This window comes from Equus caballus, chromosome 9 (genome assembly GCF_041296265.1).
Source record: "Equus caballus isolate H_3958 breed thoroughbred chromosome 9, TB-T2T, whole genome shotgun sequence".
Lineage (NCBI taxonomy): Eukaryota > Metazoa > Chordata > Mammalia > Perissodactyla > Equidae > Equus > Equus caballus.
In genome coordinates, this window is record NC_091692.1 from 23,762,608 (window position 1) to 23,906,786 (window position 144,179).

Consider the following 144,179-nt stretch of genomic DNA (forward strand, 5'->3'; position numbering starts at 1 on the left):
GCGAGTGAAGTGAAAGTGGTTAGTTTCATACTGAGAACTTATTATAAAGCTTTCTCATGGTTAAAATGTGCTTTTGTGCTGGCTGAGGAGTGGAAAATACTCACATCATCAGTAACAGAAAGAATTTTGGTATTGTGAAGAGTTGTCTCATATTTTCGCAAAATTTTTAAAAAGGGCAAGTGTTGAACATTCTGACCCTTTAAAAAAATATGCTTAAATACGTGTAAGAGCTGTGGATGGACCAAAAAAACACATCTTTAAAAAGTGATGTGGTCATAATAAAAAAAGGACACTTTTATACATAGGACTTTATTTTTGCACTGCTATAACAATTTCATTATAGACCAAGGGAAAGAAAGAAAAAAAAGGATAAAACCACCACACTGAGTAAATTACTAAAGCTTGTCTACTTTTTAACAGGATTTTCCATCTGGTAGGTTTATTGTCATATCCCTTTCAAAACAGACAAGATGCTTACCATATTTTAAAGATTATAGGTTGCCACTGAAAGAAAAATTTTACACAGTCACTGTACATCAAGGTTGAAAAACTGTCCTGCATGAAAAATATACTTAGAAATCATGTGGATAAAAGAAAAAGAAAACATTATTGTGTTTAAGGAAAGATTAAAGTCCTCATAACGTGCCATCTACGCGTAGCGTGGACATCCCTTCTTCTTGGAGTCACTCAGGTGTAGGCTGTTCCTGCGTGCAACCATTTCACTCATTATACTGTGTTTTTACCCAACAGTATTTGTTAAGGCAAACAAATCCTTTTCTGAACAGGTCTTAAAGAAATTGTGGACAAATAGCAAACTTTTGGCAGTAAAACAGGTTAACACATACATAGTCTTTAGTAATGTACATTAAGCATATTTTTCTTGAACTAGTGACAAGAAAAGATGAACATGCTCGTTAACAATGTCAAAAAGTTTAAAATTCAGTGTCCAAGCAATTCCTAACAATGCTTCTGTAGCTTTAAGCTCTAAATGGTATAGAATTTATGCAAATGCATTAAAGAATTCAAGCTTGGCAAATTACACCCAAGCAGGTTATTAAACTATATATACAGAAAGTAATGATAAATATAGAATTAAAAGAGTCCTTCTGTTTTTCCTTATAGCCTTGAAAATTGACAAACTTTCTGAGGACAGTTCTATAATATTAAACATTAGGTAACCACAGGTGTTGGGAAACCTAACTACACAAACCAATTTAAAATACTCAAGATGACTTTGTAGTGTTTAATACAATTCAGTTCGTAGGGAAGGGCACAAGACAACATTTAACAAAAATAATCACATCAATTGACCTAGAAATCAAATGCAAATAGATATGAATACAATCTCCAAAATCTGTCTTTTTAAGTGAACATTAACCATTTATTCAAAGTTATACAAGAATTCGAAGGATTAAAGTCTTCTGTGACATAAAGCCATTTCGAATAGTTTCATGTCTCAGCTGAGCAGGAGGAGAGGGTGAACGAGTAAGTGAGTAGCCCCATGTGGGCAGCGAGACAGTAAAAACGGATTCAACAGCAGCCTCCCCCGGCCTGCTGTCCTCCCTGATTGCCTGCGTGTGTGGCATTAGTAGCAGCATGCTGAGGGCCAATTTTAATGCCATTTGCCTGAAATGAAAGAGAAAAAAAATACGTAACTGGATCCAATCAGATAGCATAGTTTAACTAAATTTTAAAAACGCATTTCTTTTTTTTTAACGAACTATATTGATTCCCCCCCCCCCCCTTTTTTTTTGGTGCAGAAGGCTGGCCCTGCACTAACAGTGTGCTCATCCTCCTCTATTTTATCTGTGGGACGCTGCCGCCACATGCCTTGACAAGCAGTGCCTTGATCTGCACCTGGGATGGCAACCCGTGAACCCTGGGCCGCCAAAGTGGAGTGTGCGTGCAAACTTAACCACTATGCCACTGGGTCGGCCCCCCGTTTAATTTTAACGACACGATTTTACCAAACAACTCAGAAAAATATGTATTAGACAGATTTTTCCAACGATTAAAACAGTATCTCGTAGGGGATGTTCCTTCCTTTTAAAAACAATACTGTGGAAGTACTTCTGAAAATAATTTATCATACCAGGCACTGGGTAAACAGAAACTGGATAGCGCTGCTTTTCAGGGAATTCTCACAAAGGAGAAACTGTTTAAAACAATTGTTGCAAGTAATCTTTAAAGTATCAAAATAGGCAAAGGCTATGCTGCTTTAATGCGACGTAAAATCTTCTCTCTCGGCAGCATTTCTGTTCCATGTTGAATCAGCTGTACAGGCTAAGGGCACATGAGTGTTCTGTGTCATCAATAATTTCTATGATCCCCAAAGACAGGGCAGCTTGCCAAGAACCCACACACAGAGTAGTTCTTTCATTCATCAAACTCACACTTATGTCTTAACCCTCACTCCCTCAAGTGGATTTTACCTAAAAATACAACACTTTGAGAAAAGTAATACAGTAGCTTCAGAAATTAAGCTCTTAAGGAAACTTTACGTCACAGTAAATCTCAGATTTATAGCGCTTGGCAGTCGTTCTGCAACAGTAGTAGCCTTGGGGTTTCTGGCACTAGCTCAGTATTGACAGCAGCTGATGTGGTTTCTTTTCGCTCTTTTGACTCCTCTTTAATAAAAAGCATGCCCTATGGCTCATTGGTTTTGCCCCCTCTGGGCTGGTAGCAACTTCTTGAGGAATCAAGGAGTCAGGCTTGGCATTAGGCCAAATAAATTGCACGGCCTGTTGGCTCCTGACAGCACATTACAATCACAGCCGCACCAGGCACAGTAAAGCAGTCAGCTACTATATGAAACCAGACAGAAACAATGAACGTGCCCTTTGAAAGAGAGGCCCAATTACTGTTCAATTTATATGGCATTAGTCTGAATGGTGTCGCCTTTAAATTAACTCGAGATCTACTGCCACATAAGCCTTGAAGATAGGATTTAGAAATGATATTACTCCAAATTCAAAGAAATCAGAAAATCAAGTACTTTTTGGAAACATCAGGCAAAATGTTGTCTGTTTTAGCAAAGAATATTGAGGCAAATAATAAAGAGCCCTGTTCATGTGCAGGCCAAGAGAAACACGTGCAATGGCCTCCCAACCCAATGCTTTCTTAACGGTAACTGGGGAGGAATGAGGGTTTTTCTCTTGGAAGCAAAAAGTCTTAATAGAAAATGGCAAAATATTTACATAGAAGTAAATAATATGTTTTACTCACATAAATGTTCTGAAACAAATAAGGATAAATGCATAGTGAGGATTTAGGTCAAAATGATGACTTCCGATAAATACTCTGAATTACATGCTTCAAAGCTTTACATTTTATCCTAATCATGTTGATCAAAACTGGCTCAAAATAGTTTTACAAAAAAACCCAAAAAAACAAAAAAACCCCCACCAGTGCCAATTACCAATTACATGTATTAATTTAGTCTCCTGAAAACATGCTATGCTATACTGGGAGTAATTTCCAAATTGGGTATTTCCCTCTTTCATACCAGACAAGAGAGAGAACATCTTGCATTAGTAACACAGTACATGCATTTACACACTAGAAATCATTCCCCAAAGCAGATGACACCATATGGATGTGTGGATGAAAGTGGAGGTTGTTCTTTCTTTGGAGGATTTATATTATTTTGCATTGCTGGCAATAAATGGATAGGGTCACTTTAATCTGTTTTCACAGATAAAGTGATGCTCTACTAAAACATAAACATTTAACTATTATACAACATATAAAAAATTTTCAGTTGGACGGTTATAAACTAATGTGGTAACTGCCATCATAGATCCATTTTAGGAATTAAAAAAATACAAAATCATGACTGCAATTAGTAATTAAAATTCAATTCTAAATTAATATTAGCCAATAATATTAATATGTACTAACCTCGTTATTAATGTCAAAGACTCCTTCTTGGATTTTTTCATAAATCTCTTTTGCTGTATTAATAAATGCCTGAAATACAAGGCAGAGAAATTGGTTCAAATTATTTTAAAACCAAAACGATGCAAGAACATTGTACAAAAGCTCTATAGAATATCATAATGTTCAACATAAGAAAATCAACCAATGTGATACACCATATTAATAAAGGATAAAAACCACACAATCATTTCAACAGATGCAGAAAAAGCATTTGACAAAATCCAACATTTCACCACAAAAATACTCAATAAAGTAGGACTAGAAGGCAACTTCCTCAACCTGATAAACAGCATCCAAGAAAAAACCACAGCTAACATCATACCCAGTGGTGAAGACTGAAAACTTTCCCCCTAAGATCAAGACCAAGGGAAAGATTTATGTGAATGCTTATTAGCATTATTAGCGCCAATAGCCAAAAAGTGGAAACAACACAAATGTTCATCAAGTGAATGAAAACCAAAACATGGCACAACCATATAATGGAATATTATTCAGCCATAAAAAAAATGAAGTACCAATTCATGCTACAGTGTGGATGAACCATGAAAACATTATGGTAGGTAAAAGTCAGACATAGAAGACCACATATAGTACAATTCCATTTATAGTCACGTGCCCCATAACGATGTTTCAGTCAATGACAAACTGCATATATGACGTTGGTCCCACGAGATCAGTACCAAACAGCCTAGGTGTGTTGTAGGCTATACCATGCAGGTTTGTGTAGATACACTCTATGATGTTTGCACAATGATGAAATCACCTAACGACACATTTCTCAGAACGAATCCCCCTGGTTAAGCAATGCATGACTGTATAGGAAGTGTCCTGAAGAGGTCAATCCATAGAGAGAAATAGTAGATTACTGGTTGCCAGGGGCTAGGGGAAGGGGGGAATGGCAGCGTATGAGTCTGGAGTTTCTCTTTGGGGTGATGAAAATGTTCTGGAATCAGATAACGGTGATGGTGGCAGAACTTTGTGACTATACTAAAACCCAGTGAACTGCAGCCTTTAAAAGGGCAAATTTTATGGTATGTGAATTATATCTCAAAAGAAAAATTCATGATGGGTGGGAGGTAACATAACGTGAGAACACGCATTAGAAAACCTTGTCAACTAGATAAACGGCATAAACTTCCATATTGAAAGTGGCTTACTTTTGGAGGCCACTGTGCCACACAGGATCCTTTTAGCTAGGACAATGTATTATTTAATACACAGTTTAAGAGAGAAAGAACCAAAGGATGCTTATGATAAAGAGATAAAAGGCAGCTCAACTTCTATGCCATGTTGAATAAAGTCTCACCCTTTTCCCATACAGCACTGACAAAAAATTAATGTTAGAACACTGTGACCAAATGAAGTCCCTGAATACCAAAATTAATACACAGGCATTTGATATTTATGTAAATTAAGATATTTTATACAAATATTGCCAATGCTACAAAAGGTGTATATAAACTCAGGTGCTAGACCATCAGATTTGAGAGATCACAGATAAAAGCATTAATATTATAAGTCAGGTCCTCTTCAATTAGCATTCTATGAAAATTCATAAAAGAAAGCTATCTACCACTGATACAGACAATTCAACATTTGTAAAGTAAACAGGGTTTATGGAGAGGAACAAATCATACCTTTTGTCTTTTCTACACTGGAAACATTTGACTGCTGAACTTGCCACCAGAGCTTTTGTTTCCTAATTAACAGGACTGATATGTTTTCACCTTTAAAGGCCTTACAGCTCCCCAAAGTAATCAATCTACTGCAGCTCAATTACTGCACCAAGAACACACCAGTCAGGGAAGGAGACGTGAACGGTGCAGCAGGAGCACAGAGATATGAATATGCATAAACTCTAAGTGGCTGATCAAATCATCAGAGAGGGTCATGAGAATTTGCAGCAAAATAATGAGAAGAATTAATCACTGCAGATTCGCAAGGCACTTAGGAAGCAAGTGTGCTTTTCATGTGTGTGTGCTGGAGTTAAAGTGAAAGAGAAATTGGCTTTCAGCCAACTCTGAATTGATTCATATTCCTCAAAATTGAAGTTATCCTTATAAACAAGAAAAAACAACTTTATTTCCAACAACATGTCAATTATGATGATGGACTTAGAAACCAGGCTAACTAAATATTGAAGTCAACAAATTCATAAACTTAAGGGGCTGGAATTCCTTACAGGGGCACCCACATGGGTACATTTCACGAGAACGTTAGACAGAACTACTCCCATAAGTGAGTTACAACTTTATATAAATAAGCATTTATATTATATGTCATTATTAAATATACCAATTTATGTAATAAATCGACTTTTTGCTAATTTGTTGATGAATCACTTTAAAAATTGGCGTAAGAAAGTTATGTTATATAAAATTGTCCAAGTCACTATTAATTTTATTACTTAAATAGTACTTAATATTTTATTAAGCACCTTTAAGAACAGTTGTACCCAATGGACTTAAGAGGTATTTTATATTGTAAAGACATGCAATTAATTTCATTACAATTGAAATATAACAAATGGTTACATTTTCTCTTATAATTCCTATCATCTCAACGATATAGTCTTCAGACAATGCTACACTTAGTTGTCATCCAACTTTCTGATTACATATTAAAGACAATGAAATAAAATATTTTCCACTCCTCTTAGCATATTATAGAGAGGATACTATATAAATGATTGTTTTATCTACACCATAGCAAAAAATTAATATTTAATGTATATTAAGTAATTAATAATCAATTTTAAGAAACCCTCAGTTTAAAACCTAATGTGACAAATGTAGACATTAGTACACCTGCTTTAAAAACGTGTAGCTATGGACTGAAATTGCTGAGTACTCAAATATAATGAAACATTAGCCAAATAATGTTAAAAGGCTTATTAGGGATCAAATGAAACGTCTAAGATAAGAGCCTTGGGTGTCACAGATGACACCTGCCCACTAAAGCCGCAAAGCATTTCAAGAACTTTGAAAGACGTATCTGTTAAAATATTTGGCTAGAATTTTCTTTAATCGCTCATTTCACTCTAGTCTCTAAAAATCAATCCCCATATATATTTTTCAAGGTAGAGAGGCAACAATCTGAAATACCTCTAGAACACAGAAAAAAATGAGGAAATCAGCAACAAGTTAACTACATAGATACTACAAGGCTTTTACACTAAAGCTTATGCTTTAATAGGACAGTTTCAACTCGAAATTCCTTCCAATTTCAGACATAATTTTAACGAGTTTTACTTTTTCTGTTTTCTAGGCTATAGAAGTGAATCATGAGGAGGAGGAAGGAGAGCGCATGTGTGAGGGGTGCGTCCGTGTGAGCGATAAGTGGGATGGGTGGGCATGTGCAGTGCGCAAGAGGCAATGGGGGCAGCAGCTGTGGGAGCAGCAGACTTGTGCAGACATCTCACAGCTCCTGATGGCAGAGTGCAAGTGTTAATGACGATGGTCCAACTCATCAAGGAGAGAGGGGCTCAGTATCTGCTGTTTAACATAATCTGAAATACACTTCGGAAATGCTTTCATCATCATTCTTACAAGTTTTGATGTTTACCAGGGTAAGATTTTGTAACCTCGGAAATTATTTGGAATAGTTATTTCCTTAACATCAGAAAAATGAATCAAGCCGATGGTATACTTACAGAAAATTTTTAGCATTAGTTAATACAATATATATGTATATATTTTAAGCTTAATTTTTATTTTATTTTATTTTATTTTTGAGGAACATTAGCCCTGAGCTAACATCCGCCACCAATCCTCTTCTTTTGGCTGAGGAAGACTGGCCCTGAGCTAACATCCATGCCCATCTTCCTCTACTTTATATGTGGGACGCCTGCCATAGCAGGGCTTGACAAGGGTGCATAGGTCCGCACCAGGATCCAAATCGGCGAGCCCTGGGCTGCCAAAGCAGAACGTGCGAACTTAACCACTGCGCCACCAGGCTGGCCCTAATACTATATATATATATATATTTTTTTTTTTTTTTAAACACAATATTTTTTAAAACATGCCATCCTAAAGATCATTGCAGATTTTGTGGCACATAAGTTAGAACTACAAGGAGGAACATTATATTCATCTCTACATTTCAAATATAGTCAAATCTGAATATTAATAACAGGTTATAGAATAGGAAAAAAATTTGCTGAGAACTGATGTCAAAGGATTTCATTATTAGCGCTGTGAAACAAACACCGTCTAGGCAGGTGCACGATTATGATGTATAAACAGATTTCCCAGCAGCCAACCTAACTTGGTGAGCCTCTTGCTTTCCCACGCAGCGCTCCACTCCAGTGTCAGCAGCCTGACTCCCTCATTTTACCATTAGCTCCCCGCTCCACTCTGCCCTACTTTGATTAATTGCCATGTTCAGTCCTTTACCTTCATTAGCCATTAATTGCCTTCCACCTCAGACACTCATCTTTCAACTCTTGGCAGTAGTTATCTGAATGGTCCTGATAATACCTAAACTTAAGTGAATCTTCAGGGACTTCTATAGCACAAATTAAAATAAACATAACCACGAAGAACTATAAATGCATTGTAATTCAAATAAACGTTCAGCAAACACACACGCCGGTGTATCCTACCTATCATGTCTCGTTTACCCAAGGGCACCTATTAAATCGCTACCACAGATTTGGTACTTAGATTTCCTCTAAGTACTAAGTAAGATACAGGAACAGGAGGGTATAGTTCTTTCTGTTGCTGAACTAACACAATTTGGTTGGAGGAATCTAAGCACAAAGGCTTAAATCTCCGTAAGATGCAGGAAAAATAAACTCGGTGCACTGACTGACAGAGGGAGACGGTGTGCAGGGCAGGACTGAGGCAGGTCTGGCTGCAGGCCGGAAACAACATGCGAAGAGGGCCTTCACAGCTGATGAGAGTGGACAGAGGCAAAGCGAAACAGGCAGTAATATTTTATTCTTATTATGGCTTAACAGTTTTTAAGGCAAAATACTGAAATTCTCTGCCTACAACGTTTACATTATTTCCTTATGTAATATGCTGCCACCTGGTGGCAAGATAAAAATGACAGCATTTGTTAGGTAAGAATTGAAAATGACAAAGTATCTTAGTTTCATTTGGACACCTTGCTCAGATGCTAGAGAGCAAAGCGCGCTGTAAAATAAGTGGCACTAGTTTTCCCTTAGAGCTGGGAAACACCAGTAACTGGAATGCTGTTTACTTTTCTTCTCAATTGCTAATCGATGCCATGGTCATTACAGGCGCCCAATTGCTGAGGCTACTAATAACCAGTATTTACTAAGTACTTACTATGGGCCAGTCAACAATGCTAAGTGATTTACATAGGTTTTCATTATTTCTGAAAAGAAATTCAAAATATGTATAAAAATAAGAAAATTAATTTTAATCTTTCTTTCATTTGCTTTCAAGAAAATTTATGTTTGTGGGATGCAGTTATACCTATAAGATTAGCAGAATGGCTAAGGGTGGGGCTCTAGAATCAGACTGTCCAGGCTCAAACCCCAGTGCCACCTCTTATTAGACGTGTTGCTCTGGACCAGCTGCTTAACCTCTCTGTGAAATGAGGGTACTAATGGTGCCTACTTCACGGAATTGTGGGGTGCATGAAAGTAAAGCACTGAGAACACTGCTCGGCACGTACAAGTCCTCAGTGCAAGTTAGCTTTCATGGTCATGAGTGTACGCACGCAGCGACATGTGGTGAGCAACAGAACAAGGTGCAGGTGCTAACTGTGAACGTGCCCTGAAATGTGCAGACTAAAGGAGAGGAACAGTGACTGATGCTCTTTGGTGAATTAAAATATCTTAATAAATAAAACTAAACCGTAAAAAAGTAAATTAGCAACACATAATGTGTACAGAAAACCCTAAAGAATAAAATATATTGAGACTTAAATATTATGCAAAGATAGGAAAGTCTTGGGGCCAGCCCCATGGCCCAGTGGTTAAGTTCGCAGGCTCCGCTTCGGCAGCCCAGGATTTTGCTGGTTCGGATCCTGGGCGCAGACATGGTACCGCTCGTCAGGCCACGTTGAGGCGGCGTCCCACATGCCACAACCAGAAGGATCCACAACTAAAACATACAACTATGTGCTGGGGGGTTTGGGGAGAATGAAAAAATAAAAGACAGGAAAGTCTCACGAAAAGAACATTAGACTAGAATTCCAGATTAAGCAGTTTAAATACAAAACTCCTTGAAATTCTGTGACTTTAAAATGTCTGATTCCATCTGATTTAGCTTCAGTATAAGAGTACTCATACACACACGATCCAATACAGTGTCTTTCAAATTGTACTTCATGGAAATCCTGCAGGACCACCTCTGGGGGACAAGGTAGGAAACAGGGAGAGCCCGGCGGAGGGAGAACCATTTCCTCCTCTCTCCCCCTCATTTTGCACGGTACCCCCCAATTCCAAAGTAGAGCCGTTCTGCTTTTCTTTCCTTCATACAGAGTTTCCTATGTTTCATTAGAAGAAGGAGGGCCTCTGAAATCTAGCCATCTATGATTTCATAGACAGGACCGAGCTGCAAAAGGAGAAATGACCTGTCCAAAACCATGCACAACTGTAGCAGAAGCAGGAGCGGCAGGATTAACATTCTACCCACCACATTCATCTTCCTTTTATTAGGATCACTTATCTTTAACACAACTCAAAGGAATTTTCATTTATTTTGTTCATGTTGCAGTTAAAATTGAACATAAAAAGCACACACTTCTTACATCCTTCAAAAAGCTTCCAGCTAGAAATTATTTTTGATTTCTAGGATTATTTTTGGAAGTACATAATATTTGTGATTATTTACATCCTTTGTGTCCTTCCTTCCCTTTACAAAAGTTAACATCACCTGAATGCTTATTAAGAAGGAAAGGAGGTGGCCTAAACAAACGGTGATCAATTTTACCAGGGAAATTAAACGAGGAAGAAACCAGAACTTTAGATGAGAAAGGTTTGGGGATTACACAGTATTTAAGAATTCCCTGTTCCTACTTTCTGTCAGAGGTAACACACAGATATGTCTAATTCCTTAGTAATTTAGTTCTTCCATTCAACAATCATGTACTGAGTACTTGATTTGTACCAGGCACTGAGCATACTCAGGTAAATATGAATGTCTTTAACTCAAGGATGTGGTAGCATGAAAACTTCCACAAAGTTGTTGAGAGGAATAATGTGGCATGAGCACGTCTGCCGATAAAAAACTGTCAAGAGAGAAGGCCCTGTGAGTGCGGGCCTGAAGCATAAGCAAGCGCCTACTCATTTATTAGGAAAATTAAGGGGAGGAAAGAGCATTGTGGACAGAGGGACAGATTTTAAGCTCAGTTACACTGGAAGCTGGGGACAGGCAGGCATGTGAGGTGAGGTTAGAAAGGCGGCCCAAGAGACATCAAAGACCCCTGAAAAGGTGGGAAGCAGGTGGGGAACAAAATCACAGGAGAGTTTAGAGGATGAATTATAAGGAGGCAAGGCTGGCAAGAGGGAGGCCAGTAAGGAGTCTACAGCAATAATCCAGGTAAGACATGAAGGCCTGGAACAGCCTGGCGGTGTAGTGGTTAAATTTGTGTGCTCCATTTCAGAAGCCCGAGGTTCACAGGTTTGCATCCCTGGTGTGGACCCACACACTGCTCACCAAGCCATGCTGTGCAGGCATCCCACATGCAAAATAGAGGAAGACCGGCACAGATGTTAGCTCAGAGCCAACGTCCCTCACCAAAAAAAGAAAAAAAAAAAGAAAAAAAAAAAAGAAATGAAGGCCTGACAAATTAAAACAGCGGCAATAAGAATGGAAAACAAAGATCAAACTTAATATCTGCTTTGGAGAAATTAACAGGGCTTGGTAAATAATAGGGTGAGAATGGTAAGTTTAAGGATGACTCTACTTTTGGCTTAGGTGACTGAAGTATGCTGTGAATTGAGATAAATAAAAAAGGAAAATCAGGTTTCAAGGAGGGAATGAAGAGTTTATTTTAGACACATGGAATTCTAATGCTTAAGTCACATGCATCTTGGTAGTTGGTGATCTATATAATTGTGCACCTATATGTGGATATACACTATAGACAAATGTGCAAGTGAGTTGAGTGAGTGATATGCATATATCAGCATGATCTTCTTTTGTGATGTTTAGCTACCCTGAAGTAGAGAAAATGGAGGCAACTTTCAAAGTTACTTTGGTTTGAATCATCCTTGATGTTCCCTAGGGTGATGGCCAAATAAGGGGTGGAGAAGCTAATGCTAGTCAGCAAAATCTTCCCATCTGTGGAAGAGAGCAGTACATTAAACTAAGCTCTCCTCAAGGGACCTGGAAGCCTGATAAGGTCAGATCAGATTTAAGCCTTCAGTTTACAGCCACATTCCAGCTTTATAAAAACACCTGGTTCCACCACTTAAAACACAGCCCAAGGCAAGTAAGATGTCCTCTCTATGCAAATTAAGACTGTAGATTTTCAAGTACTGAGAGAGGACACAAATATTAGCAAGGGGCGTTGAAACTGGTGGCCTTCTTAGTCACTAAAGTCCTATCGAGTCATGTTTTCCCCCAGACACAGAAACCCACTAAACCTGTTGGTTTAGAGGGCTTGGCAGGTCACTGCACTTTGTTCTGGGGTTGGCTGGCTGTATTTTCAGCTATATATTGGCTCTATCTTTAGTACTTTAGCAGCTAAGCCAGGAATTTCCAGCTAAGATTTCTCAAGAGTTTAAGATATTTTTTAATTACTAGACTTAAGCCTCAAAAGTTTTTGATGTTTATATATTTTTCTGGTTTCACATAAATTTCCAGTCCTAATTTTAAGTAAAATTGATATATATAGGGAAAAATAAGCCATCACATGGCTAAGAGATGGAGAAGAATATATGACAAAGTGACGACTGTTTGGGCAAATGGCAAGTTTAACCATTATTCACAACACAACCATCTTTAGGTCTTGGAATACAAAACTATAAATTTTGGCAGTGTCCAACTCTAAGAAAATCAATTTGAATTTAGAAGGAAAATACAGAGAGGAAAATTGGGAAGGAATTACAGAAATACATCACTTCTTGAAATCTTCAACAAATTGGCATGAGGCTTTTGGGAAGGAGCACTTCCCCTACCTGGCCTGCCATAATTTTTGCCACAGTTATTCCTGGGTCTAAAAAAACCTTTTCAAACCACATGGACCCCAGGCATCTACTGGAGGAAGCTCCTGATCAAAGCAGGAGACAATCTGTTCATCTGGGTTTTCACAAATCTCACAGGTCTTAGAGTGCTTAGGGCAAAGAAGGTTTAGGACGGAATCTCATCTACATGTTAAAAAGTGGGACCAAAGCATAACCTGATTAAACATTGAAGGAAGAGGAGCAAGGCTGAAGTAACCATTCGTTTATATATAATCATTCAAAAATTTGTTATCTACTGTGTGGGGGAGAAACTGTGCTACATGTTGGGGGTGCAGAGATGGAAAAAACAGTCTGTGTTTTCAAGGAGTTCTACCCTATGGGGAGCCGACATGAAAAACAAGTGTAAGGAGAGCGCACTAAGATAAATTCATGCCCAGGATGACACAGGAATGAATACAGAGAAGAGAGCATATACATTCTGACAGTGTGCACATCTGTGGTGGTTGGTGGTGAAGGGGGGCAACGAGGGTGTGTCATGTGTCATAGCATTCCAAGAGGAAGTATTAGACTTGACTACATCCTTGAAGGATCAGGTAGGAACAAAGGGCATTTCAAGTGCAGAGAACACTTGCTGTGGATTGGGGTAAAGAGCACTACCCAGCTGACGAGCTCTTAGGTTAAGATGGAGAGCACACTGTGTGTGTGGGGGGGGGGGGGCGGTGGGGGGGGTTGGCAAATAAAGGGATTCGTCTTCCAAACTAAGGAGTTTGATTTGGAAGCTGTGCGGAACCACTACATGGTTTTAATAAAACTGGAGAGGGACATTCAATTTTCATTTTTACAAAGATCTCACAGGCAACAGTGGAGAGGACTGAAAAATGAAGACAGGGAATCCAATCAGGGGACAATTATGGAAGAGAACTTGGAGAAAGATTTAACAGGTAGAAATGACCAGACAAGTGGAAAGTGATACATGCTAACTGCACAAATGGCTGTAAGGGGCAGGGGAATGGCAAGGCTCGACGATACAGGACATTGAAGATTTACAGACTAGAGCGGAAAAGTGCTATCAGTTCAGTCCGGATATGTTAACCGGGAGGGCTGGAGGACCACGCACGCAGAGCTGTCCAGACAGCAGAGCTCAAAGTGCGGCTGAACACGCAGCCTAAGAAGGGTCTCTGAAGTCACGGGTTTAGGTGACATTTCAACCTGGAAAAAAGAGCTGGTAAAGAAGTCTGGGAAGAGTAGAGAGACACAAAGAAAGAGGAAAAAATGGTATCATGGAGTTAAGGAAAAACAAAGTTTATAGAAGAGTAGTCCCAAGTATCAAACAACCCGAAGGGAGGGCTGAAGGGAAGAACAGAAAAGCATTAGTTAGATGAGGCAATTAGGGGGGTCCAGGATGACCCTGGCCATGTGGGAGAATTGGACTATGAGCTGAGGTGTGAAAAGGAAATGGAGCTAGATATTACTAGAAGCTAGAAGAGAACATATCCAGGAGAACTGGGAATGACAGATTTTTATTTTCAAGATGGTTGAAACTTGATTATTACAGGCTGAGAGTCAAGAATCAGTAGAGGAGAAAACAAAGATGATGAGAAGGTTTAAAGGAATACTGTCTCTGAGGAGACGGGAAAGGACAGCGTTCTGCCAGATTCTTCTGTTGGGTGACAGAGCTGACCGGCCTTCACAGCCTTTATACTCCTCAGAGTGAGCCCAGGATCAGCAGCACCGACATCACTTAAGAGCTGGTTTCAGATGCAGACTTTCAGGCCACATCTCAGACCTGCCAAAGAAGAATCTGCATTTTAACAGGATTCCTAGGAGATGTGAGTGCACATTAATATTTGAGAAGCACTGTTCTAAATACAATCGATCTGGAAAGAAAAAAAATTTTTAGGAGATATCCTAAGCTTAAGAAGCAAGTAGTCTCCACACTCCCCACTGCAACCTATATGTTACCATGAAGTAAGAGAAAAAGCAAAGTAAGAGAGACATCAATCCTTCAGATGTTACATACACCCCACCCTGAATTGCATTTTTTGGGGAAATGACTCAATCATACTTGGAAACCTCTCGGCCTAAATAAAAGTCGACAAGTTTCTTAACAGTGGGTTCTGAGAAACTAATATACTATTGTGAATTCTGTTTTTCTAAAAGCAGGATATACTCCAGCTCCTCCTAAACTTATTTGACCACAGAACCCTATGCAGAAGTGATCATTTTAATTAATGCTTCTCAAAGGACAGAATAATCTTCAGTACTGCTATTCTCTACTGTGTGCACAATACAAAGGGAAACGGATGGAAAACTGAAACATCTGGAAAATGGGGATAATCTATGTAAAAGAACTCTGACAAAGTCCCATACGAATATACGACAGCATTATTATTTCAGGTACTTGACATGTTCGAAAATACTTCTGAAAGAAATTTTCCACTTACGAGACACTCTTCTAAATGCTGATACCACATGTGAGCAACTGAGATCACCAATTTCAGTGAGAGGAGAGTGAGCGCCTCTTAATCTTCATACCAAGTCCTCAGTCTGTCACAGGACAGACCACAGAGGACAGATCTTCCTGGAACCCTGCTGAGTAGGACACTAAACAAAGTTGTGGTTCTGGAATAAACTGCCAGAGGGTGGCAGCTGAGGAGGCGTGTATCCGATGGAGAGCCAGGATAGTTAACCACACAGACATGATATCTTGGGGTCTTCAGTGACCTTCAAGTCTCAGTTGAAAATGGAAGTCAAAACTAATATTCAAAAATATTTATTGCAGGTCACATAGTCAATTCTTATTTCCTCATCAGCAGAATCTTTAGTAAAATGGAGGTCAAAATAATTGTTTTCTTTTTTGTCAACCAGAGGTAAAACAGACCAAACTTCCTTTTCCTAATATAAAATGTGATGACACTACAAATGCTCTGCACGTTCAGCATAAATATTACTTGAATAAATGACAGGCAACTAAATAGATGGGTTTTTTCCCCCTATATGCTATGCTCTCAAATATGTGTTTAGCATCCAAATATTACATTTAAAAAATCAGTAATGGGAATTGAAAATGTAAAGAATGAGTTCTGGTCTCCTATTACTATGGAGATAGCACAGAGACAAGAATATTTTGGTTGAAACTGGCTTTTTGATTTCATTGACATTTAGGAGATGAACTCTGGAGTGTACTTCTATCACAGTTATGGGTGTACTTCCTCCGTGAATAAGAAAAAGGATAAATGACAACAGCATGTTTGGAGCCATCCCAAGTTGTATGAAACGCTTAAAATCCACTTCATAGGAGGGTAAATTCCCTTATTATAACTTGCAACTTGGAAACAATAACTTATAGTTTGGAAACAAATATACTTAAAACATAATACTTGCATACCATAGTAGTCCGCTAATACAGAGAGGGTTTATATGGAGAAAGCTTTCTGTATTTGTGTGTATACAATAAATGTATGTGTATGTGTGTGTGGTATTAACATTATATATGATTTTATAAATATAAAACTGTATCTTACTAAATGGTAGATTTTATCTGAGAAATTCTTACCACTGTAAGTAATATCTAGTTTAGGCGGACTAGGGTACCATTTTATTTTTATGCTCTTCAGAAAATCATTTGAAAAAAAACCACAAGAATTTGAAAGTACAGTCTTGGGTGCCATTTTTTACTTATGATGCCAGTTAAAGATCAGCAGCATAAATTCAGGTGAGAGAAGAACAGTTGGCGCATCAGAGGCTATAGTTAAAGAAAAACAGAAAGTTCAGGACATTATAAGTAGAGCACTGCTGAAGGGTGTTGGTGGGTGCCTGCAGTGGAAAGGAGAAGGAGGTCAGTATGGTTTAGGAATATAATGAACTTGGATCCAGGTGTCATCATCACCAGGAAGATGCTGAAACCGGTGAGGATATTCACTGTAGAATTCACAGATCAGAGACAGCCCATGAAATAGAAGTGGAGTCATAAGTTTTTAAGATCAAAATCATACACCATCTCACCTACTACTAAATGAATAAAGAGGACTCATGTATTATGCTAAGTTGTTGATGCTTCACTTCGTTGATTTTAATTGTATCCTATTATCCCAGCTCAGTATGTCTCAACCTTGATACTACTGACATTTTAGGCTATGTAATTCTTTGTTGTGGGAGTTATCCTGTGCATTTTTCTCTAACATCACTTGGACTCTTCTTCCCTTCAATAGTTTCTTCATGGATGAAATCATTAAGCTGAGTAAATCAGTAGATCCACAGGTTAACAGCAAACCTATTTCCAGCAACAACTCAACTAATGGTAGAAAAATGGTGTTATCTTATGCTACAAATTATCCAGTCTCTTACACGGAAATACAAGAGTTAAACTTCATGGTCTCTACTTGTATACAGTCACTAGATCTTGGTTAAAATATAAAAACAGACTATGGCACAAGAGCAAAAGGAAACAGATTCTCTAAACAGAAAAGAATCATCAACATACCAGTTAGGTTTAACCTTAATGAAAAATCATGCAGTTTTAAATCTCTAAAAGGAACCCTTAGTCAGATGGTCCATAATCAGGACACTGGCATTCATATAAATTATTCTTTTAACATAATTATCTTAAACAACTTATATCTAAAAAATGGCTTTTAAGAGAGTTTTTTTTAATACAGGGGTCCTCCAACTTCTTCTCTACACACAAGAGCCAAGGATTGGTTAGGAATTGTGAAATTCTCAACAGATTATACAAAAAGAGAACAATGACCTTCTGTGAACTGCCCAAACACCGACCAGCATCTCACTAGACGATCAGGATGCATCATTACGATACCTTACTCTTTTAACTCCTCATCGATCAGCTCTCCCAAAGGAGGCTCCTCCAAGTTCAGGCAGCAAGCTGAGGGTGAACTCCTATCAGGGCCCATAGCCAGATTTCTAACCACTGTGCTAAACTGCCTCTCCCATGGAGGATGGCATAATTAAGCAAATCCACGTCCTTAGAAAGCAAAAACATAAGGTTCAGCACTTAGAGCAAACTTCTCTGAAATTAATTCCTATTTTCTCCAACCCCAAGTCTATGTCACTATCAAGAATCCATGGAACCTGTAAAACTAACATACTGATCTCTTGTACTTCATCATGATTCCTCCTCAGACCTAATTCTAGCAGGCTAACTCTTGCTTAAATCCTGGGGACAGTACATTGTAATTTTATGAGCTGTATAGTTTCCCATTGAGGTCTCGGCTCTTCTGCCACAGGAACTGGTGTTGAGTGCTTATCACGAGGCAGATGCCTGGATAAATACCGGCTTAGTTCTCCTTCTTTCCCCTTCTCAAAGTAGAAAGAACACCATCTGTTAGTCTTCCCAGACCCCAAAGAAAAAAATAAAGTACTTGTTTTCCAACATTAATTGCTGAATGAAACGAAAAGGATGCTATTCAGACTTGATATCAGATAATATTAAGGAATTACTGCTAGTTTGTTAGGTATAATAATAGTATCATGGTTATATTTTATAAAATTATTGCTATTGAAATATTTACAGGAAAACTATTTCTGGAATTTTGCTTAAAAAACAGGGCATAATAAAACAAGATTGTCAAAATGTCAAAATGGTGATAACTTCTAAAGCCAGATGATGCATCTGTGGGTTTATTTTTTAAAATAGTGACACTGTTTAAATTGATTTAAAATAGCAGTTCCATCAATTTTATTGTGAGCCTACTAAAATGTTTTAATACAGGTAATGTAGAAAAATAAACTAATGGATAAACATGTACTGTCATACAAATGCTGTTTACTTAATGATGTACTTAATTGCATTTAAAAGCCTGACATGAATAGAGGTCATGAATGAACTCAGTTTGTTTTGTTTTTAAAAAAATACTAGTTTAAACATTAAAGTGCAAAACATCTCATGTTTAGCCCATTTTTAGAGTTATTCCCTTAGTTGCTTAGCTAAATGTAAAACTCATCATTATCTTCCAACCAAGTCTTTCTTATTCCATCTAGTCTACTTGTCTTTTTCCTGAATATTAGTATGATTTCATCTTCAGCTACTTCTGAGAATCTTAAGAAAGTCTATGCATAATAAAACTCTCAACAGTAACTCTGTGATTTGTTAGGCATATGCTAGACACATAACACTTAGCATGGAGGGACCCGATTGTTGTATAAAAATTTTCTCTGTGCAGAAATGTGACAGAGACTCATGAAAGAGCCATACTTAACAAAAAATTACTTAACAATTTGAAAAAGAAATTCCATGTTCTTCATGAATTCAAAAAATACCATATAAGCGTTTATAACTATATTCTATATTCTCATGTTACTATTTTATTATAGCACAATTGTGAAGCTTCTTAATCCTTAATTTTTATTTATGTGTTTTTATTTATTTGTTTTTGCTGAGGAAGATTCGCTTTGGGCTAATCTGTTGCCATTCTTCTTCTTCTTCTTCTTCTTCTTCTTGCTTGAAGAAGATCTGCCCCGAGCTAACATCTGTGCCAATCTTCATCTATTTTTTACATGTGGGTTGCTGCCACAGCATGGCTGCCAATGAGAGATGTATGTCTCTGCCCAGGAACTGAACCTGGGCCGCCGAAGTGGAGAGCACCAAACTTAACCACTAGGCCACAGGGCCAGCCCCTAAATTTTAATTTTTTTTAATTGCCACTGGAATCTTAAAGAATGGGTTAAATTTAATTAGTTTAAGTTGTTTGTATGTGGTTATTATTATTGTGTTTTGATCAAACTTTTTGAGATAATTATAGATTCACATGCAGGTAAGAGAATACAGAGAGATCCTGTTCATCATTTACCTAGTTTCCCCCAATAGTGATACCATGGAAATGCAGAGTACCTTGTTACAATCAAAATACTGAAAGAGGATACAGAACATTTCCATTACCATAAGGATCCCTCAAGTTGTCTTTTTAAAACCACATCCATGCCCCTTTTACCCTGAAACCCTCCTTAACACTGGCAATGACCAATCAGTTCTGCATTTCTCTTAATTTTGCCATCTCAAGAAAGTCATAAAAGTAGAATCACACAGCACGCAACCTTTTGGGATTGATTTTATTCACTAAGCATAGATTTCTGGAGATTCACCCAGGTTGTTGCTTGCATCAATAGTCTGTCCTGTTTTACTGTTGAGTAGCACTCTACAGTGTGAATGTACTATTCTTTGTCTAACCATTCATGCGTTCAAAGACATACGGGTTATTCCCGGTGTTTTGCTATTTATGAATAAAGTCGCTGTGAACATCTGTGTATGGGTTTTTGTGTGAACATAAGTCTTCATTTCTCTGGGATAAATGCCCAGGGTGCAAGTGCTAGGTCATATGGTAGCTGCGTGTCTAGTTTTTTAAAGAAACTGCCAAACTGTTTTGCAAAGTGGCTATATCACTTTACATTCCCACTAGCAATGTATGAGTTATCTAGTTTCTCCACGTCCTTGCCAGCATTTGTTGTCATTATTTTTTATTTTAGCCATTCTGACAGACATGCAGTAAATATTTCATGGAGGTCTTAATTTGCATTTCTCTAATGGCTAGTGATAATGAATATCTTTTCAAGTGCTTATTTGCCATTTGTACATACTCTTCGATGAAATGTGTGCCCATGTTTTTTGCCCATTTTCTAATTGGATTGTTTGTTTTTATTATTATTGAGTTCTGAGAATTCTCTATTCTAGATACTAGTCCTTTGCTGGATATTTGCTTTCCAAGTATTTTCTCCCAGTCTGTAGGGTGTCTTTTCATCCTCTTACCAGGATCATTCAAAGAGCAAAAGATTTTAAAGGCTAATTTATCAAGTTTTCCTCTTATAGATCACACTTTTAGTGACAAGCATGCTTAGTACCAGATCCTGAAGATTTTCTCCTGTTTTTTCCCTAAAAGATAAATAGTTTAACATTTTACATTTAACTCCATGATCTGTTTGAGTTAGTTATTGTATAAGGTGTGAGACAGGTTCATTTTTTTTTGCCTATGGATGTCCAACTGATAGAGCACCATTTACTGAAATGGCTATCTTCCTGCATGAATTGTTTTTGCACCTTTGTTAAAAATCAGCTGGACATATTTGTATGGGTCTATTTATAGGTTCTCTATTCTTGTTCCACTGATATATGTATCTACCCTTTCACTAATATCACACAGTCTTGATGACTTGTAGCTACATAAGACTTGAAATCAGTGATGACTCCTATTTTATTCTTTTTCAAAGTTGTTTTAGCTACTCTACTTTCTTTGCCTTTCCATATATATTTTATAACAATATTGCCAGATATCTACTAAAAAATCTTACTGGAATTTTGATAGGAATTGAGTTAGACCTGTATATCAATTTGTGAAGAAGTGACATTTTTAATAGGTTGAGTATTCCAAACAATGAACATAGTATGTCTCTCCATTTATTTAGATGTTCCTTAACTTCTTTCATCAGCTTTTTGTAGTTTTCAGCATACATGTCCTGTACTTTTAGATTTATACCTAGGTGTTTCATTTTATTTTGTGTTAATTATAGATGGTACTGTATTTCAAGTTTTGGTGTTCATTGCTAGTACCTAGAAATATAAAGATTTTAATATATTTGTCTTGTATCCTGTAACCTTGCTTAAACTCACTTACTAGATCCAGATGGGTTTTTTTTTGATAAATTCCTTGGGATTTCCTACAGAGACAATCACGTCATCCACAAATGAAAAGCTTAATTTCTTCCTTTATGATTTGTGTGCCATTATTTCCTTTTCTTGCTTTATTGCAATTGCTGGAACTTCCACCAACACGTTGAATAACGGTGAGAGAAAACATCCTTGCCTCGTTCCTGATCGAACGCATTTAGCCTTTCACCATTAAGTATAATGTTAGCTGGAGGTTTTCTTGTAGATGCTCTTTATTTATTATCATTATTATATTTTGAGGAAGACTGACCCTGAGCTAACAGCCACTGTCAATACTCCTCTTTCTCCTGAGGAAGATCGGCCCTGAGCTAAGATCCATGCCCATCTTCCTCTATTTTATATGTGGGATGCCTGCCACAGCATGGCTTGATAAGTGGTCCTAGGTCCATGCCCAGGATCCAAACCGGTGAACCCTGGGCCGCCAAAGCAGGGTGTGTGAACTTAACTGCTATGCTACCAGGCCAGCCCCTTTGTAGATGCTCTCTAACAAGCTAAAAAAGTCCTCCACAATTCCTATTATTTTCAAAGTTTTTAAACATGTATGGGTATTGAATTTTGTCACATGATTTTTCTGTGTTCACTGCTATGATGTGGATCTTTCTTCTTTACCCTATTAAAATGACAGATTATAGTACTTGGTTTCTAAATATTGAACCAGCCTTGTATCCCTGGAATACATCCCATATATGTACATGTATATGATTTCATATATTGCTGAAATTCTATTTGCTGACATTTTGTTGAGAATTTTAGCTTATCTATCAACAAAGAGCTATCCCATTGTACTTTTCTTTTTTTGTACTTTCTTTCATTTTGGTACCAGGGTAATAACAGCTTCATAAGATAAATAGGGAAATGTTCCATCTCTTATATTTTCTGGAAAAGATTGTACAGAACTGGTGTTTATTCTTTAAATGTCTGGTAGAATTCTCCAGTGAAACCATCTGGGCCTAGAGACTTCATTTTTGGGGAATTTAAAAATTATTAATTAAATTTCCTCAATAGTCAAGGTTATTCAAATACTCTTTCACATTAGGTGATATGGTAGTTTGTGTTCTTTAGGTTTGTATTTTTTGTCCACTTCATCTAATTTATCATATTTATGCATTATTCCTTTGATGTCTGTAGGATCTGTAGTTGTATCTTCTGTTTTGTTCCTGATAATGGTAATTTTTGCCTTCTCTCTTTGCTTTTTTGTCAGTCTTGCTCGATGTTTGTCAATTTTATTGACCTTTAAAAAAACCCAGTTTTTTCCACCACTGATTTTCCCTATTGTTTTTTTCCTGTTTTCAATTTCACCGATTGCTGCTCTTATCTTTATTATTTCCTTCCTTCAGTTTGCTTTGGATTTATTTTGCTTCGGGTTCTTCAGGTGGGAACTCATTTGAGACTTTTCTTCTTTTCTAATGTACACATTTAATGCTATAAATTTCCCTTTCTGCATTGCATTACCTGTTTCTTACAAATTCTGATGTTGTATTTTCATTTCCATTCAGTTAAATATATTTTTAAATTTCCTTTGAGACTTCTCACTTGACACAGATTATTCAGAAGTGTATCGTTTAGTTTCAGGTCTCTGGAGATTTTTCCACTTATCTGTTATTGATAATGGAACCAACAGAACTGAAAAAGAAAGTAGACAAATCCACAATCATAGCTGGAGACTGTTATTGATTCTAGCTTACTTCCACTGTCTAGTTTAATAATTTCATTGGTTCTATTTGGTTTGTTTTTTGCATTTTTTAAATTGAGTTCATAATAGTTTACATCATTGTGAAATTTTAGTTGTAAATTATTTCTTGACTGTTACCCCCTTCACCCCCTGTGCCCACTCCCCATCCCCCTTCCCCTGGTAACCACTGAACTGTTTTCTTCGTCCATGTGTTTGTTTATACTCGACATATGAGTGAAATCACGTGGTATTTGTCTTTCTCAGTCTGGCTTATTTCACTTAGCATAATTCCCTCCAGGTCCATCCATGTTGTTGCAAATGGGATGATTTTGTCTTTTTTATGCTGAGTAGTATACCATTGTATATATATACCACATCTTCTTTATGCAATCATTGGTCAATGGGCACTTGGATTGTTTCCGTGTCTTGGCTGTTGTGAACAGTGCTGCATAGGGGTACATATGTTACTTTGGATTCTTGATTTCAAGTTGTTTGGGTAGATACCCAGTAGTGGGATAGGTGGGTCATATAGTAGTTCTATTTTTAGTTTTTTGATGAATCTCCATACTGTTTTCCATAGTGGCTGCACCAGTTTGCATTCCCACCAGTAGTGTATGTGGGTTCCCTTTTGTTATTTTCAGTCTTAGTGATTACAGCCACTTTAACAGGTGTAAGGTGATATCTTAGTGTAGTTTTGATTTGCATTTCCCTGATGATTAGTGATGTTGAACATCTTTTCATGAGTTTATTGGTCATCTGTATATCTTCTTTGGAAAAATGTCTGTTTATATCCTCTGCCCATTTTTTTATCAGGCTGTTTGTTTTTTCGTTGTTCAGTTGTGTGAGTTCCTTATATATTATGCAGATTAACCCCTTGTCAGATATATGATGTGCAAATATTTTCTCCCAATTGGTGGGTTGTCTTTTTGTTTTGATCCTAGTTTCTTTTGCCTTGCAGAAGCTCTTTAGTTTGATGAACTGTCACTTGTTTATTTTTCCTTTTGTTTCCCTTGTCTGAGAAGACATGGTATTTGAAAAGATCCTTTCAAGTCCGACGTCAAAGAGTGTACTACTTGTATTATCTTTCAGGAGTTTTATGGTTTCAGGACTTACCTTCAAGTCTTTGATTCATTTTGAGTTTATTTTTGTGTATGGCATGAGATAATGGTCTACTTTCATTCTTTTGCATGTGGCTGTCCAGTTTTCCCAAAACCATTTATTGAAGAGACTCTCTTTTCTCCATCGTATGTTCGTAGCTCCTCTGTTGAAGATCAGCTGTCCGTAGATACGCGGTTTTATTTCTGGACTTTCAGTTCTGTTCCACTGATCTGTGTGCCTGGTTTTGTACCAGTACCATGTTGTTTTGATCACTATGGCTTTGTAGTACATTTTGAAGTCAGGGATTGTGATGTCTCCAGCTTTGTTCTTTTTTCTCAGGATCGCTTTATCAGTTCAGGGTCTTTGGTTGCCCCACATGAATTTTAGGATTCCTTGTTCTATTTCCAGGAAGAATGTAATAGGGATTCTGATTGGGATTGTACTGAATCTGTAGATTACTTTGGGTAGTATGGACATTTTAACTATGTTTATTCTTCCAAACCATGTGCATGGAATCTCTTTACATCTCTTTATGTCATCATCTATTTCTTTCAATAATGTCTTATAGTTTTCAACTTATAAGTCCTTCACCTCCTTGGTTACATTTATTCCTAGGTACTTTATTCTTTTAGTTGCAATTGCAAATGCAATAGTATTCTTGAGTTCTTTCTTAAGTTCATTATTAGAGTACAGAAATGCAATGGAATTTTTTAAGTTGATTTTGTACGCTGCCACTTTATTGTTGTTGTTAATCATTTCTAGCAGTTTTCCAATGGATTCTTTAGGGTTTTCTATACATAAGATCATGTTGTCTGCAAACAGTGAGAGTTTCTCTTCTTCACTCCCTATTTGGATTGCTTTTATTCCTTTCTCTTGCCTAACTGCTCTGGCCAAAACCTCCAGTACTATGTTGAATAAGAGTGGTAAGAGTGGGCACCCTTGTCTTGTTCCTGTTCTCAGGGGGATGGCATTCAGTTTTTGCCCATTGAGTATGATTTTGGCTGTGGGTTTGTCATATATGGCCTTTATTATGTTGAGCTAATTTCCTTCTATCCCCATTTTAAGAGTTTTTATCATAAATGGCTGTTGGAGCTTGTCAAATGCTTTCTCTGCAGCTATTGAGATGATCATGTGGTTTTGACCTCTCATTTTGTTGATGTGGTGTATCACACTGATTGATTTGCAGATGTTGAACCATCCCAGTGTCCCTGGTATAAATCCCATTTGATCATAATGTAGGATCTTTCTAATGTATTGCTGTATTCGGGTTGCCAATATTTTGTTGAGGATTTTTGCATCTATGTTCATCAGTGATATTGGCCTGTAGTTTTCCTTTTGTGTGTTGTCCTTGTCAGGGTTTGGTATCAGAGTGACGTTGTCCTTGTAGAATGCATTAGGAAGTGTTCCATCTTCCCTAATGTTTGGGAATAGCTTGAGAAGGACAGGTATTAAATCCTCTCTGAAAGTTTGGTTGAGTTCTCCAATGAAGTGGTCTGGTCCTAGGCTTTTATTTTTTGGGATGATTGTGATTACTGCTTCAATCTCTTTACTTGTGATTGCTCTATTCAGATTATCTATTTCTTCTTGGTTCAGCTTTGGGAGGTTGTAAGAGTCTAAGAGTTTATCCATTTCCTCTGGATTGTCCATTTTGTTGGCATATATCTTTTTGTAGCACTGTTATAATCCATTATACTTCTGTGGTATCCGTTGTTATTTCTCCTCTTTCATTTCTAATTTTATCTGAGCTTTCTCTCTTTTTTCCTTTGTACGTCTGGCTGGGCTTTGTCAATTTTGTTTATCTTCTCAGAGAACCAGCTCTGTTTCATTGATCCTTTCTACTCCCTTTTTTGTTTCAACAGCATTTATTTCTGCTCTGATTTTTATTATTTCTCTCCTTCTGCTGACTTTGGGCTTTGTTTGTTCTTTTTCTAATTCAGTTAGGTATAGTTTAAGATTGCTTAGATTGGACTTTTCTCATTGTTAAGGTGAGCCTGTAGTGCGATCAATTTCCCTTAATATGCCTTTTGCTGCATCCTGTATGAGTTGGTATGGTATGTTTTCAGTTTCATTTGTCTCCAGATTTTTTTTTTCTTTCTCCTTTAATTTCTTCAATGATCCATTGCTTATTCAATAGCATGTTGGTTAGTCTCCACATTCTTCTCCCTTTCTCAGCTTTTTTTCTTGTAATTAATTTCTAGCTTCATAGCGTTGTGATCGGAAAAGATACTTATTATTTCAATCTTCTTAAATTTTTGAAGCTTGCCTTGTTTCACAACATATGGTCTATCCTTGAGAATGTTCCATGTGCATTTGAGAGGAATCTGTATTCTGCTGTTTTTGGATGGAGTGTTCTACATATGTCTATTAAGTCCAACTGGTCTAGTTTTTCATTTAATTCTGCTGTTTCCTTCTTGATTTTCTGTCTGGATGATCTATGGATTGACGTGAGTGGAGTGTTGAGGTCCCCTACTATTATTATATTATTAGCATCTTCTTTTAGATTTGTTAATAGGCACTTTATGTACTTCGGTGCCTGTGTTGGGTGCACAGATATTTATAAATGTTATGTCTTCTTGATGGAGTGTCCCTTTAATCATAAAAATTGCCCCTCTTTACCTATCTTGAAGTCTACTTTGTCTGATATAATCATTATATATTGCTCCTCTTTACCTATTTTGAAGTCTACTTTGTCTGATATAAGTATCATGACACTTGCTTTCTTTTGTTTGCCATTATCTTGAAGTATCATCTTCCATCCCCTCACTCTGAGCCTGTGTTTGTCAACGGATCTGAGATGTGTTGCCTGGAGGCAGCATATTGTTGGGTCTTGTTCTTTAACCCATCTCACCACTATGTGTCTTTTAAGTGGAGAATTCAATCCATTTATGTTTAGGGTGATTATCGATATATGAAGGCTCAATGCTGGCATTTTATCACTTGTTTTCTGGTTCTCCTGCATTTCCTTTGTTTCTTCTCCTGTGTATTTAAGTCTCCCAATTGAGTTATGTAGATTTTTACGTTGTGTTTCTTTGTTTTCTCATTTATTATTTGTGTCTCTGTTGTGCTTTTTATGTTTAGTGATTACGATGAGGTTTTTATTCAAAATCTCATAGATAAGATAGTCCACTTTCTGATGGCCTCTTATTTCCTTAGACTAAACCAATTTAGACCCTTTCCTCTTCCCTCCCCTGAGTTTTTCTCACATCTTATTCCATCTTGTGTTGTGAATTTACGATTAAAATGACAAGATTATCTTTGTTTTTGGTGTTTTCCTTCCCTTTATCTTTAATGCTATACTTGAGTATTTGCTAATCTGTTCTGATGTACAGCTATAGGTTTCTGATTTTGTCTACCTATTTATCTCTTTACTCTGTGCTTTGTAACCCCTTTATCCATTTTTTTTTTTTCAGGTATGAGTGCCTTCTTGAGGATTTCTTGTAGGGGGGGGTCTCATGGCTACGAACTCCCTTAGCTCTTGTTTATCTGGGAAAGTTTTCATTTCTCCATATCTGAAGAATATTTTTGCTGGATAGAGTATTCTTGGCTGAAAGTTTTTGTCCTTCAAAGATCTGAATATGTCATTCCAGTCTCTCCTGGCCTGTAAGATTTCTGCAGAGAAACCTGCTGAAGGCCTGATAGCGGTTCCTTTGTAGGTTATTTTCTTCAGCCTTGCTGCCCTTAGTGTTTTTCTTGTGTCATTCACTTTTGCCAGTTTCATTACTATATGCCTTGCAGTAGGTCTTGTTACATGGACATATTTAGGAGATCTGGTAGCCTCTTCCACATGGATTTCCATCTCCTTCTCTAGGTTTGGGAAGTTCTCTGCTATTATTTCTTTGAACAAGCTTTCTGCTCCATTCTCCTTCTCTTCTCCCTCTGGAATACCTATAATTCTTATGTTGCATTTCCTCATCGAGTTGGATATTTCTTGGAGACCTTCTTCATTTCTTAGTTCTTCATAGTCTTAGTTCTCTCTCCTCTATCTGGAGCATTTCAACATATCTATCCTCGATTATGCTGATTCGCTCCTCTACGATGTCTGCTCGAGTGTTCAGGGAATTCATATTTTGTTTTATCTGTTCTGTTATGTCTTTCATCTCCATTATTTCTGATCCATTCTTCTTTATAGTTTCAATTTCTTTTGTGAAGTAGCTCCTGAACTCACTGAATTGTTTCTCTACATTCTCTTTTAACTCGTTGAGTTTTTTGATGATAGCTATTTTGAATTCTCTTGCCATTTAGATCACATATTCCTGTGTCCTCAGGACTGATTTCTGGCTACTTGTCATTTTCTCCCTGGTCTTGAGACTTAATATAATTTTTGATACTGCTAGAGAGTGTGGCTCTGTTTTTTTGTGCTTTGTGGTATTATTTGGTCACAGTTACCACCTATCGCCACTGGGTGGTGGTCAAGAGCCACGTATTCTGAGCCCTCTGCATTCTGCAGAGATCCAAGGGACCAGAGCCAGCACTGAGCGGGTCAGGGGGAGGGGCACTTTATTTCGTGTGCTCTTAGGATTTTCTCGTTCTGCCCACTATCTGCTCTCCTGGGGTGCTGGCTTGACAAGGTAACCTTTGCATTAGCTTTCACCTCGCTAGGGCCTTTCCTCTATGCTGCGAGGGCCCTTGGGGATCTTTGTTCTTGAGAACGAACGTCCCCTCTTCCGTTCCTTCCCTCTTGGAAGCTACCCATGGTCCTGGATGCCAGTCTTTCAGAGAGAGAGTGAAGTTTTCTCTTCTCTCATTCCACCTCCTCAGATGGGGGCTACGGCCTCTCTGCCCTCCGTTGTCTGGCTGCGTGGGTCTCTCAGATGTCTATTTTTTTTTTCTGCTTTATCTCCCCAACGCCCCCTCCCCCCGGCCCCATACACAGTTGCACATCTTAGTTGCAGGTCCTTCCAGCTGTGGGACGTGGGATGCCACCTCAATGTGGCCTGATGAGTGGTGTCATGTCCACGCCCAGGATCAGAACCCTGGGCCGCCGCAGCAGAGCACGCGAACTCCACCACTCGGCCATGAAGCCGGCCCCTCTCAGATGTCTTTTGTGTTGTGCTTGGATGTCCTCTGTTGGGGTATGAATGTCTTTTTCATCTTATGGTGGAGGGGAGAGATTACTGGGAAAGCTCACTCCACCATGACGCTGATACCACCAGTTCCATGTGCTTCTTTTATATGGTTTTTCCTTCACGTTTCTTACAGCTCTGTTGTTTAGTGTGTACACATTTAGGATGGCTATCACTTCCTGGAGGACCTTTCATTATTAAATCATGTCCCACTCAGTCTCTGGCAATTTCCTTTGCTCTTAAGCCTACTTTATCTGATATTAATAGAGCCAATCCTACTTTCTTTTGATTGTTTGCATGACATATCTTTTCCCGTCATTTTATTTTCAACCTGCCTGTACTGTTATATTTAAAGTGAATTTCTTGTAGACATCATATAGCTGGATCACTTTTTTTAATCCTCTCTGACAAACTCTGTGTTTTGATTGGTGTATTTAGACCACTTACATTTCATGTAATTATTGCTATGTGAGGACCTTAGTCTGCCATTTTATTTTACTTTTTTTCCTGCCTTTCTGAGAGTTAATTGAACAATTTTTAGGATTCTATATTGATTTCTCTATTGTTTTTTAGTGTATCTCTTTGTATATGTTTTAGTAGTTGCTTCAAGTATTGCATTATATACATGTATCTTATCACAGCCTACTAGTGTTGTCATTTTACCTATCAGGTGAAATGCAGAAATCCTACCTCCTCTGATGTCCCTTTCTCCACCATGGTTTATGGCATTTCCTGTATGTACACTGAGAACCACATCAGACAACACAACAGTTTTGCTTCACTTGTCAGCCATAATTTACAAGACTCAAAAGTTTTAAGAAAAAAAGTCTATTGCAATAATCCATACTTTTGGTTATTGAATAGTGTTTCTTCTTCCAAGATTCTTTTTTTATCATTTCATTTCTATTAGATAACTTCCTTTAGCCATTCTTTTATATGGTAGATGTGCTATTGATAAATTCTTAGTTTTCTTTCATCTGAGAATGTATTGATTTCCCTTCATTCCTGAAAGATATTTTTGTCGGTTCTAGCATTTTGGGCTGAAAGGTCTTTTCTTTCAGCTCTTGAAAAATGTTGTGTTATTTCCTTCCAGCTTCCATGGATTCTAAGGAGAAATCTGCTGTCATTCAAATTGTTAAGGTGTTGTTTTTCACTACTTTCAAGATTTTTTCTTTGTCTTTAGCTTTCAGAGATTTGACTATTGACAGAAGTTTGTCTCCATATGGATTTGTTTGGGTTTATCCTGTTTGTAGTTGGCTCAGTTTCCTCAATCTGTAGGTTTATATCTTCTGCCACATTTGGGAAGTTTCCAGTCATTATTTCTTTGAGTACTTTTTCAGAGCCATCTTCTTTCTTTTTTCCTTCTAAGACTCTGAAGACACATTAGAACTTTTGTTATAGTTCCACAGGTACCCGAGGCACTGTTCCTTTCTTCAGTCTATTTTCTCTTTGTAGTTTAGACTGAGTAGTTTCTATTGTTCTGTAATCCAGTTCATTATTTCTTTCCTCTGTCCCCTTCATTCTGCTGTTGATCCCATCCATTGAGTTTTTTATTTGAGTTATTGTATTTTTCAGTTCTAAAGTTTCCATCTGGTTCTTCTTTTTGTCTTCTATTTGTTTTGCTGAGACTATTTTCATTTGTTTCAAGCATGCTCCTAATTGTTGAGGCATTTTTAAGATGGTTGCTAAAAAATCTTTGACAGATAATTCTAAGATCTCTGTAATCTTGCTGTTGGCATTTATGGAATTTTTTTTTCCCATTCAGTTTAAGATCTTCCTGGTACTACGTATGAAGAGTGATTTTGATTGATTGAATCAAAATCGATCAATCAGAGTGACTGGAACCTGGACATTTTGGGCACTGTATTATGAGACTCTGGATCTTATTTAAATCTAAGCTTTAGCTGGCTTGCTCTGGCACCACTCTTAGAGGGAAATGATGAGCACGGGAGAGCCTCATTAGAGCCAGCTCATAGTGGAAGCACTGCCATAACTGTTTCTGTGATGTTTGGCTATAGTAAAATGGTTATTTTCTAAAGGCTTTCTGTCTTGCTAGGCTGTGCCTTTCTTGGTCCTTTGGCTAGAGTGTAGACTTTTTTGTTTTTCTTGCACTTGTTGATCTTTCTAGGTTACCAGTTTCTCCAGCACCCAATCTGAGTTATACGAGGCAACAAGAACACCAAGGAAAATAACTGCTGCATCATTCCTCGAGTCCCAAGGTCTCCAGCTGGTTGGCCTTCTTCTCTTCCCTTCAGAGTCTCTTGTAATTGTTTTATATGTAATGTTCATAGTTTTAGTTGTACTTACCAGAAGGAATAGGTGAAAGTAAGCCTACTCCATCTTCCCAGATGCAGGAGTCCTTTGGTTATTATTTCCATGTTCAACCAGTTCCTGAGTTGTGTAAAGAGGTTCAAGTTTGATTTCATCCTCTTTGGATCACAGAATGGTCCTCCACCTTCTTAAAATACTTTATGATGAAATATTTTTAGCTTTTAGCTAAAATCTCATGAATGATTATATTATGTAATGTCTATGAATCCTTTAAAAAGATTAATTCTCAATATCCTTGGCTTCTGAGAGGCAAATTAATTTACATGATTAAGTAAAATGCTGTTCTCTCATGAGTACGGGAAATTCCTGCCCAGATCAAATTTAAACAATTATTTTTATTATTAACCAGATACAGAATTTTTGTAATAAGTGCTGCCAAAACATTAATGGAATATATTTCATTTAAATGTTCAGCCAAAAGACAACAGTAATTTGCTACTTACAAATAAACACCTACTGTTATTTGTTAAGAATAAGAAAAATGAACACAAAGGCATTAAAGACAGAACTAGAAATCTAGGATTATTTTCCAGTAGTTTGATGCCTTGTCATCTGACTTCATAGTATGGTTCTTTATTAAAATATGGACAATTTGGCTTTATGATTCTCAAAATCAATGAGAAAAACTATTGTCAATAATCAATAAAGATATGTTTCAGATGTCTTGAATTCCTCACAACATGTTGGTCCCTGTGGTTTTAAATACAACACCTCTAATAAAAGAGTACTTTCCTGAAACAAGCAGCTTCATATATCTATATTGAGTTGAAAAACGGGACAGAATGCATTTCTCTCTGGGATTGCTGTATGAAGTGAAACATTACTCTCAGATGTTATCAAGTTGTAATTATTGGCAACAACAGGTAGTTGCTTGCAGGAAATGCATTAAGGACAATCCCAGAGCACCTTATCAAGTAGAGATAAATATAATATCTTACCTAAGAAAGAATTCTTCAGTGAAAATACCAATGCTGTTGAATTACTGTAGTCAATTTGTAGGTTTAAGGGTTAATTAGAAGAGCTCCAACTATCATTCTTAATAAATATTTACTCACTGTTTACTATTTCAAAGGCACAGTGCTAGCTGCTGCCTAGAACCTCGTCCTCTGCTATCCTTAGAACAAATATGATGATACTTATTATTTTTTGCGTGTGTGATGAAGACTGGCCCTGAGCTAACATCTGTTGCCAATCTTCCTCTTTTTGCTTGAGGAAGATGGTCCCTGAGCTAACATCTGTGCCAATCTACCTCTACTTTGTTAATGGGACACCGCCACAGCATAGCTTGATGAGCGGTGTGTAGGTTCGCGCCCAGGATCCAAACTTGTGAACCTTGGGCTGCTGAAGGGGAGCATGTGAACTTAACCACTACACCACCAGGCTGGCCTGAGAACAATATGATTCTTTAATCATTTGTTTTCTAGAATCCTTTTCTGGAGCTGTTTTTAAGATTCTTATCCAGAGGGTGGGAACTACAGCATTACTCTGGGAAAACTATTTCCTTAGCCTCATTTCTGCTTTTTATAAAACACAGTGTACTCACACATTTACCTTAGAGAGGATTAACTGTCTACTCATCTATGTGTAGTATATGAATACTATATCCGAACACATGAAGCACAAAAGAACACAATGCATTCAGAAATTCCAACACGTCAGGTTGATCAATGGAAATAACTGAGATAAGACAAATTTTATCTATTAAAGATGGCAGAATTCCCATGCTTTGTATAATGTTACATAGCAGTAATATAATACTTTCCCTATTGAAGCAGAAGTAAACACAAATAGCTACAAATGTTTAGTGTCTTGAAACACTTCCAAATTTAGTGTTCTTTTTTCCCCTCTCATGCAACTAAAAAAGATTTTAGCGAAAATATATACAAAGATGTGTTAAAGCATTCTGGCTTAAAGAGAAGGCTCAGAATATAATTTAAGCGTCTGATATAAGATGAATGCCACAAGGCATTTCACAGGGAAGAAATTTTCCTACTTTATGATATTCAAAGACCATCAGTGATGAAAAGGCTTAAGGAAGACATACCAAGAAATAAATATTAAGATCTATAAAACATTTCTATTGAGTAAAAAGATGATCAACATTTAAAAATGCCTCTTATTTACCTCTTCTACATTGGAAGCAGTCTTAGCAGAAGTCTCCATAAAGATAAGACCATGTTCTCGTGCAAAAGCTTCACCTTCTTCTTTTTTTACTTCTCTTCTCGATTCTAAGTCACTAAATGTGGGAAAGAAAGGGCCATGTTATTAACCAACACCTTAGAAATGGGGGCATCTGTGAAAAGTGTACCATGAGATTCAAAGTTGTGTGGAGCATTCTTTCAATTAATTTTTAACACATAATAATCAACTACATTATTCTGGGTATTATAAGGATCAAAATGTTTAGAGCACACTGCTTAGTTTCAAAGAGCTAACAATCCAACAGAAGAAAGATTCTGAGTTAGAGTCCTGGAACGCTAAAACTAGTAGAAACCTGAATGGAACATCTAGCCCAACACCATGCCTTTGAGTATAATGGGTTCCCAAAGAAGGGAGCCATTTTATTCAAAATAATTTGAGAGAGCAGAACTACACTAGTCTCCCTCATCCTTCAGCTAGACTGAGTTTCTATGAATGTGATTAAAAAAATAAGCCATACAATTCTCAGAAGCTATAGGAAATTGCTTCATAAAATCCAAATTATTAAAGAAACATTAATTAGATTATTAATCCCTGTTGGTTCAAGTCCCAGTAAAACTGTTAATAGAAGAAGAAAGAGAGAAACAAAAGTCTAAGCTGGAAACTTTGGATGAATGTGTAGTATTCATTTCTATCATATTGGAATTGTATTAGTAAGGTAGGGGGGAAAGTAGCAGTCTCCTTCAAGTGTATGTTATTGTAAAAATTCTAAAACTTTATTATAAAATATTTCAAGCACACAGAAAAGGATGGAGAATAATATAATACCCATGTAGTTCCATCTAGCCTCGATGCATATTACTTTGATAGATTTTTACCAGATTTCTTTTCTGTTGAGAAATAAAATCAATAGCTACCACTTGAAGTGCCTCCTGTGTGTGTGTCTGTTTCTGATCTCATCAACTTACATCTGACCTCAAAGGGAACCACTACTCTGCATTTGATATTTTCATTCTCATGCACGTTTTCATATTTATACTCATGTTTATAGCCACACAATAGAGAGGGGTTTTTGGATGTTTAAAAAAATTCAGATGTAGCTGTCATTTTACAAGCTGTTAATTTTGGTCAACTTTATCCACACAATATATGTATATCTAGTTTCTTAATTTTTTTTTACTGTATTATACCCTGTTGAATGAATGCCACATAATTTTTTAAATTGTATTTTTAATTTAAAACTTAAATTCTTCATTTGATAAAGTTATCTACAATTTTTTATTATAAATATTGTTACAATGATAATTTTATAGATTTTTCTCTGTACATGTGCCAAATTTTTCCAAAGTATTATTTTTCAAACTATGCCATGACTCAGCAAATTGTAAAACCACTTTACTAAGTCATAATCAGGCTTTTTTAAAAAAGAAATAGAATAGAAAATATCAGAATGTATCACCCACTGTTTCATGGAATTTTTGTTATGTCATAATTTATTTACTAGGTCATGATGTAAAATATGTTTATTTTAGGTCAAATCAAAAAGCCACTGAACTTGAATACATACGTAGTACAACACGGCTTTCCAAAACAGTTGTATAACTGATACTCTTACGAGAAATGTCTGAAAGTTCCCATTGCATCACACTTTCACCAACATGTGGTAAGATCACACTTGTTAATATTTGCCAGTCTGATGAATGTGAATGTTATCACACATTTATGTTAATCTGCCTTTAGCTGAGTATTAGAAAGTTTAATAAATGCTTATTAGCATCCTCATTAAATTACAAAATACAGACAAATCCAAGAAAAGGAAGTCATTCATTTGTTCCACAAATATTTACTGAATGCCTTTTATAAGCCAGGAATTTCAGTAGGCATTTGGGCAGTCTTAATGAACAAGCCAGGGGCCAGCCCGGTGGTGCAGTGGTTAAATGTGCATGTTCTGCTTCTTGGTGGCCCGGGGTTTGCCGGTTTGGATCCCGGGTGTAGAGATGGCACTGCTTGGCAAAAGCCATGCTGTGGTAGACATCCCACATATAAAGCAGAGGAAGATGGGCAAGGATGTTAGCTCAGGGCCAGTCTTCCTCAGCAAAAAAGAAAAAAAGGAGGAAGATTGGCAGTAGTTAGCTCAGGGCTAATCTTCCTCAAAAAAAAAAAAAAAAAAATGAACAAGCCAGACAAAAAAGGGTATATTCTAGTAGGGGACAGACAAACAATATTATTAGATGAGTAAAGGCTATAATGTGTTTGAAAGTGGTACGTGGAAGAGCAGAGTAAGCAGAATCAGGAGCTCTAGAGTGAGGAAGAAGGTTACTTTTTTAAGTAGGGTAGTCAACCTAAAAGTGACTTACTTTTAATTTCTTTCCTCTTAGCCCCATTTTTCTACCCAAAAGTGACTTTGTTTTACATATATTCATAATCATGCTATATCTTTAACTTTGTGTCCTAATTTTCTTCACTTAATATTAGTATCTATGTCATTACATCCTTTCCAGAAATATCATTTTTAGTGACTAATTATAATATCCCATTAAGTGGATATATCACAATTCACTTAACCATTTCCTTACTGTTCGATGATAAGAGTAACAGTATGAACCAGGTACTGTGTGACGTGTTTTACACGGATTATCTCATTTAGTTCACTTGACAGATGAAACTCAGGAACAAAGAGGTTAAGTAAAGCATCCAAGCTCCTGCTCTAGGAAGTGCTGGTAGAGTGATTCCATCCAGACCACTGTGCTATACTGTACTGTTAAAACGTTTTTTTCAGTGATTACCTTGTCTAATAATTGACTGTATCGAAGAACTTCTTGTCAAATACAAAGAAAAAAAACTACCCATCATTGTACTTCCTATATAGATAATTAACATCTTGGTGAATATAGTTCTATATTACTCATTCACTATTATTGTCTGTTTCCTCCCTACTAGAATATACTCATACACACTACTCGTATTTTGCTTTTTTCACGGACTATATCGTGGATCATTTTCCCATGTCATTTTGCAGTCTTTTACGGTATTATTGTTATTGAGTGCATGGTAAAGAATGGTACTATTTTATGCAAATCAAAATTACACAAATTAGGGATAAAACAAAACAAAACAAAAATGTTAATGCAAACGGTTTGCAAACATTATAGCATAACTGGGCAAGGATAATTTATCCACCTATAATCTGAGGGCTTCCTGTGTGCCAAGCCCTTTCCTGGATCTTGGGACAGACCACTCAACAAAACAGACAAAAATCCAAACCCCCCTGGCCTCATGGAACTTACATTCTAGTAGGAGTGAAGACATGTGGGGGGGAGTGGGGGGTGTGCTGGCAACAGTCATGTGGTAGCATGCTCCTGGAATTCACACCCCCTTATCTGACAATCATTCTTAAGGGAAAATTAACTTTGGATTACACAAAATCTTCAAGAAAATACTTTCCCTTAACAACCCTTTATCTCATTTTATGCATATGCCACATTTTATTTAAACAATCCCTTATTTTAGGATATTTAAAGTTATTCTCAGTTTTCACTACCATTATCTCTATATTAGCATTTACAAATGTTATCTTAGCAAAGAGGGTTATGGACCAGAATGTTTGAGGGACTTCAAAAAAAGGAAGTGGCACTTTAGTATTCATGATCTTTCTGCTTTATCACTCTACTTTGTTTCCTCAGTTTTCCAGGCATAAAATCATTATTTACTGTCTTTGACTTTTCACCTCCATTAATCCCACTTAAGTTGCTTTTATAACTTAAATATCTTTTCTTTCCTAAACCATTCTCTTAATTTATACCCCCTTTTTGTTTAGGGTTTGTATCATAATCCTTGACTATTAAAAACCTTCATCTTGGGACCGGCCCTGCGGCTGAGTGGTTCAGTTCAAGTACTCCACTGCAGCGGCCCAGGGTTTCACTGGTTTGGATCCTGGGCGCAGACATGGCACCACTCATCAGGCCATGCTGAGGCGGCATCCCATGTGCCACAACTAGAAGGACCCACAACTAAAATACACAACTATGTACTGGGGGGATTTGGGGAGAAAAAGTAGCAAAGAAAAAAAAAACCCTTCATCTTTGTAGACTCTGCTTTCTATTTCTTGTATAACCAATTTGAAATGCCATAGTAAGAAAAATCTGTGTCATCTGTCACTGTGACTAGGTCACTGCCCTTCTCAAATCCTTTCACTGGCTCCCCACTGCTTAATGCATCGAATTCCAAAATTGCTTACTCCCTGTTTCCAAGTCTACCCCAATTCACCTTATCTAATAACAATCACCTCATTTCTCTCTGTTTGCTTCCATTCGCTCTTTGGATATCATACATTCTTTTCTCCTTTTTCTTTTCTTCCTTAAAATGTCTTTCCACAACTACTATACTCCTAACTATAAGGGCCACCCATCGATAATCATTAGAAACACCTCTTGAATATACCATACTTTGCTTTTCCTTTTCACACTTGAACTATAAGCTCCTCATGGGCAGCAAGCAATTTTAAGCCACCAGTGAGGTGCTACCCACCATGTTTCAGACACAAGGAAAACACTGGTAAGATAAAAGTAAGAAAATTCTCTTTATTCTCAAAATATTCTCCTCGTTATTTTTTCACACATCACCATTGAGAGGTAGTATGAATACTTCCGTATTACAAAGATGAAAGCTTCACTCCAATAGCCTTAATCCTAAAAGGTATTATTAGTGAGATGATTTAAATGAGGAAAGAGTAAACAAGAAAAGCCTTGAGTGAACTGCAAGATAATATACACTTCTAGTTACAAAGAAGTAATCAATAGTAGGTCTTTTGCAATGGAAATGTCACATAAGTATTTTTTCTTAATAGCAAATGTCCATTTCTATTAAAATAACACTTTGTGAAATCAAATCTATACAGTACATTGTTATTTGCTATCTTACTGTTTCTTTTTTTTTACAGCTTTACTGCGGTATAACTGACATAAAAAGAACTGCACATGTAATATAAAATTTGATGAGTTTGACATATGCATACCTGTGAAGCCATCAGCCTCCCAAAACTTGTCTCATATCCTACTGTAACCCATCCTTTCCTCTCCTCTGTACCCTAGGCAACTAATGATCTGCTTTCTGACACTATAGATTAGTCTGTACTTTCTATGATTTTATATAAATGGATGGAATCACACAGTATGCCTTCTTTTTTGTCTGGGTTTTTTCACTCAGCACAATTATTTTGAGATTCAGCCACTCTGCTGCATTTATCAATAGCTCATTCCTCTTTATTGCAGAGAGGTATTCCATTGTATGGCTATGTCACAATTTATCCATTCACTTGTTAATTAAAATTTTGGTCATTTCCTCTTTTGGACTATTACAAATAAAGCTGCTATGAACATGTGTGTATAATTCTTTGTGTGGACATATGAAAACACATTTCTCTTGGGTAAATGCCTAGGAATGAAATAGCTTGATGGTATCACAGATTCATTTTTACTTTCTAAAGAAACTACCGAAATGTTTTGCAAAGTGGTTGTATCATTTTATATCCCCACCAGCTGTGTAACAGTTTCAGTTCCTCCAGATCCTCGCCAACACTTGGTATGCCAATCTTTTTAATTTTAGCCATTTCAGTGAGTGTGTCCTAGTATATCACTGAGGTTTTAACCTGCATTTCCCTCGTGATTAGTGCTGTTATTTTTCATGTGCTTACTTGCCATGTACATATCTTATTTAGTGAAATGCTGGTTCAGATCTTTTGCTCATTTTTAAAAATTGGGTTGTCTTTTTATCAATGAATTGCAGGAATTCTTCATATATTCTAGATACAAATCTTTTGTTGGACATATGTCGTGCAAATATTTTCTCCTAGTCTGTAGCTTGCCTTTTCATTTTTGGAACCGTCCTTTGAAGAGCAAAAGTATTAAATTTTGTTGAAGTATAATTTATTGACTTTTTCACCTTTTATGCTTTTTCTGTCCTATTTAAGAAATGTCTGACAAAATGAGAGTCACTAAAATTTTATGTTTTCTTCTAGAATTTTTAAAATACTTTTAGCTCTTACATATAGGTCTATTATCCACTTCCAGTTAATTTTTGTTTATGGTGTGAAGTAAGGGTCAACGTTCATTTTTCTGCACATGGCTATTCAATTGTTTCAGCACCATTTCATGAAAAGATTACCCTTTCCTTCACTGAACTGCCTTGGCACCTTTGCCCAAAAATTAACTGACCATATACGTAGGATCTACTTCTTGACTTCTCACTTTGTTCCACTGATCTATGTCTATCTATGCTAACAGTTGACTAAACTGATTACAGTAGCTTTATAATAAATTTTGAAATGAGTATTAGTGAACCCAATAAATCAGCTTGTCATTTCTTCCTTCTAAAAAAAGCCTGAAGAATTCTGATTAGGATTACAATGAATCTTTAGACCAATTTTGGAAGAACTGATATCTCAAAAATAGTTAGTTTTCTGATCCCTGAACGTGGTACATCTCTCCATTTATTTAGGTTGGTTTTTTTTGGATTTAATGACTCTACGGATAAGAAAGCAGTCATCTAATAGAGGAAGTTTAGGAAGACCATGGTAACTACAGCTTAGAGTTGGGGAATCAAATAGCTGTGAAGAAAATATACATATTTTTTAATTGTTTAGGGATTTAATTTAGGGATTTAATTGTTTAGGGATTATTTATTTCTTACTGAGATACATCTGACCTATAACACTACATAAGTAAAGAGTACTATGTGCTCATTTGATTCATTTACATAACAATACGATTACGACCGTAGTGCAGCTAACACCTCCATCGCATCACATAAGTACCATTTCATTTTGTGGTGAGTACATTTAAGATCTAGTCTCTTAGCAATTTTCAAGTATGTAATACAGGATTGTTAACTATAATCACAACAGTGTGTAAGGTTCTCCAGAACTTATTAATCTTTTAACTGCAAGTTTGTACCCTTTGATCATCTCCCCAATCCATTTACTTGTTTTGTTTACAGTATTCTCTTATTATCCTTTTAACATCTGAAGGATCTGTAGTAGTCTTGCTCTTTTATTCCTGATGTTGGTATCACGTATCTTCTTTTTTCATGATCAGTATCTATTTTACTTATCTTCTAAGAACTAGCTTTTGGTTTCATTGGTTTTCTTTTTATTACCTCCTTTTTTGCTTACCTTGGGTTTAACTTGCTCTCATCTTTCTAATTTTAATCTTAAAATCAAAGCTTAGATTAACGATTTGAAACTTTTTCCTAATACAAGTATTGAGTGTTATAATCTCCTTCTAAGCACTGCTTTAACTGCACCCCACAAATTTTCAAAGATTGTAGAGATCAGAAATTGACTTGTGCCAGACAGGTAATACTGCAAATAATCCTTGTCACAGAAATGTAAACCATACCCCGTGGACTACAATTATCATCCTATGGACATTGTTTGGTTTTGCATCCATTCGTAAGTTTATTTCAGCATTCCTTATTTGATTATAAACGTGTGGTATTTTGAGTTCTCTTTTGAACTGACTGTGATATTTTAGTGGTTCCCTCAATTAATGAGATACATAAAAGCTCTGACATGTTCTCTATCATGAGTCATGATTTTACCTTTCTAAAAACATTATCTTTTAATACTATTTTATAAACTTAAAGAATGAATAAATTGTCTAGCATTTTAAAAATACTAATTTTGTTACCACTGTAATTTTCTACTAATGTTAGTGAAAACTTTCCCATTCTTGAAAGTTTATAGAAACTATGGCCAAGAAACTGTTTTCCCATGTACTATCATTTTAAACGTAGAGCACAAGAACATTCACTGCAGATAACGTTCTCTAAAGATAGAAAGCGAAATAAGATCGAAGAAGCAACATTAGGATGACACTAATATAAAGCCTTAGAGATAAGCTTAAAAGTATTAACGTGATATCTACTAAACGATATTAAAAGTGTTTAAGGACTTTAAGTAGAATACATCTGATAAATCTAGGTATTGTATTAACTCATGCACATTAAGTAATGCACATTATGTCTTGAAAAAGAGAAAAAATACTTTTCTGAGTTCTGCATAGATACTTATTTCTACTGCCAAGTATTTAAAACAATCTGGATAATATTTAATAATGACCTATCTTCAGATTATTTTTTAAAGTATATCTTCCAACAAAAACTATTTCTAATAATAATTTCCAACAAAGATTATCTATATTTTAAAAACTAAAAGAAACATCTTAGGATTTTCAAAATTCTATAATGTAAGAAATCAGTAACTTACATTTGGACAAATGTACAAGATAAGCACTTTAACAGTTATCACATAAATAGCTATCCAGTCTTCATCAATGCAAAAAACCTCTACATTAGTCTTTTTACCTTTTATTTCCAATAAGCATAATGACCATGTTGGAATTGGAATGCTGGCGGGCATCTTCTAACCAGGTTGTCAAGTGGTTGAATGTATCTCTCCTAAACATAAACGATAATCTGATTACTATTTTCAAAGCATTTCCCCTAGTAGGGTACAATGAACAGTATATATTCCATTAAAGATGATTATTTTTATGTATCCCCTTACGTAATGAGAAACAGATTTCAAGTACAGTATCCAGATTTAGGATTCACTAATTACAGTTCAGTTTCGAAATTAAACTTTGCCTCATTTTAGAAAATTCCAATGTATAAATAATATTACCAAATCGATCAACTTAGAGGTGCTTATTCATATAAAAAAATAATTTAGTTGCAGATTTCTATGGTAAATTTAAATTTAATTCAAAACACAAGTTTTAAAGGCAAAGAGGCATAAAGACAAAGCTATACTTTCATTACTGGTAACCATATTTATTTAGAAAAATTCTCTGCATTGACCACTGAACTGAAAAATTTCCAAGTTCTCACCTTGTAATATCATACACTAGTAAAGCCCCTGCTGCACCTCTGTAATATGACCTTGTGATGGAACGAAAGGACTCTTGCCCTGCCTGTGAGGAAAGAAAAGGTTGAGAATTTCCTTTAACAAACTGTCCTCTACATTTTCTCACTATTCATACATAGAAAATGGGCAGGTAGAGAATGAGTACATAAAGGAAAAGAAGTAAGCCTAACTTCACCAGCCTTAGGAAAAAGTCACATAATACCACTACTGCTCAAGTCAACCAGAGGCACATACGATCCCTCCCCCACACCCCCCACAAACGAGACCTCTAAACCTTTTTTGGCAATCCCTGACAACCCAATTTACTGAATGGCTTCACAATACATGAATCATTATTAGAAACCAGAATGGACTCCTAGCAACTAAGCTCTGAAGACAAATTTGAAAGGAAGCAAATAACCCAGAGCCTCACATTTGAATTCAATAACCCACTCCCTGGGGCAGCTGTTGACACTAGAATAAATAAAGTCCATTGTAAATAAATGATGAATGACATCTTTACGCCCACCATCTGCTGGTGTAAAGGTTGTTGGAAGGCCAAGGATGCAGATTTTATCAGTTATATCATAAACTGCAGTGAGCTTTCAACAGTCATCAGATGGAATTCTTTGAGCAATCATTTTATTATGAAAAACAGAAAACGGTTCTGAATTTAATTTATATAATTTTTTCTCCACACTTAATCAATTTTCTATTTGATATATAATGCTTGTCAAAAGGCAACAGGATGTAAAGTCATCTTTATATCCACTTATGAAAACAGAATTCAGAGATTATACAAAATCAGTTAATTTCTCTCTTTTACTGGAGGCATTAATGTTTGGTTTAAGAAAGGTTGGTGAGGGATATGCCTGAGTTTAAAATTGAGACAGTTCTTATCAAAAATACTTTTTCATTTTTAATCACTTTTCTACCTTCGAGAAAAAAAGCATGTAAATTAAGTAAACATAAAGCCAGTTTTCACAATTTTTGTATTCAAAATCTATTAACTTCTTGAAAAATACTCATATTTGTATGTTCTGAGTTCTAATCTTCCAGTGTAAATATTAAGCCCTTCCCACCTCCAGAACACACAGACAGCTCAGGTTCTGCCCTGTTGTAACACTCAAAACTCTGTAATTCCTTGTTCTTATTGGTCCCCCCACTATACTCCCTCCCTCCTACGCACCCACCCCCAGTGCCTAGCACTGGGTGTGGCACACAGCAAGCATGCAGAAAAAGCCTGCTGAGTGAAAAGATGAATCATAATGTCTTAGTCAAATGCACAAAATGGTCATTACCCCATCCCACCTAAATGAGCGGACACCAGTAAATCCTAACATGAGAAGATTCAGTAAAAATAACTTCTCCTATGTGGAAACCAAAGAGTAGACCCACTCGGTAACTCACAAGCAACTCTGGCACTTAGCATGTCTTACACTAAATTAGATACTGAGAAAGTCATCACATAAAAGGGCTATAAAAATAGCCAATTCATTTCACATGGTTTGAGGTTAAAACCTAGATGATACTAGTTGGAAGCATGAAACCAATTAAAACTATTTTCATATAATTTATTGAGACATCTTTCAAAAAAAAGTCCTTTCTAACCCAAGTTCAAAATGCAAACATTATGGGAATTCTTTAATTGCTCAGCAAGGAAAACTGAAGACTACATTTTTAAGACATTCAATTTATTCTGAATTATATATACCAAGGTAAGCTTCTGTGGTAAATAATACAAAAAGATAAATATTTCAAAATAAGAATCAGGTTTAGAGCTCTTGTATCTCCCACGCCCAGATATCGAGCAAAGGTGACAGTCCTTTAAAACAACCATGCCAGGATATCCTGTGGGATGAGTTAAAACGAATGCATTTGCTGGAGGAATACCACTGTAAGATCTGACACTTCAGCGTTCACAGCCCAGATAAGAAATAGTAAAAGGGAAAATAAACTTAGAAAAGGGAGAAAAGCACACATCTATACACCATTCCCATTCCTTCCAAATAGTTTTACAAGAACAAACGTTGTCATATGGAAATAACATACATAATTCATCACTTTATACTGAATCCACTGAATCTGGGTTTTGCCCATCATCACAAAATCAAACAGAAATTCAAGCAAATAAAAAACCCACACATTCTAAGTGAGGACTATGAATGTACCTATACATCTTAAAATCTATGATTACTTTATAATAAGCAAAGATCAGTATTCAGAATGGTTTCCATATTTTTGAGACTTGACTTGTAGGAAAAATATCCCACACTCTGGCTGAGTATCTTCGTTAATGTCACTGGTAGCATTAAAATAAATCCTGCCCAATAAAGTGTTTTATTATGTATTCTCCAACTATAAACAAACAGTTAAATAAAAACTAACTGCATAAAGCTAGCTCAATGGTTAATTATCTTGATCATACTAAAGCAAAGAGTAATCTAGTTTTTAAAAAGCACTTTAATAAAAACCTGTCCAAACTGTGCCTGACGTATATTGTTTTATTTTTATTTTTTTTTAAAGATTTTATTTTTCCTTTTTCTGCAAAAGCTCCCCGGTACATAGTTACGTATTTTTAGTTTTGGGTCCTTCTAGTTGTGACATGTGGGATGCCGCCTCAGCATGGCCTGACGAGCGGTGTCAAGTCCACACCCAGGATTTGAACTGGCGAAACCCCGGGCCGCCGAAGTGGAGTGTGTGTGAACTTAACCACTCGGCCACAGGGCCGGCCACCTTATATTGTTTTAAATGAAAAAGAATGTCAACTTAGGAAACACAGATGTTATTTTTGATCCTCTTCACTATAAGGTGCTGGCTTAAAGAGACTTTAGAAGCTTGAAACTGAATAGGTATAGAATTCTTCGTAGTAAGGCACTCATAATAGTATCTGATGGTATAAAGAAAAATGCATTTAATGAAACAAGAATGACTGGTTAAGTGAGGAGCACAAGAAAAACTTGTTTAGGGGAGGCTAGAGTGGACTATGAACTTATTGCTCACAATATAGCTGTCTGATTTCTGCGAAAAAATCAGCAAGATACCCAGATATGCAAAAAAGTAGAACAGAGTAAGCAGGCCTCAAGAGATAACGAGCATAGTCATTTTTAGCGATGTTTACTATTAAAATCAGAATCACAGAACATCTGTGAAAAAAGCAGCCTTATAGACCCTCATTGTCCACGTGAAGATTGCTAGATCACATAAACTTAATTCTTTGCTCCACATCTTTAAAACTTACTTTCAATTGCCAGATAAATAAAGATTCCCCGAAACTGGCTTCCCCATGTGTCCAAGTCTTTCTGCTGATAATTTTTGTACTAACTGGGCTGGCAACTTAATTCCTCTTCCTCTCCTGTTACCTTGATACCATAAAACTTCACACTCATTAAGCTACTCTCAAAAATCTCTAAATACCCTGAATTTAAATCCTAAGCTCTTGGGAATCTGACCTCTATTTGTTACTCTAGAATTTTATCTTCTTATTCAATGAAAGTCTTGTTCATGCAGCAGATGTTTTTCCTACTGATATCCTGTCTATATTCTGAATATTCCTGCTTTTGTGCCTCCGTTTAACTCTTTGCCTGAGAAACGATTTCCCCCTCCCTACACCAATCCAATTTCTGCTCCCTCTGAGGACGAGTTCAAGCCCCCTAAATCTCTCACAAAGCAAGGAAGCTTGTCTACCACAGCCCCTACTTATCCTTTCTTCCTCACAGATCCAAAAGCACTTTCATGTGATCATTTGGTTCTAATACTATTGATTAGATAAATGAACACACTGCTCAAACGCTTATCTTTTTCCTCTTTAGCTCTCCTTGTGGGATAGCCTAACTCAGAATACTAAAGTATATTTATAGTAGGCACTCAAATATGTTATCTTGATTGATCCCAAAGAGCCAATAAAGTTAGAAAATTAAGATTTGTGAGAATCAATAATGCATAACCCCTCTTACTTTCATTGTTAGTCATTTATCTAACTCCAGCTATATAAAACTCATTTATCTAACTCCAGCTATATAAAACTCAGCTAAGAACTAACAGGAAAAAAAAAGGATTTCCAAGTAGCCAAATAACTTGTCCAGCGTGAAATCTCAAGTACTTTACTAAACAGATTCAACTTAAAAATCGAGACCGTGATCAAGGAACTGCTATCATCGAGGAAAAAGATTTTGAAATCTACATGTGTGAACAAGACTTCTGTTTTGGATGACAGTAAGATTAGTAAGAATCAAAGTGATTTTTAGGCTACCTCAGTGTCCACAGCAAGGACGGAGAAAAAGTCAACCTGGGCTATTTAATATCTAGGCCTTTTAAGGGAGTCTTCTATAGAAACTAACGTAGATCCTGAGAAGAGAAACAAGTCTTGTAAATATCCAGAAACATCAGCAGATGCTGAAAGCTTTAAAGAATTTAAGAATATTTATTTTGCCAAAAAGACTTAAGGGGATGTGATCGCAGACTTCACATTCTTTTAATGCTGCCATATAAGAGAAACTGAAGACCACAAGGAGGAGGTAAACATCAAGTAGAATGAAATGGCTAAGACAGTTTCCTGTCCCAGTGGGTTGTTCAAGAAAAGGTGGTTCATACAGCAGCTGAAGGAGGCAAAGCAGTTGGACCTCCAAAAGCCTCTCAACTCTTGGGACTGGGGGGATGGGAGCAGAGAAGAGTGGCAGAGGCAGGATTGTCTCCCAGGGTTTGGTTCCAGGCCCTTTTCCTAGCCTCGCTGAATTCTGGTCATCCATCCTTACTGCTCCATCGATATATAAAAATATTCCTTTTCTCTTTTTTGGTAAAAAGTTGGGTATAAATTGACACAAGTTTACAAAGGACCAAAAAATGCCTGTGATTTGCTGAAAAGCTACTTTTAGCACGTAAGTTTAACATGATTTTCTTTTACATAGTTTTACTGTTATTTGATGGGAAACATTTGTAAATCTAAAATAAAAATATTTCTAGCAAGTTGGGCAGATACATGGTGGAGGATAAAATTTATTTGGATATGCTGGGAAGGTAAGTGAAAAAGTGACAAAAAGTGAAAGATGAGTAAGAATAGAAAAGGGTGAGTAAAGGCTGGATGAGGGTCTCAGAGTGAGAATGGACTTCTTCCGCCCTTCTTCCATCAGTCAATGAACAAGAACTGGGTACAACTTACGTTTCTTCGACTTATCCTGACAGAGACCAAGAATATCACACATTTGACTTCTGATAAGAGGAAAAAAAGTTACAGAGTCAAGGGAAAATGCTTTGAGGGAGGCACTGATATACCGTTATCACTGCTTTCAGCAAGGCCTCCAGGGAGCATCTGCTGGCAGATATACTTTTGTCGTTAGTGCTGTGGAGTTGATTCCGACTCTTAAGGACCCTCTGTACAGGAGAGTGGAACCATGCCTGGTCTTTTTGCCCATTCCTCTCACCTTCTGGTGCTGTATCAGACAATGCTCCCCCCACTATTCATAGGGTTTTCATGGCCACGTTTTTCGGGAGTAGATGGCCAGGTCCTTCTTCACAGGCTGTCTTAGTCTGGAAGCTAACTCCACTGAAACCTGTCTACCATGGATAACCCTGGTGGTATCTGAAATACCGGGGTACCGCTTTCAGCATCACAGCAACACACAGCTGCTATAGTATGACAACTGACAGACAGGTGGTCTGGTTCCTGACTGGGAAACGAACCTGGGCTGCTGCAGTGAGAGCAGTGAATCTTAACCACTAGGCCACCAGGGCTGGCTATACTTAGTATTTTCAAAAGAAAGCAAAGATGGTTAATGCGGAAATTTTGCAAGTAAAACACCTTATTTTACTTATTTTGTGTGTGTGTGTGAATGGAAATGGGTATACAACAGATGACAAACATCCTAAGATACTGAGACTTAGTCATTGGGGGAAAAAATGTCATTTCTTTAAGGCTGATGAAACAAACCTTAACATTTGGCAAATTTTCCCCTGAAGGATGGTTTTATAAATGTCCTGAACCAAGAATAGACCATGACCCTTGCTACTAAAAATGTGGCTTGCTATCCAAATGTATAGACACACTGCAAAACGTTAAGAATATGGGGCAGTGTTTCACTCAGATATAAACTAAATGTGGAACTAACCATAACGTATGTCACATAATGTCTACTAAAGAGTTTTTGAAGTTAGGTAAGAAGAAAACTAATGATATTAATAGGAAAACCTATAAGGCAGAGAGACTCAAGAAATAACTTTCAAAAGTAGTAACAGACTTTTGTGAATATTCCTTAAAATCCGGAGCAGACCACTGGTTCCTAGCATCCTCCATGCGGAAGCTCTGCAATTCTTTTTTGGGGGTCATGTCTTCAAAGGCTCCACAGTCTCTCCCCTTTTAGATACAGAGGAAAGAAAACTATCCCTGTGCCCTTCTAGAGGAAGTGTGAACAAGAGTTTTTTTCCTATTTCCCCTTCATGCTGTCCAGTATAACTAATTATTATATATTTCTTTCAAAAGATCACTGCAGTATAAAACAATCAACTCATAAGCTAAGGGAAAAAAAGGCTCTTAATAAAAGAAGGCATGACTAGTTAACCTATAAAGGAAACAACTGGGGAAGGCATGACTTGTTCAAGTTTCAAAAAGGGGGAGGGGGATTACTTAAGGGAGCACCTTAAGGACAGAAAAACAATTGAATAAATCAGAATAAACCACATTGAGGTGGTTTGCGTCTTAAAAAATCACATAATTTTCACTACTATATTAATCTTTCCTTTTGAAACCATGTACTTTAGGGGATGATGTCTCTTGAACACATCCAATGATCCTAAAGTCACTTAGACAGAATGAGATGCTTTACTCATTCATTCAAGAAAATTTACCAAAGAGTCTATCAGTCAGTAAACTAAGAATACAAGATACAAAGTTGAATAAGAAATAGATGGTCCTTTCCCTTATGATGTTCACTCTAAGGAGGGTAGATATGTGAACAAAAAACCATGTAACAACGGGATCAGAGCTATAACAGAAATATGCAAAAACTATTATGGGTAGGATCAGCTTTCCCATGGGGGTCAGAGAGGCTCCACAAGAGCTGACATCTGTGCTGGTCTTAAATGGAAAAGGGGGAAAAATTACTTCAAGCAAAGCAAGTATTTATGCAAAGTACAAGGTATGAAAAACATGTTTATTAAAGAACAGCAAGTAGTTTTGTTCCCACCCCACTGCACTGAAAGATGTGCGTTGCACAAGTTTATTAGCTAAGAAAGCAAGAGAAACTCTTTTAATACAGAAGTAGAAAATACTTCCTTTTGGTTTGGAGATCATTAATTTTAAACCTCTAGGGAAACAAAGACTTTGCATATTTTTCTCATTTTCATGCAGTTTTGAAATCATGTGGCCTGAGAGAATATAAACCAAAAAAGTTATTAGATGCTACAGGCCCAAGGGGGGAACCCTAAGAAACAGTACAAGTACAAATCTTCACTGACAAAAAGGAGACACGAAAGCACAAGAACCTAGAGTCCAAGGCATAACTCTGGGAGAGAGCAAACAAGCTAGAGATTTAGGGTTTTCCATTTCAGGGCTGACTGTGTGACACGCAGGAAGTAGCAGGAAACCTACACAGCCTTCAGCAACTTGCTTGGTCCTCTTGGGAATCCAGTTTGTGAGACCAAATATTTTCCAAGGTTCTTTCCTTCCATAGCTATTATACATGACAGATGAACAACTTAGACTGAGTGAGTAGAGGAAAAAAGACCAGGGTTATATGATGATAAAATTCCACATGTTTTATATTTCATTTAGTAGTTTAGAGAATATCCTGTTTGTCATAAAAGGAAACCTTTTGCTTTTCCTCAACTGGGGTTCCATGAAGAATTAAGTCATAATTGCCCCAAGACAGTGGTTCTCAAAGGGGGACCCCAGGACCCCCGGGAACTCCTGAGACTCTTTCAGGGTCCATGAGGTCCTTTATTTCCCAACCATCTATTTGTGTGAGACTGTATTTGCCTCATATATTTCAGCTAAACAACACAAAGACTCAATGCAGAAGCAGATATGAGAATCCAGCTGTCTTAACGAAACAGTAAAGAGATTTTTCAAAATGTACCAATATGACATTTCTCTTACTACAAAAATATAGTTTTGGCTTTTGTTTTGGAAAACTACATTTAATTTCCATAAAAATCACATTGTTTATCCTAACATACAATGAGTTTATGGTTATTTTCAAATGAATTAATAACTAAGTATCTAATAAGTTTCTCAGTTTTAATTTCTAATATGGTAAATACTGATAGCTATAAGCCCTGTAAGCAAAGGCTCTTTGGGGTTCTCACTAATTTTTCAAAGTATCAAGAGATTCTGAGAGCAAAAAGGTTTGAGAACTGCTATCTTAAGGCATCCACTGTATACATTAAAGTAACTTTTCTTATGCAACTAAGATGGGAGAATAGAGAAAATAGTCTCTTAAATTCACTTTCTGTGGTTCAGATGAGAAACTGCCATTAAAGCTTACATAGCATGGCACGTAACAGGCACTCAATGAATGTAAATGATGGAAATAGGATTGGGAGCAAGGTGGCTTCAGGTGGTTAGGACTAACTCAAACTTTTTAAATAAATTAATAAGCTGTCAGATCAAGTGACTCTATGGTACTGACATTCATATTTTACTTCCTATGTGTACTTTAGGAAATGCTACTTGTTTTCTTAAAAAACAGTTTCTTGAGCATTTCTGTTTAGACCACATAGCCTGGTATTCACTCAGAAATGTTCACCAATACCCAATACCTGGGGTGTATCTGTTCCAAACACTGCATAAGAAAAACTAACCTTTACATTTCATCTCATGACTGCAGGGGTATTAGTCTCTAATAAACCGTAACAGGCATAAATAACATTAAAACAAAACAACCATACAATTTACTTTTATAAAAGAACTTTATTGAGGTCATACAATGTATTTTTGCTATACTTACCGTATCCCATATCTGAAGTTTTATCTGTTTTCCATCAATAGTTATCATTCGAGCACCAAACTCTACACCTGAATAGAGCAGAAAATGATTTGTTACACAAACTAGTGGGATAATATTTCACATTTAAATATTAAGAAAAGGATGTTTATTTCCAGGACACGCTATGCCAGGTGACACATAGACAAACTTTAACAATTACAGCTCCTATCCTTAGAAAATGTGTAAGCTAAGGCAGAGGTGCTAAGAAGACCTAAGTTAAGGATATAACTAAAACACTAAGATATTCAAGTCTAGTATAGTCAGGAAGCCAACTGCAGTCTTCATGTTTCGCAGGCTCAGTAATATAAAAACAACTAGAAATTAGATTCAAGAACCATAATTATTAACAAATATTACAATTTCTTTAAAATTATTAATGTGGTATAAAAATCAGAAAAAGGAATAGATGAATTTCAACATCATAGTTTTGGTTCCCAGTATACGTTATCAAGTAGGAAAGAAATCTCCAACTCTGCCCATTAGAGATAACCACTGTTTAAACATACTTCCAGACACTGCTCCATGAAGAAATACACATGGAGAAATAAGTACACAATTTTACATAAATGGGAACATACAAATGCTGTTCTGCAATGTGCTTTTCAGTCAGTAATATGTCACAGACATTATTCCATAATCACAAATATCTTTGCAAATCAATAAATATATAAAACCATATCATTATTTTTGATGTCCCCTAATATTCCTGTGTGTGTGTGTTTGTTATGTGTATATATAGACACACACACACACTCTTTACTAAAATGGTACTCTGCTGCTACAAATTTAGATCATTCTCAAATTTTCACTAAGTAGTTGTTGAAATGTACTTTCTGCATACATTTTTCAACTTATGGTTTTAGGCAAATTACAGGAAACAGGATTGCAGGTCAAAGGAAATACAAACTTTACACTTTTAAGTTTACTACTTTTGCTTTTTTCTTTGCATTTATCATCTCTTTTGAAAGTACTCATTCAATCATCAAAATAGGAGAAGAAAAAGGGGATAACTTCAGAACAGCAAACAGCTGTCAAAAAGACTCTGAAAGAAGTCTATCACTTATAATGTACCAAATCATTATGGCTTGAAGTGTGTTCTATCAGTATTTAGATCAGAGTCAGAGTGAAGGGAAGACACACATGGTCTCCAGAAACCAGATGTCATCTTGGCAGAAAAACAGCTTCTAGTTGCCCAAGGAAGGGCAAACCGCCCAGGGTCAGAATTACATTTCAGCATCTCTTATAATTCTCCCAACTGTGATTAGAAGGGTGAGACAGAAAGGTAATTTGTCGTCCCATGATATGTAACCTGACGGAGTTTTTACTTTACATTTTAGTACCTGTTCCATCCTAGGGGCATAGGCGATACCAAGAAATTAATGATATGTTTCTCAGACATAGCAATACAGGAAAGCTAGAGAGAAAAGATCCAGGAGTCATGATGTACTAGAGTAAAAAATGCAAAATTATAAAATTATGCAGTGTAAAACCATGACAACATTTACACATCTACCTGTCCACATACATATATTCATATATATTCTGCGCCATGTGGTGGAGAGACACACAAAACAATCATCCACCAGATTACCATCAATGACATGAAAATGAGAGTAGTTGAGGAAAGAAACCAATGGCTGAATACAGGACAAATGTTCTTTGAAATATCCAGGATTTAAAAGGAATGTACTAAACTACAAAATTCTACATACCAGTAAGATATTTGACAAAGTGGAAGCCTTTTCATGAATTGTTTCTAGCCATAAACTGGAGCGAGAAATCCTATTTTTCCTTCCATTGGCATGGATGGGCTTTTAACCACAATCCAAAAGCATCGGCACTGCTCACTGGGATTCAAGATTTCTTCAATCCAATGCATAATGTCAAATTTGACAATAAACAACTACAAATTAGAAACAGACCCTTGACTGATAACCAAGGGTAGGCAGGCAAGGCAAACATGGGCAAGCAGATGCTCTTTCTCTGGAAGTGACATCCTGAGCAGAGGGATAAAGATGCTAAAATTGATTTGCAACCATTTCATCCTAGCAGATGAAAGGCTACGACCGTCTCTGCTGCAGGGCTGTCCTGCTTCCTGGCCTCTAAGATGCTCCATTCCTGCCCATTCTCAAGTCCAAGCGGCCACCCTCCTGTGGGTTCTATATGAAACTGCAGATATTCTAATATATTAACTTTCATTTAACTTAGCCATAACTGGATTTTGATATATTTATCTCTTTATTCCAAGAAGCAGACAGAGGTTGCTAAAGCCTAACATCTTTAAACAAAGATTTTGCCTCTAAAAATTTATCCAATTTTAAAGAAATGTTATACGAAAATCAGGACTGTTTGTAAAGCAGAGAAACGTCATAATAAAATTGATGTTTTAACTTCACTTACCAAGAGGATGAGGACAGAGAATAAAAAAATGAGAGGCAAAGAAACTAGTTAAAAGGCTACTGCATTATCCAGGAACAAGATAAAGAATCAGGAACGAGATAAAGAATAATAGTAGAAAAAAAAATACAGATGTCAAAAGGAAAAATTGACAAGTACTACTGATTACTAAAAAACTATGATTTCTGTTTTCCTATCAAATGAAATAAAAACAGACAGAATTCAATTTCAGCTTCAGAAACCTAACTCTTTCCCATCTACCTTCTCATAACTGGGTTCAACGCAGGTTTTACCTTTGTATTCTATGTGGCAAAAGAAAATACTGAAGCTAGTGTCCTGGAAGGCTTGGAAACATAAAAAAAACTCCCAAACCTGAATTCTCTTCTAGATTTTTAAACATTTTAAATCTTTTTCATTAAGTATATATATATATACACGCTTGAGAATCCCTTTTAGAAAGGCTTTTTTTTATGAGATAAAGCGTGATCCCCAATGCCCTTGAGGCTCTCTTCCCAGATACATTTTCAATTAAGAGACAATGTGGCTGCCAGACAAATTGTCTGTGGAGCCAAAGGCAAGGCCTGATTTACCTAACATTGTCAGGGAGTGATGCTTATTTTTTAAGGCGTTATTCACTTCAAACCTTCCAGAACAAAATACTCTCAATGTAAATACGTATTTTCTTTTTTTCTCCCCAAATCCCCCCAGTACCTAGTTGTATATTCTAGTGGTAGGTCCTTCTAGTTGTGGCATGTGGGACACTGCCTCAACACGGCCTGATGAACGGTGCCATGTCCGTGCCCAGGATCCGAACCGGCGTAACCCTGGGCCACCGAAGCGGAGCACGCGAACTTAACCACTCCGCCATGGGGCCGGCCCTCAATACCTATTTTCTAAATGTCTCTAAATCATTATCATCCCTGCATAGTAAGAAGCAGAATGTCGCTCCTTCCCCCAGGTGGGGCTGCTACAGCAGAGAGCATAGCTGGCTATGAAGCCAAGAGTCAGGCTGGGCCTTCCTTAGACCAGTATGAGAACATACGGACCTGCTCCTGCAACCCAGACACTGCAGAGGTTCAAAACAGAGACTTGTAGGAAGAAGGTTTGATTTTCCTAATTCTAGAATCAAAGGGAAAACTAGACATAAAAAAGAAATTTCCTTAATTTTCTATGAAAAATAAACAGCAAATACCATAGTAAAAGGTAAAACATCAGAGGAATTCAAATTACACTGAAAAAAAAAAAGATTACAACAGACATCCTCAATTTTAAATTGTTCTTAAGATTTTGATCATAAATTACAAGAACAAAGCTAAACGGTATAAATATTAGCTAAGGAAAAAATTATGACTTACAGATAAGACCAAACTATCTACTTAGAACGTGCAAAATAATTTAACAACAATAATGGTGGAAAAAACCCAATTCACAATAGCAACAAAATCTATAAACTACCAAAACAAACAAGATAAGCATAAGGCTGTATAAAGAAAATTTTAAAACTTTACAGAAGAGCACTTACAAAGCTGGAATACAGGAAAACACATATTATGTATATAAATAGGTAATCTCAATATAATAAAAACATAAACTCTCTAAATTAACTCATAAATTTATTTTTATTATTTTTATTTTTTTTGAGGAAGATTAGCTCTGAGCTAACATCTGCTGTCAATCCTCCTCTTTTTGCTGAGGAAGACTGGCCCTGAGCTAACATCCAAGCCCATCTTCCTCTACTTTATATGTGGGACACCTGCCAGAGCAGGGCTTGACAAGTGGTGTGTAGATCTGCACCAGGGATCAGAACTGGCGAATCCTGGGTCACCGAAGCGGAACATGCGAACTTAACTGCTGCACCACTGGGCATGCCCCTTTAACTCATAAACTTACTAAAATTCTTACCAAATTTTAAAAGCCTCACCAAAAATTTTGCAACTTGGCAAACTGAGATGAAAGTTCACCCGACAGAACATGCACAAGAATAATCAAGAAAACTTAGAAAAGGAAAAATGCCAATCATATATTAAGTATACCACAAAGTTACTACGAATACCATAGTGTGATACTACCTTATGAAATACAAAAAAAAAAAAAACCAACCCAGAAATAGAATAGATCTGAGAGTCCCCAAACATGCTCACTAACAAGGAGATTTAGCATATGACAAAGGAGACAATTCAAATAGAAAAGAAAGACAGGCTTATTTGTGTGGGGCCACAAGCTGCATATACCAGATAGAGTACAAATTTATAGTATTAGAAGAATATTTAACAGAATATGTACATAATTTGTGCACTGAGGAGCCTTCCTTAGTAAGGCTTGAAAGACAAAGGAAAATGTCAATGGATTGACCAAAGAAAACTAGTAGTAGAAGGGGGAAAAATGTAAACAAGTAATTAGAAGACACAAAAGTGGTTCTTAAATGTATAAAAAATGCTCAGCCTCACCAAAAACTAAGGAACTAAAAAGTAAAATAACCATTTTCCCCTCTCCAATTCACAAATATTAAAAACATTAATAAGCTGTAGTAGAGGCAAGGGTGATGAGAATGGGTACTATAGTACATTGGTGGAGGAAGCACAAATTTAGAACAGCTGTGTGTTGATGAATATGTTTAAAAACTCTAGAAGGAGATACACAGGCCAAACTCACCACAGTGGCCACTGGAGGGCCAAAGGCAAGTTAGACAGGGAGTTTAACTTTCTCTGGATATTTACAATGTTTTCACACTGACCATACCCTGTCAGAAAAATAGACTTACATTTTAAGATTCAGGTACACAGACTTTGTGTGATCTACATTAGATGTTCACACAACGTCTTTTAAGCTATCTTCCTGTTCTTGGCAATGTAATTCTAGATAACTCAAGTTATCGGAAAATTGAACACCAAATAGGTGTATTTTTAACAGATCTCCTGTGGTGAGCCTAACAGAAGAAATGATGCTTCAATTCTGCCACCTTTTTCCCAAAAGTCTACTTTCATTCCTAGTAGTCACTGCTTATATGTTGACTGGGTTAAGGAAGTGGGGGAAATAGGCAGGAAGGTGGAATCAACATATAAATGGCTTGGCCTCCAGACCAGTGTGTCCATTAGCAGGTAGTGAAATAAATGTGGTGAGAATTAGTGGGCTGTAACTAGAATTATTTGTAAACAACGTAACTGAACAGCATTAAAAGGATGCATACACTAAGCACTGTAACATTACATGTTGCTTTATAAAGCTTTCCCTCCAGAGAGACAGTATATTAATTCAGCAATATTTATAGAGTCCTTGTATGTTTCAGGTGCTGGAGATACAGCAATGAACAAAACAGGTAACTCTGCTGTCATGAGACAACTTCACTTTATATGGGTGAGAGACAATGTTCATTTATATTTACTTGTATAAAAAGTTAAGGAGAAAAATAAATCTAGGCAAGAGGAAGGGTATGGGGGTGTGTCTGTGTGTGTGTGTAGATGTATAGTTGTGAGGATCTGGGATGAAAAAAGATCTGGAGCTATTTGGGATGTGTTCAGTTTGAGATGCCAATTAGACATACAAGAGAAGAGACGTTAAGTAAGCAGCTGAATATGTATACATTGAAGGAGAAAGCCCTAGGTGGAGCAGGTTTAGAACAATGAGAGATAAAAAATAAGGACAATTCTTTCTGAGGACTTTTGCTAAAAGGAGAGAAAAGGATTGAAAGCTGGAAAAGAAAATAAAGTCATAAAAAATTACCATCAAAAAGGGAAAAAATTGATACTTGAAAGAAAAAAACCTGCTGAAGCACTGTTCTTGAGCAGACCTTGCAAATTAAGAGTTCATCCAGATTAGCAAGGAGAAGGCTGAGTTTTGGGCACAATGCACGTAGGTGGGTCTACATGGTGGTGGAAACCTGTGAAAATGCTCTTCTATTTGCCTCTATTTTCTGAGTGAAATAGAAACCAAGGTTTTCATCTAAGAGTGAAGACAAGTTAGGTGCCGCAGGCTTGAAGCGCAAGAAAGTATAATATAGTTATACAGGAAAAAGTGACTGGACTGGAAATAAAGTGTGATTGTTGGGCAGTTAGAAGTTAGTATCCAAGGAATTACAATGAGACCAGCTAGCATGCCTCTGTGTTTTTCTCCATGCAGGCATGGAGTAAATATAGTTGAATCTAACCTAGGTGTTAGCCACAAGAGTATGATGAAGGAAGAAAGGGGACAAGTGGGTTGAGGGTGCATGGAGGAGTGATTATAATGACATCATTATAGTAGTTAGAAGTAAAGATGGACAAGGAGGGAAGTAAGAACTTGAGAGGGGTGAGAGTGAAAATGGAGAGAGTGAAAATGGTACATCAATGGATTACATGTCTGATGGAGTAAATAAATCGTTAACATTAGGAGCTAGACGGTGTGCATTAGAAGGATGCGAGGGATAGTCAAACAGCCAGATGCACGAAACTGAGATTCTGGAGTGGTTACAAATACTGGCAATGACAAGATTCTGGGTGTGACTATCAGAATGAGTAGCTGAGACAGAGTGGAAGCAAGATCATAGGAGGAAGTGGAGTAAAGGAAGTGAGATGCCAGGATGTGTGTGTGGGTGTGCTCACATGTGTGCATGAGGTCAACAATATAAAACATATTTCTACCTGGGTAATCAGTACTTAAAAGCCACTGTTCCAACGCTTCTCACAGTTTAATGTTCATATGAATCACCTGGAGATCCTGTTCAAATGCAGAATCTGATTCAGTAGATTCCTAAACAAGCTCCCACATATACTTATGCTAGTCCAGTGCAATGGCCCTTGAACCATCCTTTGAGTAGCAAGACTAGTCTGCACCTTCAATGTAATTGTATCCAGGAAGCTATTTATAAACTACTACTTTGATCCATATCATAACAAGTCTCACTGAGATAGTAGTCAAAGGGTAAGGAATATTTCATAGAGTCTTTCCTCACTTTTTATGGTCTTTTATTAACTCTTCTCTGTCACTAAAACTTCTCAGTCATGACCCAACCTTAACTTTTTTATCTTCTTCTATTCATCAGGCAAAGGCAAGTAGGCAGCAGAATCAATACACTGTCTTAAACCTATTTTAGCAAACACTTCAATGTTCCTTTAAAAAATATGTGCTACTGACCTGCTAAATTGTTTTTATGTCTGAAAAATAAATTGTTGTGATGGATGTCATAAGGTATAGCAGTCAGGGTCCAACCAGAGAAACAAAAACCATACTTAAGTATTTAAAACAAAGGGAATTTAAAGTAGAGAATTGGTTATAGTAAAGGAAGAGCTAAGAAGCCCAAAGAAGAGATGGTAAAGCAACTCAGAGATTAGTAACAGCAGGAAGCTGCTACGACGCCTAGGCTGGGGGGACCAAGAGAGAAACCAGGGTTACCAGAGCTCAGAAGCCAGACCAGCAGTGGGCCCGTCAGGCGGGGGTTGGGGCTTGAGCCATGGAAGACACCAGTTAACCCAGGCCAAGAGAGAAGAGAAGACATGGTGCCTCCGACCCACAAATCCAGAGTGAAGCCAGGTGGTAGAGCTGCGTGAGTTACAGTTTTCCAGACAACTCCCTTTGGTCTACTCCTTTCTCTCTCTCCACAAGTACAGCCTAAGTCAGTTTCTCATCCCAGGCTCGGGCCCAACCTCTCCATCAGGTGTGGTGTAACAACTTAGAAATTTATATGAAAGCTTCAATGAAAAAGGAGACATTTTTGTTTATACTCTATCCTAAAAACAACTGTTTGGCTAGTTATCTCAGAACTGAGTGATGCCTAAGAGATAGCTATCAAGGTTCAGACCTATTGGGCAAAGAGCAGATCCTACACAAAAATGAGCTCACCAAAGTTATACTATACCATGAAGACCAGCATGAACCAGTAGTACCTGTTTTACCCATCATTATTGCGTAGACTTAAAACTAGCAAAATTAAAATGGAATCTGAATACTCTTATTGACAGTAGCCACTAAGGAAAGACTTGAGTCTTCAAAGTACATGTGGCTTGCTTGAAAACCATTAATCGATCTAATAATTTGATTCATAAACTCTATCTTTGATTTGGTATTTTACACAGCACATGAGAATCAACTTGCTTGTCACAGTGAGTTAACAGTATTCATGGAAAATAAGTGGTCACCGGCTGAAAAAAACATATCAAGCTATCAGTTGTAAAGTCTAACTGGATTTCCAATTACCTTATTTCTTCACAGTTGACTAGTTTCTAGTTGTTAATGGGCTACAGCCATGGAAGAGTAATTCAGCTAGATTCTTTAGCTTTCAGGATATAAATATAATTGTTTAACAAATAAGGACCCCCAAAACATATTCTTAAAAGTTTTTAGTTTTTCACTCATTTTAATTTTATACTTTTGCTATTAATGAGTAATATCACTAATAATAATAGCTAATATTTGTCGATTATTCCTTGCTAGTAACTATTTCATTTATTCTTCACAATTGAGAAAACTAAAAAATGCCTGATGGTAGTTTTTCTCAATTAATAATTATAGGTAAGCCTAAGCCTTTACCATGTCACCAGGCATTGTTCCAGTGCTTCATGTTTATCGACTCATTTGTTGTTCACACTAACTCTGTGAGATTGGAACTACTATTATTCTCATTTCACAGATAAAGAAACTAAGGCATTAAGTGGTCAAGTCGCTTGCCCACCTGGTTAGTGGCAGAGCCTTGACTTGAACTCTGGCAAGCTAGTCTAGAGTCTCTCTTCTTACCCATATGCTGCATTGTCACCCAATCATTTGTTTCATCATTAAATACAATCAAAATATTAATGTCTTCCTGCGCTCCAACCACCTCTACACAGTCAGGTAACATAATTTTTACTATAATTATATTTTTAAAAAGCAATGGAGACTAAACTCTGCACAGCAACAAATCTAGTTTCATTATTTTTTGACTCATCACTAATAGAACGGACCCTCAAGCACATTCCATTTCCACTACCCAAAACTTTCAAATGCTTCCCATCTCTTTTATAAAACTTACCAATAGTTAGGTCATGCACTGGCTGAAACCTCTTGTCTGTAAACTGTAGCAATAAGCATGATTTACCAACACCTGAAAGTAAAAAAAAAAAAAAAATTAAGAGACAAAAGTCACAGATTAAGAAACATTTTATAAAAGCACATGGAAAAGAGGCAGCCAGGGTTTCTGGTGCTCTGTAAACCATCTCCCATGATTTCTCAGTGCTCTAACTTCCTGGGAAATTAGAGGACTGATGATTTAAGTGAAGGGTGTCAACCAATCCAAAACACCCTTGCCATCCTTTCTTATTAATTCAACATTTTTCAATCTGAAAGATAAAAGTGGCAGCAACCCCTAGAAAACAACCAACCAGGTCCTCCCAGTAGCCTCTACCACAGTACTCATGCAGTTAAGTGTTCATGCACTTTTGTGTTTTGTGTAGTAGTGAGAAAATTTTAAAACATAGTAATTTCCTCTTTTTATAGCTTATCTTACTCTCCTACACACAACAAACAAGCAGACAAATAAGGTAGCAGTTAGTGTTTGGGATCTACTTTTCTGGGAAAAGCTACTTGCTGCTCTATCATCTGGCTAATTCATTTCAGGATCAACTGTAACGAATTGCATTCCTTCACTATAACACCAAATTTCACGTTGTTAAGGTCACGAATAGCTTCCACATTTCTAAACGAAGGGCAAATGTTCTATATTCACCCTGCTTGCCCTCTGAGGAGAAGTGCATACTGAATACACCACCTTCCTATGCATTCAGGCCCTTATCCTCACTCTAGACCAAGTCTGCGTACTTGACAGCATTCTGCACTTCTACAGAACTCTAGAGGCAGTCATCATTCACTCCTTCACCCATTGACTCCACGAGTCTTTACTGAACGCTAACTATGCACTGCACTAGGGACCTGAAGATACAATCGTGTGGAAAATGGAGCTGTTTCCTTCCTTACAATCTAGTACAGGTAGAGAAATTAAACAGAATGAATACCCAAATCTACATAAACTGTAATTTGAAGTAATTATAATAACTGCCATTTGAAAGAAGAGAATAAAGTGCTACGAGGAAGCATAACAAAAGAGACTTAATTTAGACAGAAGGGCTGGAGAAGGGCTTTCTGAAGTGATGCTTGAAAGCTGTTCGATGTCTTCTAGATTATAAACTCAATGAGAGAAGGGCAATGAATATCTTCTGACTTGCTGTCTGTTTTACGGCAGAGATAAGGCACTTCACAACTTTGCTGAATGATTGGCCCTACTGTCAAACATCACAAATGTTATAAAGATTGTCAAAATGCCCAGTAACAAATCAAAGAAATGTTCTGTGTGTGTATATATATATTTCAGGAAATATTTTATTTGTTCAAAGTTTTTTGAATGTTTTAAGATTCTAGTTAACTGAAAATAAACTGGAATTTCGTAACATTTGACCTTAGTTTTCTTCTCTTTCTTTTATCCATAATTCCTTTCTACACTACAAAAGGCACAAAGTCAAACTCATTTTATCAGATTTCTAAATTCCTTTGAGTAGTCTTTCAGGTCTAGGACAGAAAGGAAAATTAGTTTTTAAAAAGTGTGAAAGTAAAAACAAAGAATGAAAGTATAAAATAGGTGAACAACTGACATACGAATCTTCAGTTCTTTCTTTTTTAAAATATACTTTATTTTTAAGAGCAGTTTTAGGTTCACAACAAAAGTGAGCAGAAAGCACAGCAAGTTCCCATATACTCCCCACCCCACATGAGCACAGCCTCCTCCAATATCAGCATCCAGTTGTAACACTTGTTACAATCGATGAATTTACACTGACACATTGTCATCACTCAAAGTCCATAGTTTACATTAGGGTTCATTCTTGGTGCTGTACATTCTATGGGTTTTGATAAATGTATACTGTATCCACCATTATAGTATCATACAGAATTGTTTCACTGCCCTAAAAATCCCCTATGCTCTGCCTATCAGTCCCTCCCTTACCCCAACCCCTGGCAACCACTAATCTTTTCACTGTCTCCACAGTGTTGCCTTTTCCAGAATGTCATATAGCTGGAATTGTACAATATATAACCTTTCAGATTGGCCTCTTTCACTTAGTAATGTGCATTTAAGATTCCTCTATGTCTTTTCATTTCCATTTTCAATGTCCAAAATTTTCCCATATGGCACAGAAAAAATTATAATTAGAAATCACAGATTTTACTGAGGGACCTGAAGAATCATCTAACAATCTAATAATCATTTAAGTGAAAACCCTTTCGTATCTTACAACAGAATACACATTGCTCCAGTAATATCAATACCACTTATTCTGACCGAATGCTGGTTAAATAGAGAAAATGCTTACTGACTCTTTGGTTCTTCACTTTCAAAACTCTATATTTTTTCTTCAGGTAATCAATGTATCTTTTTGTTGTTGTTACATATATATATTTTTTGCTTTTTCTCCCCAAATCCCCCCAGTACATAGTTGTATATTTTTTCAGTTGTGGGTCCTTCTAGTTGTGGCATGTGGGATGCCACCTCAACATGGTCTGATGAGTGGTGCCATGTCCGCGCCCAGGATCCGAACCAGTGAAACCCTGGGCCGCTGAAGTGGAGTACGAGAACTTAACCACTCGACCACGGGCCAGCCCTTAATTGTATCTTGAAAGGCGGAGAAAATATTCAAGTGCCACTGTGGTGTTTCGCAAGTCTCCTTCATTACATATCTATTGACCATTGTTAGGGTTGGTGATATTTACAGATAGTTTATCTTATTCAGTATTTGTTGATTTCTATTATTTTAATTCTAGATAAACTTGTTTCCAAACACTTGGGGTGTATGGCTCACAATCACCAATGCTTTTCCAAATTGCCAAATTGAATTAGCTAGCCTTTTCTCAGTCCTCATCTCATCTAGTCCAGAAATATGATCTATTTGGGCTCATAAACTATATCTATATAGTTCATCTGCCTACAACCTCCTTGAAAATGATCTCTTTTGGTTTACGAGACTATAACTACCTCCTTGGTTTCTTAATTCTGTGACAACTGCTCCTCTTCTTCACGCAAGTCTTTAAGTACTGGAGGTTTTCCCCACCATCCCGTCTTTGGTTACCTTTTCTTTTCACCTGAGAGAACTAATGCAGTCCTACAGCCTCACCTACTTCTATAAATCAGCCAATGAGTATCAAATCTATCTCTCCAGCCACATCTTAACTTCACTCTCCTTATTTCCAAATGCCTACTGAATACGTCCACTTTAATTCCTTCAGGCCCGGAACTCAAACTTCCAAAACCTAATGCATTCTTCTGCATTCTCCTGCCTACCATCTTCCCAATCAACAACTCAGAACAAACTCAGCTTCTCCTTCAGTATTTCCTTATCTCTGAAACTGCTTCCCAACAGATCACCCCAACAAGAAAAATCACAATATCCTTAATTCCCTTTCTTCATCATCTACATCTAATGGTTTACCAATCTCATCAATTCTCTCAGAAAAGTCTTCTTAAATTCCCTGCTCTTCCCTCCTCTTAATCCTTAGTGTTCTAGTTCTGGTTCTCAGTAAGACATAATTTTTCTGCCTTCGTCCTTCGTCCTTTTTCCAATCTATTTTATAAACCACTGGGAAAATTTCTGCTAAAACACAGATGAGTAACTCACTCTCATGTTATATTGCTTAAAATATAGAATCCAAGCTCCTCAAAATTGTAAACAAGGTTCTTTGAATTTGGGCTGAAAAATTGTTATTCCAATAAATCATATAAACACAACCACAGCCTAAAGACCCTAAAGTTAAGCATAACAAACCATCTCCTGTCTTCTGAAATGACACCATATTCTTTCCCTGGGACCTCTTACCAAGGAATGTTTTACTCCGTGGCAAACCTAAACTCATACTTTAAGATCCAGCTTAGGGATTCCTACGGCCTCTTCAGTGAAGCATTCTTGCTCCAAAGAGTCTATCAATCCCCATGCAGAATTAATGTTACCTTGGGCTTCCATAATAGTCCACACAAGCCTCAAAACCCTGGTTAGAATTCCAGCTCTGTCACTTACTAGCTGTGTCATGGGGCAAGGTATCTGACCTTTCTGGGCCTCAAAATCCTATCTATAAAATGAGGAAAACTCAGATACCTCAATGAATTGTTTTAAGACTCAAACGAAATAAGTGTAAAAGGGCCCCTGTACAGTGCTGGTTACCTAAATGTGTCCAGTTTATAAAAGTTCTTTGAGCTGCATTTAGGAAATGTGCCTTTTTCTATAGGCATAATATACATAAAGAAAAAAATGAAAACAACATGACAGTTTTTTGGATGCATCAACTTGCCTTGGCCCGTCCCCAGTTATTCAATCAAACACTAATCTGGGTGTTTCTGTGAAGGCAGGTGGTAGATATAATTAAAGTCCATAATCAGTTGACTTTAAATAAATGAGATTTCTAGATAATCTGGGTGAGCCAGATTCAACTAGTTGAAATGCCTTCAAAGCAGGACCTAGGCTTCTCTCAGAGAAGAAATCATTCCACCAGTGGACAGCAACTTTGACCAGGCCTAAGAGTTACAGTCTGCTCTGTGGGTTTCAGATTTGCTTACCCAGCCTCCACAATCATGTACATTAGTAAATCAACTGAACTCAATCTCTTATCTATACACACATATACCCTACTGGTTGTTTTTCTCTAGTTCAACACTGACACAGACAACCACCACCACACAAAAAGTAGAGCACGTAGAAGAGAAAAGACCCTCAAATAAAAGCTATTAATTTTACTGATCAACCGTATCATAATGCTTTATAGGCTCTCCCACAATACAATGTGACCCTCAATGGAACATGAGCTCCATTAAGATAGAGATTATGTTCAGCACCAAATCTCCAGCACAAAACAGATAGAAAGCAAGTGTTATAAAACCTCCTTCTGTCCTGCCTCCTATCTTACTACAAAAAAAGTCCTAGTTGTTGATTCAAAAGAAGAGAAAATTTGCACATATAGCTAATTCTGAATTTTTCTCAGTATGTCTATCTCTGGAAGATGGCTGCCTGGGAGGGATTTAACCAAGGCGACTTTGTACAAATCATTTCATTTCTTGGATATAATTTTACTCTATGTACAGATAAGTGAGCCAGATAATCACTAAGCTCCTTTCTAACTCTGCTACTTAGATCTGACGATTTACTATATTACTTAGCTTTAAAATTTTAACAATGTTTTCTTTTTACTGAGTGGATTTAAAGTTAACAGTTGAAGGTCTGTTTAAATCTAAACAGAAAACAATGGCTCCATCAGGCCACAAAGCACAGTAAAACGATGTGAAACAACATAGAGAATTTTTCTCTCCATTTTACCAAAGTATAGGTCAGATTCTTGTGTTGGAATACAGCAAAACAATGTCAACAAATGCTACGTTCGATCTCAAACAGATCTGCACTTCCAGAAAAAAAGCTAATCCTTATCTTATGATTGAGCATGCTAATTTGAAACTTGAAGACAATTTTTACTGAATTTTAAAATCTATGAGCACTTGTGGTTTAACTCCATTATGTATTAGGCTGGTTTTTAAGTGCTCTTTTATATGTATTACGACCTCTACACAGTTAAAACAATTAAATGAGTCACCTCTCTCTATGTTCAAGTTAAACGCAAGTCTTAGTTCAACAGCTTCAAGGAACATCAATGCTCAGATCAAGTAGCTAACTCCACAAGACTAACGCATGGGCTTTTGAGAACCTCTATCTAACCTGTATCATTGGTCAGACATGCAGAAAGGAGATCTTTGGGGCCGGGTCTGTGGCCGAGTGGTTAAGTTCTCGCGCTCTGCTTCGGCGGCCCAGGGTTTCGCTGGTTTGGATCCTGGCTGCAGACACGGCACCGCTCATCAAGCCATGCTGAGGTGGCGTCCCACACAGCACAACCAGAGGCACTCACAACTAGAATATACAACTATGTACCCGGGGGAGCGGGGGGCGGCTTCGGGGAGAAGAAGAAGAAAAAAAAGACTGGCAACAGTTGTTAGCTCACGTGCCAATCTTTAAAAAAAAAAAAGAAAAAAGAAAGGAGATCTTTAATCAAAATGCCATGTTTTCTAAATTTGAAAAATGCTCAAAATTGAGGGTAGATTTTTAAATGGATTTTTGGAATATAGGATTATTTGCAACATCTTGCATAGACAAAATAGTAATTTCAGCACAAGAAATGAGTAAACTTCTGACCAAATCTGAGGTCCTTTAAATAATTTCCCTTTATCTTCTGGGAGAAAAAAATAAGGCTCTAAAAGGAAACCATTAAAATGGGGACCAAAATTTCATTGTAAATAGGAATCAAAAACCTTTCATTGGACTTCTTACAAAAACCTAAATAATATTAAAATAAATTTTACACACAATAAAGCTTAATTTGTAATTACAAATAGACCCTCTTGAACAAAGAATACAAGAAATGTTGACTAAGTTAGAGGGTTTTTAGCAATATGCACACTTGGCAGGACATCCTTTAATATTTGCTCTTTTTATAGTATAAAGTAAAATTGGAAAAAATCTCCAAGGTTTCTTTCACCAATTTTCCCAACAGCCTCTCCTAATCCTTGATTTTCAAATAGTTCTTTAAAAGCATCCTCCATATCTTTCCTCTTCTTTTGCTGTTTATTAGTCTAAATATCAGATCCTCATTCATCAATGGCATTACATGGAATTGAAGCAGTGCTCCAATATTTTCACATACTTGATGAAATCCTACATATTTTACAGGATTTGCAACTGATCATCCTTTATTTTCAGAGAGAACAACAGTCAAATATGTTGATTTTCCTGAAGGAGACAACTTAGAAAAGATAATTTAACAGTTTTCTAAATGGCCAATGAATATTTTCACATTATGACTATACTCTCAAGAACTCTGAAATATTAAAAATTATGATTCCCAAGAACAGATAAAACATATATATAAGTTTCTCTTGTGCCAGACATTGTTTTAAGCAATTTATATAAGTCACCTCATTTAATTCTAAGAACACTATAGCATAGTGGTTAAGATTTCTGACTCTGAAGCCATACTCCTTGGGTTCCAATGCCAGCCTTGCCAATCACCATCAATAGAACCTCAAATTACTTACCCTTTCAGTGCCCCAATTTCCTAATCTATAAAAAGTAGGATAATAATAATACCTATTTCATACATTCACTAGGAATATTAAATAAGTTAATGCATTAATTGTGTAAGACAGTCTTTGGCACATGGTAAAATTCAATGAAGAATTCAACAAATGTTTGTTACTACTCTCAATACTACTATCACTTATTAATAACGTCTGTTTACACTTTAAGCTCCCTACAATAGGAACCCTGTTTTATTCATTTTCAGTGTAATCACATGTACCTCCAATGCTTGCCAAAATTCAATCCTTCTAGAAGTATCTAATATGTTTTAAGGCTAAGCAACTGGAATATATTAGTTAAGAATAAAAACAAAGTCCCTGCCCTTGTGGAGCGAGGAGAAAGAGACAAAGAACAGCCCTTTTTTTAAAATGAGTGTGCATGTTTGTATGTATGCATATATACAGAGAGAGAAACAGAGAGACACACAGGGCTTGTTAGTTTCAGGGTGTTAAATGCTATAGTACAGAGAAAAAGCAGAGCAGAGTAAGGATATGTGACCTGGAATGTTGGGGGAAAGGGGAAGGATGTGGTATTTAAAGGAGGTGGTCTCTCACTGAGAAGGTGAGACTTAAGTCAAGACTTGAAGGGGGTAAGAAAATAGGCAGCTGGATAGCTGAGAGAACACTCTAGGCTGAGGAAACAGGAAAAACTGTAAGGTGGGACGTGTTGGAGAAACTGTAATGTGGCCAATGTGGCTAAGGCTCAGAAGGCATTCTTAAGAGTCATGCCCTCAGGCGCTGAGGTCACAGGAATCACAGGGGCCTAATCACGCAGACCTCGCAGGACTTTTTAAATTTACTTCTGATTAAATAAGAGATTCACTGAAGGTCTTGAGCAGAGGAGTAATATAATTTGACTTAAATTCTAAAATAATCACTCTGGCTGCTACAGTGAGAACAATCTACAAGTAGAAGCAGTATGAGAAGTAGAAGCAGATGAGAGCAGAAGCAAAGAAAGCAATTAAGGAGGCTTTCTCCATGAGGCAAGAAATGGTGTCTTGGACTAGGGCAGTAGTTATGGAGGGGGTTCCAAGTGATTGAATTCTGCATACATTTTGAAACAGAGGCAAGAGAATTTGTTGAGAGTGTGGATATGAGTTTTGAAAGAAGGAGAAGTATGTTAAATATTGCTCCAGCATTTCTGCTTGATCAAATGGAACGATCAATGAGATGGGGAAAATTGTAGGTAGAGCAGGAAAGACCATCAGTTCCAGTTAGGTTATTTTGAGTTGAGAAGTTTATTAGACATCCAGGTGGTAAAGTTGAGTAGGCAATTGGATATATGAGTCTAGACTTCAGAAAGGATATTCAAGTTGGAGTTAGAAATTAAGAGTTGTCAGCATAAGATGGTATTTAAAGGTGTATGAAGAGGGGAACCAGCAAAAAAGATGTTTCCTTTATAAAAGCACATATTTGTTCTATAATCGTAGAATTAAACAGAAACAACAAACATAAAAGTGACCTCTCCAAATCCATCTCCTACCACTGGTTTTCATTCTCTACCCAGAAGCTGCAAGGCCTTCACACCTCCTCTCCCCTCTCTCCATGCAGACGGACTCCCATGGGCTGGCTTCTCATCACACAGGCACCTTCCCTGACCACCCTGCGTGAAGGAGCTCCCACTCCCAATCACTTTCTACCCATTAGAGGTTTGTGATCTTTGAAAAAAAGAAAGTCCCCAAATCTGTATCAGGTCTCGCTCCCAGAGACTCTGACTGAACTCTCAGCACCACGTAATGGTTAAAAGCACTATGTGGGTAACCTTGGATAAACCACTGACCTCTGTGTTTCCTTTGCTGGGTAGAAGCTTTTTATTTTGATGTAATCCCACTTATTTTTGCTTTTGTTGCCTTTACTTTTGGAGTCAGATCCAAAAAAATCATCTCCAAGACCAAGGTCAAGGAGTTTACTCCCTATATTTACTTCTAGGAGTCTTATGGTTTCAGGTCTTACATTGAAGTCTTTAACCCATTCTGAGTTGGCTTTTGTGTATGGTGTAAGACAGCGGTCCAGTTTCATTCTTTTGCATGTGGCTTTCCAATTTTCCCAGTACCATTTAGTGAAGAGACTGTCCTTTCCCCATTATATATTCTTGGCTCCCTTGTCATAAATTAATTGACCATATATGCCTGGGTTTATTTCTGGGTTCTCTATTCTGTTCCATTGATCTATGTGTCTGTTTTTATGCCAATACCATACTATTTTGATTACCACAGCTTTGCAGTATAGTTTAAAATCAGGGGAGTGTAGTGACTCCAGCTTTGTTCTTCTTTCTCAAGATTGCTTTGGCTATTCCACCACTCTTTAATTAATACAAATTACACTTAATAATGCTGCTAACAGCATTTCTACCATGAAGTCACCTTACCTTCTTCCTTTATTGAGGGTCCAAGTCACTGACTGTCCTCAGTTGGACACAGTGTTGTGGTGAGAACTGAGTATCTAAATACAACATCAATGCCAAACAATTACAAGTAACACTCACTAATAATGCAGATTCCTAAAGCCCCACCCCAGAGATTTTGATTCAGTAAGTCTTTGGTTGGGCACAAGAATCTAATTAATAAGCCTCCCAGTGATTTTTAGATTATGTTCCTTCTCCACAAGAAAAACTGGCATAAGTACTAGGTGTTCTACTCAAGTTTATCTTCCTCGTCCTAAACGGGCTCCCACCAAGTTAAAGATAATTTTAAAAAGTTGGTGAGACAGGGGCCAGCCCTGTGGCCGAGTAGTTATAGTTCCATGTGCTGTGCTTCAGCAGCCTGGGGTTTGCAGGTTCAGATCCCGGGTGCAGACCTAGTCCATTCATCAGCCATGCTGTGGAGGCGTCCCACATACAAAGAAGAGGAAGACTGGCACAGATGTTAGCTCAGGGTGAATCTTCCTCAAACAGACACACACAAAAATGGTGATGGCTCTATTTTTAAAATTGCAAGACAAACAGCTTTAATTTAAAATATATGAAAAAGCAGAGGTATGAAAAATACCAGGGCCAATTCCTAACGCCTGAAGGAAAGTCTTGTCCAACTATCATTCTGAAATCATGGCTTCATACTGTCATCTACTATATTTGGTCCTCAAAAACAAAATGTAACAAAAGTTTCACTAATGAACGACCTATCTCATGACTGAAAGTAATTCACTGAAGAATTGTATGTTTTAAAGTCATACCAAAGAACTGACAGATCTCAAACACAGATCATATAAAGATTTGGCGAGTTGGTTTAAATATTATTAGCTTATTTTGCATAGAAAAGTTTACTCTTCGTGCTAACATTCCAAATTCAGAAACATGTAAAACATGAAAAAACAATAAAGTCTGCTCCTTTTAAATAAAAAATTAATAAAGTCAGCATGGTATATCAGAAAGAATACAAGCTTTACAGTTGTAACAGCAGTGTTCAAATCCATCTGTACTGTTTCATAACCTATGACCTCAGACAAATTCGTTATAGAAACCGAGCTCCATTTCCACATCTGCAAAATGGGAAAAAGAAAATATAGTGTTCCTACTTCAAAGGAATATCATAAGGCTCAAATGCAAAAATTCTGAATTTTGCAAATTCAAAAATTTTAATAAAAATGTTGAGGATTCTTCAAGATGAATATATTTGAGGAGCAAAATCTCCAACCAGACCCATCTGACCTTGAGTTCAAATTTTTAAATACATATTTCTAAAAATTAATTGAAGAAAATATGCACCTTCTATATTTTCTTTTAAATCTATAATTTTTTTTAAATAAAATGACTTCAGATTTGTTTTTATGCTGTTGGTTTTCCACACAATGCCCCCTCACATCTAAGATAGCAATCCTCTCAATTACTTCAATTAGATACTCATCTGGAGGCTTCCTGTAGAAGGCTGAAGAGTGGCCCCCAAAGACCTATGTCCAAGTCCTAACCCCTAGAACCTGTGAATGTGACCTTACTTGGAAAAATGATCTCTGCAGATGTAACTAAGGATTTCAAGATGAGATCAGCCTGGATTTATGTTGTGGCCTAAATCCAACGACAACGTCCTTAAAAGAGAAAGGCAGGGGGAGACAAGGACAGATACACAGAGGGCAGACGGCCATGTGAAGACAGAGGTAGAGACTGGAATGATGCTGCCAGAAGCCAAGGAACTCTTGGAACCACTGGAAGCTGGAAGAGGCAAGAAAGGATCATCTCTGGAGCCTTCAGAGGGAGCACGGCCCTACCGATACCTGCATTTCAGACTTCTGGCCTCCAGAAGTGTAAGAGAACAGATTTTTATTGTTTTAGGCCCTAAAACAAGTCCGTGATAATTTGTTACGGCAGCCCGAGGAAACCAACACACTTACCAAGAGTCATCTTTCAGTCCTCCTTCTCTTTAGACTTTTACGTTGTTAGTCTCCTAGTCCTGTTAACTTGTCTATAATAATTCCTATTGTAATCAGTAAAGTGACTCAAACACCAGAATATTAAGAGTGAGTGGTAAGAGAAAAGGAAACAGGGAATATAGATCATTTATTTGAGAAATTTGTCAGTGAAGGCTAGGAGGGAAGGGAAAAGACGGTCCTCAAAAAATATTTGAATGAATGTTCACTATATTCCAGGCACTGATCTTAGTAATAAAAAGAAAGAAATTAAAGAAAGTTCCAAAGAAGATGTAGCTTTAAGAACATAAGACATCTTTTTCCTTAAACTGGAAGGCTGAAAGAGTTGCTGAAGAATCAAGTATGCTGACAAGGCTGAGAGAGGTGCTAAAGAATCAATAAAATGAAAAGGAAGCAGGAAGATGTGGAGAACCAGCCCTCCTTCCACTGATACAAATCACCCAATACTATTTCCGTATCTTTGTTTTACAATATGACAGTACCCCAAGTACTAAAAGACTTCTAGGATGAAACCAAAACCACAAAATGAGTAAAGCGATAACCTCAGCTAAAAGTCTCTGATTCATTAGACCAGCATTTCTTACACATAGGGTCTTTGCACAATACTCAGTGACTTTTTGTCCACTTAGCTACTTACCTTTAAAACTTAACTGCCATACCTCTAGAAAGCTTCCATAATACTCATCCACCTTCGCACAGTGAGTTAAGTATTCTTCTGGTTTTTAAATATGGAGCCTTTCCAGTTGTGTGTGTGTATAAAATAATCAATATCATTGTTGAGTTTCAACAACATCCTCTGTTGTAAATGCTGGAGTAGGAAGGAATACTGATAGGAATACTGATAGGCTTCTGTGATGATCTCCCTCACCCTGGGTGTGGCACAAACTCCAGGAAACGAAATCTAGACCTGAGCTCAGACCAACAGATCTGAAGAAGCCAAGCCTCACTGCAGGGTAAAATTCATTTTAAAAAACAGGCTTAGGAAGAGCTCCAACCAGACTATTTAGCCACTAATTGCTAACCACCTATGACGGACACACAACGGTGAGCAGGGAAGCCTTAAGTTTATTGCTTACCCTGCATTCATTCTGAAACCTCTGTTTTTACCTCCCCCAAAGTTTTTATTTTTTTCCCTTAGTTTATACCTAATGTCTTTTTCTGTCCCAGGATCCCATCCAGGATACCTCATTATATTTGGCTGTCACGTCTCCTTAGGCTCCCCTTGGCTGGGATCGTTTCCCAGACTTTGTTTTTGATGACCTTGACAGTTTTGAAGAGTACTGGTCAGGTGTATCTCAGAATGTCCCTCAATTGGGATTTGTCTGATTTTTCCCCCCATGACTGACTGGAGTTATGGGTATCTGGGAGGAAGACCAGAGATAGAGTATGATTTTCATCGATCACATCGTAACAAGTATACACATTATCAACATGACTGTTATTACTGCTGATGTTAACCTCGACTATCACCTGGTTGAGGTAGTTTGTAAGCTTTCTCCACCGTAAAGTAACTCTTTTTTCCTTCCCTTTCCATACTATACTCTTCAGAAGGAAGCCACTATGAGTAGCCCACTCCTTTGGAGAGTGGACCTTACCAAAGTTTTAACCTCTGTGTCTCCCCTCACCTGTTTCTCTTTGCATGATGTCATCTTTAACCCCCTGCCCCGTATCCAATCTTCTGCCCTTCTAGAGTGTTTTAAATTTATCATGTGTATTCATTACTTTCATATTTAAAAAATAACTGAAAAAGAGCCTGTTTTTGAAGTATGTACTCTTCTGGAATGGAAAAGTGCCTGAAAATTACCTCCTTCTTTAATTTTTTCACTCCCTACAACATCCTTCCCTAAACCCTGTTAATTTCAACTCTCACCAGTAACCTCCTCTTCATTTCACTACAATTGTCTTAGATAAGGCCTTTATTACCTCCCACCTGGACCACTGTAATTACCATCTAACTACATCCCAGCTTTCTAATCTGTCCTACATATGATTGCACCAGGGATGGATGAGAAAAGAAGATAGAAGGAAAGGATTACATTTAACATCTAGTATGTCTCTGCCACTGTATTGTAATACGAATATGTATTCATACATGTATATGTCTGTGTGTGTGTATACATATAGTTTCTAATTTAATCATAACTCCAGTCCTGTACTCTTTCCTTTAGAAATTTCAATCTTTTCTAAAGTCTATGGAATAAAGTTCAAACTCTACTTTAACCTGTCACAATCTAGTACCTGCCTAGGTCCAACATTTAATGAATTTCTCTTTCTAGCTTTATTTCCACTAACTGTCTGACACAGAGTCTTTACTACAACCAAACTGGACAGTATACTGAGGAAGGTACAAGGTGTGGGACTTAGCAGATGCTCAACAAATGACAACTACCTTTCTGTTCTATTTTACATTTTGATTATTTACCATTTCTACTTGTCTAAACCCTACTCTATTTTTTTTTTTAAACCCTACCCAGTTTTAAGAACCAGCTCAAATGCCACCTTACCCTAAGTTTTCCAAGGAGGACAGTCACTCTGGATCCTATGACATTCCAAGCTTTAGCCAGTGTCTCAATCAGAGCCCTTATGACATTCTACCAGCACTGCTATAAGGCCCTTAAGGGCAGGTACATATCTAACTCACTTTTTAAATCCTTCATAGTAGTACCCAGTGTTTTGTTTTACATTTGGTAAACTTTCACTATTATAGCCTTTGGCATTTCAAAGTACACCACAGATTTAAGAGATAACAAACTTACTGGATTCGATTTGGATCCTGTGTGTGACACTAGTAGAAAAAGTTGTTTCAGGTCTCTAGACCTTGTTTGCTTATTTATATCATGGCAATCATACCAACTGCCTTATTCATAAGGCTATTTTGAGAAATAAAAGAGATAGTATGTAGAGAATAAGAGAGAAGTCTATGCTGCTTTTTCCTTCCCCAATGCCTAAAGGTAGGCTGACACTTAACCCCACGCTAAGACCACAGTACTCTATACAGACTTTATTAAGCACTTATCAAACATTATACTTTTATTATCAGTTTAAAGATCTACCTTCCTCCCTTACAAGTAAGATTCACCTTTTTGTATTTCGAAAACCACCTTGCACTTTGGCTTGGCTTAGAAAGTAGATGCTCAGTGAATGCTGAATTAATGTTATCACAGGCTCACTGAAAAGATCATAAAGTGACAGATTAGTCTTTTCTACATAATGTCAAATCTAGTCTACATTAAAAAAAAAAATCAGGGGCCGGTCCCGTGACCGAGTGGTTAAGTTCGCACGCTCCGCTTCGGCGGCCCAGGGTTTCGCCAGTTCAGATCCTGTGTGCGGACATGGTACCGCTCATCAGACCATGCTGAGGCGGTGTCCCGCACAGCACAACAAGAGGCACTCACAACTAGAATATACAACTATGTACTGGGGGGCTTTGGGGAGAAGAAGAAGGGAAAGAAAGAAGGAAAAAAAAATAAGACTGGCAACAGATGTTAGCTCAGGTGCCAATCTCTAAAAACCAAAAAATCAGTTTCTTAAAAAAATTTTATTCAACAGTGGATTTTTTAGACAGGAAAATGATGCTAGAGAATGAAAAGGGGACTGTGCTAAGGTAGAATTGCATCCCTGATATTATGTGCCCCTAAATTAAGTGTCACTCTCCTTTGAAAAGTTCAGCTCTCTAGTGAGTACACTAGTGTGTCAGTTCCCAACCAAGTGCCTCCAAACCTTCACTGCCCTGCTCGAGAGAATATTTCTCCCTTGCCAGCTGGCATGATACGAACTGTCAGCAGACGGCAGCACTCACACCTCTCTGTGGTCAACTGCCCTCAGCATTCCTTCAGAATGCTTCTCATGGAGTTCCCAGGCACAGCACCACCCCAGGCAAGGCTTCCCACAGGACACAGATGGCAGCTAGCTTTCCAACCCTTCATGGCCCCTCAGTGACATTCTCGGCCATCCAGTGGGCCTTAGCCATGTTCCTCCAAAGAGGTCTGGATACCAGATGGGTTCCTTCCTGCCACACGCTGCCTCAGTCTCAGGGGTGGTGGCCGTGCCCTCTATCTGCTGTTACCATATTCTTGAGAAGTCTCTTTATCTTTTCGCATTAATTCTCCCTTACTCTAATCCCATAGTGAAGTTAATGATTCTTTCCATTAGACTTTCTCTGTTCAAATTCCTTGTGGTTTCTGTCTCCTAGTTAGACTCTGACTGATACAACTAGTATGACTAAGACATCCTTCACTAAGATAAACCAAATTTAATTTGGTGAGGTTGAGGGTTTCCGAATATAAGCTGAGTTTAGATTTTCTTAGGAAAGACCTAGTTTGTCTTTCTTTAGTGCAATATTTTCACAAATAAAAAGTTAGAGCAATTTAAATTTTTTAAAATTAGAAAATAAAATGGAGCATTTGCTAATTTTCATAGGAAACAAATGACAGACTATTAAATCTAATAGCAAGTAAGGCAGCAGAATGTGGTAAAAATAGCATTTCTTTCCTTTCTTCCTCCCAACTCTTGGGACTTTCTCCCACTGGTTTGTTTTAATGGTAGAAAACAGCTAGAGTGTTTGAGAAGAATCAGAATGATGAAAACTGAAGGCTAACCAGCTCTCAGAATCTTAGAATGTCACAGTTTGCTGGAATCATAAAGATCCTCTGTGCAGTGTTTTTTAGACAGTAGGCTGTAACCAGTTAGGTCATGAAATTGATTTGGTGGATCACGACTAGCATGAAAAAAAATGAACTAGAGGACGGTGTAGTGTTTAAGTTTGCACGTTCTACTTTGGTGGCCTAGGGTTAGGCGTTTGGATCCTGGGCGTGACCTACACACTGCTCATCAAGCCATGCTATGGTGGCAACCTACATATAAAACAGAGGAAGACTGGCACAGATGTTAGTCAGGGACAATCTTCCTCAAGAAAAAAAAAAAGAAGAAGATAAAGAAGACTGGCAACAGATATTAGCTCATGGCTAATCTTCCTCACCAAAAAAAAAAAAAAAAGAAGCAGAAGAAGAAGAAGAAGAACTAGAATAAAACAGCAAATATTAGACTATATGTACTACACAAAGTTAGGATAAGTACTGTTTGGAAACTTGTGTTTTAGAGAAACATATGCACTTACACACCTATCTTAACCCTGGCTTGCAACATAATATGTACCTATTGCTGTGTCTTGTAAAAAAACAAACTTGGAAATTACTGTCTAGTATCTAATCTGACTGCATATCCAATAAAAGAACTCATCTACAATATTTTTGCTAGCATTCGTGAGAAAATAAATCAGCTGAAGAATCTAGAATACTTCTATTCTCTTTTAGTTAACATTTTCAAGGACAGGAATCAAAGGAAAAATCTGACTGAATCATCTTTAGCAATTTAACATAAATAAATAAACACAACTTGGGTACCATGAGTCATCCCACCAGGTGACAATTCTATTACATAAATCTCTTTGTAAAAAGATTTTTCCATTATATAAAATTAGGATGACCCCTGTATAGAGGCAAGCTCAGTTACTCCTGTCGTTCTGATCAAGTATGGATCAGCTTGGATGATAAATTATATGTTTTCCTACAGCACTGATGCTCAAAGTGTGGTCCCCCGACCAGCAGCATCAGCATTATCTGGAAACCTGTAAGAATGCAAATTATCAGCCCCACCTGAGACTCAATGAATCAGAAACTTTGGGGTGGAGCTCTGCAATCTGTGTTTTACCAAGCTTTCCAGATGATTCTGATATGTGCTAAAGTTTGAGAACCACTGCCCTAGATACAACCAACTAGAATGCTGGTTTCAGTGTCCAATCCTCTTCAGTTTAGTTTTCCAGCTACAACTAATCTGAAGCCACTACATGTTTGGTATGACAGACAAATAACTGAAAATACTGCAGATATATTTCACCATAGTACAGGTTAAGTTCAAAACATGGTTATTCTGTTTCCACTTGGTATATTTCCAATTACTCAGCTTAGAACAGCTAGACTACATGCTACCTGCCAAATACCCAAAGGACCACTTCAATATAGAGAAATATTTCTTTTTCATTGCAGCTGTAGAGTCCTATAATCAAGGTTATGCTAACATTGTCTTGTCTCATTTAGAATATCTGCATGGCTTTTGACAGCTGGAAGGTAAAAATACGCTCCCTCTTCATACACAATCTTATTTGACCATAACAGTAAGCCTGTGAGATCAGTAAAGCAGGAATGAGAACTTCATTTTAAAGATGAACGAATTGAGGCTTAAGTGATATGCCTCAAGTTAACACAGTAAGAGGCAGAATTGAAACTCAAAATTGGGTTTTTGATTGTAAATCATATTTTTTTCACTATACCACTCAATCTCCCGATTTTGTTCTTCTCAGATACACATTACTATTTGTACCCAAAACCTCTCCTAATTAGAAAGAACGTTATCTCACTTTCCAGGTATCAGCAGCAGGGAAGAAGGGGATATTCTATAAGCTAAATGACTCTGACAGTGCAGAAATTTAATGAAAGAAGAAGGTTTAAAAAACGAATATTATTTCCTCAACACTGACTTTATCCCAAACAATAATGTTCCAGTTAATACATCAGGTATAGGGGCCGGCCCCCTCGCCAAGTGGTTAAGCTCGCACACTGGGCTTTGGTGGCCCAGGGTTTGCCAGTTCAGATCCTGGGCGTGGACCTACACACTGTTCATCAGGCCAGGCTGTGGTGGCATCCCACACAGAAGAACTAGAATGACCTACAATTAGATTACACAACTATGTACTGGGGCTTTTAGGAGAAAAGAAAAAAGAGAGAGGAAGATTGGCAACAGATGTTAGCTCAGGGCCAAGCTTCCTAACACACACAAAATATGTATATATCAAGTATATTAACACACTTTAAGCATTTTCCTAATCCTTTCATAAGCAAAGATTCCAGATAAAAACTGCAGCATCTCAGAAACACATTTCAACGAAGTACTTGAAGCAGATACTTTTTCATGATGCTGTGGAAGGGAAGAAGCTGTTTGGATGTAAATGTACAATATAATTATTATAAAATAAATGTATTGTACATGATCCCTAAGTAGTAGGTTATGATATAAATGGGTATCAAAGTTAAGGGCTGTAAGCAAAAAGAACTATTTCATGCAACTGCCAGATTAAATTAATAAGAGGCCAAGGAAGTACATGATAACAGTAACTAAATCAAACTGCAAAATTTCCAAACATAGACTAGGCATCAGTCAACAGAAACAACTGATGTTGAGATTAGCCTGTTGAATTTAAGTACATGAGATATATACCACGCTCAAAATTATTCTTTTTTTTTTTTTTTGCTTGAGGAACACCGTTGCTGAGCTAACAGTGTGCCAATCTTCCTCTATTTTATGTGGGATGCTGCCACAGTGTGGCTTGACAAGCGGTGCCAGGTTTGCATCTGGGATCCGAACCTACGAACCCCGGGCTGCCAAAGCAGAGCGCATGAACTTAACCACTATGCCACCAGGCCAGCCTCTAAGTATTCTTTCTAAATTCATATTTTTAATGGAAGGTAGTTTGGCAGTATCTTATCAAAAGGCAAAATGTAAATCTTAGTTGACCCACAAATTTTACTTCTTACACAAATGCACAAGAATGTTTACCACAGCACTGTGTATAACAATATTTATTAACAGGTGTAGGACGACATTTGTTGTTTCTGGCAACCTAGCACAGAGCACCCTTCTTTGAGCTCCCTGGCAGCCAGGGCACAAACATGTGATGTAGGCTGAGCCAATGAGATGTTCTTGTCCAGAATATGGAACCGTGAAGGAATGCTCCAGTATTAAGGACTGTCAAGAGAGAAGACATGGTGACAACAGTGAAGATGAGAGACCACTGGCACATCTGGCTGACAGCTGGAATTTAGCTGTGCCTTGCCTTTCTTGGTTCTGCCATTTTCAAGCTTGATTATGCTGCCTTCCCATCAATTCCGTGGAACATCCAATCTTTCCAATAAAATCTTCTTCTGCTTAAGTTAACCATAGTAGGTTTCTGCTGTTTGCTACCACAGACTAGGACTAACAGAATCAGGAACTGATTAAATGAATTCTGGTTCAGCTATGCAGGTGTTTAAAAAGAATGAGACAGATTTGTATGTAATGATATGTTAAAACACCCAAGATTTAGCCTTAAGCAAAAAAATAAAGGTGTAGAACAGTACTAATTGGATAATCCTATTGGTGGGACTGGGACAGACACACACATGTGCAGGCTTAGAGATGTATGGAAAATTTCTGGCAGGACGTGCAAGCCATTGTTTACCATACTTAATGTAATGCAATAGAGTATTTAATTTTCATTTTTTACCACGAGCATTTATCACTTGTGCCATTATGAAAAAAAAGATGAAAGTGTTTCAGAAGATCTATTTTACCACAAAACACTATATAAGCAATACTTTTACTGGCCTCATCCAATGACCTCCATAGTGACACGGCATTTAAGTAAGCAGCAACAGTTCTGGTGTGACCAAAAATAGTTACGTTAAATGTTGGTCTGCTAGGAAAATTACAAGGAAGCCTGCAAGTAAACTAATGCATTGTGAAATAGAAGATTTCAATTTCCTTTTTTAACCCCTAAAAGCCACTAAAGAATACTAATCAGTAGTACTTTTTAACAAGTCTTACTCATGATCATGACTAAGGCTGCAAATTCACATACACTCAAATCCAACATGATTTTTCCATTTTTCAGGGAAATTCTCTAAGAAAGGAAACTTGAAGCCAGAAAGGACTGGGGAAAAGGGCCAAGAAGGAAAAAAAGATCTAACAGTAGAAAGGATTCATTAATTACCGTCAGAAATCTGAGTTAAGGGTAAAAATTTATCCCATTCAGAGATGGAGAATAAGGCTTCTTCTCTGAAGCTACACAGAGGATAAAAAACCAACTCTTTAAACTGTGCCACACAAAGCTCTTCACAGTATGGTCCCAAGATTCCTTTACTCTTAAGCCCCCACAAAATCCTGACAAAAATCCTATACTGCCATACTGTATAACATGCCTGGGATAAGGTCATCCAACCTTCTTGGCAAAATAAAAGATCATGAGGAGCTCAGCTCAATTCTCCGTTCTCCACACATAACAAATATAAAAATAGGGGCAAAAGCACAAACTCATTCTACAGGATTATTAGGGGGAGAATTATTCAAACAAATGAGACTCTGTCTGATCATGTCACACACAATTTATCATTTATAAAATGGGATCAATAGCTACCTAGGATTACTGTGAGAACATATATGAAAGCTACAGCACAGTACTCAACATATAGTAGGTGCTAAATAAATGTTTACTGAAAATCTGAATCTGTTAAGAGCCATTCACTCTTTAGAATGAATCTTCTTCATGTTCCTTTAGTATTTTGTACATATATCTCTATTATATTATCTTGTAATTATTGTGGCAATTTGGTCTCCTCTTCAGAGTGGGACAGTCTTGTTCATTTTTCTTTTTTTTTTCTTTTGAGGAAGATTAGCCCTGAGCTAACATCTGCTGCCAATCCTCCTCCTTTTGCTGAGGAAGACTGGCCCTGAGCTAACATCCACGCCTATCTTCCTCTACTTTATATGTGGGACGCCTGCCACAGCATGGCTTGGCAAACGGTGCCACGTCCGCACCCGGGATCTGAAGTGGAATGTGCAAACTTAACCGCTGTGCCACGGGGCTGGCACCCAATTTTCTAACTCCAGCACAAGGACTGTCCACATAGTATACGAAATGTCTTTAAAAAGAAAAAAAACTCAAGTCTAATTCTCTACTTTTTGCATAAATTCCATCTTCCAAGCCCTAATATGTGTCAACCAAACCTCTGCCTGAAAAGCTCCAGTAACAAACCAACTCACCACTTCACAAGCTCTTTCCATCTCACAAGGAGTCCAAATCTCTCTTCTACTCATGGTCCTGGTTTTGCTCGTGACAAGCCACAAAGGATAAGTTTAAGCTCTCTTTTATATGAAGCTCTCTTTTATATGACAGTTACCTAAGTATTTGAAAGTCATTATTATACTCTCCTTTAAATCTTCTCTTTTCTTAGGTTAAAATGTTTGCTACTTCAACCGTTCCTAAAATATCACAGTTGATAGAGCCTTCTTACCACTCTGATCAGTCTCTTGAGCAGAGACTCCAATGTGGACACGTCCCTCTGAAACAAGAGTTTCCATAACTGGATTGCAGTTGAGTCTTGACAGAGTAGAACTTGTCTGTATGTTATACTTTTACTAATCTAGCATCACGTTTATTCCTTTGTTGTCTTTATTACTCATCTGACTCATACTAAACCAAGTGAGGTAAAACTTTAAGTTTTTAGACATGTGCTGCTATTTAACCAGCTGACCTCCATCTTGTATTTGTATGGTTGTTTTTAAAGTAAATATAAGGCTTTAATTCCATTTTTATTAAATTCCATTTTGCTAATTTAGCCAATCATTCTGCCTGTCAAGACCATTTTGGATTCTGTCTGGTTTAATCCACACATTAGCCCTTTCAATCAAATTGGACTTTATCCAGGTTGCTGCCAATGTGAAATGTAAAAAATCCAGAGAGTGAACGCAGCAGCATACTCTCTCCAGCTTGCCTACATGGGCAGCCCTGCATGGATACAGTTACTCAGCCAGTTAAAAATCCACCAAGCTATGTAACCAGGAGAATTTCTTCACCTCACACCAAAGGTTATCCTCAAACAGTGTAATGAATACCTTTAGATAAAGGACTGGTGAATCAATTCACCAGGCACACAATTATTACTGCTTTAATTTGTAACAACTCATTTCCCTATTTATTAATTTTTGTATCAAGTTAAGCAGAGCTTTGAGCATAAGTGATTTTGGACACATGTAGTTTTACTTTGCCCTGTGAAATGATTAAAACTGAATAACCATACTGTGTCCAAAGAGGTAAGAGGATAACCTGTGATCAGAGATTCACTTATACTGAGACTTCCGTAGATCTACAAAACTGCTTCTCACCAGAGGGGCTCAAAATTGAGAGAAATCATTCCAGAGGCCTCTCAAGGTACCGAGTGAGTGTAGAAGAAATCAAGGTAGAAGACGACTACTGGCCTTCCCACCCCTGTCCTGAAGACTAAGGGCACCTCCTTCTGGATATTCTTCTCAACCTCAGAAGGCCCATGACGATATCTGAGATTGAAAAAGACTTTTTTTTAATGGACCCTAGAGAGAATTTCATGATCAAAGAACCACCATCTTGTAGATGAACACATGATCTTATTCCCTTCAACTCAAGTAATTACAGATTGAAGTCAGCACAGTGAATAGCTTTTCTACAGGCAAGACCTCCTCCATGAACTTAATTTTAGGATGCTCAGAGAAAAAAAAATTCTCTCTCAGATATCACTATTCCTAAAGCACTTTGCAGCTTACAAGGCACCTGTACACACTGCTTACTTCAAACTCACAAGCATCCTGTGAGGTAGATAAGCCAGGCTTTACTACTTTCTTTTTCTAGATGAGAAAACTGAAGTTGAAGAGGTTTGAACTTTACTAAGGTAACAAGCAGAGGAGCCACCACACTAATCAAGACAGTCCAGGCTCTTGGAAAATTTTCAAGAGTGCTGTCTAAGCTAAAATAAGCAGAGAGAATTTAGAATAATATATTATTTGCCTCCTAGATGTATAGCAGTTATTGCCAAAGGTGGACAAATACTCAAGAAGTATTTAAGTTCAACCATCTATTTTAACAATGCCGGGGGCAGAAGAGCAATGCATGAATACACCACTTACACCGACACATCAACTGTAAATAAATGAAGGGAAACAAATTACTGACACTTGATTTCAAAGACAGCTATAAAGTTAGAGAAAAAAATAAAAACCTAGAGCATTGGTGAATAACCCTAAAGGGTGCACTAGCAGGTACTACACACATTTTACAAACAGAAAATTCAGGTATTTAATTATTTGCACAAGTAAGAGTTAGTGCCAGACATCCTCTTTTCATTAGACTCTTTCTACATTGTCCGACAAGGAACAGGTGACACTAACACGCTTGGGAAATCTGATCACCACACTGCTTCCTGTGTGGGACAAGTGCCTGCCTCATCCAAAAGCCCATGGCAAATGGACATGCCTGTGACCTGTGCCTTGATCCCTGCCCATGTGACTGAACCAGGGTGGGACCCGATAGTAGAAATAAATTCAAATTTGGCAATGATTAAATTCTCCTGGTAAAAGACAGCCACTCAGATTGAATTTTTTAAAAATATAAATATAAAACACAGGCCTTAAAAAAAAAAGGGTAACACAATAGGCTGAAAGAACAATGAGAGTCAACTGACAACTACTCTGGAGAGTGACTTAGATTAGCTAGTAAAGCTGAAGATGTGTACACCTTCCACCTGCCATTCCACTTCAAGGTGTACCTCCAGAACTCTAGCACATGTGTTCAAGGAGGCAGGCATGAGAATGATCTACGCAGTACTGTCTTCTACGACACAACAAACAACCCACCCTAACATTTTCTAAAGTAAAAAGAATGGGAAAATTGTGGTACAAACAATAGAATATAAGTAAAATTAAACCAATCGAGCAATTAATATCAATGAAATGGAGCAAAATATATTAATACAGATAAATTCTTCAAAATAATGTTGAACAAAAAAGTTTCCGAGCAAGTACGGTTAAATTCCATTAATATGAAACTGAAAAAATTACATAAAACGTTGTGCACTGTTTGCAAATACATACAGACATATGTAGTAATTGTTAGGAAACTTTCACAGGAATAATAAACACAAAATTCACAAGAATGGTTACCTCTAGGGAGGAAGAGAAGTGAAAGATTTACAAGGGGCTTCAACTGTATCTGTAATGTTTGTTTCCTAAATAACACAGACAAAAAAACTGGATTCCCAAGAAAAAAGGAGAGAGGATGAAAAAAGTACATACTAGGCAAATATGAACCAAAAGTTAACATTCAAAATTAATATCAAACACTTGAATACCAAAAACTACATTACCAAATCCACACTATGTAAAAAGTGGAGGTAACTTAATGACAAAGGAATAATCAACTCGTCAGCAAGATGTAAAGACCTGAGCCCATATATGCCTTACAAATTAGCCTTCAAATTTACTGGGGGAAAAATCAATCTGACAGAACTACAAAAAAAATCTATTGTCATAATAGGAGGTGTTAACATCTCACCCCAAAACTCAAAAGACTATTAAGAATACAGAAGACATGACCCACACCAATAGCAAGTCTGATCTACATGTGTGGAACCCTGAACCCACCACGTACACAGAATACACTTTTCAAGCAAACGTGGAACATGTACAAACACTGACCAAGTACTCGGTTACAAAATTAGTCTCAAACACTGAAGAATCAATACACACAATCTATATTCTCTTACCTAAGTGAAATAACGTCAGAAATCAATAATGAAAAGATTGTTAAAAAAGAAAAGACAACACATGTTTAAAACCAAAAACACACATTCCTAATTATCTCAAGGGTCGAAAGAGAAAAGCCATGGGAGGAAAACCAACATTTCAGAGTAGCCAGTTCCCCAAGACTTATTTACAGTTTTTCTTGGATTCCTATGAGCACTCTTTAAATTCTTATCAAAACCTCTTACCTGGAGCTAGTTGGAGTAGACTTCTGTTCCTTGTAATCAAAAGTGTCCTTTATAGAACAAAATCCTAGAGCCCTTCTAAATCATTAGTGGACTTGGATGGTCATTAGACTACACTAAGCAAAGTTACTAAAAATATAGATACCTGGAATAAAATGAATCTTGATAAACAACTTTGAATCTTGTTAAAACAATGCTGATAAAGTAAGGAGCTTTTCATAAAACATCTAGATGCAAACGAATATGGTAAGTGCAAGAAAACATGAACAAAGGCTAGGAAAGAAACAATTAAAGCCAAAGATAGCAGACTCCTCCAAGTATCAGCTGGCCACAAATGAGCAAGCTAAGCAGGGATGTGGAAAAAAAAATCATATTAGGAGGGCAAAAGAAATTACTTTTGCTATGAACAGCATTACTCAAACACTTTTCAGCAGTAATCAAGTCTGGGTTAGCTTTTCAAGTGCATACAGGGAAATTACAGAAACATTCAAAAAGTAGGATAAAAAGTGACATATTAACCATTTCTTATTCAAGTCAGCGTTACACAAATTATCTCATTTATTCATTCCATTTTATACATGAGGACACTGAGACTCAGGGAGATGAAAGAGGTTGCCTAAGGTCACATAGCTGCTAAGAAGCAGAGCAAGGACTTTATTCTTATTTTATATAGGGTAGTTCTGCCCTCTTTTGCATGAATGGAGGTGGTATTTGTTTAGTAAAGGAAACTAAGAGCCTATGTACTCCCACAGCAACTCAACAGACCAAGCAGTTGGTAAGCCAACACAAGATGACTGATATAGAATTTGTGGGAATCAAGAAGTATGTATCATACAGGGGCTGGCCCGGTGGCACAGTGGTTAAGTTTGCACATTCTGCTTCAGCAGCCTGGGGTTCGTCAGTTAGGATCCCAGGTGCGGACCTAAGCACCACTTGTCAAGCCATGCTGTGGTAAGCGTCCCACATATAAAGTAGAGGAAGATAGGCACGGATGTTAGCTCAGGGCCAGTCTTCCTCAAAAAAAAAAAAGAAAGAAAGAAAGAAAGAAATATGTATGATATGGAAGAGAGAGCATGGACTTTGGAGTCAGAAAGACCTGGGTTCAAATTTCAGCTTGGTCAGTTACTAGCTGTGTGATGTGACAATTAGTCTCCCTTTCCTCACCTGTAAAATGGAGCCTTCCTCGTGGATATTACTGTTCAGATTCAAGGAGATATACTATTAGAAAAGGGCCTACATGTATAAATACACCACTTGTATATTCACATCCTTCACTACATTACACTGTATTCTTTTTAAAAAAGAATCAGAAGAAAAATGCCTTTCAAGATGCAGTATCAGGAAGAATTAAGTATACGGTATGCATACCCTTTTTAAAGAAGTAATGGATACTATAATTAAGGAAAACGAGCGGGGTTTTCTCTTTGCACTGCTTAGTGCTAAATACAGTGCCCACTTCAAAAAGGTGTATACAAGGTGGAGTATTAATGTTGCTTCTGACTTCAACTTACTGTTTCAATGCACTGTTTCAACTCACTGTTTCTATCTTACTGTTTCTCCTTAGCCCTCTATGGTAGGCAGAATAACACCCTCCCCACACACAAAGACATACAGACCGTGATCACCGCAACCTGTGACTATGTTACTCTTTGTGCCAAAGGGGACTTTGCAGATGTGATTAAAACTACAGACCTAGAGATGAAGAGATTATCCTGGATTATCCAGGTAAACCCAATCTAATCACAGGAGTCCTTAAAAGCAGAAAACCTTTCCCAGCGTCAGGCAGAGAGAAGGGATGACCCAAGTAGAGTCAGAAAGATGCGACACCAGAAGGACTTGATCCACGGGTGCTGGTTTTGAAGATGCAGAAAAGGGGCCATGGGCCAAGGAATGTATGCAGGTGGACTCTAGAAGGTGGGGACAGCCCTCAGATGAGAGCCAGCAAGAAAATGGAGATCTCAGCCCTACAGCTGCAAGGAACCATATTCTACGAACAACCTGAAAGAGCAAGGATCCTCTAGAAGGGAACCCAGCCCTGCTAAAACCTTGATGTTAGCCCAGCAAGACACATGCCAGACTTCTGACACGTACAGAAACTTACATAGAACTTAAGAGCTAGAAGATGATAAATTTGTGCTATTTGAGCTGCTGAGTGTGTGGCAGTTTATTATGGTAGCAATACAAAATTAATATACTCTTATTTGCATTTAAAAAACTATAAAAAATTTAATGTAAGTGCCCTTAAGTCCTTTTTGAAATAAGGAGAAATAAACTGGCCAACACATGTAGCCTACCCAGCAGAGGCTACTTAGCACAGATTCTTCATTTTCTGAAGCGCTAACTGTGCCAGGCACAGTCTCGCCTTGAAGAACTTCAATGCAGCACACATCCATCAATACTTATTTTCTTCCTTTCTCCCTCAGATTTGACCAGAAACACAGTAACTGTCAGCTACACCTGAAAATGGGAACATTTTGAAGAGAGAACTGGGAGAAACTTAAAGAGCTACATCACAGCTATGAAAAACATTTTTTAGCTCTTTTAACAAAACAACTAAATACATCTAAAAACCACTTATCGGGGCTGGCCTGGTAGCACAGTGGTTAAGTTCGTGAACTCTTCTTCGGTGGCCTGGGCAACAGATGTCAGTACAGGGCCAATCCTCCTTGCACACACACAAAAAAAGAAAATTTATTAAGTGGTGGGGGTGAGGGAAGAAATAAATAATTTGCCCCAAATGACACAGCTCAGTTTCTTCATTTATAAAATGGTAACCTCACATATCTGTTAAAGGATTAAAAGATAAAAAGCTTTTGATACTGTGTGCGAACTAGAAAAAGTATGGAGAATTCTTCATGAGAATCTACTACACAGACATAGTGCCAAAAGTTAATGCGATAGAGAATTCATATAAATCCAGCCTGGATATACCTTAGGGATTACCTAAATAAAATCCCAGACAGCAGAAAGTCTGATAATAGTAAAAAATCAATTTTAGAAAAATAATCAGGCAAAAAAGGCCCATGACTGACCAGCAGAGGAATGCCTCTACTGGTATTAGTACTGTCACTACAAATAATGCTTTTAAAACATATAGATGTCCAGGACTCACTGCAGATCTACTGAGACAGCATCTCCGAGGAGGAGACCCAAGTCATCTGAGTTGAATTAAAAGGATGTTACTATGTGAGTAGGATAGCAGAGGGAATCTAGCATCTTTTTGCCACACATCCTTTACTTACAAGTGAATAACAGCCAAAATGCAGAATATTTTAAAACTTGCAAATAAACAAGGCTGATGAAATCAAACGGGAAAGTTTCATGTAGAAAACGAAAAGTTAGAAAAGGGGACAAGGGAGGTCAGCATGTGGCTCCATCATTTGCAGCAAAGGACACAGCCTCACAGACAGAGGATGAGCAGAGAATAACAAAATGGAGCAAGCACAGCTGGGCCAGAGAGAGGGAGAAATACCCGAGCTGGTAAAATTAGGATCTGCTCAAATAAAACAGCAAAATTACTGGCTACTGCAAGAGAAGGAGAGCTAGTGAGATAAAATGGGGGAGGGGAGAAGTAAGGGAGGTGAAGAAAATTAATTTCATGTTGCAGCAGGAGCAGGAATGGAGTGGGGACAAAAGGACAAGAGCACTAAGAAAGAAGAGAGGGGCATTATTTGAGACAAGGAGGAGGCAGGTTCACCAGGAGAGATTAAGAAAGGGAAAAAGGAATGAGAACAGGGCCATGGCCTCTCTGGTTCAACATAAAGTCTCAGGGGCAATAGAAATATTAGGGGAAGCAAGTAGCAAATAAACCAGTTACGAGAGAAAGAGAAAAGGAAGGGCTAGTCAAAAATGTTGAAAGACTACAAATAACATGATAAAGCAAAAATTTAAATGTAACAGAAGTATATTGTCTAAATTCTACATGATGTTAAAAGGTATGTTTCAGACATTTTTTAGCTCTTTTAATAAAACAACTAAATACATCTAAAAACAGGCAAACTAAACAATACAATTTAGGGATGCATAAGTGACAGAACTGTGAAAAAAAGCAAAGAAAGGATTAATATAGAATTCAGGCTAGTGGAAGCCTGGGTAAGAGGGAGACATATGTGATGACGATCTGTATTCATTTAGCAAGGGTGTCTGATTGATTACTGTTCCATAATACTATTAACGTATGCATACATATCATATACAGTCATGTGTCACTTAACGACAGGGACAGGTTCTGGGAAATGCATTGTAAGGTAATTTTGTCGTTGTGCAAACATCACAGAGCGTACTTACACAAACTTACTAACACCTAGCCTATGTGGTACTAATCTTATGGGACCACCACCGTACACATGGTCTGTCATTAACGAAAACGTTACGTGGCGCACAACTGTATATATATGTTTTTTATATGCACGATATATTTCATAATTTAAAAAACTTCAGGGGCCGGCCCAGTGGCGTAGTGGTTAGGTTCAGGCACTCAGCTTTGGCAGCCTGGGGTTCACAGGTTTGGATCCCAGGTGTGGACCTACACACCGCTCATAAAGCCATGCTGTGGTGACATCCCACACACAAAACAGAGGAAGATTGGCACAGGTGTTAGCTCAGGGACAATCTTGCTCAAGCAAAAAGAGGAAGATTGGCAACAGACGTTAGCTCAGGGCCACTCTTTCTCACCAAAACCAACCATACAAAAACTTCAGTGGAATTTGTCTACCCCCAAATTTCCCAGTTTGTTTTCCCACTGTTTGTTTTCTGAAGCTAGTCTAACAACCTTGCTTATAGAATTAAATAAAATGATTAGTATTTCTGGCCTCAGGTTTTACAACAAGGAGCTCCACCTCAGATCTAGTGAATCAAAATATCTGGAGGTTGGCCCATGGAATTTTTTTTTTTAAACAAATACCCTAAGTGATTCACAAGAACCTAAAGAAACTTGTTTGAGTCCCACAGGAAGAGGTCTTCCTTCTGTCACAGCTCTAAAGCTCTAGAGAATCTAATGCCATTCCTTGCCCAGGTTTCTAGGATGCTGCTCCTGCCCTCTCTCTTGTATTTTCAACCTTCCAGCCTCAAGTCTCCCCATCTTAATAAACACCCACCCATACACCAGCCAACCTGATCTTGCAACCAACTCTAAAGGCCTCACTCTTTCCTCCTCTTTTACACTCAAAGTCTTCAATAAAATGGCCCACACTATGGCTCTATTTTTAACTTCCCAATCTCTCTCTCTCTTTTTAAAACCTCTAGTAGTATATGTGAGATTGATGGATTGAGTTGCAAACATGTACTTCCAACTACCTACCAGACATTCCCCCTTGCCCACCTGGCAAATTCCTGTTCATTCTGATTTCAGAACAAATATCACCTTCCAGGTAAAGCCTTGCAGTACCTCCCCCAAGGGCCCACACACTCATCCATTAAAAATTCCTGGGGGCTGGCCCCATGGTGTAGTGATTAAATTTGGCATGCTCCACTCCACAGCCTGGGGTTGCGGGTTCAGATCCTGGGTGCAGACCTACACCGCTCCTTAAGCCATGCTGTGGTGGTGATCCACATACAAACTAGAGGAAGACTGACAAAGATGTTAGCTCAGCGCTAATCTTTCTCAAGCAAAAAAATGAGGAAGACTGGCAACACATGTTAACTCAGAGTGAATCTTCCTCACCAAAAAAAAAAATTTTCTGACACTGAGTGGCCTACCTTTATATTTAGGACAAAGTCAAAAGCTTTCCAAATAAACAAACAAAAAGATCATTTAAAATGCATGTGGTGAAGGTGGTCAAAGGTACAAACTTCCAGTTACAAGAAAAATAAGTCCTGGGGATATAATGTACAGCACAACAAGTATAGTTAACTATACCATATTACATAGCTGACAGTTGCTAAGAGAGTAAATCTAAAAAGTTCTCATCACAAGAAAAATAATGTGTAACTATTTGTGGTGATGGATGTTAACTAAACTTATTGTGGTAATCATTTCACAGTATATACATATATCAAACCCTGATACTGCACACCTAAAACTAACACAATGTTATATGTCAATTATATCTCAATAAAAAAAAATACATTCAGGGGCTGGCCCCATGGCGGAGCGGTTAAGTTCAGCGTGCTCCTCTTTGGGAGCACAGGTTCGCAAGTTCAGATCCCAGGGTGCAGACCAACATCACTGGGCAGACATGCTGTGGCAGCAACCCACATATAAATCAGAGGAAGATGGGCACAGGTTAGCTCATGGCGAATCTTCCTCAACCAAAAAAGAAAGCAGAGTATTGGCAACAGATGTTAGTTCAGAGCAAATCTTCCTCAGTAAAAAACAAAACACAAAATGTAAAAAAATACATTTGGGTGATACAGTAGTATGTAACTAACGTAACCAGGGTGATCTTGTTTATTTTCTTACACAGCGCTTATCCTCAAAACATTTTAAGCAAAAAAAAAAATGTGTGTGGAAGTGGGGAGAAGAGGGGGATCAGAGAATGAAGGAAGAGGGGATGGGTATAACGCAATAAGGAGTGGCAGTGTTTGTTACCATCTTAAAAGAATGGATAGATAAGAGCTGGTCAGGTGAAAAAGTTTTGACCTAATCTTTCTTTTCATTTTTCTGAGGGGGTGGGGGGCATGACAAGAAGGGGCATTTCAGATAGAATACAACAGGGTTTGTGCTTTTATGTACCTAGTTGCGTGACGGGGGGGGGGGGGGGGGGGGGGCGGGGGCAGTGATAAGATTAAAATGGTAAGCAGATGCTAGAATTTTAGGAACAACAATTATAGGTTTATTACAATTTTTTGTCTCCCTCTACACTTGATAATTATCTGCTTGTGATATTAGGCCAGGTTTGTTAAAAACCAATTTCCACTTTATATCAAGATTTAAATGACACATTTTCCTAAATTATTTTTCAGGAACAAGACACTACCAATGAAAAATTTAAAAGCTATATTTTAACTGTATTTGGTCACACAGTAAGAAAATAAATATTTCAATAGTATCATCATGATCATGTAAAAAGTTTTAAAAAATCTCTTCTATGAAACTCTAAAAAGGAAAATGTGCACGATATTTTCACATTTGTCCTCATTATATCTCTCTACTGAGAAAATGAAAGGCTACAAATGATTTTTTTATAGGCTGGGAAAGCGAGAACCAGAAAAAGTAGTGATTTCCTTCATTCTAAGATGCATATTTTTCACACTAGGACTTTTTCAAAGATCAGAATATAAAATACATTAATGATTTAATATCATCTTTTGTGGGGAGGGCCACATTAAGTGTATCTTACAAGCAGGGGTATACTTTGAATCAAGGAAACGTGGTACAGAATTTTGGCCAAAGTCAACAGTAAGCAAGTGGCAGAACTGGGCTAAAAAAAAATCGTGCTGTCAAGTTATTAATGTATATTAATAGGAACATAGTGGCCTGTTTGGCTTTTCTTTCATTAATTTAATTAACTGTATAGGGCCTACCTTCTACTAGACTCTTCCTAAAATACAAAGACATACAAAACACTTTTTCTGCCCTCAAGACGTATAGAATCAGACAGAGAGGCCTACACAAGTATCTATAAAACAGCCGGGACCAATACCATAAGAATGATACAAAGTGAGACACATCCAGATGAGGAGGAGGAGTCAGTTCCAGCCAGGACACCAGGAAAAGCCTGACACATCAAAAGAGCTTAATGTATGCTGACTCTGAAAGCATTTCCGCCGACTGGGTCAGACTCCGAAGGACTGACAGCATTTCCACAGAGAAGGCACTCCAAGCAGAGCGAGCAGCAGGGACCAGGAAAAAGCACAGACAGCAGCCACTGGGCCTCACTGGGAGAAGCAAGGTAGGGAACAGTTAATACCGGGAAAGAAGGCTAGAAAAGTAAAGAGGGGCTGAACTAATGGAGTTCCTTGAAGGTTAAACTAAAGACCATGAGCAGAGGAACAGCGTCCTAACAGCCATGTTTCGGGAAGAGCCAAATTCCAAAAGAACAGAGCACCAACCTGTTAATACCCACCACTCCCAGCACAATACTTTACCTATAGTAGATGCTCAATAAGGAAGCCGAAAGCAGGCAACCTGCAAAGGACAACTTGAATCTTCACTACAGCGAAATGCTCATAATCACTCCTCTCTACTTCCCAAACCCATTCATACTACAGTTAACGTGAATTCCCTTTCCAATCTCGATTTTACAGCTTAAAACTAAATTTGCCAGTAGCTTTTAGAACCCTACTTCCTTTCTTTCAAAATATGCCACAGCATTTAAAAAAGTATATAAATTTGCTACTGAACACTTGCAAAGCACTGCTTTACCCAGAATTTTACATAGAAAACCATCCAGTTTCCACCTAGACATACACGAAAAAAAACACCTTGCTGAAAAACCGAATTTATAGCAGGAAGTTTTTCTTTTAGGCAGCAATCAACATGCTTCTCATGTTACTTATTGAATCTGCTGCAATACTAGTGCGACCACAAGCTGCTGCTTACATTTCCAAAGTTGTGCAAAGGGTCCGAAGTTGTGCAAGAGCCCTCACTGAAATCAGACTCCGGCATATTAATAGTTGCAACACCTGAACAAGCCTTAGTTTTATTATTAGATTCAAAGTCATGCCCAAATCACAAGTATTAAAAAATATTTTACAATGAGTTTGTTTTACTCGTCTATGAAAAATACTCGGGTGTTATTTTAAATAAGAATAACTGAAGTTCTTTCTACTTCAAATGAACATCAGGTCACCTGAAAATGGGCAGTTGTGACCCCGGATTTGACACATCGAAACATCGTGTGCCCAACACACGCGCAAGCACACACCCAGAGCACTGAACGGCCTTGCATTACTATCAAAGAGCCGCAGTTTACACGTGGCAAAGCCGACAGAACTCTTTCATGCTTTAATGACCTCGAAAAGGATTCCCCAGCCGTCAACTAATGGCATGTGACTTCTTCCGACTTGGCAGTCGCGGGTGTTAAAAATAATAGTTTTTTTTTTAAGGTTTCCTTCTGTCCTTCTGAGCTGGCTGTCCCATACCAGGCAGCGCTTTGCCCAGGCCTTGGCAGATGCGCGCAGATCGGAGAAGGTGGGACTGCTGAGGACACCTAGGACCCTCCGCCCCCCCACCTCCTGCGCTCCTCTGCCTCCTTTTCTCTCTCTCGGGGGCGGCCGAGAGGGGAGAGGGGCCCTGGCGAGGGAGCGCAATCATCTGCGTCGGGCCCCGCTGGCCCTGGGCTGGGCCGCCCCTCGGGTCACACGCGTCCCAGATCGGGCGTCGCAAACGGCTGCGCGGCCCCCAGCTGCAGGGCCGGCCCGGGCGGGGGCGGCGGACGGCCTGGCCAGGCCGCGGCCGCTCGCAGTGCCCACGTCACCAGCTCCAGCACTGCGGAAATGGAGCGGCGCGGCCGGGAGGGAGGCGCCGGGCTGCGGCGGCGCCCGCGGCGCGGCCGGACGCCGTTTGCCCCTCAGCCCGGGCGCGGAGGCCGCCGACAGCCGCCGGGCCGCGCGCGGGGCCCTCACCTGTGTCGCCGATGATGATGTACTTGAAGAGATAGGCGTACGCCATGGCCGCGGCCGCTCGGTGCCAGGGCACACGGCTCCTCCTCCTGCTACTGCTCCTCCTCCTCCGCGCCCCTCACCCCGGCGCCGCTCGACCTCGAAACGCCAGGCCCCGCCCGCCGCCGCCGTCGCCGTCAGCCGCTGGGAATGAGGGACAGAGAGGAACCCGGACAAACTGACACCAGCAGAGCCGACGGAGACAGCGCCCGGCCCAGTTCAGTCGAACAATAACAGCCGCCGCGGCGCCGCCGCCCCGCCTCCGCACCGACCCGGAAGTGCTGCGGCCGCCGGCACCGCCGGCGGAAAGGGGAGGGGCCCCGCACGCCGGCCGCGCCCCGCCGGCCGGAGCCCCGCCGGCCGGAGCCCCGCCCCGCGCCGAGCCGGCCGCGCCCCGTCCGCCGGTCTGCCCCAATCCTGGGGAGGCCGCGCGCCGGTGGTTCCGACGCGTTTGACTGGGCGCCCCCGGCGGCCGCGAGATGCTGGCGGAGGGCCGGGAGGGTTCGCTTCCGTCGCCGGGACGCTCGAGGGGTCTCATCCTCCCGCCCTGCGGTGGGGGTGCGGGCCCCTAGGGGGAAGGCGGAGGTCGCGTCCGGCGCAGGTCCCGGCCCTGGGCCCCTGGAAAGATGTTTGCAAAAGCAGGAGCCACACGGGATGGGTTGGAGGGCGATGTGTTTCTATGTTTGGGCACGCGGGCCTGGCAGTGAACGTGGAACTGTTAGTAAATTCGCAACCATAAAGCAGGGGATGTGAAGTACATCATGGTGTGCCCCCTACAGTGGAATACTACGGGGCTCTTAATTAGAAATAGAGAAAAGCCTGACTTATGTTAAGCGAAAACAAGGCACAGGACTCAGTGTATAAATATGTATTTATATATACATTTATGTTTTTATATTTAAATATGTTTATATTTATTATATTTTGCATTTTTATGTATAAGATCTGAAATGTATCTGTAATGTATAACATAATTATATTTTATTATATAAATATAAAATATATTTTTTACCGTTGTGTATAAAAACAACAGGAATACACTTAGATACCTGTATGTACATAGTCAATCTGAAAGGAGACACAACTGGCACCAAGGGAGGGGGATGGGGTTGGAGGAAAGACCTACTTTTCACCGAATTTTTCGTGTGCAGTTTGAAATTTTTTGCAGTGTTCATGAATTACCTATTGAAAAATATATTTAAAGAATAAAACAAAGTAACTTTTTTGTTCATTCAGCTAAGCTTACTGAGTTTGTACTGTTTCCTGGGTTCCTAGGCATTGCAGCTAAAGGCCAACCCTGTAAAGAAGCACAGATTTTGGAAGAGGGGATAGAGGACAGAGCTAGTTTAAGTGTCAGGATGGGTGACCTAGAGAAGATGATATCTGAACCAGGAATATGAATGATGAGTAAGAGTTTGTCAAAAGGACAAAGTTTGGGGGAGGGAACTGAAGTTTAGGCACGAGCAACAATGTGCAAAGTTCGTGGATCTGTTCAGGGAATTTACAGTTACATAAGGAAGCTCATTTACTAACTCATATCTTCTAATCTTGGCCGTGGAAGGAGAGTCAGTGGAAGGAGAGTCATTGCTAAGGGAAGAGTGACTGTGATTTACTGATCCTGGTTCATGTTGCCTAATCTCTGTCATGTAATCTCCCCTGTAGTTCTGCTGACACCCTCATGCCTGGCTGGCTGTGGTTGGTTGCTACATGGTTTGAATGGCCTTGCCAAGTGTTAATTCACAGGTTCTTTCTGGACTATTTGGAAGGGATTTTACTAAAGGTTCAGGGATAGTACACAAGAATTTGAGGTGAAAACTTACCTGGAATTGCATATTCTGGTCCACTCTGCATTTGGAGGAGGGGAGGTCCTTGCTCCAGGTCTCCAGGTTCTAGAGGCCATTTTGTCCCTCCCATCTGAATACCTTCACTCAGGTCTTTCCTAATGATAGACGTCTAGGATGCCCCTTCCTTCGAGGAAAAACTCAATTCCTTACTACTCTCAGAGGTATGGCCTTTACCCATAGCCTCAACAAGACAATTCTTTCAAGATGTTACACAAAAGCCTAGCGTCCTTACAAGTTAGGAGCATCCCCATCCTGTTAGAGGATGTGAGTAGCTGAAAAAAGTCGCTGGTGCCAGGTCATACAAGGTCTTGTAGCCATGTCAACATGCATATAGAACTTTTCCCAGTGGACACAAGGGAAACTGAAGAGAAAGGTCAGAATTGGGTATGTGAAAAATCACAGAAATGGATGTAAAGCTACAGAGGCAACGTGTGTAAAAAAAGAACTTAGGGAACCTGGCTTTGGATCTTGGCCCTACCTCTAACTGATTGGATGATTTTGACAAATCATTTGGCCTCTTAGAGCTTCAGGTCGCTCGTCTATATAGTGAAGGAGCTAAGCGTTACCTAAAGGGGCTGTTCCAAGTCTGAAGTTCTTTGATTTTGTGTCTATCCAACCTCCGGATCTAAAGGCACCTGTAATGTAGGTGTTAATCCTTCTCCCATGGCAGGAGTCAGATGTATTTGTCCTTGCACAGAACTGAGATGTCTTACTTATTCGTGCAGAGGAATTGGAGTGATCAGCTGCTGCATAGCAGTATAATCTAATGAAAAGAGCAGGCATTCAACTTTCAAGTCCTTCTCCAAGCCTGCGTTTCCTTATCTGGAAAATATAGATAATAACTGACTCACAAAGTCAGTTTAGGATCAAATGAGCCAATGGATGTGAAGATATTTTGTAAGTTATGAAAAATATATGCTTAATATATAAAACTCTTAGTGCTGCATAATTTGGTTTAAATTACCTTGAGGGAGTACAGGCCTAATCATTATGTAAATTTATGCTTTAAAATCAGCTCCAGGGGGCCGGCGAGTGGTTAAGTTCGCACGCTCCACTGCGGCGGCCCAGGGTTTGGATCCTGGGCGAGGACATGGCACCGCTTGTCAGGCCACGTTGAGGTGGCGTCCCACATCCCACAACTAGAAGGACCTGCAACTAAGATATACAACTATGTACCGGGGGACAGTTTGGGAAATAAAGCAGAAAAAAAAAAATAAAGGTTGGCAACAGTTGTTAGCCCAGGTGCCAATCCTTAAAAAAAAAAAAAAATCAGCTCCATTCCTGTCTCCATTTTGTGTCTCTACTTTCATTGTTTATTTTTTTAAAGATTTTATTTTTCCTTTTTCTCCCCAAAGCCCCCCAGTATATAGTTGTATATTTTTAGTTATGGGTCCTTCTAGTTGTGGCATGTGGGACCCTGCCTCAGCGTGGCTTGATGAGTGGTGCCATGTCCACACCCAAGATCCAAACTGGTGAAACCCTGGGCCGCCAAAGCAGAGCACGGGAACTTAACCACTCCGTCACGGAGCCGACTCCTATTTTTTTCTACATGTAGTTCATAATATTTTGATATATTTTCTCTAAGCCTATATACTGTCTTAAATCCTCTTTGAAACAATGCAGGGTGTAAATAAAAACCAAACAAACTTCATTTTAAATATTTTTTTTAGCCCCCAAAATCCAAAAACATTTTTCAAGAAAAATCCCTCAGACAAAATGACAGAAAGAAACCTCTTTTACCTTAAGTGGTAGGATACATCCTGGGGTTTTTCCATTCAGTTTGGTTTTCAGCTATTTCACTCCCTTGGGAATGAATTCCGATAACCTCATGTCTCAGTCTTACATCATATATGGTCTGAAGGTCATAACTGTGAAATTTAAAGATGGGAAGACTACATTCTCCAAAGTCTCCTTATTTAAGTTCTCCATGATATTTTTAACTACAGTATTATGTTGGAAATTTGCATTTACTGCGCCCAACCAAACTTTTCAAGTGTTTAAATTTTCTCTGGTTTTGGTTGCTCTCAGCCTGTGGGAAGAGAGGTAGGGTGGGATGGGATGGGAGAAGGGAAGCTTGGGATACTGTAAAATAGGTCCTTATTTTGGTTTCCATAGCCAGTCCTTGAATGCACTCTGGGGGCGCTGTGCTCCTCCAGAAATGGTATACAAAATGTTGTACGCATTTGCATATATGTAATTTTATAGGAGACATTCTTGCGTGAGTCCATGACCCACAAATAATTAAGAACCACTGTGAAATGCCTTCTTTCAGCCATTTCTAAATACTGTGACAGAACTAATTTTCCAGCAACTACTGATAAGCTCAGGACTAGTTTTGGAGGAAGAAAGAACTAGGTTCAAATCCTGAATTGAGTGATCTTGGATAAATTACTCAACTCTCTAAGCCGTAGTTTCCTCAGGAGATGACATAAGCGTCTAGCACAATGTCAAGCTCACAGTGGACGTTAAATAAATATTAAAGTCACTTTCCCCTTCTCTTTGTCCTCTCCCTGTCCTCCACCTCAAACCTGCCACTAAGAACTGTAGGAGTTAAATGAGCCCAACAAAGACCCTGCCTTGAAGGAGATTAGAGTCTCCTTGTGCTAAGTCATGAGGAGCTTTGGCCTGCTGAAGGCTACAGGAGAGGGACTGTTATTTTAGAGGACAAAATTTTGTAGATTTTAGGTAGATTTTACGGAAGGAGAGCCATTTAAGCTGAGCCTTAAAGGGCCTTATCTTTCATAGTTGTTGCTTTAACCTAGTCATTTCAGATGCTTCAACAGCCCTCTCCATTGTACTTTGTTCGCCTTATCCACCTGATCTGCCGTTTATCCTCTAGTTGGGTAACGCACTTAGTATTCCCTGTTTTACTTTTCTACTCATGACCTATTTCTGACCATTTGTCAAAGGCAGAATGACTGTTTTCTTTCTTCCACTCCTTTCTCTTCATTTTTCAAAAGCTTACTTGAAGAGAAAATCAAATGATCACACACTCACATCCTTAGTCGGTGTCTGCGTAGGTGGGTGAAGACGCTTTCTCTTATATGGAGGCTATTCTTTTTACCAATGGACTGATCATAAGTAATAGAAGGGACCTATATAAGTGTAGGGACCAGAGAAACAGTGAATATTGGAATAATAATAAGCTCATTTTATAAAATAGTGGATTAAAAAAGATAGCTGCATAAAATGTTTTGAATTAATAATTAATAAAAAACTTAAAGTGAGTTAAAAGCCAGAACAGAGTTCTTAAATTAACTAATTTTCTAAGTCCTTAAAATTTGCCTAGTGTTTTCAGCAGAGAAAGTGGTCTGGAGAGAGGCCCACTATTGGATTCCAGGAGACCCGAGTTGTGGTTTCTTCCCTCGCACTAACTAGCTGACCTTGAGAAAGTCCTCTTCAAATTTTTTGTCATATGTTCAATAGAGATAATAATTCTAGTTGCTTACATAATAGAATTGCTGGGAGGTGGATGTGAGAGCACTCTGAAAAGTAAATTGTTACTAGGAAGGCGCACATGTACCAAATTGCGGGTGAATGATTTTCTGCAAAAGAATCTAAGTATATTAAAAGGCTAACTCCTACAGAACCGTATAATATTAGTAATACTAGTAATGTTTAAAATATTAATAATATTTTATTATCTGCATTGTTGGTTTTCTGTCAACAGAGACTAGACTATGCCATTGCTTTAAACTGTGCTCTCCATTTATCTTTAATATATTCTACACCTTGTGTTGATTGGTAGGTGTTCCTGTTTTGGGAAAGTCGGAATTGGAATGAGAATGGGGATGCATGAGGAGTATACCTCACATTGAGCTGAAGACAGAACCATTTACTACTCCCATAAGTGCTTCAATTTATTTTAATTTTTACCCCTAAAGGTCTTTAAATTTTGATAAAGAGAAATCTTTTTTCTCTCCATTTTTGAGAAAATGATAAGTTAGCTCTGTCCCAATGGGAGGTATGGACAGAGAAAACCTTCTGTCACTGGTGTCTTTTGTGTGAGATGGGATCTTAGAAAATAAGTGGTGCAGCAAATTGTGAGATCACATTTCAACTTCTTCTGCCTCCCCTCCCTCCCACATAATCTCTATCTCTGCTTCTAACAACCTCCTTATCAGAATTTTCAACATATGGAGTGAGAGAGAGGAAAATTACCACCACAGAATCACATTTCGCTTCTAATCTGGAGAAAATAGGAGTCAATTTTTCCAAACTTTCTTATTTACAAAAATAAAAGCTGTTAGGGGCTGGCCCTGTGGCCGAGTGGTTAAGTTCGCTCCGCAGCAGGCGGCCCAGTGTTTCGTTAGTTCGAATCCTGGGTGCGGACATGGCACTGCTCATCAGACCACGCTGAGGCAGCGTCCCACATGCCACAACTAGAAGAACCCACAACGAAGAATACACAACTATGTACTGGGGGGCTTTGGGGAGAAAAAGGAAAAAATAAAATCTTTAAAAAAAAAATAAATAAAAAAAATAAAAGCTGTTATTAAAAGACTAAATCTTTTTCAAAAATTGAGATTACATCTAAGGGCTCACACTTAAAAATATACAAGTCTAATTTAGATTTGTGCCAAGAATTGTCACTGCACTTTTAAATTTCTCAATTTAAGGAATCTGAGGATCAATTCTCAAGAAGCTCTTCAAATAAACAGGTTCTGAGGAAGTACAGCACAACTTTAAAACAGCAATAAATATTCTCACATGATTTTTGTGCATCAGAAATCTGGGAGCAGCTCAGCTGGGTGGTTCTGGCTTGAGGTGTCTCATGGGATTGCAGTTAATCCTTCAGCCAGGGTTGCTGTCATCTGAAGGCGTGACTGGGGCCGGAGGATTTACTTTCAAGATGGCTCATTCCCATGGCTGTTGGCAGGAGGCCTTAGTTCTTTACCACACAAACCTCCCGTTGGACGGCTTGAGTATCCTTATGACACAGGAGCTGATTTCTCCCAGGGTGAGCGATATGAGAGAGAGAGCACAGGCCAAAACCTCACCATCTTTTATGACCTAGCCTTGGAAGCCACCTGCCATCACTTCTGCTGTATTCAGCTGGTCCCACGTATCCACTATGATGAAATGTAGGAAGGGACTACACACGGGCATTAATACAAGAGGGAGGGATGTCTGGGAGTCGTCTTAGAAGCTGGCTACAACAAATGGAAGAGATCAAGAAGTGAAAATAGGGATCTTATAATTGTCTAAAATCAGATGTATTTAGGGTCAAATCAGGTTCATAAAGCCTGACTATCTATAAGAAAATTTCACTATAAATAGATTAGTCTGTAAAGAAGTTTATTGTGGTTTTGGTTGTATACACTTTTAACAGTTTTTCAGATAAAGAACCTGAAAAATAATTATTTTACTGTTGGTAAAGGAAGAGAAAACCTATTTTTCAGTTTTCAAAAATATATTTCAAAGCAATTGTTTTGAGGATAGGATACAATGACAACACACCTCCCAGAAGCATTTTGAAAGAGTTGCTGTTTGCTTCCATCCTAAGACGGTAAGGATTCATTTGGTTCCATGGAGTAGACAATTTATTTCCGCTTTCTCCACTGAATAATTTTATGGGAACTCAACATTTTCCTTCCTGTGAAAACTCTTATATACAGATATTATAGCAGTTGATTATGCATTTTAAGTTTCTGGTTAAAAAAATCTATGTTAAATAGAGATGGGGGAGCGCTGCTTTTGGTTAAGCAAGTTTAAGGTGTAAACATGGAGAAGTTTGCCGATCGTCTTATTCCCTCAAAGCAGTATTTTCTGGTACTGTAATTTAGTAGTCTTTATCAGAAAAACTGTAGGCTTATGTCATTTTGGAATCTTATCTTGAAGTTTTCATTACTAGACTTAATGGAGGACATTTTTCACTCTTAGTAAATGGATATTTTAATTTTCTTGTACTGCGTTTGATACAAACTAACACAAAATCATCTGTTAGAAAGAGAAGATTAGTTAGCATTAATATACTGTACTTTTTGTTAATTTTTCCGTTAGAAAAATCAATTATAGACAAAACCTCTTTCAACAAGATCCTGCTTCCTCTCTTTGACTTGACTGAATGCATTTCTGGAAGGTTCTCCTTTCACTTTACCCCAAAAGACACTAAATCCAAACACCAAATGTGAGCTTGTCTCACTCACCTGAGCCGTTGCCATGAGCTATTTGGCTTATTTATAAAAGAACAGACTGAGGTTCTTGAATTACTAATTGAAACACAAAAGCTGAATTATTTACCTTTTCTTTCTTGGAAACAAGCAGAGATGAGGAAGTAACGATATAATATGTTTTATTCTAAGTGACCCTGGATATGAGAAATTGAAAGTGAACTCAGTGTGCCAGCATCCCTCACTTAACATTAATTCATTTAAGAATTTTTTTTTTTTTTTGTGAGAGGAAGATTTGCCCTGAGCTAACATCCTTTGGCAATCTTCCTCTTTTTGCTTGAAGAAGATTAGCCTTGAGCTAACATCTGTGCCAGTCTTCCTCTATTTTGTATGTGGGACGCCTGCACAGCATGGCTGATGAGTGGAATAGGTCTGCACCCAGGATCTGAACCAGCGAGTCCTGGGCTGCCAAAGCAGAGTGCGTGGAACTTTAACCACTCGGCCACAGGCTGGCCCAAACTTAAGAAAATTTTGAAGTCACTAAGTCACTGAAGTAAACAACTGTTCAATGATTAATTTAATGTAGCCATATAAGAAAGAATTGAGACCTGCCATTCCTATGCCTGGTACTAGGCCAGGTGCTAGGGATACATATATATATGTATATATATATATGAAGAGATTTCCCATGAAGCTAATGAAGCTTAAACTCAGGGTCCCTCATGTGCATGAACCCCTTCCAAGGCAAATGTGCTCACATGGTCAACTTCCTTTTTTTTTTTTTGGTAAAATTTGCAAAAGTAAGATATCTAAACCTTAATTAGTGAATTCTGTTTTTTCTCTTTACTCAGACCTCCTATCTGTCAGACCTCCCCTTGTGGTATTTTTTTTTGGTTGAGTTGGGGGCACATTTAGCTTCACAGGATGTATTTATTCAGTCATTCGTGTGTGTAGCTGAGTTATTGCAAGTTGTCCAGTGTAGAAAAGGCTTCCAGGAATACTACAATTCCTACTGTGCTGACTTACACCACGTCCTGTGGCGCAGAGGTCCTGTCTCAACATAAGCGTTTCCTACTGGATTAGTTTTCTGTTGCTAAGTAACAAAATGCCACAAATTTAGTGGCCAAAAAAATGCCCATTTATCATCTTACAATTCTGCAGGGCAGAAGTCTGGGAGTGGTGTGTATGAGTCCTCTACTCAGGGTCTCACACAGCTAAAATCAAGGCGTCAGCTTAGCTGCCTTCTCATCTGGAGCTAGGGGCCTGTTCCAAGCTCACATGATGGAGCAGGATTCAGTTTCTTGCAGATATAGAACTGAGGTCCCTGTTTCCTTGCTGGCTATTAGCCAGGAGATGCTCTCAGCAACTAGAAGCTGCCTACATTCTTTGCCACATGGCTGACTACCTGTTCAAAGCTAACAGTAGAGAATCCTCTTCATTTTTAATCTCTCGGGCTTTGAATCTCTTTGTCAGGAATGGCCCCATCCCTTTTAAAGACTCAACTGATTAGGTCTGGCCCACCCAAGACAATCTCTATCTTGAAGTCAGTTAATTTGAGACATTCACTGCATCTGCAAAATCCCTTCACAGCAGCACCTAAGTTAGTGTTTGAATGAACAACTAGGAGAAGGTGTGTGTGCACCAGGGAGTGGAGATCTTGGGGACAATTTTAGGTTTCCACCTACCACGTTAGATTTCTGCCTGATAGCACTGAACATGATGTAGGTTAGTGGAAGGTGTACCTACTATAGAGCTTTTCAACTCAGAATATATATCTTAAAAGATTTGGAAGAAAAATTCAAACATAAATAAAATGAAAGTTTATTCAAAAACTTGACACAGCTCTAATACACCATTTTAACTGTCATGTTTCAATTAAAGCTAAGAAGAAATTACAGACTCCTAATTTATTTATTAAAAACCTAGAGATTCTTATTTATTAAATCAAAGAGCTTGGGGCTGCCCTGGTGGCACAGCGGTTAAGCGTGTATGTTCTGCTTTGGCAGCCCAGGGTTCGCCGGTTCGGATCCCAGGTGCGGACGTAGCACTGCTTGTCATGCCATGCTGTGACAGGCATCCCACATGTAGAGTAAAGGAAGATGGGCATGGATGTTAGCTCAGGGCCAGTCTTCCTCAGAAAAAAGAGGAAAATTGGCAGCAGTTAGCTCAGGGCTAATCTTCCTCAAAAAAAAAAAAAAAAACCCAAAAAGACAAAAAAAAAAAAAAGAGTTCATAAAAAATTAGCAGAATATGCAAGAAAAGCAATAAAGATGATTGATAAAATTAATAAAAATTATCCTGTCATAGAGGACTAAACTGTAAAAAAATCTTTACAGAACACACCAAAAGCAGCTGCTCCTTACAGGGAAGGAATGCATTTTGAAAAGAAGTAGGAAGCAGGCCCAGAGCCTGTCTTGGACTCAGAGGAGAGCCCTGCCCTGATTCCTGTGCTTTAAAGCACTTTGCATATCACAAATGCTGAAGTACAGAGATGGTTAGGTTTCTTTTTTGACCTCGTAGGAGAGGCTCCTGAAATTTGGTAACAAGTGGAGGACCAGAAATTATGAGAGGAGGCGTGTAAGGAGGGCTGGCCCAGAAGCCAGAGGAGGACGACTGAGAGCCTAAGAGCGTGTGTGGGGTTAGGAGGAAAATGCCACCCAGCCCGTGGAAACCAGAGAATGACACCCCAAATCATCCAGGTGGGTATCTGGGCAGATCAGGGTCCCAAGACACTTCTTCTTTTCTCTCTTCTGCTCTGCTGGTGTAGTTTTGAGAGGTGAATTGCCAGAAGGGGTGGGATTTTTTTGTGAGGCAAGAGGGAGAGTATGCGTCCACCCTGACTCCCTGAGGAACTTCACCAGGTCACTCCCCTTCTGGCTTCCAGGAGGGTTCAGGCACCACCCAAGACCCCAGGGTCTAGCCAGGCCCAGCTCACTGATGTAGCGTATATGGAAGGACAGGAAGGAGAACAATCAAGCACAATTCCTAGGTATTTTGCCTAAAGAACAAGGTACTGCACTTGAGGTAGGAGAAGAGCAGGTGTGTGGGAAAGAGGGGAGAGAATCAGAGATTCTGTTTTGGACATGTTGCACTGAGATGCCAGAGACATCCAAGTCGAGACGTCAAATGAGCAATTGGACATTTGAGTCTGAAGCTTGGGGGGTGATGTGAGCTAGAGATGGAAATACAATATAGCTGGTATTGTTGTTGGGGCCAAAGGCTGTTTCAAGTGTCTGATAGTCATTTGTGGTTCCTCTATTGTAGGTTACATATTTATGCCCTCTACCTGCTTATCTGTTGAATCTCTGACAGTTATTGTTTAAATTCCCTATAAGTTTAATACAACTGGAAATGTGTAACGAACCACCCTAAATCATCTAATCTTCACAACAAATCTGATAGTTTTTTAAAAAATTTTAAAATCTTTGTTTTATAGAGAAAGAGACTGAGGCTTAAAGAGATTAAATAATTTCTCATGTCGTGACAGCAGATAAGTGGCAGTGCTGGAGGCTGGTTATATGGGTCTGGTGAGAGTTCTGACCTCCACATACAAATTTAAGAGTCATCAGCATATAATATATAGGAAAAACGTATTTGTCCTCCACAAGGAAGTGATGGACGCTTTATGTTTGTGAAGAAGGGATATATTGAGTCTCCCAAGAGAACACACAGGATGGTGTATATAGAAAATCAGGCTTAGAAACCTGGTTTCTCTGCACAGCAAGAGTGAATCCATCTTTCAGGAATGGACTCACATTAACCTAGTTTATGAGTCTGATTTTTAAAAGCAGAATGTCTAATTGCAATGAGAAATCACTGGCCCAGAGACGGGAATATGTAAAGTCCATGCAACTAGCTTTTTCTTATCCCGGACAAAAAGTAAAGTGTACGGAAATATTTAATGACTTTAAGCTAAGAGAACACTAGGCATCCATCTCACTTTCGGGACCATCTTTCCAGGGAAGAAAACCTGTGACTCCTAATTAATGCCTTTCGTCAGCTCCATTGCTCTCTCATTTCATCAGTCTGACCACATCCTCTTGTCTCACTTTGAGCTGCATAGCATATCTGTTTGGCCTCTGAGGGCAATGGCCTTAACCAAGTACTGATGACTTTGACGAGTGAAAAACTCACCTGAGTAGTACTGCAACAGAGAACACCAATTTTATCTCTGAGATCTTCCTTTTCAAACCTCTGAGGCTGACCAAACCTCCTTCAGATGGACAGTCACTTCGGATACCTTAACAAATTTAATCAAATTACCATCAAGTTCTGGCCCCGAGATCCCATCTGGATCTTTAAGTTTCTCCTATAACTTCATTTTGCAGTATATTAAGCCCACTGTCTCATTAATTACTGACCATATGACCTAGCCAAGCCATTGATTCCATCTGCACTTCAGTTTCTTAGTCTGTAAAATAGGGAAAATAATATCCAAGTCATAGGGCTATGGTGCAGTGCCTAGGATATGCAAATCTCTCATATGTCATCTATTGTCACCACATGCCTGTCATCATTATATGCTGAATTTCAGCATTACCTCTTAGGGTACAAACTCATGCCCAAGTTGTTACGTGAACCCTTGCTGGAAAACCCATGACTACAATGTCAGTCACATGTGGCTTTGAGGCTACCAAAAAAATGAGACCATGGGTCCTGTAACACGAGCTTCAAAATTGAACTGAGAAGAAGTAATCAGAGAGATTAAAAAAAAATTAGGCAGGAAATATTAAGTGGTGTTTTCTTTTAGCAATAGACCCCTTTAGCAGTCTGGTAAACCTCATGATGCCTTCTCAGAATAATGATTTTAAAGTACAAAATGAAATACAGGGGATTTCAGAAAAATTAAATTATATTAGAATTGTTGTTAAAATATTCCAAAAATAAATTTGTGTTACAGTAATGTATGTGCTCCTTTATTAACACATTAAATATCAGGATCTAACAAGAGGTCTACTAATGACCATAAGTTAGCAGTTGGGATGAGTATCAATGATATGACAAGATATTTGTACCAATTGTATGTATGATGAAAGCATCCGTATTTCTATTAGTGACAAAGCCATAAGCACTGCTCATACCACTGTGGTTTGTTGATAACAATCATAACTGAGGAAAATGTTAAATTTCAGTTAGAGTTAATGAAAATAAAGATGCAATTGTTCCCCCCATCCATATCTGTGTGATCCATGGACCCCAGATTGAGAACCTATGTGTCAGAGGGTGCTAGAACAGACACAAAGAAGGGGCAATATTTGAAGGAGGAATTAATTAATCTATTTAGGAGAAATGTTAGAAACCAGAAAGATGAAAATGCTTATTGGGTTTATCATTTAGGAGTTAATCAGTGAACATGACCAGTGCAGTTTCTTTAGAGAATTTGGGGGCACAAATCAGATATTAATCATTTAAGGATTAATTGGTGGAGGGAAGTGCAAACATGAGGAAGTGGAGGAGGAGAGGAAGACAGCACTTTTAAGGAGTGAAGCGCTGTGAAGGAAGTGCCACAGACGATAGGAAGCGCATTAGTGATGCTGAGCATTTTTCATGTTCCTGTTGGCCATCTGTATGTCTTCTTTGAAAAATTGTCTATTCAAGTCCTCTGCCCATTTTCTAATTGGGTTGTTTGTTTTTTCGATATTAAGTTGTGTAAGTTCTTTATATATTTTGGATATTAACCTCTTACAGGATGTATAATTTGCAAATATCTTCTCCTATTCAATAGATTACTTTTTTGTTTTCTTGATGGTTTCCTACAAAAGCTTTTTAGTTTGCTATAATCCCATTTATTTGTTTTTGCTTTTATTACCTTTGCCTGAGGAGATTGGGCCAAAAAAATATTCCTGGGACTGATGTCAAAGAGCTGACTGCCTAGGTCGCGACAACATGGATGGACCTAGAGGGTATTATGATAAGTGAGATAAGTCAGACAGAGAAAGAAAAATACTGTATGATTTCACGTATACGTGGAATCTAAAAAACAAAACAGAAATGGACTCATACATACAGGAAACAAACTGGTGGTTACCAGAGTGGGGAGGGTTTGGGAGGGGTGGGTGAAACTGGTGAAGGAGATTAAAAGATGCAAACTTTCATTTATAAAATAAATAAGTCACGGGGACGTAATGCACAGCAAAGGGAATATAGTTAATAATATTGTAATAACTTTGTATGGTGACAGATGGTAACTAGACTTATCATGGTGAGCATTTTGTGATGTATATAAATACTGAATTGCCATGATATACACCTGAAACTAATAGGATATTGTAAGTTACTTATACTTCAACTAAAAAGAATAAAAATTAATTAAGAAAAGAAGTGTGTTCGTCTAGGTGAGGGCTGAGTTACTGAGGGAAGAGGTCTGGGCATAGTATGTGCTTTGGGTGTAGAGCTGTAGACAGAGAGAGGCTGGAGAGTCAAGACAGAGGGAGGATGCACGATGGAGAGAGACCTCTGAGGAGGTACCAAGAGAGCAAGTGACAGAATTCACCCTGGACTGAAAAACGAATGTCTCTTCTATTGAAAAGAGGGAGGAACAGGAAGGCAGATGCAGAAAAAAAGCTGAAGTAGAGAACAAAAAATTGGGAAAGTTTTGAAATTGAAATCTGTGCCTTTGTGCTGCCCTTTGCTGCCACTAGCCAAATGGGCATGTTCTTTACTCTAAGTAGAGATAGTAGGACGTAAAAGCCTAAAAATAGATACCATATCGGATGATGAGGATTATTTTGGGCTGGTTACTTTTGAAAACTGCAGATGAGAAGGAGGCTCAGAGGAGTGGAATTTGCTTGCCCTTTGATGAGAGACATTTGCATTTGTGAAGGAAGTCTCCATCTGTTGGGGGTGTCTCCCTCTCTGCACCAGGAGGAAGGGGGATGGCCTTATCTCTGGAAACTCTTAACGGGGAAGGCAAGGACTTAAGTTGTTTACTGTCTGGCAACCTCATGTAACTGACCCCCTCCCCCAAGATTCTCCCTTGTCCTTAGCTGAAGATAATATTTAAGAAGTGGCTTCTGCCATTTACTTAATCCGGTTTGATTCTTAGCTAAAAGTTATAGGACCACCCAATAACCAGATCTTACCGGCACTGATACCATTTTACCAACTCTTTTTACATATTCTTTCCTTTGTCTTGTATAGAGATAACTCACATACCTATGCCTTAAATTTAGCCTTACTCTCCACCCATGTTTGCAGCAGCAGCAGCTTCTCCTGCCCATGGGTCCTGTCCTCATGGCAGCAGCGGCAGCAGCTCTTTACTGCCCATGGGTCCTGTCCCCATGCTATTCCACACTATGGTCTAAGTAAAAGAGCACTACTGCCAGAGCTTGAGGGTCCAAGAAATCTTTCTTTTGACTCCTCAGCTCACCGACCCCGCATCATCGGATAGGATATTTGTCTCAGTAAACAACAGAAAGCCCAACATTTGGGATTTACTATTTAACTTCATTGACTTAAGGAATAAAGGTGATTTATTGGCTTATTCAACTGAAAAACTAGAGATGAGTGAGCGATCAGTTGTTCATAGCTGCCTTTCTAAGAGCTTTTCAGCTCTGCCTAGCTCCAGGGTTGGGCTTTATCTTCAGGCTGGCAGTGACAGTTCTCACTAGTATACAAGAAAAGTTCCAGGGCAAACAAGCTGTTTCTTCCAGGTATACTCGCTTCAGAGAACTGCCTAGCACACTTCCCCTTTCATCTCATTGACCCAAGCTGCATTCCCATTCCTGGACTGTTCCGTATGGCAGAGAAATTCCATCAATGGTTGGCTCACTAACTACTGGGTAAGTTCCCGACCCGTCACTGGCAGGAGGCACTTCACTTCCTAAGGACCAGTCATTCTTAAGCAGAGCGTTGGCATGCAGGTGCGTGCTGCGCATTTTGGGTTCTTAGAATGATTGCAGAAGAAATCAGGGATGCGAAACATCCTAAGATGCATGGGACAGTCCTGCCGAGCAAAGAACTGGCCAGCCCCAATCGGCAGTTACTCCTCCCGCTAAGAAATACTGCTGTAGACAAAGAGGCCCGCCCTTGAATCTCACTGGCTTCATGAGGAGGTGTGGTACAATAAGAAACACATTTGGTCTTTGTCCCTGTTCCTGGCACAGAACTCCAAAAACGCTGGGAATTTCCTGAGTGATAGGAGTGTCTTTTGTTATTTATAAGGAGCCTCTTTTTGACCACATTGTAGTTTATGCTAATGAGGAGACCTAAGGTGGAGGCCATACATAGCCTCAGAATGGGGCTGGTCACCAGAAAGTCTATTGCTTAAAAAGTTGGAACTTCAGGCCCAGCCACCAGCCTCTAGGAATGGGAGGAGGTGCTGCAGATTAAGCTCTGTTACAAGAATAGATGTATCAGTTTTACCCTCAACAACGACAGATTTGATGAGCTTCTGGGTTGGTGAACACATGGAGGTGCTGGGAAGGTGATGCACCCCGAGGGTGCATCTGTTCCCTTTGGCTGTTCTTGAGCAGTATCCTTTTAAAATAAAAGGGTAATTCTAAGTGTTTCCCTGAGCTTTGTGAGCCCTTCTAGCAAATTATCAGATCCAAGAAGAGGGTCCTGGGAACTTCAATTTATGGCATGTCAGTCAGCAGTACAGGTGGCCCCTGGAACTTGTGATTGGCATCTGAAGTGGGGGCAGTCTGGTGGGACTGAGTCCTTAACCCGTGGGATCTGATGCTATCTCCAGGTGTCTCAGTTAATGTCCACTGAGCACTGGAAAATTGCTTGGCAGTGTGGGGAAACACGCCAGGAGGATATGGACGTCTGAACAAAAATCTGGAAGGAAGGGGAAAGTAGGTGCAGGGGAGGCAACCAACAACAGCTACTGTAGGTATCATAGAGGTTAGAAACAGAGCCTGGGGTTAAATGCTGGCTCTGCTGCTTTGGAGCTGTGTGATCTTGAGTAAGTTAATGAAACTTTAAAAGCCATATTTTCTTTAATAAGTAAAATGGAATAATACCTACCTCATGAGATTACTGAGATGATTAATGAGAGAATGTATCCAAAGAATGTATAAATGTCCTGGTCCATAGAACAGACTCAATGAGTGTTAGCTTCCTTTCTTCCTATTCTTATGTGCCGTAAAGTATAGCCACTTGATAGTATCTGAAGGGATCAGTACTTTGCTATTTCCAACAAATGTTTTTTGAGGTGTTAATATCTCCTAATGAGAGTGTGAGTCATCGTCTAAACCATTAGATTAGGAACATTACAGATGGTCCCAGCACCATGTGTCCATGTCACAGATGGCTCATAATAGCAAGGCTGTAGTAATAAGAATAGACATATCAGTTTTAGTTTTGGGTTTTCATCTCCTTAAATGTACTATTGCTGTATAAAATAAATAGAATATGTGTGTACACATATGTTTGCTTTTCTATATGTTCCATAATGAGGTGAAGATGTGTAAGAAAATGACCTTCATTCTGGTTTTGAATGTATCTTCTTCCAGGCCTTTTTGCATACTGCTCTCTCTGTCTGGAAGATAACTCTTACTTTTCTTTCAGAGTCCATGTAAATCATCAATTCCTCTGGAAAGGCCTACTGATTTTCCAGACTGGAAAAGACCTTCCATTTTTGTTCTCATAGCCTTGCGTTTTTGTTATCTATTGCTGTGTTAGAAACCACTCCAATATTTGGTGGTTTAAACACTAACAGGGCATTATGTCCCATGATTCTTTCGGTTGATCTGGTAGTTCTCCTGCTTCATGTGGTCTTGACTGAGGTGCTGGGATAGCTGGAAAGTCACAAGGCTGGTTTGTCATACTGGCTACCTACTGGGAGCTCAGCTGGGGTGGTTGGCTGGGGCCCTTGGTTATCCTCCACGTGGACCATGTGGTTGACGAGCTTCTTCACAGAATGGCAAGTGGATTCTAAGAAAGTACATTCCAAAAGGTCTAGTCCCACTGAGTAAGAACTCATCAAACCTCTGCTTGCACCATGTATGTGATGTCCCAATAGCCAAAATTAATCATATGGCCAAATCAGTGTCAACGTGGAAGGGGATTACACAAGGGCAAAATACAAGGAGGTGTGGTTCATTGGGGCCACCAAAGTCTACCACGTCCAGTGAGCTGTCCCTTCACAGTACTCATCATTGTTTGCAATTATATATTTGTATGTGTTATTTTCTCTGTCTCAATAGACTCTAAGATTCATGAAAGCAAGGACTTTTTGTTTGTTGCTAATCATTATGGAACAGAATCTTAAATGCAATTTAAAGATTTTGAAGAAGCCCCAGTGACTGAGACATTGCCCCAGTGTGATGGTTAATTTTTTATACCAACTTGACTGGGACATGGGGTGCCCAGATATTTGGCTAAACATTATTTCTAGTGTGTCTGTGGGGGTGTTTCTGAATGAGATTAGCATTTGAATTGGTGGAGTGAGTGAAGCAGATGACCCTCCCCAATGCGGGTGGGCATCACCCCATCGGTTGAGAGCCTGAACAGAACAAAAATTTGGAGGAAGGGAGAATTCGCTCTTTTTGCCTGATTGGATGAGTTGGGGCATTGGTCTTTTTTTTTTGAGGAAGATCAGCCTTGAGCTAACATCTGCTGCCAATCCTCCTCTTTTTTGCTGAGGAAGACTGGCCCTGAGCTAACATCCGTGCCCATCTTCCTCTACTTTCTATGTGGGACGCCTACCACAGCATGGCTTGACAAGCGGTGCCATGTCTGCACCCGAGATCCGAACCGGCGAACCCTGGGCCACTGAAGTGGAATGTGCGAACTTAACTGCTGCACCACCAGGCCAGCCCCAGACGTTGGTCTTTTGCACTTGGACTGGGACTTATGTTATCAGCTTCTCTGGTTCTCAGGACTTCTGATTTGGACTGGAATTTACACCACTGGTTTTCCTGGGCCTCCAGCTTGCAGATGGCATATCATGGGACTTCTCAGCCTCAATAATCATGTGAGCCAATTCCTCATAATAAATCTCTCTCTCTGTCTCTATATATCATATATCATATACATATATGATATATATATATATATGACTAACTCTAACTAACATACCCGGGAAGTGCATGTCCTCAGGCAGGTTGGCTCTCTGTAGCTGAGGCCAACTCCAAAGTGGCTGACAGCTGTGGGCTGTCTGCTGACTGCGCACCCCACAGCTGGGCAGTGCATCCTTCCTTGAAGGGCTCTTGGCAGCATGCCCCCATTTCTGGTACACCTCTGAGCTATTCATTTTACTTTTGATATTTTTATTTTTTGACTTAGAAATTATGCTATATTATAATTCATATTTTAATAATATTATCTTGAGATTCTTTTAGTAGCTTATCAGATTTGACCGTGTGACTCCTATATTTAAAATCTGACTGCTAGTTAAAATAGTAAATTTTATGTGACATGTCTTTTATCACAATAAAAAAATCTGTGATTGCTACACATTAGCTATAAGTCTAAATTTCTTATCATGGTCCATGAAACCTATCAGGATCAGATCTTAAACTGTATTTACAAGTTTCTGCTGCTAATCAGTCCTCCCTCATTCTCAGCCTCCCATCGCTGACCCCCTGCCTTCTGGATAATGCTTCAGCAATACCCAACTTTTCACTAGTCCCAGAATATTCCATCTTCTTTACTTACTCAGTGTTTTCGCACTTCCTAGATGGTTGGCATTATGCTTCCCTGACTTCTCCACCCGATGAAGTCCTGCTGATTGTTCAAGATAAAACGTAAATATTATTCAACTCTCTTGGCAATTTTTTGCTGTGTCTCTGTGCTTTTCCATTATGTAGACTAATGTAACAATTCCTAGAACAATTTTCTTTTTTTTCTCTAGCTTTATTGAGATATAACTGACAAATAAAATTGTAAGATATTTGAAGTGTACATTGTGATGATTTGATATATGTATATGTTGTGAAAGGATTCCTTTGATCTAGTTAACTAACACATCCATCACTTCACATATGTATATATATATTTGTGTGTGAGAGAGAGAACATTTAAGTTAGACTCTCCTAGCAAATTTCAATTATATGAGACAGTGTTATTAACTAGAGTCACCATGTTATACTTTAGATCCTCAGACCTTATATAGAACAATGTTCTTTCCACCATAATTAATCCATTTGTTTATTCAACAGGCACAAACATACATCTGTACTATATGTCAGACCCTGTGCTAGGAACTCAGGATATAAAAGTGAAAAATTAGTTCCCAATCTAGTAGGGAATTATTTGCTGTTTGTTTACTGCCACACATGTAAATAAATAAGTGCAATAAAGTATTTCAGATGCTATGATCAGAGTAAGACTGGGAAAATTTGACTTTATCTGGGAACATCAGAAAAGACTTGGCCACAGAGATGATCTTAGTAATCAGTGCACTGTACACGTATTCCAGCGTATGCATGTACCACAATTTGGCACCCTCAATCCAATGCAATCTTCCGTGAAATTCAACAAACATGTGTAAGGCACTGTGCTCCATGCTATGAGGCTATAAAGAGCCTAAGAAGTCAAGATTAATGAGAGAGAGAGGAGTCAGAGACAACTGTAAGGCAGTATAGCTAGTGACAGTGTCACAGAGGTGCAGGCTTGTTGTAAAGTGCAGGGGATTAACCGATGCTTCTCACTTGAGGAGAGAGCCGGATGGGGAAAGCGTTCCAGAGGGAAGGAACAGAGCAGAGGCGTGGCGCAGGAGTTCAGGCTGCGGTTGGGAATGATGAGTAACTGTTGTCTAGAGCACAGAGCATGTGTGGGTGGGTACCAAGGAAAACGACTGAACAAAAGATTGGGGTGGCATCATGGAAAGCGTCATTCAGAGAGAGGTGAGTCATCAAGGCTTTTGAGCATAATTGGGACTTCCTCCCCGCACTGCTCCCTGACGGTGTCTCTCAGGGAGTATCATGTCAGTGCTTGATTACATGGGCGTCTTGTTTTCACTCTTCTCAGACAGAAAGACTCATTTTAAAATAAAAAGCAAAGCAAACAAAACAAAAAACCCTGTCCTTGAACTGAGTCGCTTTCTAATAACTTTCTCCCTAAACAGCCAAGCCTGCCAGAACACAATCTCTGTGTCTGGATGCCCTACTTCTGATACATTCTTAAAAACCCTCAACTTGGGGCCAGCCTGGGGCACAGTGGTTAAGTTCGCATGTTACTCTTTTCCAGTTCAGATCCCGGGTGCAGACCTACACACTGCTTGTCAAGCCATGCTGTGGCAGGCATCCCACATATAAGTAGAGGAATATGGGCACGGTTGTTAGCTCAGGGCCAGTCTTCCTCAGCAAAAGAGAGGAGAATTGGCAGCAGATGTTAACTCAGGACTAATCTTCCTCAAAATAAATAATGAATAAATAAGTAAATAAATAATATGAAAAAAGAAAAAAGAACCCCTCAACTCCACCACCATCAACAAAAATCCACTTTAAAAAAATTCCTTGAGGGGCCGGCTGGGTGGCACAGTGGTTAAGTGCATACGTTCTGCTTCGGCAGCCCAGGGTTCACCGGTTCGGATCCTGGGTGTGGACATGGAACCGCTTGGCACGCCATGCTGTGGTAGGTGTCCCACATATAAAGTAGGGGAAGATGGGCACGGATGTTAGCTCAGGGCCAGTCTTCCCCAGCAAAAAGAGGAGGATTAGCAATAGTTAGCTCAGGGCTAATCTTCCTCAAAAAAAAAAAAAAATTCCTTGGGATAATTTTCTAGAAGTACAATGGGTCTGTCAAATGGTATGATCATATTAAAAACTTTTGATGTAAAATTTCACGCTGTTTATACTTCTTCTAATAGTCGATGAGAATCCTCTCCACTCACCAGTTCTGGTTGTAACCTTTGCGTTTGCTTTTTAATGATTTCTTCTTCATTTAACTTTAGTCAAATTTTTACCTTCACTGCGTCACTGAAATTGCTTGGCACGTCACCAAATGCCTGTTTCCCAAATCCAGTGAGTTTTTTCACTTTTCATCTTCTTGATTTTTCTGAGTCATTTAACGTTGTTGGCCAGTTTAACCTCTTAGTCTGTGTGTGTGTGTGGCTTTGGCAGCACCGTTTCTTTAGTTCTCCTGGCATCTCTGTGGTCACTCTCCTTGCCCTTCTCTGCCTTGGCTCTCTCTTGCTTTGCTTGGCCTTCAGTGTTGTTGCCCATTAGCATTCTTTCTTTGACTCTCTTCCTTTTCCCTTCTTTCCCTTCTCACCTGCTATGGTTAATTTCATGTGTCAATTTAACTAGGCCACAGTACCCAGAGATTTGGTCAAATGTAATTCTAGATGTTTCTGTGGAGGTATTTTTTTTAGATGAGATTGACTTTTAAATCAGTAGACTTTGACTAAAGCAGATTGATTACCTTCATAATGTAGGTGGGCCTTATCCAATCAGTTGAAGGCCATAATAGAAAAAGATCGATCTTACCCAAGGAAGAGAGAATTATGCCAGCAGAATGCCTTTGAACTCAAGCTGCATCACCAATTCTTCCCTGGATCTCTAGCCTACCAGCCTAGCCTGCAGATTTTGGACTTGCCAGCCTTCACTATCACGTATGCCAATTCCTTAAAATACATCTCTCTCTATCTATATATTACTATCTCTATCTCTATCTCTATAGATAGATAGGTAACCTGTCTATCTATCTGTCTGTATGTGTGTACACACACGCACACATATCCCACTGGTTCCATTTTCTCTGGACAACTTTGACTAATTAATACACCATTGTATGTCAGTGTTTAACTGTAAGCTCCAGATGCATTAGAATCTCTGGAGGCGTTTTTTTCATAATGCAGAAGACCAAGTGAGTCTCTTCCTCACAATTTGACTTCAGTGAGTCTGGAACTGAACTTGGGAATTCATTTCCACAGGCTCCTCAGATGATTCTCGTGCATGTGGTAAGAGAATCACGCTTTGAGAAACATTGGTCTGCAGGCCCTTTCTGGATGATCTCATCAATTCTCCTGTCTCTAACTATTATCTACAAGATGATTATTCCCAATTCTGTAGCTCCAGGCTAGAACTCCCCTGAGTTCCAGATCCTTATAACTATCTGCTAAACATTGACTTATTCCTTAAGCAATTGATCTCATTATTTCCCCTGTCATCTTTTTTTTTTTTTTTTATTAATGTTATGATAGATTACAACCTTGTGAGATTTCAGTTGTACATTTTTCTTAGTCATGTTGTGGGTACACCACTTCCCCCTCCGTACCCTCCCCCCACCCCCCCTTTTCCCTGGTAACCACCGATCAGATCTCCTTCTCAATATACTAAATTCCACCTATGAGTGGAGTCATATAGAGTTCGTCTTTCTCTGACTGACTTATTTCGCTTAACATAATGCCCTCGAGGTCCATCCACGTTGTTGTGAATGGGCCAATTTCGTCTTTTTTTATGGCTGAGTAGTATTCCATTGTGTATATATACCACATCTTCTTTATCCAATCATCAGTTTCTGGGCATGTAGGCTGGTTCCACGTCTTGGCTATTGTAAATAATGCTGCGATGAACATAGGGGTGCAACGAACTCTTGAGATATCTGATATCAGGTTCTTAGGATAGATACCCAGTAATGGGATGGCTGGGTCATAGGGTATTTCTATTTTTAACTTTTTGAGAAATCTCCATACTGTTTTCCATAGTGGCTGTACCAGTTTGCATTCCCACCAACAGTGTATGAGGGTTCCTCTTTCTCCACAACCTCTCCAACATTTGTCGTTCTTGGTTTTGGATGTTTTTGCCAATCTAACGGGGGTAAGGTGATATCTTAGTGTAGTTTTGATTTGCATTTCCCTGATGATTAGCGATGATGAACATCTTTTCATGTGTCTATTGGCCATATTCATATCTTCTTTTGAGAAATGTCTGTTGATGTCCTCTGCCCATTTTTTGATCGGGTTGTTTGTTTTTTTGTTGTTAAGCAGTGTGAGTTCTTTGTATATTATGGAGATTAACCCTTTGTCGGATAAGTGGCTTGTAAATATTTTTTCCCAATTAGTGAGCTGTTTTTTTGTTTCAATCCTGTTTTCCCTTGCCTTGAAGAAGCTCTTTAGTCTGATGAAGTCCCATTTGTTTATTCTTACTATTGTTTCCCTCAACTGAGGAGTTACAGTGTCCGAAAAGATTCTTTTGAAACTGATGTCAAAGAGTGTACTGCCTATATTCTCTTCCAAAAGACTTATTGTCTCAGACCTAATCTTTAGGTCTTTGATCCATTTTGAGTTTATTTTGGTGTGTGGTGAAAAAGAATGGTCAATTTTCAATCTTTTGCATGTGGCTGTCCAGTTTTCCCAGCACCATTTGTTGAAGAGACTTTCTTTTCTCCATTGTAGGCCCTCTGCTCCTTTGTCGAAGATTAGCTGTCCATAGATGTGTGGTTTTATCTCTGGGCTTTCAATTCTGTTCCATTGATCTGTGGACCTGTTTTTGTACCAGTACCATGCTGTTTTGATCACTGTAGCTTTGTAGTATGTTTTGAAATCGGGGATTGTGATTCCGCCGGCTTTGTTTTTCTTGCTCAGGATTGCTTTAGCAATTTGCGGTCTTTTGTTCCCCCATATGAATTTTAGGATTGTTTGTTCAATTTCTGTGAAGAATATTCTTGGGATTCTGATTGGGATAGCATTGAATCTGTATATTGCTTTAGGTAGTATGGACATTTTAACTATGTTTATTCTTCCAATCCATGTGCAAGGAATGTTTTTCCATCTCTTTATGTCATCGCCTATTTCTTTCAAGAAAGTCTTGTAGTTTTCATTGTATAGATCCTTCACTTCCTTGGTTAAGTTTATCCCAAGGTATTTTATTCTTTTCGTTGCAATTGTGAATGGGATAGAGTTCTTGAGTTCTTTTTCTGTTAGTTTATTGTTAGTGTATAGAAATGCTACTGATTTATGCACGTTAATTTTATACCCTGCTACTTTGCTGTAGTTGTTGATTATTTCTAATAGTTTTTCTGTGGATTCTTTGGGGTTTTCTATGTATAAGATCATGTCGTCTGCAAACAACGAGAGTTTTACTTCTTCGTTACCTATTTGGATTCCTTTTATTTCTTTTTCCTGCCAAATTGCTCTGGCCAGCACCTCCAGTACTATGTTGAATAGGAGTGGTGAAAGTGGGCACCCTTGTCTTGTTCCTGTCCTCAGAGGGATGGCTTTCAGCTTTTGTCCATTGAGTATGATGTTGGCTGTGGGTCTATCATATATGGCCTTTATTATGTTGAGGTACTTTCCTTCTATACCCATTTTACTGAGGGTTTTTATCATAAATGGGTGTTGGATCTTGTCGAATGCTTTCTCTGCATCTATTGAGATGATCATGTGGTTTTTGTTTTTCATTTTGTTGATGTAGTGTATCACGTTGATTGACTTGCGGATGTTGAACCATCCCTGTGTCCCTGGTATAAATCCCACTTGATCATGGTGTATAATCTTTTTGATATATTGCTGTAATCGGTTTGCCAAAATTTTGTTGAGGATTTTTGCATCTATGTTCATCAGTGATATCGGCCTGTAGTTCTCCTTCTTTGTGTTGTCCTTGTCAGGTTTGGGGATCAGAGTGATGTTGGCTTCATAGAATGTGTTAGGGAGTTCTCCATCTTTCTCAATTTTCTGGAACAGTTTGAGGAGAATAGGTATTAAGTCTTCTTTGAATGTTTGGTAGAATTCTCCAGAGAAGCCGTCTGGTCCTGGACTCTTGTTTTTGGGGAGGTTTTTGATTACCGTTTCTATTTCCTTACTTGTGATTGGTCTATTCAGATTCTCCATTTCTTCCTGATTCAGTTTGGGGAGATTGTAGGAGTCTAGGAATTTGTCCATTTCTTCCAGGTTGTTCAATTTGTTGGCATATAGTTTTTCATAGTATTCTCTTATGATCTCTAGTATTTCATTGGTATCTGTTGTGATTTCTCCTCTGTCATTCCTGATTTTATTAATTTGCGATTTCTCTCTTCTTTTCTTGGTGAGTCTGGCTAGGGGTTTGTCAATTTTGTTAATTCTTTCGAAGAACCAACTCTTTGTTTCATTGATCCTTTCTATTGTCTTTTTTGTTTCAATATCGTTTATTTCTGCTCTTATTTTTATTATTTCCCTCCTTCTACTGACTCTGGGCTTTGTTTGTTCTTCTTTTTCTAGTTCTGTTAGGTGTCGTTTGAGGTTGCTTACGTGAGCTTTTTCTTGTTTAGTGAGGTGAGCCTGTATTGCGATGAATTTCCCTCTTAGGACTGCTTTTGCTGCATCCCAAATGATTTGGTATGTCGTGTTCTCATTTTCATTTGTCTCCAGATAATATTTGATTGCTTCTTTAATTTCTTCAATGATCCATTGTTTGTTGAGAAGCGTGTTGTTTAGTCTCCACATTTTTGCACCTTTCTCTGCTTTTTTCTTGTAGTTGATTTCTAGTTTAATAGCGTTATGATCAGAAAAGATGCTTGATATTATTTCAACTCTCTTGTATTTATTGATGTTTGCTTTGGTTCCCAAAATATGGTCAATCCTTGAGAATGTTCCATGTGCACTTGAGAAGAATGTGTAACCTGCTGTTTTTGGATGAAGAGTTCTATATATATCTATTAAGTCCATCTGGTCTAATTTTTCATTTAATTCTATTATTTCCTTGTTGATTTTCTGTCTGGATGATCTGTCCATTGGTGTTAATGGTGTGTTGAGGTCCCCTACTATTATTGTATTGTTGTTGATGTCTTCTTTTAGTTCTATTAAGAGTTGCTTTACAAATTTTGGTGCTCCTGTGTTGGGTGCGTATATATTTATAAGTGTTATGTCTTCTTGGTGGAGAGTCCCTTTTATCATTATATACTGTCCCTCTTTATCTTTCTTTATCTGTTTTGCTTTGAAATCTACCTTGTCTGATATTAGTATAGCGACACCTGCTTTCTTTTGTTCATTATTAGCTTGGAGTATTGTTCTCCATCCCTTCACTCTGAGTCTGTGTTTGTCTTTGGGGCTGAGGTGTGTTTCCTGGAGGCAGCATATTGTTGGATCTTGTTCTTTGATCCATCCTGCCACTCTGTGTCTTTTGATTGGGGAGTTCAATCCATTTACATTTAGAGTGATTATTGAGATGTGGGGGCCTACCACTACCATTTTGTGTCTTGTTTTCCGGTTTTCTTCAGTTTCCTTTGTTTCTCGTCCCATGGTTTAATCTGTTCTGATGTAGAGCTGCTACTCTCTGTTGTTGTCCTTCTACTTATCTCCTCTGCTCTTGGTTTTGTAGCCCCTTTCCTTTTTTGGATTTTTCAGGAATGAGGGTTTTCCTGAGGATTTCCTGAAGAGGAGGTTTTGTGGCAATGAACTCCCTTAATTTTTGTTTATCTGGGAAAGTTTTTATTTCTCCATCGTATTTGAAGGATATTTTCGCTGGGTAGAGAATTCTCGGCTGTAGGTTTTTGTCCTTCAGATTTTTGAATATATCATTCCACTCTCTTCTAGCCTGTAAAGTTTCTGCTGAGAAATCTGCTGATAGCCTGATGGGGGTTCCTTTGTAGGTTAGTTTCTTTTGCCTGGCTGTCCTTAATATTTTCTCCTTGTCGTTGACTTTTGCTAGCTTCACTACTATATGCCGTGGAGTTGGTCTTCTTGCATTGATAAAGTTTGGAGATCTATTGGCTTCTGTCACCTGAAGATCCATCTCCCTCACCAGATTTGGGAAGTTCTCAGCCATTATTTCTTTGAATAGGTTTTCTGCCCCTTTCTCCTTCTCTTCTCCCTCTGGTATACCTATAATCCTTACGTTGCATCTCCTAATTGTGTCTGATAATTCTCGGAGAGTTTCTTCATTTCTTTTAAGTCTTGCTTCTCTCTCCTCCTCTGCCTGCAACAATTCTATATTGCCATCTTCCAAATTGCTAATTCTTTCCTCCATATTATCAGCCCTACTGTTCAGAGCATCTAGATTTTTCTTAATCTCCTCTATTGTGTTCTTCATTTCCAATATTTCTGTTTGGTTCTTCTTTATCGTATCAAACTCTTTTGTGACATAGCTCCTGAACTCGTTGAGTTGACGGTCAGAATTCTCTTTTAACTCATTGAGAATCTTAATGATGGCTGTTTTGAAGTCATCATCATTTAGGTTATATATCTCATTTTCTTTGGGATTGTTTTCTGTGTATTTGTTACTTTCTTTCTGTTCTGGAGATTTAATGTATTTTTTCATATTGCTTGATGTTGTTGATTTGTGCCTCCGCATGGAGATAGAGTTTAGTTGCTCCTTTCACTTGTTTCAGCTGCTGCGGTGGGGGGAGCAGCTGTTTATACTTCACCAACCAGGAACCCTGTCCGCAGTTGCTAACTGGGCCTGGGCCCCTCTTCGTAGCCACAGTGGCCCTTTGGATTCCCTCCTCTGCCGTGGGGGCCGTCACAGGGGGCCTTCAGGCTGCAGGTGCCTACTGTTGCAGCCCACCTAGATGTGCTCTCTCCTTGGGGTCTGCAACGGTGTTATGGGCTTTTCCAGCGGCCAGGGGTGGGATCACTTATATTTGTCACTCCGTTGCTGTTGGCACCCACCAAATCTCACTTGTCCTCTATGGGTCGCAGGAGAGCTATTGGCATCTTCTACAGTCTGTGGTTAGTACACCTAGCTATGCTGCTTTTGCCCTGGGGTCTTCCAGCCTTGTGGCTGGCAGCTGGGTGCCTTCTACTGATGCTGTGCAGAGGCTTTCCCTAAGGCTGCTGTGAGCCTGTAGGGTTTCCCCCTAGGCTACTAAGCTGGGTCTCTGGAACTCTCTCCAGCCCCAGTCCTCTCCGAGATCTCCGGCAATCCCTAGTCTCACGGGGCGGGCAACGGCAGCTGGGGGTCGCCCCGCCCTCTGGGCTTCTCTCCGGGCCTCTCCCGGGAGCCCTGAATGCTGGGCGTGGCCCCTCTGCTAATGGCAGACAGAGAGTTTTGTCTGCTGCCTGGCGGAACTCTGGCGCTTCCCCTCCGGGTCGCAGGACCGGCCTTTGAAAGTTCCCCCCACCCCGGTCCTCTCCGAGATCTCTGGCAATCTCTAGCCCCACGGGGCGGGCAACGGCAGCTGGGGGTCGCCCCGCCCTCCGGGATTCTCTCCGGGCCTCTCCCGGAGCCGTGCATGCTCAGCGTGGCCCCTCTGCTAACGGCAGACAGAGAGTTTTGTCTGCTGCCTGGCGGAACTCTGGCGCTTCCCCTCCGGGTCGCAGAACCGGCCTTTGAAAGTTCCCCCAGCCCCAGTCCTCTCCGAGATCTCTGGCAATCCCTAGTCCCACGGGGCGGGCAACGGCAGCTGGGAGACCTCCGTACCCTCCGTGACTCTCTCTGGGACCCTCTGGGAACCCCGAGCACCAGGCTGGGTCTCCCCGCCAATGGCAGGGAGAGACTCTTCCCGCGGGCTCAGGTGTGCAACTCCAAAGTTTCCCTCTGCGTTTAGGAGTAATTGCGGGGGGTTTAGGTAGGGTTCTGGTCACCTGTTTCCACCATCGCTCCTCTGTTGTGTTCTCGCTCCTGCCCGAGATGTGTGTGGATCCTCTGGGGGCGTCCGTTGGAAGAAAGCCGCTTGCGGGTACTAGGCTGCCCGTCGGGGTCGGAGAGTTTTCACCTATTTCCACATCCTCCCTGAGGAAAGTCCGTCCGCCTTCCGATGTATAGTCGTGTGGGTGTCTCAGACGTCCTGAGATGCTGTCTGGATATCCTTTGTCAAGCGATAAGTGTCCAAATAATTGTAGACTCGAAGGGCGAGAGACAAAGAGGACTACTCACGGCGCCATCTTGGATCTTCCCCCCTGTCATCTTTTTTAGTTGCATTTCAGTGAATGATACCAACTTCTATCCATTCCCTGGAAGGAGAATGCTGGAAGCCATACTGAACCCCTCCCTCCCACGTCTCCACTTCCTAGTATCTTTCGCATCTCCTCTACCTTTCCACCACATTGCCATTGCCATTGCCATGGTCTGAACTACCCCACCATTTGGAGTCTGGGCAGTTGTAATTAACTCCACCCTCTGTCTCTTGTCCCCTACCCTCCCAGTCCAATCTCTACTGCTTTGCCAGATCCATCTTCTAAAATGCAAATCTGCTCATGCTTAAATCCTTTAATTGCTCTGACTGCCCACAGGATAAAGTCTAAATTCCCAGGATGACTAAAAGTCCTCCATCTCTAGCCCTGCTCTGCTTTGATGTAATGTCTCCCTTCGCATATAGGCTGTAGCTATACCCAGCTGTTTGCAGCTGCTTAGACACATAAGGCTGTTTGGGGCATACTCATGATACTGTGAAACTGATCTGTCTGCTTAGAACGTGTTCTCTGTCATCCTCACACAAAATATCCATCCAGTGATCATTTACTCATCCTTCAAGACTCAAGAATCACCTCTGTTACCAAGCCTTTTCTGATGTTCCAGGTAAAATCAAATTTCCCAGTCTTACTCTGATCATAGCATCTGAAATACTTTATTGCACTTATTTATTTACATATGTGGCAGTAAACAAAGGGCAAATAATTCCCTACTAGATTGGGAACTAATTTTTCACTTTTATATCCTGAGTTCCTAGCACAGAGTCTGACCTATAGTACAGATGTATGTTTGTGCCTGTCAAATAAATAAATGAACTAACTATGGTGGAAAGAACATTGTTCTATATAAGGTCTGAGGCTCTAAAGTATCATGGTGACTACAGTTGATAACACTGTCTTGTATAATTGAAATTTGCTAGGAGAGTAGAACTTAAATGTTCTTTGTCTTACATGCAAATATATATATACAAATATGTGAGGTGACAGATGTATTAATGAGATGGGAGGAATCCTTTCACAATGTATACGTATATCAGATCAATTTAACTATCTTACAATTTCATTTGTCAATTATAACTCAATAAAGCTAGATTTAAAAAAATGAACATTGTTTTAGCTGTTCAGTTACATGAGCCTAGTCCTGGCTCAGCCACTTACTTGTTAATTTACCTTGGACAAGTCTTTAGCACTCGTGCAGTACAGGTAGCTTTGGGATTTGCTGGAAAGGAAGCAGCGAAAATAGTAAATGATGACAGAATTGGCATGCAGATCATGCTGTGACTGCCATGAGCCACTCTAAAATTTATTTGTTATCAATACTCGTTTTATGGTACCCATAATCCATGTTGTGCTGATGTCAGAAGGTTTGGAGTCCTAAAAGAAATGAGGTGAAGAGTAACTCACACTGCAAAAGTCACACAGCTCTCCTTCCTGCTGATCTGGAGTGTATGAAAGGGAAAATCCTGGGTAAACAGCGGTCAGGGAGTGGTGTCCAGCTGGTGGTGGAGCGCCCGTGAGCCTCTATACCACACAATCTGGCAACTGGTACAGGACTGAGAAGGGACTTCCCTTTGCCTCCCACACATGGTACATGACGATGAGGCTACCCCATCACTGGTATTTAATCAGAAACCCTGGGTGGCAGTTGGGTTTCCTGAATCTATCCTAGGCTTTAGGATAGATCTGTTGGGTGAGAAGGACCCTGTGCTCAAGCTTCCTTTCACTCAACCACTGGGGGAAAGCAAAGAAAGAGAAAAAGTAGGATTCACAACTGATATTTGTTTTAATTCCTTTCCCTGATGGGACAATTTTCCTGAAAAGTGAAAGGTTAAAAGTTAAAGAACACAACAACATAACAACAACAAGGACAGCAAAACAGCAGTGTCAGTTGTAGGAGCTACTGTCTAGCAGACAGCTACCATGTTCCAGGCTCTGTGCTACCATTTGGCTCACATTATCTCGTTAAATACACGTGATAATCTGTATAATAGGTACTCCTGTCATCTCCATTTACAGATGGGTCAACAAGCTCAGACAGATTAAGGAATGTGCCCAAACCACATAGATAGCAAGTGGCAGAGCCGAGAAATGAACCCAAGTCTGTCTGACTCCAAATTCCTTTTAACTACAGTCTTCTCTATGTCTCCTGAACTATCCTGATTCAATAGCATACACTCAAAACTGGTGCTGATGAGTTTATATTCCTTAAATTCAAGGCTTTGAATTGATTGAGCAGAGTTATGTGCACAGTCATGTGCAATTATAAGAACATTTATGACAACTTGAAAATATAGGTCCTTAAATTGTTCTGATTACAAAAAGACTCACCAACCAACACAAACCTCTTGAGTGAGAAACGTTGTCCTAAACAAAAATGCATTCTAAATATTAGTAAAGCCACAGGTTCATTGATGTGTGACTCATCTGTTGAATCATTTTTCACCTCTAATGTGCAGTCCATTCCCAAACGCCGTATTACAGACCTTGATGCATGAACCCTGAAAGTCTTAAGGATTAGTCACTCTATGTCTTACTTGCTCATCCGCTGAATGTTTTTCCCACTTATCCTTCTGACCAGTCACTGCTTCAAATGTGTTACATTGCCAGTGATAATGGTGTTCATTCCTTACTCATACAAGTTCATTTCTTCCGAGCCCTGTCTCTTACCAAGCGCTTCTTTAAAAAATTGTTCTTGTGATTAATTTCACTGCCACCTGCTGTGATTCATAGGTAATGACAAACCTGGACGCTGAAGGAAGACAGTCTCATTTTCACCTTGGTGTGGTTGTTCCAACGCGGCCTTAAGGTCTCATCGCTTCCCTCTACACCCGTGTGTGTGCTGTGAGGGTTCCTGATTGTTTTCTGTTGAAATCAAGAGATCTGTGAGTTACAGGGAAAGATTAAGCTTCTTTTCTGTCTAAATACTGTGTCAGTCGAGATAGAGACAATTCAGTCAGAGAGCTGGCTCTACTCATAAGCCCTGAGGGCCGATCATCACTCCCCAGCCTTGGGAATCAAATACCTCCAGGTTGCAGACGCTCTTGGCTCATCTTTATTCCCTTGAAATTGGTAGCCAGGTTCCAGATAGCTGCCATCTATGACTGACTCAGAATTCCACAGGATCCCACCACAAAAATTGCCCCCAAGCAGAGCCCTGGCTAGAAGTTTTGGCACTAGGAGCCAAAAGAACAAAATTTTCCTCTGGTCAACTTTGTAATTTTAACTGCTCATTCTTACCGTTAGGTGATAACATTTACAAAGTCATTATTAAAGTAGTGTACCCTCTACATCTGGGGGAACTGGACAAAGTTTTGTCACTCCGCCATTGCTTGTGTGTCTCTGTGTTGGTCTCTGATGTACTGCCCCAGTCCCGTTCAGGAAGAATGGGTTTGTGCCCCTGCTTCTGGGAGTGCTGTCTTCAGCCAGCCCTCCGCATCAGCCCCTTTAGGAGTTGCCTCAGCTCAGCTCAAGATCTCACCCCGTTCCAGTGTGGTACGCATCTAGTGACTAATAGATGGCAGATATAACGGCAGGCTCTCTCGCCCCAACTTGGGACTACTGTGAAGGGCCACCGTGGCTCCAGAGCTCCCCGTGGTTGTGGTGGTGGGTGTCAGCTCAGGCTGCCACTCAGACTCCTGACGTCTCCCTTTGCCCTAACCTGCTTCCATCTTCTCCCTTCCACAGTGTCGATCCCTTAGGCATTCCCTAATCACCATCCTGGTAACCCAACCCACGACAGGCCCCAGTATCAAACTCTGCCTCACGCATGAGGGTAGCACTGCTGATTGGAGCCAAGCAGCCTCCCACTCCAGTGATTAGACATCAATCAAGAAAAATGTACACGAATGATGAATTGGCATGTGTAGTTGTACCTGCCCAGTATCCATTCCCTTCTTCTGGTAACAGAATCCATATATTCTTTGGGGATACACCCACTTGCCCTTCCTGCACATGTGTTCCAGGTAAGTTGATTCCACCCCAGGTTCAGGGATCACCTAGGGCTGGTTAATCAGAGCATCACATCCATCCTCTCTGGCTACAGCGATGGGCATGTAACCCAAAGTGGCCTAATGTGATTCAATTCCGGGCCCTTCTTTTGAGCTGCATGGAAGACAGCTGGTGTGTTTACACTGTGCGGGTAGGAGGTGAGCCTGGAGCTGTATGGGGCTGGCTGGAGCAAAGCCTGCCAGACACTGAAGATGGAAGAAAGTAGAACCAAGAGGTGGGGAGACAGCGGGTCCTGATGATGTCATTACACCTCCTGAATCCAGCTGTGCCAAAGACTTCTCAATTGTGTGAAAATCCGCTATGTTTTCCTTAAGCCAGAGTTGAGTTTACTAATACTTTTCAAAGTTAACATTTATTGTGTGCTTTCTGTGTGCTATGCACTGTTCTTAGCATTTTGGATGGAGTAACTCATTTAGTCTTATGAGACAGGTGCCATGATTATCCACATTTTACAGAGAAGGAAATTTAAGCGTGATGAGACCACATACCTTTCCTAAGGTCGCAGGATTAGTGGATAGTAGTGATGGAATTGAAACCCAGGCCATCCGAGTTTGAGGTCAAGCACCTAAAGAATGAGCTGAAAAAAGCCTTAAAAAGTGCCCAAGTGTTTGGTTCTGATTCTCAGGCTGTAAAGGCTTTATGGGCAGAGAACACAAAATATAGAAATGGTAAAGCTTTTAGTACCATTCAAAGCAGCCATGGAGACTGTGTAACATGATGGTGAAACATCATGCGTTATCCTCCTTGAAAATCGAGACTGGAGCAGTCACCACCCCTCCTTAAATGTACGCTTCTCTTCACCAAGATATGCCCTTGGGCCCATTAGTTGAAGTTTTCAACTCCATCCTCTATTGTACCCAAAGTCACTCTTCTCTCAGAAAACTGTTGTTAAAATTTTGAACGCTGTAAAATCAATTCTAACTGGAACAATTGCTGTAAGAATTCTACTTTCCCAGGAAGTGTATAGCACAGCTCTCAAATTTGTGTAACAAGGAAGAGAGACACACACAAAGCCTTAAAACGTAGGTTGTAAAGAACTTTTTATCCCTGGACCTTTTGAAGGTTAGAACAAGTTACACAAGAAGAAGCAATTGTCCCTTGTAGATTTTAACGGTCAAAATAACTTTATAATTCCATGCCTTTGTTATTATACACAATGGCTAGTGTATTGGTCAGGAATCTTTTGGTTGCAAGTAAGAGAAATCCAACTTGTTGGATTTAGGAAATAGAGCATGTAACTGAAAAGAAGGAGGGCCCAACTGACATCATTTAGACCTCTCTCCTTCCCTCATCTCTGCTTTTCTCAGCCTCAGCCCCATCTCACGCAGCTCGCCCTTGTAGGGAAAGGATGGAAGGCTGACAATCACCTCAAGCTTACGCTGTATTTTCTCAGCACCCGCAGGAGGGAACTGAGGGAAAAGAAAGGTGTTCTCTCCCCATTAACTCATCAGAAGTCCCAGAATTGAACCTCATGGCTTAAATTGGATCCTATACTTTCCTGTTCCCAGACCCCCTTAGGAATCAGGGAACTGTGATGCTTGAATCCATGATTGGTCAGGCGAGGCCGCCTCCTGGAATAAGGGATTGGAATCAGCATAGCTGAACCACAAGAACTGAATTCAGATATTGCAATTCCAAAAGGAAAATTGGGAGTGCTGTACCTGGAAGAAGGGGAACTGACAGCTGGGCAGGCCTGGAACAGCGATGTCTCATACAGAGTGCAAAACAAGAATCAGGGAACTGACTGTGACTTCTTTTAAAGTTTATATTCCATCTAGTTCCAAAGCATATATCGATCGATGGATTATGACAAAGAGGAAAAAAACATGAAGCAGTAAAATAAAGCTGAGATCTAAAGTTGCTACTCAGAAATACATAGTATAGGACAGGTCTATACTAGAAATGGGTTGAAAACGTGGTTCTAAGATTCATGGCAACCAAAATAGAAAAAAACAGTACTTTCAGTTAGGAGATTCAGAGGGTTAATGATAAAAACAAAGAATCTACTTTGAAGGAGCATAATTTTTCCCGGCACTGAAAACTAGGAGGAAAACGCCATCCTCTCACTCCTAGCATATGATATTACTGTATGATATAGTGGCTGTCTCAGGTTCGGGTCCCTAGAAGTGGAGTCTAAGATGGAGTTTCCTGCACAAATGATTTAGTGAAGGAGAATTCTCAGAAGAAAGCTGGAAGGAAGTGAGGGAAGTAGGAAGGAGCAGAGGAAGAACCCAGCAAAGAGGTGGTTTCAGCTGAAGGCAGCCTGGTCCCATGAGGGGCTCTGCAGCCTGAGAGTTGTCCTGCCTGGGGGCAAGGAGGCTGGCCTTTGCATCTTTACATCTGGTGGTCATTGGCTATGTCCTGCCACTGGGGTAGGGTGCGGTCTGCTGTCCCCCAGACATCTCCAGATGAGGAGACTCTTGCCGGTGAGAGCAGTTTTCTGGAGAAGGGTACAGCTTGGACATGCATGGTAGCTAAGGATGGATTGCCCAGGTGGGTGCCCTAGCCTGGAGAACAGATCTGGGTGGGGTACCAACAGTGCCTCCTAAAGTGGACAACATTCCACTAACATCCCTGATAAACACATAGGGAGAATCTGAATAACTGCTTCTTGAAGGGTCTCTCTAGGCAAGGCAGAGGGACCGGACAAGCACAATTCAGCAGAAGCATTTCTATTAAGTACCAGGACAGTGTAACAAAGTGTAAATCTCCGTGGAGGCTTATCAGCATACTTTTGGAATGGAAGCACAAATTTTGATGCAGATATGTTGACATGGGGGACCATCTGAATGCGTCAAAATGTGAATTTTTTTTTTTTTTTTTACCAAGTAACATGTGAAGCAAATATCACTTTTTTTTTTTTAAAGAGGCACATGAGCTAACATCTGTTGCCAGTCTTCTTTTCTTCTTCTTCTTCTCCCTGAAGCCCCCCAGTACATAGTTGTACATTCTAGTTTTAGGCCCTTCTGGTTGTGCTATGTGGATGCCGCCTCAACATGGCCTGATGAGAGGTGCCATGTCTGCACCCAGGATCCGAACCGGTGAAACCCTGGGCTGCCGAAGTGGAGCACGCGAGCTTAACCACTCGGTGACAGGGCCGCCCCTGCCCCCAAATATCACTGACTTTTACGCCTTCGTCCCATTCTTGAGCATACTCTGGGGAGTGGGTCTTTGACACAAGTTTTGGTAAGTAAAAACACTCTAAAAGTTAGATGCTTGATATCCACCAAAACAACTGCATCAAAATTAACGGAAAAACATGCATTCTTCTTTATACATCGAATTCACTGATTAACTGTTGTCATGACACTGGTTCTACTTATTTAGATGTCCCAGTTTCCATAATTGTCTACCCAAATGCAGACTGACTTAGGATATCAAATTTTCCACTCTGCCGGTATAACGACCTGTGGTGGTCAGGAAACAGTTAAACAGCAACACTCTGGGCAGTCAGAAAAGTTTTAGTTATCATTGGAGGAGATATTTACAAATGCAAGATACTGCTACTACTGCAAATGCTTATTGAAAATTTACCGTGAACCAAGTGCTTACATCATCATGTCATTTATTAGTTTTCCCAATAAGCCTATGAGATAGGATAGTGGGTATTTAACTTTATTAGAAACTTTCAGTTGTCCCAAGAGGTTATATTATTTTACTCTCATCAGCAATGTGTGAGAGTTCCAGTTCCTCCACATCCTAGCAGACTCTTGGCGTTTTCAATCTTTTTCATTTGAGCCTTTCTGGTGAGGATATAGTAGCATCTCATGGTGGCTTTAATTTGCATTTCCCTAGTGACTAATGTTGTTGACGACCTTTCATTATGTCTATTGGCCATTCAGGTATCTTCTTTGGGCAATGTCTATAGCAGACTTTTGCACATTATCTTTTTGATTGGTTGTTTTCTTTTTTATTGATTTGTAGGAGTTCTTTATATATTCTGGGTGTGAGTCTATGTATATATATAATATTTATATATTATATTTGCTAATATTATATGTATCATATTATTTATTGCAAATATTTTCTCCTATGTGGCTTGTCATGTAATTTTGTTAATGGTGTCTTTTGATGAAAAATTTTAAATTTTAATGAAATCCAATGTACAATTTTTTCTTATATGACAAGTGCCTTTGTATCCTGTCTAAGTAATCTTTACGGTTGTGTAGATCTTTAAGATTGTGTAGATATTTTGTTCTAGAACCGTTAGAGTTTTTATCTTTCAAATTTAGGTCTGCGATTCATTTGTTTAATTTTTGTGTGTAGTGGAAGGTAAATGTCCATGGCTCATTTTCTTCCCCATACAGATAATTCAGTTGCTCCAGTTACATTTATTGAAAACTCCTTCCTTAACCTGTTGATCTGTATTGACATCAGTGTCAAACATCAAGTGACAGTAAATGGGTCTATTTCTGGACTCTCCTTTCTGTTCCTTTGATCTGCTTATTCATCTGTATTTCAACACCAAATTTTTGAGTTACTGGAGCTTTAGAGTAAATCTTGAAATTCTCCAACTTTGTCCTTCTTTAACATGTTTTTGTCTATTCTAGGTACCTTTCATTGCCATATAAATTTTAGAATCATCTTGTCAGTTTGCACACAAAAACCTGCCAGTATTTTGATGGAGACTTTGTTGAATTTATAAACCAATTTTGGAAGAGTTGGTGTCTTAATACCGAGTCTCCCAATCCATGAAGTTGGTACATCCCTTAGCACTGTTTTCAACATAGAAATTTTGCATGTCTTCCTTTAAATTTATTCCCAGGCGTTTTGTGTTTTATGCCCTCTTAAAGGTATTTTTAATTTCCAAATTTTTCTAGTGTATAGCAATCCAATAGATTTTTAAGTATTGGCCTTGCCTTCTGTGACTTTGTTAAATTTCCTGATTAGTTCTAGTAGTTTATTTTTGATTCCTTATGGTTGTCTATGTACACAATCATGTTATCTGCAAATAAAGACAGTTTCACTTTTTTCTTTCCAACTGTGTGCCTCTTACTCTCTCTCTCTCTTTGTTTCTTTCGAGGTGATATTAAGAAGTGCAAGATACTGTTACTATTACAAATGTTTATTGAAAATTTACTTTGAAACAATGCATTTGTGCCTTTGTGAAAAATCAGTTGTTCATATATGTGTGGATCTATTTCTTGAATCTCTATTTTATTTTATTGATCTATTTGTTGATCTTTATGACAATACCACATTGTGTTGACTAATAGAGCTTTATAATAAGTCTTGAAATGACTTGGGTTAGTCCTCTAAATTTTCCTTTCTTTTTCAAGGTTGTTTTTGCTATTTTAAGTTCTTTGCATTTCCTTGTGAATTTTAGAATCAGCTTGTCAATTTGTATCCCAAAAAAGCCTGTTTGGACTTTGATTGAGATAGTTTGAATGTATGGATCAGTTTGGGGAGAATTGACATCCTAATAACATTTATTTTTCCAATTCATAAACAAGATATCTTTCACTGTCTATTTAGGTTTTCTGTAATTTCTCTCTGTAATGATTTGTAGTTTTCGTTGTGTAGGTCTTTCATATCTTTTACCCCTAAATATTTCACATTTTTTGATGTTTTTTAAATGGTGTTTTAAAAATTCAATTTCTAATTATTGCTAATATATACCATTGATCTTTGTATATTGATCTTATATCCCGCTACCTTGCTACATTCACTTATTAGTTCTAGTAGCTTTTCTAGTAGATTTTATTGAATGCTCTATATAGATGAAGTCATCTGTGAATAAAGACAGTTGCACTTTTTTTTACATTGTTGGATTCAATTTGCTAACATTTTGTTAAGGATTTTTGCACATATATCGTGAGGGATATTGGCCTATAGTTTTCTTTTTTTGGTAATGTCTTTGTCTGATTTTGTTATCAAGGTAATGCTGGCCACATACAGCAAGGATTTCCTCCACTTAAATTTTCTGGAAGCGTGTCTGTGGAATTGGTACCATTTTTTCCTTAAACGTTTAATAGAATTCACCAGTGAAGTTATCTGGGCCTGGAGTTTGATTTGTGGGCAGATTTTAACCTATGAATGCAATTTCTTTAGTAGACAGAGATCCACTCAGGTCATCAATTTCTTCTTGAGAAGGGTTTTGTAGTTTGTGTCATCCGAGCAATTTGTCTATTTCATCTCATTTGTTGAATTTTAGCATAAGATTTTTATAATATTCCCTTTTATCCTTTTAATATTTGTAGAATCTATAATGATATAATCGCTCTCATTCCTAATATTAGTAATTTGTCTTTTCTTTTTTTCTAATCAGTCTGGATTTATCAATTTTATTCATCTCAAAGAACTAGCTTTTGATTTCATTGATTTTTATGTGTTGTTTTTCTCCCATCCCATGGGTATTGTTTCATTGATTTCTGCTTTAATCTTAATATTTATTTTCTTCTGCTTTCTTTGGGTTTCATTTGCTCTTCTTTTTATAGTTTCTTAAGGTGGACACTGAGGTCATTGAGACTTTCTTTCTTTTCAAATATGATATTTTGCTATTTTTGATTGCAGTGCTCCATAAATGTCAGCGAGGTTAAGTTGTTTGACAATGTTGTTCCAGGCTGCTCCAATCTTGCTGCTTCTTTATCAGCTCGTTCTATCAACTATTGAGTGAGGGAGATTAAAATGTCTGACTACCATTGTGGATTCTCTAATTCGCCTCACAATTCTATCATTTTTTAAAATTGAGATGTAATTTACAGACTGTAAAGTTTACCCTTTTAAAGTGTACAGTTCAAGCACAGCCAGAGGGACCTACAACTAGAATATACAACTGTGTACTGCAGGTGCTTTGGGGAGAAGACGAAGAGAAAAAAAAAGATTGGCAACAGATGTTAGCTCAGGTGCCGATCTTTAAAAAAGAAAAAAAAGTGTACAACTCAGTGGCTTTTAATATACTCACAAAGTGTGCAAGCATCCACTATCTAATTCCAGAACATTTTCATTATGCATTAGCAGTCGCTTCTATTCTCCCTGCCCCATTCTCTCCGTCCCTTTCAACCATTAATCTACTTTTGGTCTCCATGGATTCACTATTCTGGACATTTCATGTAAATTGAATCCTATAAAAGGTGGCATTTTGTGTCTGCTTTCTTTCACTTAGCATAACACTTTCAAAGTTCATCCGCATTGTAGCACATATCAGTACTTCATCATTTTTCTGCCTGAATAATACACTTATTGTATGGATATACCACATTTTGTTTATCTATTCACCAGTTGATGGACATTTGGATTGCTTCCGCTTTTGGGCTAGTATGAATAATGCTGCTATGAGCAGTCAAGTGTTAGTTTTTGTGTGGACATATATTTTCAAATCTCTTGGGTATATATCTAGGAGTGGAATTGCTGGGTCATATGGTAACTTTATGTTTAACTTTTTAAGAAACTGCCAAACTATTTTCCAAAGTGGCTGTACCATTCTAAATTCTCACTAGCAATTTCTCCACATCCTTTCCTACACTTGTAATCATCTGTCATTTTGATTATAGCCATCCTAGTGGGAATTAAGCAGTATCTCATTTTGGTTTTGATTTGCATTTCCTCAGTAACTAATGATGTTAAGCATCTTTTAATGTATTTATCGGCCTTTATATATCTTCTTTGGAGAAATGTTTATTCAAATAATTTACCCATATTTTAATCAGATTATTTGTCTTTTTATTATTGAATTGTAAGGGTTCTTTATATATTCTTTTTTTTTTTTTTTTGAGGAAGATTAGCCCTGAGCTAAGTGCTGCCAATCCTCCTCATCTTTGCTGAAGAAGACTGGCCCTGAGCTAGCATCCATGCCCATCTTCCTCTACTTTCTTTATATGTGGGATGCCTGCCACAGCATGGTGTGCCAAGTGGTGCCATGTCCTCACCCGGGATCCAAACCGACGAACCCTGGGCCACCGAAGTGGAACTGCAAACTTAACCACTGCACCATCAAGTTGGACCCTATATATTCTTGATACTAGTCTCTTATGAGATATGTAATTTGCAAATATTTTCTCCCATCCCATGGGTTATCTTTTCACATGATGGTATCCTTTGAAGTACAAAACTTTTCATTTTAATGATGTACAGTTTCTCTATTTTTTTCTATAAGTTTTGCTTCTTGTATTTTGAAGCTGTCTATAATTAGGGAAACGCATGTTTAGAATTGTTATTTGTCTTATTTAATTGACCCCTTCATCATTATGAATCGACCTTCTTTATCCCAAATAATCTTTTTTGTTCTGAATTCTGCTTTGGTATTAAAATAGCCACTTTTGCTTTCTTTTGACTAGGGTTAGCATGGTTGATTATTCATTTTTATTTTCCTGAAAGTAATGTGTCTCCTTTTCTGTCTGATTTCAAGATTTTCTCTTTGTCTTTGATTCTCATTGATTTAACTCTTGTGCATAGATATAGTTTGTTAATTTATTCTGCTTTGGATTCACTGAATTTATTGGATTTGTGGGTGACGTCATCAATATTGGAAAATTTTCAGCCATTATTTATTCAGACATTTCTCCTTCCTCATCCTTTCTATCTTCTCTTTCTGTCATCTCAATTCTATGTAGACTGTTTAATATTGTCCCACAGGCCTGTAACACTCTGCTCTTTTAAATTTAGTTATTTTTGCCCATTTTTTCAGCTTGGATAATTTCTAATGACATGTCTCATTTCCATTAACCCTTTCTTCTGTTGTGCCTTTTCTATTTTTAAGTGTGTATAATGAAGGCTTCATTTCCGATATTGTATTTTTCAGTACTAGATTTCCATTTGATTATTTTTCATAGTTTCCATTTATATATATATATACATATGTATATATATAATGTGTGTGTGTGCATGTGAGGAAGATCAGCCCTGAGCTAACATCTGTTGCCAATCTTCCCCTTTTTGCTTGAGGAAGATTGGCCCTGAGCTAACATCTGAGCCAATCTTCCTCTATTTTGTATATGGGATGCTGCCATAGCTTGGCTTGATGAGCAGTGAATAGGTCCATGCCCGGGATCTCAACCTGCCAACCCTGGGCTGCTGAAGCGGAGCATGTGAACTTAACCACTCTGCCACCAGGCCAGCCCCCTGTTTATATTTTAAAATTCTCTTATATTGTCAATATTTTTCTTTTAATTCTTTAGTGTTTTTATAGTAGCTATTTTAGAGTTTTTATCTGCTAATTCCAACATCTAGCTTAACTGTGGGTCTGCTTCTATTTACCACTTTTTTCTCTTGATAATGGCTTACATTTTTCTGCATGTCTCAACATTTTTTATTGTGTGCCAGACATTGCGTATAAAAAACTAGGAAAGGTTAAAATAGATAATATCGTCCCCCTCAAAGGGCTGCTTCTTTCCTCTTTCAGACATCCTGGGTGAGAGGCTGATCTCTATAATTTAATCAGGAACTTTGCTGGGTTGGGGTGTTTAGCTGCCTTAGTTGGTTTCTGTTCACCTCTGCTTTCAGTAATCTTGAGGATGAGATCCAGCCTACGCCCCCTGCAGGCTTTGGAATCTCAGTGCTGTAGGACTACAAGATCTCTCTCTCTCTGCTTTCCAGCTTAGCCCTCCACCTCCAACACCACTGTTAACACAAACAAAGTCTGTTGTGAGAGAATTAGAAAGTAAGGAGGACTAGATCTTAGTTTGGGGCTCTTCCAGATTCTAGTCTACCTCAGTTCTCCTTGTCCCAGCAGCAACCTCCACCCGCCCCTCCTGTGCTCATCCCTGTCCAGACTAGACAATTGCACCCAAGGATGAAAGCAGCCGATACCTGCTCACCTAAGAATGGTCATTCAACTCTGGAATTTATTTATTTTATACTTTGCTGCATTCACAGCTCTTCAGTAGTCTGAAAGAAAAATACATGTTTTTCTTTGAGGAAGATTAGCCCTGAGCTAACATCCACTGCCAATCCTCCTCTTTTTGCTGAGGAAGTCTGGCCCTGAGCTAACATCTGTGCCCATCTTCCTCTATTTTATGTGTAAGGTGCCTGCCACAGCATGGCTTGATAAGTGGTGCGTAGGTCCACACCCAGGATCTGAACCGGTGAACCCTGGGCCATTGAAGTGGAGTGTGTGAACTTAACCCCTAGACCACTGGGCTGGCCCCTCTTTTCCCTTTTTTTTTGGAGAATGTTTTCTCATTGTTTTAGTGGGAGTGGTGGCCTTTCCTTACTTTCCTTCTAATCTTAGAAGGCAGAACACAAGCCTAAGACAGATATCATTATTGCACGTATTTAAAAACTTAGTAACATCTCCAAAGTTACCCTTATTTTAGTGGCAAATTTAAGATTTTAGGCCAAATCTATCTGATCCCAATCCCTTGAACATCAACATTAGAGTATACTGCGCAGCCACAGAAGAAAAGATTTTTACGCATTCAGAACTGTCTTTTTAGGTGATATGCAAAGTGAGAAAGTATTTCATTTCCTTAAAATCTAGGGTGTCTTATAAATCTCTCATATAAGCTACATAAAACATTTGCAAAAGATATTTGTCTGGAGTGGGGCTTTGTTCAGAACCCTCTTGTCTGAGTGAAGTCTCATGTCCACGGTTTGTTGCCTGGTACAGACTTGTGCAATGATAATAACAGAGCGGAAATAGAGTAGCGCGGAACTCAGTTGTAAATTAGAGAGTGGGAAACCAGACTTGGGAGGAGGAAGATCTGGTCCCACATCAGAACAGACTCTTACGTAACCACTCCTGGCTAAGAGCTTTAACACTCTTTAGGGAGGGAGGACTGGGCACAGACACTGGAAATGGACCATGTTACCACATTTAAATTATACGTCTTTGTTACTTGTATTTTCGATGTGTGTATGTATTTAATTGTTTAGCAATATTTCGCTCATTCATTCAATCACTTAACAAATGCACACAATTCATGCCTGGTATGTGCCAGTTTTGGCTTGGAGCTGGCGATATGGTAGTGAATAAAACAGTCTTAAGAATGGCTTTCTGAACCTTATCATATACGCCTCATCCCGTAGTGAATTTTTTCTCTTTTTAGTTAAACTTTGTGCTCTCTTTATAAAACCCCAAGTTGTTTACGTGCTATCTTCCTAGCTAGACTGTGAACTATTTGAGGTGGGTATCCTATAATTTTCATCTTTGTAATCTGAGCCTAGCACATGTGCTGCTCCTGGTAGGTTCTGAAGAAATGCTCGTAGATCTGAGTCAGTCTCTGTTGGTGTGATTTGAGACTTAATTGGCTAAACCTGCCATTTATAGCAGACAAGGCGTAAACCATGTTTCTTATGAAATAGGTGGACTTATGGAGCAGGTGTGCTTATGGAATAGGTGGTATCCTGTTATATGAGCCACCTAAAGGCACCAGCACCGCTGTATGGTACAACTCCAGGGATCTCATCTGTATTATAGTGTGAGAAAGTGCAATGCACAGCTGGTTGGCTGTATTCTGAGAACCTCGTCTGAACAGCAACCATGTCAATACTCCTTCCTGACCAAGCTGAATGATCTCCGCTGGCCTCCATGCTGTTGTCACATAGCACTCCCGTCTCTGACTCTCTTTTTGTTCCCTAACTATTTGAGACCTTACTCTTCTCAAGCTTCCTGTCCTTCTTTTCATTCCACACTTTATCAGCATATTACCTGTGTGCAGTGAAGAATTAACTTTACCCCAAGAGAGGTCTGGCCTTCACCCTCGGCTATTGGGAGGTGACCTCTAGGCACTCAGAATGTCATACCTGATAGGAGTGTCTTTGTTTTCCTGGGGGCTTAAGCCACCAAAAGTCTAACAACGTGATTTGTGTTGGGGGCTTGGGACCACAGCATATCAGTTTCGTCTCTGGAAGGGACTGCAGACTGACAGTAATAGCCTGACCTCCAGGAAGGGCTGGACCAAAGGTCAGCGACATGGGCGGTATGTGATGGACCCCCAATAAAACTGAACACCAGCGGCTTGGGTGAGCTTCCCTGGTTGGCCTTACTCTGTGCGTACTGTCACACATCTATGCTGGGGGGGAAATGTGTCCAATGCCTCAATGGGAAGAGGACAACTAAAGTCCCCTCTTTGAACCCTCCTGGCCTCTGCCCTATGTGTCTCTTCCCTTGGCTGATTTTAATCTGTAGTCTTTCATTGTAATAAACTGTAACCATGAGTACAACAGCTTTCAGTGAGTTCTGCGAGTCCTTCTAGTGAATTATTGAGACTGAGGTTTGGGGAACCTCCCATATTTGTAATTAGTGTCAGAAGTGAGGGTGGTCTCTTGTGGAGACTGGTCTCTCTAAACTTGGTAGTTGGCCTCAACTCCTGCACCTTGTCTTCTAGAGTATAGATAAAATTAAGTATAGATAACATAAATTCCTGCTATTTTTGGACCCCACAGCTATCAACTTACCTTTGTCTTTTTCCACGCAAACTCTCTCCCTCAAGCCTCAGAGTTGCCTTTTCTTTAGTTCACCACTATCCCTTCTGTCTTGTCTCTCCGTCCCACCCTCTCACCTTTTCAGACAGCTTGCTCCGTGATTTTCCCTCTCTTCCTTTTTAACCCCTCCCCGTCTCCAGTCTTTTACTCACTGAAGGAATATGCTCAAGTCCACCCTTCTTTTTAAAAAAGAGAAACGAAAACAAACAATGAACCAACCTAAACACTAGAGCACCTTATAATTACCTATCCTCCTTTGAAGAAAGTTCCATGCTTGATTTCCCCATTTTCTCGTTTTTCATTCACGTTTTAGCCTATTGTGATTAGACTTGATCTCACAATTTCACTGCAAATGCTCTGGCAAAGACCATAAATGACTGCTTAGTCACAGCTCAGTCATCCATTTGGTAATTTAACAAATATTTATTTAATGCCACTATAAGTCAAGCGTAATGTTGGGCCCCTTGGTTCATAACGTTGGACCAAAATTGACACAATTCCTGGCCTCATGGTGCTTACAGGCTACTGGGGGAGGTTCAGGCAAGTACTTCAAACACAGCGTGTTGAGTGTTCTATTACGGGAAATACAAGGCACTGTGGTGGACTTCCTGGGGTGCTCTCTCCAGAGCATTTGTCATTGTTGACAAGGCCCTGGTTCTTTTTTTCCCCGGTCTCCTATTCTTCTGACTATTTCTTCTCATTTCCTTTGCCTACCCCTTAAACTTTGGTGTTTTCTAGCATCCGAACTCAGAAATCTCCTATTCTCTTTCTTCACACTCTCCCTGAGGTCTTCTTCACTTTTACAGCTTTAATTATCACCTAAATACCAAGGATTCCACATCTGTATCTCTCACTTAAGCCATACCCTGAGTTCCAGATGTGTGTCATCCCTTCGAACTTACTTAATGTGACTGAAAGGGAACTTCACACTTTTGCCCTCAAAACTGCTCTACTTCCTGTGTTGCTTACCTTGATGAATAAACAATGCCACCATCTACCCAGCCCACAATGCCAGAACCCTGGCTGTCACCGTACACTTCTCTGTCTCTTTACTGCCTTATCTAACCACCAAGTCCTTTTAAGTCTATCATGTTGTGGACATTTGTCATTTCAGGATCTGATCCCACTTCCTGTTTGGGGGACATTCTGCCATCGTATGAAATTTGGCAGAGTCACGACTCACCCTCCACTTTGAAAGCCAGGTTCTTGCTCTCTCCATCCCTGGCTGCTGTGGTGCAGGCACATGACATGTATTCCGCTAATCAGGTGCTCTCTTTGGCATTTTAAATTTGGTTTCCCCTTCCACCCTTGTCCCTTCCATTTCTTTTCCACAGACTGCTCGTTTAAACATTTAAGTGGGATCGTGTCACTCCCTGCTTAAAGTGTTCTAATGCCTTTCCATCATATTTAATATCGAATTCAGTCTTTATTGTGACCTACAAGTTTCTATATGACCAACTACTGGCTAATTCTCCATGTTCACTTCCTATCGTTCTTCCCCTTGCTCATTCTGCTCCAGCCTCCTTGTTCCTACAACTTGCCAGACAAACTTCAGAGTCAGAGATTTTCACCTGCTGTTCCTTCTGCCTGAAATGCCCTTCTCACTGATTTTTATGTGGTTCACTCTCCTACTCAATGCAAGTCTTTATTCAAATGTCTATAGAGAGGCTTTCTATGACCATCCTATCTAAAATAGTCACCCCTCTCCTAAATCATTCTCTGCCCCCTTACCCTACTTTATTTTTCTCCAAAGCACTTCCCACCATGTGATGTTATATTGTTTATTTATGTTTACTGGTCTATTTTTACCTCCCCTACTGCCATGTAAATTCCATGATGGCCAGGATGCAGCCTATCTGTATCTAGTCTGGCCTATACATTGGGTGTTCAATAAGTATCTATTGAATGTCAAAGTGGTAGAGTCAATAGCTTGGGGGTCTCAGTGGGCTCAAGGAATTGCTGGAATGGTGTTGCAAGAGAATTTTCTCAACGAGGGAGCTGTCGGGAATTTTTTTTTTTTAAAGATTTTATGTTTTTCCTTTTTCTCCCCAAAGCCCCCCAGTACATAGTTGTATATTCTTCGTTGTGGGTCCTTCTAGTTGTGGCATGTGGGATGCTGCCTCAGCGTGGTTTGATAAACAATGCCATGTCCATGCCCAGGATTCGAACCAACGAAACACTGGGCCACCTGCAGCGGAGCATGCGAACTTAACCACTCAGCCACAGG

The 144,179-nt window shown here is 38.9% G+C and overlaps 1 protein-coding gene across 2 annotated transcripts; it reads right to left on the minus strand.

Moving 5' to 3' along the window:
- Positions 1-293: 293 nt before the first annotated feature.
- Positions 294-96,318, minus strand: RAB2A (RAB2A, member RAS oncogene family). 2 transcript variants are annotated; one of them, XR_011421262.1, is made up of 8 exons: positions 95,871-96,318; positions 61,279-61,350; positions 51,864-51,931; positions 42,909-42,991; positions 42,384-42,476; positions 34,008-34,119; positions 3,679-3,969; positions 294-1,655 (listed from the first exon to the last, which is right to left on the minus strand). XR_011421262.1 is itself a non-coding variant. In XM_023648555.2 (8 exons), exons 1-8 carry the CDS (start codon positions 95,914-95,916, stop codon positions 1,531-1,533), a joined length of 639 nt encoding a protein of 212 aa, XP_023504323.1. In that variant the 5' UTR covers positions 95,917-96,318; the 3' UTR covers positions 294-1,530. The 2 variants fall into 2 exon arrangements, 1 of the variants encoding a protein (XP_023504323.1); XM_023648555.2 differs by having other exon boundaries at positions 294-1,626; positions 3,901-3,969.
- Between the last annotated feature and the right edge of the window lie 47,861 nt (positions 96,319-144,179).

Coding starts and splice junctions, on each gene's coding strand:
- RAB2A (XM_023648555.2), bottom strand. CDS start 95,916: ATGGCGTACGCCTATCTCTTCAAGTACATCATCATCGGCGACACAG. Junction 42,477..42,908: donor CTAGTGTATGATATTACAAG/GTGAGAACTTGG, acceptor GTTTATGTTTAG/GAGAGATACATTCAACCACT. Junction 1,627..3,900: donor TCTTTGACATTAATAACGAG/GTTAGTACATAT, acceptor CTTTCATTTCAG/GCAAATGGCATTAAAATTGG.